The following is a 144,179-nucleotide window of genomic DNA, read 5'->3' as shown; positions in this document are numbered from 1 at the left end:
CTTTATTTATTCTGAGCATGCGTGGCACTTTGTCCGTCGGATTTGTGTACACACGATCAGAATTTCCGACAACGGATTTTGTTGTCGGAAAATTTTATCTCCTGCTCTCCAACTTTGTGTGTCGGAAAATCTGATGGAAAATGTCCGATGGAGCCCACACACGGTCGGAATTTCCGACAACACGCTCCGATCGGACATTTTCCATCGGAAAATCCGACTGTGTGTACGGGGCATTAGAGCGGAGACTGTGAGCTAGGCCTTCTCTCCAACATCAGTGCCTGATCTCACAAATGCTTTTCCCAAAGAATGGTTAAACATTCCCATAGACACACTCCTAAACCTTGTGGACAGCCTTCCCAGAAGAGTTGAAGCTGTTATAGCTGCAAAGGGTGGACCAACTCAATATTGTGGACTAAGACTGGGATGCCATTAAAGTTCATGTGTGTGTAAAGGCAGGCGTCCCAATCCTTTTGGCAATGTAGTGTATATCTAAATCTGCTAATACATTTAACACTACTTTTCCACCCAGACTGATAATGCTGCTGTCTGCTGTGCCTCCAGTTCTAGTTCCTCCAGAGTTGCGTCTCACTAATACAAGAGGTGTATTACTGACCAAATCACCAGGTAAAAACAGAGGGAAAAAGCCAAAGAAAAGAAAACTGAAGCACTTAAGTTATTTTCTCTGGAAATGACTGAAGTGAATATTCACACATTTGTGTGAAGATTCTTGACTAGTAAATAAGCAGTGATGTGTTACACATTTACTAAATGCATATTGGTATACTTCAGCATCAACAGCTTTGTCTGTATTATAGTCATGATAAGTAATTCATAGATTTACAAAGAGGATATTAAAAAGACCCACTTCCCAAACTGTATGCTTTTACTCATTGTACTAAAAAGTCAAATTCATTAATTTATGAAGTTATATAAAAACCCATTTAGTGCTGTCTATCACTTTATCCTTATAGTGACACAACAGAACAAAGGCTCAAGGCAGGAATTACACAATGCCCTAATGTATATCATTTTGTTCCACTACCAGTCATTGCAACCAGTTGTTTTTTGGGCACTCCATTTAGTTCAAGTCAAATGACTGAAACTGAATAAAGTTCTAGCCTTTTTCATAAGTCATAATGCTGATGTTTTTTTTTTCATTTTATCATCAATTTGGTGATCCAAGATACTACAAGGTACAAGCATCTAATAAATTATTTTTTAATTGATTGGCTTTGTATTTTTGTAGTGTTGTGTTAATTTTTTTAAGTGCAACACCCAAGAGAACTAATACAACCCCTTCTTGGGTTATGCTATCCCAATTTGGCACTAATTTTTGGTGTGTTTTGTAGAATGATAGTGACATCCAAACACAAGAGTAGATACTACAATAAGCAGTCCTATAAAATGGTTAAAGCTCTGTGTACTGTGTCAGTGCTATAATATAGGGATGGGCCGACCCACCAGAACTTTCAAACACCCGAATAACAAACCCCATTAAAGTCAATGGGACCCAAACATCAAACATCAAAAGGCTTATATGCGATGGTTATAAGGGTCTGGGTCCTGCCCTGGGGGACATGGATCAATAAAAAAAAAGTTTGTGAAAAACATAATTTTTAAATGAACAGTGATTTTTTTGATTTTTAAAGTGAAAGCCTATAAATGAAAAATTCCTTCCAATATAGTGCCTGGGGGGTCCCCTTAGTCTACCTGTAAAGTGGCAGATCTGTACCATGTCTAGAATCTGCTGCAGCAATAATTGCATTTATAAAGCTAACAAAAATGAAATTTTCCCTGCAAACTGCCTTTATTTTGCTCAGCAACAGCTGGGAAGCCAGTATGTATGATGAGGCCACAATGTAGTGCACTGGGAACAAGATTAGAGATTTTTTGGATACATTCTAGTGTCACTTTGACTTTGTATAGAAGTAACGGTGCGTAAAAATTGGTCTTTGGGTGTCGGTGGCACCTTCCCACCATAACCCTATAGAGGTACTCTTGATGAAAGCAAGAATTGCCCTTCCTGTAAAAAATTGCAATGATATGCACCTGTCAAACAGGTGCAGAAAAATTGCTCTTTGGGTGTCAGGAGCACCTTCCCACCATAACCCTATAGAGGGGCTCTTCATGAAGGCAAAAAAAATTGCAATGATATGCATATGGTTGGTGTTTTTGCCACGTTTGATGTGCCAGAGACACAGTTTGCAGATAGCAACAGTCCTATCTGCTGCAGATGTGCTGAAAAAGGCCCAGACAGCTGAGATTTGTGGAGTGGGCCGGGAGATAACAGCTGCAGAATGTGATGGAATAGGGTGGCTGCTCTCTACTCTTTCTTGATGTCTCCCCCCTTGGGGTTGTGCTGCCTCACCTTCAGTTCCCTCCTCTGCTCTATCTGGCACCCAAGTCGCATCAGTGACCTCATCATCATCATCATCATCATCTCCATCTCCATCTCCTCCATCTCCATCATTACCACTGGAGACAACTTGGCAATACGCTGCGGCTTGGGGAACATGAATGCCAATTTGCCTACCAGTGTTCTCCCTTCTCTCTAGGCTCATGTTCATGTCATCTTCAACCACAGAACCAACATCTAAATCCAGTAATGGCTGGGCATCATCAATGAGCAAGTGGCTGACACTGTGGTCAAATAACTCAGCTGACTCCTCAATGGCTGATGTTGGGGCTATGGCAGGAATAGATGTGGACAAGGAGGCAGGTTTATCCACTCTGGCAACTTCAGGGGACTGCACACTTGTCTCTGCTTGCATGACAGAGGATGAGGAGGATGAGGAAAGTTTAGTAAGCCAGTCCACCACCTCCTCTGCATGCTCTGGCTGGATAGCATGGGCAAACTCACTAAACAGAGGAAATTATGCCCTGCCTGAGGACTGACCACCACGTCCACCTTTGCCTGTGGACACATTTGTTGCTGGCCCCCCTACAGTGTCAAGGGAACATCTGCCTCTCTTTGTTGTCCTCCCAGACATTATTGGGAGGGAAGGAGCAGTGCTTATAAGCAAATGTAAAGAAGAAGTTGAAATCTGTACGTAGATGCACTTTGTAACGAGGTGTTTGGTGCACTTTAATTTGAGTACTCACACTACACAGACACACTCCATGGATACACTATAATATAGTGCAATATAATGCGCCAAACGTACAGTGATGCACATAGAACTATATGGCGTTAAACTGGCAGTAACGCACACAAAACAATATGGAGTTAAACTGGCAGTAACGCACACAGAAATATATGGCGTTAAACTGGCCGTAACGCATGCAAAACTATATGTCATTAAACTGGCAGTAACGCACACAGAATTAAATGGCGTTAAACTGTCAGTAACGCACACACAGAAGTAAATGGCGGTTAGTCGTTCAGACGTTCGACAAACAGCCGAACCATTCGCCCATCCCTACTATAATATTAAAGGAAATAGTAAATATAAATATATAAATTCTTATGTACAACCCATTTGTAATTAAGAGCAATTAAAGCAAATTATCAGGACCCTTAGCAATTTTTATTTTTTTTGTTTTGTGTCTTCCACCAATAAAGCATCTCAATCCTAGATTGAAGTCCAAAGTTAGTGATTGTGGCTTTGAGTTTCCAAGCAGATTAATCACCATGTAAATTCCATGTAGCCTAATTATATTATTGTTCTGTTCCGTTGGCCAGATTGAGTCCTTTTCTGTGTCAAAGGAGGCCTATAATAGATGCTTTTAGATTCATACCATGTTTACTGAAGACAAATGAAATAGGGACAGTTTCCTGCTGGTTAGGTTTACTGGAAGTTGACACTGTGGTTAGCGGCAGTCAAAATTAGTTAAAAGATATTGGGTCTTATTTTGTAACTTATAAAGAAACTTCAAATGCACTCAATATTTAGCAATGCATGCACTTAGGTCTATAAAGACTAAAGGAATTGTCTAGTATGGAAATGCCTCTTTAAAAATTCAAGTAGGCTTATCTTTCCTACTGGGAGACAGTACAGAACTTAGTCCAAACTTTCTGCTTTGATTCACGGCTAACATTACAACACTCTGCTACCGGGAGACATCACTTTTTTGAAAGATATTTGAGACACAGAAAAGTTTGCGTGATGAATGTTTAGTATAAGCTTATTTAACCCTTAAAATGGCTTTTTCATCTTGTCAGGCCATACAAAAAAAGACTAAGATAAGAGTTTAAAGTAAACTTTGAAAAGTTTTTGTTTTAAAGAAAGGTCTGTTGTGGAAGACTAAAGAAAAAAGACTGTGAGATTACATTTAAAAATGTTTTTTTTTTTTATCAGAATATAGTTAAAAGAGTGTTTATTTAATAATTTAAAAGACCTTTAGACAATACGGGCATGGGTTGTTTACTTTGAATACATTTTTTTTTCCTTTTTTTCACCTGTCTCTGTATCCATATCTATTTTAACTGTTGTTCAGCTGTGGTTGTTATACTGTGGGACCAATTTATATAGTAACTTAAAGTTGGTCATACTAGATTGAATAAGAGAAATCCATAGATAACCCTATTCACAATAAACAGCGTGAATGGATGAATCTTCCACAATTGACAATCGTATTCTGACAGCCAGCACCTGCGGCTGTCAAGAGTATGCAAACAGTAACTACAGCTGATTGGTTGATGTTACTATTTTGTATTAAAGGTTTGTCAAAACACCATTTTGTATCAAAGTTTGTCAAGTGGGGTGGCATCGGTAAGGCCATCCATGGCTTGAAATTTAGCAAATTCACTGGATTTGCCTGAAATTTAAGCTGTGCATGGCTAGTTTAATTGTAGCTATACCTCTGCTTAACAAGTGTGCAATCTATTTTTCTTGTTTACAGACTCTGAAAGAAGCAAAGACCATTCATTCTGATGGAATATGTGAAAAAAGAGGAAAGTAGGAAATTTGTCACATGACTTTGACAGATCTTGTGAAAAGGCTTTCCTCCTAACCCGGAGTGTTTTCTGTAGCATTATGCACAGAACACTTAGAAAGACACCATAGACCCCACACCATGTCCTGCATGAAAGTGTAAAGTAGTGTAATGACTGTGATGTCCTGTGGAGAGCGGTGCCTGTTCTCTGTTATGAATCAGCCCCTCTGCGTTTTAACAATTACTACCATGATTTTTTTTCCTGTTCCAAGTACTCATATTTCTTCAATTCATGCACACAAAATTGGTTAAAGAAAAACAGAAAGCTAAGTTTTTATATCTATATACACAGTGACTCTATTCTGTGCTCCTCTGAACTAGAGGCACATTAAAATAAACTGGTGCTGAAAAGAAATCCATAAGGACTGTAATATAGGAACAGCCATTGCTTTCTCATTTTTGAAGGTGTAGCCTCCATCTGTATTTCTTTCACTACCTGGAGAGTCTTTGATCTCAAATGATCATGTGCATATCAGGTGCCCAAATACTTGATATCTACATGCCTCAGCCAAAAAACATTGTTCACTAGGGATGAGCCAACTGGGTTTGGTTAGAGGTGGGTTGGGGAACAAGACTAAACAAATGGCCAGGATTCCCTTTATCTAGTCCTAACTCTTGTCCAAGATAAGGTTCTGATATAGATGTTAATGGGGGATCTCCAGACAAAGGCGCAGGCATTGGTTTTTTTTTGTTTTTTTTTTTCATTAAAGGCCTTGTCAAAAACTGTGTGTTTATTTACTTTCACGTTTTTGTGAATGAATAGGGGGCCCGCTTATTGTTAAATGAGAATTCCAGATTCAAAAAGCCTTTCACCTGCAGACCACCTTCACCATTGGTCAAGGGTTCTGGGAAAGAGGCCCTGGCCCTCATCAACATAGGAACAAGGTGCTTTTCCAGGGGTATCCCCCCTGACAAGGTACCCCCCTACTTGAGGGCATGTGGATTAGTATGGTTCAAGAAGGGGCTGCACACTCATCTTTCCTTTCCTGGCCTGCTAGGCTGAATGCCTCGCATTTCTTCCCTTTTTTCTGTGTGGAATTTGGAGGGGAAACCCAACACAATTTTTTTTTTTTTTTGCACAATCCCTATCCTTTTGTTTACCCTCTGCTGCCAGCCAGGAATCCCCAGCTTACTGCTTAATGAGACGGGACAGGAATCTTTCACATTTAGTAACACTCCGCTTTCCGTGAGGTTCGACTCAACTGAACACAAATTTAGTTTGCTGAACTTTAGATTAAGCAAAATTTGGTCTGATACTAGCTTTGGACAATCATGCCATCTCATTCCTATTCATCAAGCAGGGGGATATCTACTAATCAGGGTTATCTTTAGCAAATTTTTGATACAGCTCCTTTGTGACCTCCCTGCTGTCATTGAATTTAATATACTGTATGTCTATATCTGTGTGAGGTAGCAGGAGAGCATAATCAATACATTTATAAGGACCAGACCTGTTGACAGATAGATGGAGATTTACCTAATCTGGTGCACTCAGAATTTGGTGCAGTCGTGCATGGTAGCCAATCAGCTTAGAACTTCAGCTTGTTTAATTAAACTTTGGCAACAAAACCTGGAAGCTGATTGGTTTATGTGCAGAGTTGCACCAGAGTTTGCACTCTCCAGTTTTGGTAAATAACCCCCCTTAGTGTCGGGGTGCATCAGTTTATAGAATTATCTTTTACCTTCGTTTTCCTGCAAACTTCTCTGTCCTCAGTAGCTCAACAGTCATTTTCAGCAACTCAGATCTCAGGACCCTAATGTAAATTTTTGTGTGCATTCAGCTCTTCCACTGCCACAGCAAGCAAGTGCTGAAAAAAAACAAGTATAGTAACAATAATAATAACCCTCACAATATTTTAAATTATGATATAAATGTTAGTACTGTAAAGAATCAGAGTCTGTACACATCTGTGTGTTGAAAAATGCAATATGTGTTTTTTTTTAAATACATATTGCGCTTTCAGTGCAACTTTAATGCATGTGTTAAAATTAAAAGCAATGCATAAATTATTTTGTATGCATTTTGCTTGCGTTATGCATGTGTTTCCTCCCTGGGCACCTGGGAAAATGAACACGTGACTAAAAAGATGCAGTTAAAAAAAGTGTCTTGCGTTTTTGGTGCTTTACTATTAACTATAATAGAAGGTGCATCTTTGGTGTGTTTTTCACAAAATGCAATTGCCGTCCCTCCCTCTCTATCTCTCTTCTTTAGAGATGCACTGTATTCGTCTGTTTTCTCCCATTTCACTGAGGATTGCAGCAATTTATCGGCCTCCTGGGCCAGTATCGCGCTTTCTTGATGACTTTGTTGCCTGGCTACCCTACTTTCTCTCCTCTGAAATACCCACCATTATTCTTGGTGACTTCAACATTCCTGTCAATGTTAACAGCCCAACTACAGCTAAACTTCTTGACTTAACCTCATCTTTTGACCTAACCCAATGGACACATACTTCCACTCACTCCAATGGTAATACCCTTGACCTTGTATTCTCCCATCTCTGCAACCCTGGCAACCTCACCAACACCTCCTTTCCTCTTTCTGATCACAACCTCATTACTTTCACTGTATCCTTGCCTCCAACCACCCATCTCTCCAAGCAGCAAACAATTACTTGTAGAAACCTTCACCACCTTAACCCTTCTCTTCTCTATTCTGCTACTGACCACCTATATGACATAATCTCTCCTCTGTCCTGTCCTGACCTAGCCACCTCTGTCTACAACAGTTCACTCTCATCATCACTAGATGCACTTGCTCCTCTAACCACACGCAGAATCAGGCCCCGACCGTTACAACCCTGGCAAACTGACAACACTAGAAATCTCAAGAGACATTGCCGTGCTCTTGAACGACTGTGGCGTAAAACCAAATGCCTGCAAGACTTCACCCTATATAAATCTGCCCTTCTAAAATATAATTCATGCCTCCATGCTGCCAAACAAGCCTACTTTGTCTCTCTTTTTAATTCCTTCTCATCCAGTCCCCGTCGGCTCTTCTCAACCTTTAACTCTCTGCTTCGTCCCCCACCCCCTCTACCCACTAACTCACTCACTGCCCAAGAGATTGCCAATCACTTCAAAGACAAGATTGATGCAATTCGTGAGGATACCTCTACTGTGCGTACATCTTCCCCGCCCAACATACCTTGCCTAACAGCACATTCAACACTCTCCTCTTTTGAATTGGCTACTACTGAAGAGGTTACAAAACTTTTCTCAGATGCCCACTTAACCAATTGTCCCCTGGATTCTGTTCCCTCACAACTACTATGGTCACCCTCTTCTTCTATCCTATGCTCCCTCACTCACATCTTCAATCTCTCCCTCTCTAGTGGCACCTTCCCCTCACCTCTAAAACATGCACAGATCACTCCCACACTTAAAAAGCCCTCACTGGACCCCACCAACCTGAACAACTTAAGACCCATCTCATTGCTCCCATTCACCTCTAAACTTCTAGAACGCTTAGTCTACAACCGTCTTAGTTCCTACCTCAGTGAAAATAACCTCCTTGACCCTTTACTGTCTGGCTTTTGCTCACAGCACTCCACAGAAACTGCCTTACTAAAACTCACTAACGGTTTACTAACTGCTAAAACCAATAGCCAGAACTCCATACTCCTACTACTTGACCTCTCTGCGGCCTTTGATACTGTTGACCACCCGCTCCTTCTCAATAAACTACATTCCCTTGGCCTCCGAGATTCTGCTCTATCCTGGTTCTCTGCCTATTTATCACAGCGCTCCTTCAGTGTCACCTACAAGTCTGTCTCCTCCTCTCCATTGCCCCTTTCTGTGGGGGTCCCCCAAGGCTCTGTTCTTGTACCCCTTCTCTTCTCTATCTACACCTCCTCCCTTGGTCACTTGATAACCGTCCACAGGTTCCAGTACCACTTATATGCCAATGACACCCAAATCTATCTGTCTACTCCTCACCTCACTCCTTCAGTCTCCTCTCGCATTACTAACTTACTAACTGACACATCAGCATGGATGTCGCACCACTTCCTTATACTAAATCTCTCTAAAACTGAGCTATTAATATTCCCCCCCGCCCGTGCCCCCCTCCACGACTTTTCCATCAAAATCAACAATGCAACCATCAGTCCTTCCCCTCACGCCAGGGTACTCGGTGTAATCCTAGACTCTGACTTGTCATTTCAGCCTCAAATCCAATTGTTGTCAAAAGTTTGTAGAATTCACCTCCGTAACATCTCTAAAATTCGCTCCTTTTTAACAAATGAAACCACCAAGCTCCTCATTCACTGCCTTGTTATCTCTCGCCTTGACTATTTCAACTCCCTTCTCATTGGCCTGCCTCTCCACAGGCTATCCCCTCTCCAGTCTATCATGAATGCTGCTGCCAGACTTATCCACCTTACCAACTGCTCAGTGTCTGCCAACCCTCTCCTCCAATCCCTACACTGGCTCCCAATCATCCAGCGAATTAAATTCAAAATACTAACCACAACATACAAAGCCATTCACAACTCTGCTCCGAGCTACATCACCAATCTTGTCTCCAAATATCACCCAAATCGTCCTCTCTGCTCTTCTCAAGACCTCCTACTCTCAAGCCCTCTCATCTCCTCCTCTCATGCTCGTCTCCAGGATTTCTCCAGAGCCTCTCCCATCCTCTGGAACTCGCTACCTTCAACTGTCCGGCTATCCCCTACTCTTGCTACCTTCAGGTGATCCCTGAAAACTCATCTCTTCAGGAAAGCCTATAACGTCTCTAACTAATCTTTTAGCACTTCCATCAGTTCATTTCCCACAGTTACAACCTTTTATACCACCTGCCCCACCCTATTAGATTGTAAGCTCTTCTGAGCAGGGCCCTCTTAATCCTCTTGTATCTTATTGTATTATAACTGTATTATCCCCCTTTTATATTGTAAAGCGCTGTGTAAACTGTTGGCGCTATATAAATCCCGTATAATAATAATAATTGGTGTGTTTTTCACAAAAAACGCAATGCAGCAAGCAGGACTTTTCAAAATCACAGCACACTGCAGCACTCAAATGTGAACAGTTACATAGCATTCAAAAATAACTCTTTTAGATTCACTTTTGACACACTGGGAAGATACATTATAGAGCATCAAAAGTGCACAGATGTGAATATGCCCTTACAATTCTAATACAAGCGTCTTTAAGCTGTGGCTTTTTTTTGGGCAGAACTACAAACAGCTATCTTGTTTGTTTTTACCTGAAAGCTGAAAGGCAAGAGTTTTTACAACCTCAGGAAAACTGAGTTACGCATACAGGTTTAATTTCAGAGCTAACTGGGATGACCAGAAGCTCTAAGGGCAGAAATTCTACACAGAAAATTAATAATAAACTGTTCCACACAAAAAATAAATAAATAGATAGACACCAACAGAAATATTAAATTCCTATATTTGCAAACCGAAAAATGGATATAAAATACAACTACTGTTTCTTATTACATCCTCTAACATAATTAATTATTTGCTCCTATATTTTCAGACAACCCAAGTCTCCCGAGAGTCGCGGGACTCTCCCGCATTTGGCTGTTGGCTCCCGCACACCCGCGAGCGCTGGGCGATCTCCCGTCCCGGCTCTGTCCCGCCCCCTCCCCTGGCCACAGACAAAAGACAGAGCAGCCTGAGCAGGCTGAATGGAGTAGGGGAGGGGGCAGGACAGAGCCGGGAGCACTCCGCTGGTGGACACTGAGGCTGCTCTGGTGGACACTGATGAGCGGGCACTGAAGGACACTGATGGGCTGCACTGGTAGGAACTGATGAGGTGGCACTGATGGACACTGATGAGCTGCACTGATGGACATTAATGAGCTACACCGATGGGCTGCACTAGTGGGCACTGATAAGGTGGCACTGATGGACACTGATGGGCTGCACTGATGGACACTGATGAGGTGGCACTGATGGGCTGCACTGGTGAGCACTGATGAGGTGGCACTGATAGACTGCACTGGTGGGCACTGATGAGGTGGCACTGATGGACACTGATAGGCTACACTGGTGGGCACCAATGAGGTGGCACTGATGGGCTGCACTGGTGGGCACTGATGAGGTGGTACTGATGGGCACTGATAGGCTGTACTGATGGGCACTGATAAGGTGGCACTGAAGGACACTGATTGACACTGTTAGGCTGCACTGATGGACACTGATAGTTTGCACTGGTGGGCCCTGATGAGGTGGCACTGATGGGCTGCACTGGTGGGCAGTGATAGGCTGCACTGGTGGGCACTGTTGAGGTGGCATGGATGGGCACTGATAAGCTGCACTGATGGGCACTGATAAGGTGGCACTGAAGGACACTGATAGGATGACACTGATAGGCTGCACAGGTGGGAACTGATGAGGTGGCACTGATGGGCTGCACTGGTGGGCACTGATGAGGTGGCACTGAAGGACACTGCTTGACACTGATGGGCTGCACTGGTGGGCACTGATGAGGTGGCGCTGATGGGCTGCACTGGTGGGCACTGATGAGGTAGCATTGATGGACACTGATAGGCTACGCTGGTGGGCACTGCTTAGGTGGCACTGAAGGACATTGATTGACACCTATAGGCTGCACTGATGGGTACTGATAAGGTGGCACTGAAGGACACTGATTGACACCTATAGGCTGCACTGATGGACACTGATAGGCTGCACTGGTCGGCACCAATGAGGTGGCACTGATGGGCTGCACTGGTGGGCACTGATGAGCTGCACTGGTTGTCACTGATGAGGTGGCACTGATGGACACTGATGAGCTGCACTGAAGGACAGTGATGAGCTGCACCGATGGGCTGCACTGGTGGGCACTAATAAGAAGGCACTGATGGACACTGATGGGCTGCACTGATGGACACTGATGAGGTGGCACTGATGGGCTGCACTGGTAGGCACTGATGAGGTGGCACTGATAGACTGCACTGGTGGACACTGATGAGGTGGCACTGATGGACACTGATAGGCTACACTGGTGGGCACTGCTTAGGTGGCACGGAAGGACACTAATAGACTGCACTAATGGACACTGACAGGTTGCACTGGTGGGCACTGATAAGGTGGCACTGATGAACACTGATAGGCTGCACTGATGGGCACTGATAAGGTGGCACTGAAGGACACTGATTGACACTTATAGGCTGCACTGACGGACACTGATAGGCTGCACTTGTGGGCACCAATGAGGTGGCACTGATGGGCTGCACTGGTGGGCACTGATGAGGTGGTACTGATGGGCACTGATAGGCTGTACTGATGGGCACTGATAAGGTGGCACTGAAGGACACTGACTGACACTGTTAGGCTGCACTGATGCACACTGATAGTCTGCACTGGTGGGACTTGATGAGGTGGCACTGATGGGCTGCACTAGTGGGCAGTGATGGGCTGCACTGGTGGGCACTGTTGAGGTGGCATGGATGGGCACTGATAAGCTGCACTGATGGGCACTGATAAGGTGGTACTGAAGGACACTGATAGGATGACACTGATAGGCTGCACTGGTGGGAACTGATGAGGTGGCACTGATGGGCTGCACTGGTGGGCACTGATGAGGTGGCACTGAAGGACACTGATTGACACTGATGGGCTGCACTGGTGGGCACTGATGAGGTGGCGCTGATGGGCTGCACTGGTGGGCACTGATGAGGTAGCATTAATGGACACTGATAGGCTACGCTGGTGGGCACTGCTTAGGTGGCACTGAAGGACACTGATAGACTGCACTAATGGACACTGATAGGCTGCACTGGTGGGCACTGATGAGATGGCACTGATGAACACTGATAGGCTGCACTGATGGGTACTGATAAGGTGGCACTGAAGGACACTGATTGACACCTATAGGCTGCACTGATGGACACTGATAGGCTGCACTGGTGGGCACCAATGAGGTGGCACTGATGGGCTGCACTGGTGGGCACTGATGAGGGGGCACTGATGGGCACTGATAGGCTGTACTGATGGGCACTGATAAGGTGGCACTGAAGGACACTGATTGGCATTGATAGGCTGACCCTGATGGGCACTGATAAGGTGACACTGAAGGACACTGATGACACTGTTAGTCTGCACTGATGGACACTGATAGGCTGCACTGGTGGGCACTGATGAGGTGGCACTGATGGGCTGCACTGGTGGGCAGTGATGAGGTGGCACTGATGGGCTGCACTGGTGGGCACTGTTGAGGTGGCATGGATGGGCACTGATAAGCTGCACTGATGGGCACTGATAAGGTGGCACTGAAGAACACTGATAGGCTGACACTGATAGGCTGCACTGGTGGGAACTGATGAGGTGGCACAGAAGGTCACTGATTGACACTGATGGGCTGCACTGGTGGGCACTGATGAGGTGTCGCTGATGGGTTGCACTGGTGGGCACTGATGAGGTGGCACTGAAGGACACTGATTGACACTGATAGGCTGCACTGGTGGACACTGATGAGGTGGCATTGAAGGACACTGATGGGATGCACTGGTGGGCACTGATGAGGTGGCATGAATGGGCACTGATGGTCACTGATAGGCTGCACTGATGAACATTGATGGGCTGAGCTGGTAGGCACTGATTAAGTGGCACAAATGGACACTGACAGGCTGCATTTAATTGGCACTTGTAAGGTTGCATTTTACTGGGGGGGGTCGGGGTCGGCGCCGGCACAAAGCGTCGCCTCCCTGAAATTAGTTTTTGAAGGTTGGGATGTCTGTATTTTATGTGCAAATATCATATAATCAATGAAGTGCAATACGTGCAAATCAATAAACAATATATGTACAGAATAAAAAATATATATAAGACATTTTGAGTCTATTTGTTGTAAGATTGGGGTGATCAGACTCAAGCGGTAAGTGCGTTTTCAATGAGTGCGTCAGTCCAAAATTGTATTTTTAAGGGCCTGGTAGCCCACTTTTAACCACTTTCCATCCACGCTATAGCCGAAAGACGACTGCAGCGCGGACCTACTTTGCTCGAGCTGCCTGTGCGCCCCCTGTGCGCTCTGAGATCAGCGAGTCTATGAGACTCGGCTGATCACAGATTGGAGTAAGGGGTGGATCCCGACCCCTTACCACGTGATCAGCTGTCAGCCAATGACAGCTTATCATGTGATGTAAACAGAGCCGATAATCGGCTATTTTTTCTCAAAAAAGCTGATCACCGTCGGCTGTGAGAGGGACATCAGTCCCGATCGTGGAGAGCCTCTGCAGAGGCTTCTGTGCCCACCTGTGCCACCTACCAGTGCCCACCAGTGCCACCTAACAGTGCCCACCAGTGCCACCTACCAGTGCCCACCAGCGCCACTTACCAGTGCCCACAGTACCACTCATCAGTGCCCACAGTGTCACCTATCAGTGCCAACAGTGCCATCTATAAATGTCACCAATCAGTGCCTCATCACCAGTGCTGCCTACCAATACCACCTACCAGTGCCCATCAGTGCCACCTACCGGTGCCCATCAGTGCCACCTACCTCTGTCCATCAGTGCCACCTACCAGTGCCCATCAGTGCCACCTATCAGTGCCCATCAGTGACATCTATCAGTGCCCATCAGTGCCACTCATTAGTGCCACCCATCAGTGCCACCCATCAGGGCCCATCAGTGCTGTCTTATCAGTGCCCATCAGTGCCATCTTATCTGTGTCGCCTTATCTGTGCCTACCAGTGCAGCCCATCAGTGCAGCACATCAGTGCCCATCAGTGCAGCCTCATCAGTGAATATCAATGAAGGAGAAAAAACCCAAGTGGGGATTAAATACCACCAAAAGAAAGCTCAATTTGTGTGAAAAAAAAATGATAAAAAATTTCATTTGAGTACAGTGTAGCATGATCGCGCAATTGTCATTCAAACTGTGACAGCGCTGAAAGCTAAAAATTGGTCTGGGCAGGAGGGGGGTTTAAGTGCCCAGTAAGCAAGTGGTTAAAAGAATGCAAAAGTTCACAAAAGACATCAGTAGCCCACGCAGAGGGTTCCACCATTACTATATCTTGCACAATCAGAATATTTCAGCCTCCTGGATTACTCTCTTGCCACACGGCTGCTTCAGGCCTCCAGCTTAGGCCTTTGGTCTGTTCCTTAGACCAAAAGAGTTCCTTAGAGTCAAGCTCTCTTATAGCTTACTCACAATCAGCTCCTTGCTGCTCTGTCACAGACTACATCTGCCTCCTGCAGACATGCACACTCTGGCTGCCCCCATGCAGCCTCTGAATCCTGCAGAGAATGGGAGTCCACTTGACTCCCATGCACAGACCTCCTGTCTGTTGGGTGGGGCCCTGAGCCATAGTCAGGTCACAGCTAAATAGCCCAGCACACAGCTGTGCAATCAGCGTGACTGTCTCTCCAAAATCTGGCATAAACCAGCAATCTTCCATGTAGCAGAGGGTTCCACTGCCACAATGTCCATTCAATATACACATGTACTAGTTATATTCTATTTTCCTTTGGAAAACAGTCTTTTTCACCAGTGAGAATTTAATTTCTTATGTATTATGGAATTGTTTGTGCATGTAGTTCTTCAAACCCACCACCAATATCATACCGCTCTTCTAGGGCGGTCCTAATATACTGTATATGGGCGTCAATCACACTTTTTTCTTTTTTTGATATAGGGTTTCAATATTCCTCTGTATGTCTCCTTCATTAACAGTGTGGGTGTTAGAAAGTTAATCCATTGATATCCTGGCTCATCTTCATATATTCTTGCAAATTAACCCCAGAAAAGAATAATGCTAATAGTGCTCACTGCAAATAATGATATATTTTTGGTAAAATGTAAGAAATCCACTCACATAATGCATAAACAAAAATTGCTTGCATGTGCTCTTAAGGATACAGCCTTTGTGTACCTCCAACAAAATGGCATTCCGCTTAATCTTCCTCCTTTCCCTATGCATTACGTCATCGCATCATGTGACTTCGTCAGTTGCAAAAAATTCTACAGCTAAACAGATTCTCCTTACTGTTCAGCCTGCAAAGGAGAATTTGTGAATAGCAACAACAATTCTGAAGTCTTCTACTGTGCATCTGACAACAATTCTGGAGTCTCCTCCTGTACATCTGACACCAGCTGTTTTTGGTTGGAAATGTCCCACAAGGGTTTCAGAGTCAGTGTCAAGAGCAACTTAATCCTTAATGATACAGTACTGGATTCGTGTTATCTCTACATGCATACACATTTTCTTTACCTAATTTGCCTCAAGAAAACCCCTAATGGTGTCCCCTTTCACCCCCAGGCCCCATAGCAACTATATGGGCTACGATGGCTATTATTACACTATTATCACAAATTAACTGTGGTAAGAATTTTGCCCTAGAACCTGCTTAAAAGACCTGTTTTGAAAGATTCTCGTAACGGGTGACCCCGTCCCCCTCTGACACAAACAGTGAAAACCCATAGGGAAGTCCCCATGAAGTCCCCATGCGTCAGAAGGGTGGCCCCGCCCTCAGTTATATAAGATCTGTCAGAAGAACAAAAGCGTCACACAGCGGGGACCTCCCATAGATACGGATCGTCCGGAGAACAAAGCGGGGAAGAAGACACCAGAGGAAGATGCAGACGAGAAGACCGAAGGAAGAAGCAGACATTAATAAAGGTATGGTCAAAAACATCTCTTGTCTTTTTTAACATTTTTGACACTTTTTTTGTGAAATGGTAGGGGTACATTTGTACCCCATTACCATTTCACACAGGGGGGATCTGGGGGTCCCCTTGTTAAAGGGAGCTTCCAGATTCCAATAAGCCCCCTGCCCGCAGACCCTCACAACCACCGGGCAAGGGTTGTGGGGATGAGGCCCTTGCCCCATCAACATGGGGACATCCACCCCATGTTGAGGGCATGTGGCCTGGTACAGTTCAGGAGAGGGGGGCGCTTTCTTGTCCCCCCTCTTTTCCTGCGGCCTGCCAGATTGTGTGCTTGGATAAGGGTCTGGTATGGATTTTTAGGGGGACCCCCATGCCATTTTTTTTTAATTTTGGCACAGGGGTCCCCTTAAAATCCATACCAGACCTGAAGGGTCTGGTATGGATTTTGAGGGGGACCCCCACGCTATTTTTTTTAAAATGTTGGCGTGGGGTTCCCCTTAATATCCATACCAGACCTGAAGGGCCTGGTATGAATTTAGGGGGACCCCACACATTATTTTTTTTAATTCTGATTTGGGGTTCCCCTTAATATTCATACTAGACACAAAGGGCTTGGTAATGCACTGTGGGGGAATCCCAGGCCGTTTTTTCAATGGCTTTTATGAGTATTGCAGAGACCCCACAATTCTTCATAGCTGGCGGCGCTACCGCTAGTACTTTTAAATGACTTTCTTTTCCATTAGAAATGTCATTTTGCTCTTGGACTGTTGTAAACACGGGAAACATGTGCCACTTTACAGGCATACTATAGACACCCCCCAGGTATGAAATTTAAAAGAATATTTCACTTTTATTGTTTCACTTTAAGCATCATTAAAATCACTGCTCCGGAAAAAACGCCCATTTTTAAAACTTTATTTTGCATTGATACATGTCCCCTTGCGCAGGACCCAGGTCCCCAAACACTTTTTATGACAATAGCTTGCATATTAACCTTTAAAATTAGCACTTTTGATTTCTCCCATAGACTTTTAAAGGATGTTCCGCGGCTTTTGAATTTGCAGCAAACACTCTAAATTGTTCGCTATTCAATGAACGGGCGAACGGCCAATGTTAAGCATTTGAGCTGAGGGGTTAAATAGTCCTGCTGCTTCCCCTGGCCACCAGCTGAGCAAGTTTTTTTTAATAATTGCTGCAGACAGGGGGGAGGGGCTCTCTGGGGACCGTGATGTAAGGGGAAAGCTCTCTAGGGACCCTGATGTAAGGGGGAGGCTCTCTGGGCACCCTGATGTAAGGGGGAGCTCTCTGGGGACCCTCATATAAGGACCCTGATGTAAGGAAGGGGCTTTCTGGGAACCCTGATGTAAAGGGAGGCTCTCTGGAGACCCTGATGTAAGGAAGGGGCTCTCTGGGGACCCTGATATAAGAAGGGGACCCTCTAGGAACCCTGATGTAAGGAAAGGGCTCTTTGGGGACCCTGAAGTAAAAGGAGACTCTCTGGGGACCCTTTTGTAAGTAAGGGGCTCTCTGGGGACCCTGATGTAAGTAAGGGGGAAGCTCTCTGGGGACCCTGATATAAAGGGGATCCACATTCAGATATGTAATGATATGTTTAATATATATATATTTTTATATATATATATATATATATATATATATATATACACATACATACACACACATATGTATATTATATACATGCATATGACTTTCTTTACTTCGCTGCTATGGGCTCTAGCCCCAGATCTTTTGTAGACCTAGCAATGCCCTTGGCTGCCCTACTGACATCTGCAGTGGTTCACCAGCACGCCTGCTCTGCCTTACAGTCCTACTCGTGGTATATGCTACTTATCACTGAGCTGTCTGCATTTGTAGTAGATATGAACTGTTTCACTGTTACCTATACTCCTGTCCTGACATTATCACAGATCCAGACCATGGTGCTGCTGCTGAATCAGCCCTGTAAAACGTACAGCAAGGGGCCAATGCAGCGGAGATATACTGTTCAGAGATTTGCAGGTGGGCTGCAGAATTTGGGTGGAATGACACATCACAATGCCGAATTGGCCTATCCAAGGCAATTAAAGATTCTTTAGTCAACTATCCCTACCCAGCCTCACTGGACGAGGTCATGTGTTGGCCATCAGAACTGACCGCCACCAGTGGGAGAAGATCAAGGAATTTGGCACAGCTGAAGTGAAATCTATGCCTTACTTGACACCCAATTTCTCCCCCTCCAGTGCCATGTCTGAGGAGTAACCTATGCAGCTAGGTTCCATCCATGTATCTGCTCAGGAGCACACATGCTGTCATAACATGGGAGTTTGTTGATATTGTGGTCTCAAGGGTTATATGCTTCGCTCTTGCATCACACTTCCGGACCCAAGGTGACTGTAAAGAGGTCATCATAGGTCTGTTTTCAAATCTTCAAAAGGATACTTGCTTAATGATCTCTCCTGTTATGTATTATGAGACAGGGTCTCATGAGCTACTGGCTTGGCTTTCAAAACTCATGTTCTGTACTGCCCTGTCCACCTGATTTTTGTGGATAACCAGCCACTCTCACAATACCAAGTGTTACAGGCCACAAACCCTTTCCATCTACAAGTGGGGGATATGCACTGGGAAAAGATTCCTTGTCTTGTCAATGATCTCTCTTCCATACATTTGATTCTAGGCCTTCCCTGGCTTCAGGGACACAATCAGGTGATTGATTGAAGCACAGGAAATATTTTGGTTTGGTCCAATCAGTGTGTACAAACCTGAATTCTGCATTCTATCCAGATTACTTCTTGCCAAGTGGAAAAGATTTTGTCTTGTTTTAAGAACTCCCTGGATGTATTTTATAAAGGGTTGGTTTCCACTTTACTGCCTCGTCACAATGACGACTTTTCCAGTGATCTCCTACCTGGCACTACATCTCCTTGAGCAAGAGTGTTTCCACTGTCTGTGTCAAATGCCACTGATCCCATGCCTACAGCCCAGCCAGTTTCCAATGAGCCTGTGTCTACTGCCTCACTCCAGCCTTCCTCCATGCCTGCTGCCTCAAGCTAGGCCACCTCTGTGCCAACAGCTCCAGGTTCTATTTGACCTAGTATCAGTGGTTCCAGTGTAGCCTTGCCCAGTGCCATCTGTGGCAGTCATACCAGTTCCTGTGCCATTTACTCCAGTCCTGCCTGTCTCTGTACCTGCCGCCAGTTTGCTTCTGACTCAGCCCCAGCTTGTGATCTTCAACTCAAGAGGAAGTTCCATCATCATCATCCAAGTAAAGCCTGGGGTGCAGGAGCTACCCCTAAAAGGAGGGGAGGGGGTGATGTCAGTACCAGGACTTGGGCTCGTCCTTTAAGACTGAGCAAAACTCACCTGAGATAGCTCTTATCTGAAAATGATGATGATTGGCCAGCTCCTTGCTGTCCATGTTTAAAGCTCCTCTGGTACACACCACCTGCGTGGTAGCGGATGCCACCTTGTGTGCTCTTTCTTGACCCTCCTTATATCAGTGTATTACCATGTATGACCTGGGTTGCTCTTACTCTGCCCTAATTACATCTACATTGGTGTACCACAAGTACCAGCAAGCCTGCTCTACTTATAGTCCTGCTCGTAGCATATACATAGCGTAGAAGATACTGGAGAGTTTAATAAAAGACCACATAGACGAGTTCTTGCTGGAAAAAAATATTTTAAGCAGCAGACAGCATGGATTCATGAAAGACAGAAGTTGTCAAACAAACCTGATTTCTTTTTATGAGGAGGTAAGTAAAATCCTGGACAGAGGGGTGGCTGTGGATGTGGTGTACTTGGATTTTGCAAAGCGTTTGACACCGTTCCTCACACATAGCTCATGTGTAAGGTAAAGTCTACAAGCTTGGAAATATCCGTTTGTAAATGGATAGAAAACTGGCTAAAAGACAGAATTAAGAGAGTAGTGGTTAATGATTCTTACTCTGAATGGTCTAAGGTTATCAGTGGTGTACCCCAAGGTTGAGTGCTGGGACCCTTACTTTTTAATATCTTTAGAAATTATATTAGGTCTGGGGTTAAAAGTAACATTTCTGTCTTTGCAGATGACACTAAGCTTTGCAGTGGAATAACGTCCTTACAGGATGTCTCCAATTTACAAGCCGACCTCAATGCACTGTCAAATTGGGCAACTATGTGGCAGATGAGGTTTAATGTTGATAAATGTAAAGTTATGCACTTGGGGGCTAAGAATATGCATCATACATACTAGGGGGAATATAACTGGGGGGATCCGTAGTGGAGAAAGATCTGGGGGTTTTGGTAGATCATAAGATCAATAATAGCATGCAATGCCAAGCTGCGGTTTCCAAAGCAAGCAAAGCCCTTTCTTGTATTAAGAGAGGTATGGATGCCAGAGAGAGAGATATCATTTTGCCCATGTACAAATCATTAGTAAGACCTCATCTGGAATATGCAGTTCAGTTTTGGGCACCAGTTCTCAAAAAGGATATCGGGGAACTGGAGAAAGTGCAGAGAAGGGCAACCAAACTGATAAGAGGTATGGAGGAGCTCAGGTATGAGGAAAGTTTAGAGGAACTGAATTTATTCACTCTTGAGAAGAGGAAGTTAAAGGGGGATATGATCACCATGTATAAAGATATAAGGGGTCCATATAGTGAACTTGGTATTGAGTTACTAAGTTTACGGTCAACACTGAGGACAAGCGGGCACTCTTTACGTCTAGAGGAAAAGAGATTTTATCTCCAAATACGGAAAGGTTTCTTCTTAGTAAGAGCTGTGAAAATGTGGAGTAGAATCCCTCCAGAGGTGGTTCTGGCCAGCTCAGTAGATTGCTTTAAGAAAGGCCTGGATACTTTCCTAAATGTACACAATATAACTGGGTACTAACATTTATAGGTAAAGTTGATCCAGAGAAAATCCGATTGCTATTTACTGCTGAACTATCTGCATATGTAGCACATCTGAACTGTTTCATCTGTTACCTATACAGTGAGGGAAAAAGTATTTGATCCCCTGCTGATTTTGTACGTTTGCCCACTGACAAAGAAATGATCAGTCTATAATTTTAATGGTAGGGTTATTTTAACAGTGAGAGACAAAAGAACAACAAAAAAATCCAGAAAAATGCATTTCAAAAAGGTAAAAATTGATTTGCGTTTTAATGAGTGAAATAAGTATTTGATCCCCTATCAATCAGCAAGATTTCGGCTCCCAGGTGTCTTCTATACAGATAACAAGCTGAGATTAGGAGCACTCTCTTAAAAGGAGTGCTTCTAATCTCAGCTTGTTACCTGTAAAAAAGACGCGTGTTCACAGAAGCAATCAATCAGATTCCAATCTCTCCACCATGGCCAAGAACAAAGAGCTGTCCAAGGATGTCAGGGACAAGATTGTAGACCTACACAAGGCTGGAATGGGCAACAAGACCATTGCCAAGCAGCTTAGTGAGAGGGTGACAAGAGTTCGTACGATTATTCACAAATAGAAGAAACACAAAATAACTGTCAATCTCCCTTGGTCTGGGGCTCCATGCAAGATCCCACCTCGTGGAGTTTCAATGATCATGAGAACAGTAAGGAATCAGCCCAGAACTACACGGGAGAATCTTGTCAATGATCTCAAGGCAGCTGGGACCATAGTCACCAAGAAAACAATTGTTAACCCACTACGCTGTGAAGGACTGAAATCCTGCAGTGCCTGCAAGGTCCCCCTGCTCAAGAAAGTACATATACAGGCCCGTCTGAAGTTTGCTAATGAACATCTGAATAATTCATAGTAGAACTGGGTGAAAGTGTTGTGGTCAGATGAGACCAAAATCGAGCTCTTTGGCATCAACTCAACTCACCGTGTTTGAAGGAGGAATGCTACCTATGACCCGAAGAACACCATCCCCACCATCAAACATGGGGGTGGAAACTTTATGCTTTGGGGGTGTTTTTTTGCTAAAGTAACAGGAAAAATTCACAGCATCAAAGGGACGATGGACGGGGCCATGTACCGTCAAATCTTGGGTGAGAACCTCCTTCCCTCAGCCAGGGCATTGAAAATGAGTTGTGGATGGGTATTCCAGCATGACTATGACCCAAAACACATGGCCAAGGCAACAAAGGAGTGGCTCTAGAAGAAGCACATTAAGGTCCTGGAGTGGCCTAGCCAGTCTCCAAACCTTAATCTCATAGAAAATATGTGGAGGAAGCTGAAGATTCGAATTACCAAACATCAACCTCAAAAACCAAATGACTTGGATCTGCAATGAAGAGTGTGACAAAATCCCTCCTGAGATGTGTGCAAACCTAGTGGCCAACTACAAGAAACGTCTGACCTCTGTGATTGCCAACAAGGGTTTTGCCACCAAGTATTAAGATATGTTTTGCAAAGGGGTCAAATACTTTTTCACTCATTAAAATACAAATCAATTTATAACTTTCTTGAAATTACCTTTTCTGGATTTTTTTGTTGTTGTTCTGTCTCTCACTGTTAAAATAAACCTACCATTAAAATTATAGACTGATCATTTCTTTGTCAGTGGGCAAACGTAAAACATCAGCAGGGGATCAAATACTTTTTTCCCTCACTGTACTCATTTCCTGACAGCCAGCCAGCTAAATCAAAAAAGTTAACGTGTCCTTTAAATCAGCCAACTATATATATATATATACATATATGCTATTTTCCATCAGGTTCAATCAACTGCTGTCAAACCAGGTGGTGCTAAAAGGGCCAACCACAGCTAAAGTTTCATCCCGTTTAGCAGAGGCTTCTCTTCTGGGAGAGCATGTGACAGTGTGAATTACAGGCAGGAGATTGTGGGAGACATGGGCAAAGCATTGTCACCCCATGACACAAAGTGCCCAAACAATGACCTTTATATCAGTATTTGCTTATATGAAATTTTAATGGTTGGGCTTGCACCTATGTTAACAAACTACGCTTGAGTTTCTTGAATTGCAGTGCAGGGGTACATATGGCATTACACAGAGCAGCCCTGATCCTTTTCTTCTGGAGTCCCCCACAAGTGCTCTTGGCTCCTCCTCTTCTCCATGTACCACCATAGGAAGCCGCTTCCTATGGGGGCACACACGCAGGTTTACTCCCAAGCTGGGCCATGTGCATCCAGAGACATACACAGTGTGGCTCGGCCCTGCCCCCTGCGCTCTACTCACAGGATTTGACTGACATCAGCAGGAGCTAATGACTCCCGCTTCTGCCTCTCTGTCCTGTGCATGTAGGGAGAGAGGAGAGAGCTGCTACAGATGGCCATAGTGCTGGATCGAATGAGGCAAAATGCATTAAGGTAAAAAAAAAAAAAAAAATTAGCCTTTACAACCACTTTAAATTTTGTGGTAAAACCCATACCTGTGCTTTTTGTCTGAAGTAAGTTCGGGCCTCAAAATTGCTATGTAAATTTGTACTGTCCTGGCTATTGAACTTGCAGGCAATTCTAGTTTTTTTTAGATTATAACTTTTATCTTGGTGTAATTAGAGTGCATAGGCAGTTGTTACTGACAGTCTGTTTAAGAACTGCCTTTTTTCCCAGCACCTCACTGCATCCTCTTAAACAGAAAATGTAAGAATACTGTGGTTCAGTGGCTTACCTAGTATCTGGCACCGGAGACTGATTATTTTTCAACACCCCCACACATATACACATAAAGACAAACCTAACCCTTACTATGGACTCTCTCAGTACAAATCCCCCCCTACCAGCTTATCCTTTCAGTACAGACCCCCCAGCACAGACTCGCCCAATACAAGCCCAGCCCAGTCCAGATCCCTCCTTACCCTAACAACTCAGTATAGAACCCCCCCCCCACACACACACACACACAGCATAACCCCTCAATATAACCCCCCTTCATTACAGACCACCCTCATCCATTCTAATACCTTAATACAAGACCCTCCTCCTATCCTAAAACCTCAATACAGACCAGTACAGTCCCTCCTTCCAGCCAAATGCCACAGTGCAGATTCCCCAACCAGCCTAACCCCTCAGTATAGGCCCCTGTACAGACCCCTCCTTTCCAACCCAACCCCTCAGTAAAGACCTCCTCCCATCCTAACCCCTCATTACAGACCCTCCAGTACAGAATCCCCCACTATAAACCTCCCTCCCAGTATAGCCCCTCAATACAGACCCCCAGTACAGACACCTCCCTAGTACAGACCTCCCCAACACCCAGCATAGCCGCTCATTACAACCTTCCCAGTGTCGACGTCCCCAGTACAGATCCCCCTCCCAGCTTAACTTCTCAGTACAGACCATCCTCCGTACAGATCACCCCCTAGTACAGACACCCCTCTGTACAGACTATCTTAGGGCAGATCTCCCTACCCATTAGTGGCAGTTCAGAATGAAGGAAATCCTCCCCTCTGCTGTATCAAGTGGCCAGAGCTGAGGAGGAGCCTTCCCTTGCCACTGTTAGACAGGCAGAAGTGGTACTGCAATATAGCATCGCTTCTGCCAATTTGACAGAAATACAAAAAATAAATATGTCTGGTGGCCAGCCAGCACTCCCAAAGTTCTGGTCTGCGGACCGTACAACCCTAAATACGCTACTGCCTGGGACATATCAGTTTAGCAGCAGGAGCTGGGGATAGAGAGGGGACTAGTTACTAATTTTCAGGATCAGGCAGAGTAATCTTCCGTTCTGCAGCTCCTGAAAATTAAATTAAAATTCTGGGCTGCAACAGCAGATTGATATAGAAGAAGCCAGAACATAAAATAATTTTATTGCCTGGAGTCACAGCATGGAGGATTACTCTGCCTGCTCCTGAAAATGAGTAAATAGTTTTCTCTCTGTCCCTGGCCCCTGCTGCTTAACTGAAGGGGCTAGGGAACTTTTATTTAATCACTGGGAATGATGGCCCCTGGAATTACTGTGCATGCACCCAAAGATATTTTATGAGTCCCCTCTCTGCTCCCCGGGGTCCGTACAGGAGGGCTATCTCTACTCCCTATCTATGGCCCTGCCCAAAAGATAAACCAAAATACTAAATTAGAATTGTTATTTTTTGTACAGCTAAAATTATGTTAATTCCCCTTTACAAAACTGAAGTTACCACCTTCCAGACAGAAGAAAAATACTTAAGCACTAGACAGCAGGAATGTTTTATTAGCAAATCTCAAAAATCAACAACCTTTTCCCCGGATACTATGTATTCTTTCTTATCCGTGGCAATAATTTAAAGTTGATCTAAATTCAAACACTAACATTTAATTTCCGATTTAATATATTAATCTAATTTCAAAAGTTGTTTTCAATCTTTTAAATATCCAGCTTTCGTTAAAATAATCCCTGGTGGTCCTGCCATGAAGATCCTTGTTCTGCTTCTTCCTGTTATGGGACGACAACTGTCTTCCAATTCTGCTCCTGAATTGTCACCTTGTCATGTGTGCCCCTGATAAAGACTACAATAAACACAAATTGCACTCACTACATGTTTCACCTTTGTGAAGGCAACATTTGAGTGAATTAAAAACAAAATAAAGGTGTTGCGCTACAGTGATTGATCTTAAAAATACTGAACAAAAATTATAAATAAATAAACAGTCCAGAACAATCAGTTTTTCAAATGGACCATAATGATCAAATGGAAAACTTCATTATTCAACTGTGGATAAGGTTATCCAATCCCTTCACCAAGTGAACACATCACCACCACAATAGGTTGGACTCTTACCAGAGAGCCTGGACCCTTTATTGCGAAGGGTCAAACAGGCTTGATGAATATGTTCCGATAGGGGTCATCAGCGGGGGATGTACAAAGGAACCACGTCAGCAACAGCTCCAGAGCATCCAGGGGACTCCACCCAAATGACGATTGTGTAGTCAGATCCAAATAAAACGTAAAACACTGGATAGTGTAAAACCTATTAAGGGTTGCATTTAATATAAAGTATTGCACTTACACATACAGTATCTCACAAAACAGAGTACACCCCTCACATTTTTGGAAATATTTTATTATATTTTTTCATGTGGCCAAGACCATGCAGCAGTTTAACAGGACAGGTTCCACTCAGAACAGGCCTTGCCATGGTCAACCAAAGAAGTAAAGTACACATGCTCAGCATCATATCCAGAGGTTGTCTTTGGAAAATAGATGTTCGAGTGCTGCCAGCATCGCTGCAGAGGTTAAAGGGGTGGGGTTCAGCCTATTAGGGCTCAGACCATACGCCTCACACTATTCGTACTTTTGCTATAAGGGTCAATGAACATATTAAATCTATTAAAAAGGGACGTACAAATCATAGTGTTCCCAACCACTATTTAGTTTGTCACAATCGAGATCCTACTGGCACTAAGTTCCAAATAATAGACAAATTTACCCCCCACTGGAGAGGAGAGTCATGCATAAGAGGAGTATCAAGGCTTGAAACTTTTTGGATTTATCAATTAAGATGTTTCACGCCATATGGGTTGAATGTTGAGTGGGACATCAATTCATTCATCAATCAATCTTGATTCTTTCCTTTTATTCATTTACTCCTAGCTATACTGATAATATTATTGGTTGAAATCAACCCCATTTATGTTAGGACACTTTTGTGGGTTCATTTTCAATTAATATAAGGTGGCCCCTTACATATAGAGATTAGTTCTACCATTAACTTTATGCTCAAGAAAAATAAAATTTTTTTAATATATTTTTTATAATTTTAAATTATTAAGAGAAATACTGCTAATATGGATTTCTAGCATGGTTCCCTGTTCCTTCCAGGGACATTAATCACATATGTGCCATGACCTGATATAATTTGAGATGAGTATTAAAGTATATATATATGTATGCATATTCAATGCATATATGTATATATTTAAGAATAAGTATAATGCTGCCGTAATGCTTACTGACTTCCAGAATTGATAGTTTAGTTTAATTAACGGGGTATCCAATTACACTCCAAATCTGGGGTCATACTTCTACTATTGCGGCAGAGTATAATGATAGCCGTAATTTTATTTTATTTTAACTTGTACATTTATTACTTCCTTCCTCTATGACCCTTTTGGAACGCATTTGCGCTCCAACAGCCTCCGCGATGTGTGTTTTACTTCCGGTATAATACAATGATGTACACCTACCAGCACGTCAGACGTCACCACATGATGTTGGTCGTGTGTACGTCATACGGCGTTGGCTCCGATTGGGTGATTTACTGAGGAACGCACTCTCCTGTCCAATGAGTGCGCATAGCGTGACGTTATCCACATCGAGGCTTGGTGGGTAGAGGCGGACCCAATATTTCGTCTCCCCATTGGCTAATTTCGATAACACATGACTCAGGTTGGAACGCACGCCATTGTTTCAGGAAGTCAGCGTGCACGACGCTGTAACAGCTGTTTTTAATGGATTACTATTATGTATGTATAAAAGCGTGGAGGTGGCAGAACAGCATATACCCCAGCCGAAGTCTTTTTAGACGAAACCGGTCGGGTTTCTTTGCTGTACCCAGCCACCTTTACCACGCTTACTAACTTTTATCTACTTTGTATTACTCGAATCGATTCTGCTAATTTTAACTTTGTTGGACTGTTTGAGGATCTTGAGTGATCTAATAAATGCTATTGGAAAAATAGTTTTTTTGGATTTACACCATGTGGAGGCTCCTTGTTTTTTCCTCATATATGGTCCATGCATGCTGACAAAGACGGAGACTGCTGAGACCTTTTTGGGCGGATTCCTGGCCCCCCATCTGAGGGAGAACCCTTCCGGAGTACAAGCCATCCTGTCACTGTCATCCATCATAAGACAGTACAAGCCTAGTTGACTCACCGCCAACGGCCTGTGAGTCCATCAAAGTCGGTAAGAGTATTCCATCTTTTACTGAAAATTGGATAGTTCCTTGCGATGCCACCCGCCTGGGATTTAATTTGGGCCAACCACACCGTATAACATATGGACTAATATGTTTATATTGTTTATTTGGGAGTTTCATCCATTTACATTATGGACACTTCTGACACTATATATTTTCTTTATCACTGATAAGTTTGGATGTTGTAATCAATATTAACCTTTTTATATATTCAGCTTTTTTTGATGTTTTCTGCTCTTCCTAGCGAGATAGAGCATCTTTTTATTTACACGAGTGATGATATTGGACGTTATATCCATATTCACGGCACTATCTAGCACATATAGGTTTTGGATTAGATGAAGTTATTGGTTTCTTCAAATGTAAACAGGCTTCCTTCTGTCCTACACCCTACATCTGTTTCATCATCATAGCGCTACACTTTTTATTTAGTTAACTCACACAGCATCAAATTGGTCTGCATTGCTATCGTCCCAGAAGGAAGCCTCTTTTAAAGATGATGCACAAGAAAGCCCGCAAACAGTTAGCTGAAGACAAGCAGACTAAGGACATGGATTACTGGAACCATGTCCTGTGGTCTGATGAGACCAAGATAAACTTATTTGGTTCAGATGGTGTCAGGCGTGTGTGGTGGAAACCAGGTGAGGAGTATAAAAACAAGTGTGTCTTGCCTACCGTCAAGCATGGTGGTGGGAGTGTCATGGTATGGGGCTGCATGAGTGCTGCTGGCACTGGAGAGCTACAGTTCATTGAGGAACTATGAATGTTAACATGTAATGTGACATACTGAAGCAGAGAATGATCCCCTGTCTTTGGATACTGGACCACAGGGTAGTCTTTCAACATCATAACGACCCCAAATACACCTCCAAGATGACCACTGCCTTGCTAGATTGACTGAGGGTAAAGGTGATGGACTGGCCAAGCATGTCTTCAGACCTAAACCCTTTTGAACATCTGTGGGGTATCCTCAAACGGAAAGTGGAGGAGCGCAAGGTCTCTAACATTCACCAGCTCCATGATGTCATCATGGAGGAGTGGAAGAGGACTCAAGTGGCAACCTGTGAAGCTCTGATGAACTCCATGCCCAAAGGTGACACCTTGGGCACAATTTGGACATTTTCACTTAGTGGTGTATTCACTTTTGTTGCCAGTGGTTTAGACATTATTGGCTGTGATTTGAGTTATTTTGAGGAGACAGCAAATTTACAGTGTTATACAAGCTGTACACTCACTACTTTACATAGTAGCCAAGTGTCATTTCTTCAGTGTTGTCACATAAAAAGATATAATAAAATATTTACAAAAAATGTGAGGGGTGTACTCACTTTTGTGAGATACTGTATCCATAGTAAAAAACAGCATTGCATGGCAAAAAAAAAGCAAAAAAGGAAGGCGACCACCACAGAACATCCAAACATATAAAATGCGCAATAACAAGAACATACAGCTCAGCCCGACCGGTTTTGTCGACAAAAGGACTTCTTCTGGGGCATTAAAATTTGAGTGAATGCCTGTAGACAGAAAGCTGCCGAGAGAGGTTGGAAGAGATCTGCAGCATTGAGATAAAAGAAATTGCATTAAAAAAAATGAAAATTTCTTAAAAATACACAGTGCTTTCATTCATTCAGTTAAACTCTGTATCTATCAAAGAGAAGAAAAGGTGTAGCTCACCAACCCAGTGCATTAGTATATAGATGAATGTGGCCTCGGTCAGCGCCGCTCCAGCCACGCCCCCTGACATGTTTCGCTCCGCTCACCAGGGCTTGGTCACAGAGGCGGCAACCACCTCCTTGACCAAGCCCCGGAGAGTGGGGGGAAACATGTGAGGGGGCGTGGCTGGAGCAGCGCTGACTGAGGTCACATTCATCTACATACTAATGCACTGGGTGGATGAGCTGCATCTTCTCTTCTCTTTGATAATGCTCTTACAATTCTGAACAATGCACTGATAAGGTTTGGATCTATTTGAAAAGTCCACCTTTCAGAACATATTTCATGCTACAACCATATTTAGGGTGTAACATGAAATTTGTTCACAGTATGTAACACTCAAACCTTACCCCTACCCTCCTCAATAATTGGGTTATTCTTCCTGCCAGCTCCTGTCAAACTTTGACTTCAGCATGGCTGTGCGTGGCTTCACCAGCTTTGTCATTTCATTTACAGAGACCTGTGAACAAAAAAACTACAAGTCCCATCTACCATAATGGCAAAGGGACTGCGGTTCTCAATGGATCACAAGTGTGATGATGTCACTGCATACTTCCTCCAACCTCATCACTGAGAGCCGGTTCACACAGGTGCGACTTGTCAGGCGACCTAGCCGCCTGACAAGTCGCCTCCCGTTCTGTACAATGGAACCGTTCTAATAGGAGCGACGCAAGTCGCTCCGACTTAGAAAAAGGTTCCTGTACTACTTCGGGGGTGACTTGGGGCGACTTGCATAGACTTCTATACAGAAGTCGTTTTGCAAGTCGCCGCGGAAGTCGTTTGCAGGTCGCCTCGCTGAGGCGATCTGCAAGTCGTGCCGCCCCTGTGTGAACCGGGGCTGAAGGTCCATACTGCGGGTCCATAGTCTGCAGGAGCCAGAGCATTGCACTCACAATCCACAGATTGTGGTTGCAATCCTTGTAGGCTCCAATGCAAAAACATAAATGCATTTTTTTATTAATCAATATTGGTGCATTTATTGTTTTTCTGCAAAAGGTTGATTTAGCATTTAAATGTGGGAAAATAAGTGAAAAAAGGGACTGATTCCCAAAACAACAAATCAGTATATGTCATGTTTTCCAAATAACACTAGAAAATAATGTAATATCAAAATTGACTGATTACAATGAGAAACACCAGCTCTTTTTTGCTGCAGTTTTTATATATTAACCCCAGTAGCAAGCTGTATAGGTTTGCAATTAAAGATTTGCATTATTTAAAAGGAAAAAATTGGTGTTGTTTCAAAATGCTTTGTACCAGAGAGAATCCTTAGCTGGTGCTTCAGTAATTTATTCAAGACTTGGCCTGCATGATAATGTTAATTGACCGGCTATCGCCCATTTGGTCACTCTGTAAACAAGCCATGTGGTAGCAGAGCTGTATAAGAGCTTAATTCTATTGTCTATGGACAAATATATATATATATATATATATATATATATATATATATATATATATATATATATATACATTTAGGACAACAAAATATAAACACACACAAACACACACAAACCTGGTAGAAAACTTTAATTAAAAAGATGTGATTCTTTCTTGCTCCCTTGCTATAATTTAGACTTTAGATTTATGAAAGCACTGCGATTATAAAGACAATTCCCATGGATCTCTCAGTCTTTGAAGATTTTTTGTATGTGAATGCTATTTTTATTTGTAGTGTGCTATGCCAAAGAAAGGATATAAGGTTATGAAATTGTCTTCATTTTTTAAGAAACAGTTAAGATAGTATATATTGCTGAGCCAACAAATAATTGCCAATACTTCGGAAATGCTAAGCCTATTTTTGCTGATTTACTAAAGTGTGAGTGAGTGAAACCCCCCTCCCCCCTCATTGCTGGTCATTGCAGTGCACCCTTACATTGGTTGTGAGTACAGAAGCCCGTTTACATTGGTTGCCAGTGTAAACGAGATCCCTTACATTGGATGCAAGTGTAAAATTGCCCTCCTAAATTGGTGGCCATTGCAGAACGGAGATTAATCCACCAATACTCAAGGAACCCCGAGCAACCTCTGGAGGAACCTTAGGGTTCTACTGACCCCTGTTGATAAAGTCTGCTTCATACAATAAATTGATGCAGATGAAATATGTAAATAGGAATTTGCTTTTCAGATTATTGGATGTTTGAACTGAATATTTAAACAATGCACTGTGTGAAAAATCTCAACTCCTTTAGTAAATGTAATTACTTATCATTTAATATTTATTTCATATTTATAATTTCAACAATTTATGCAGTGCTTTACACATCTTGCACATTCATATCATTAAAAAAGTTCCTACCTTACATACAAATATACACATACTAGGGCCAATTGACCTACCAGTATTTCTTTGGAGTGTGGGAGGAAACAGGAGTACTGTACTCAGAGGAAAACCTGGCAAGCACAGGGAGAACATGCAAGCTCTATGCAGGTTGTAAATCAGCCTCACCATGTTAGCTCAGGTTGTCTAATAATCTATAAAAATATATATAGAACCTTGTTTTATAGCCTCATCCAAGTATATCAGTATATTCATAAATATATATAGTATAATATATACTGTATATCTGTCATTTTGCTTAAACCAAAAACCATCCAAAAAAAAATTGTAAAAGAGAAGAAGTATAATGGAGGATATTTCAAAAGGACATCCACATTTACATATGGTCACATTTATGAAAGGGCTCTTGGTGTGTGAACATTCTCAACTTCTTTAGTAAATTAATAATGAAGCAGATTTCAAAAGGACATTCACATATACAAATTATCAAATGTGTTGCTGTACAGAATTTACTTACTGCACAGCAGACAGCCTACAACCTGCAAGCCCACACTGGATCTGAATGGAAGCTCAATGTTATGTCAATATCTATGGGAATATCTATGGGCAGGCGGTTGTAAAAGGATGGGTGTCCGTTTACATCCGACTACCTCCAAGTCTGTCTAGGTCTGACAAAAAAATTAAAAAGTTCTACAACCTTTTCTATTTTTTCAAACCTAAACATGACAGATCTAAGGTAACAGGATGTAGACAGATGCATGTTAATTTACATCTGCCTGCCCACAGACCTAATGTAGGTCCATTCCAAGATGCAGGGGAAAAAATCAATAAATACAGATGTCACAAAGTGACATCCTTTTCATTCTGCTCCAGTTCAGCAGGGCATCACTGATGCCATGCTGATCGGAACAGACGCTGCCCGTGTGAAAGGGCTCTTATTGTATGAAGATTGCTAAAGCTTAAGAAAGGCCAAACCCAAAAGAAACAACCCAAAGAAAATTGCATGATTCCCCCTTCAACACAGTCAGTGTTTACGGGGGGAATCCCTTCCGTGGAACTATTATGTTCTCCCAGCGGGGAGGAAGGGGGGATGCGGGGAGCCATCCCTGCCTGGAGAACACAGTGATTATTGCTAGTGGCAATGTAAAAATCAGACATGCTGGTTGTACCCAAGTTGATTGATGGATAGATTTGGGTACAATCAGCCTGCCCATAGATGGTTTGAATGTTGACCAGTTTAGCAGGAACTGGCCAAGATTCAAACCATCAATGGCTGACTTAACTCCTGGGAATTCTGAAAATACTCCCTTGTAGTGGGGCTGCACCCACACTGCAAGAGTTAACTGCTCATTTATTCTAGGGGAGAGCAAAAGCACTTGTACTTCCCTGATCCTCCGTCACCCAGCAGACAGTACTCCCCTATGCTTCAACAGTACACTGTCCCCAGCATCATCACTTCCATTGCATGACTATGGAGCCTGAATCCGTCTTGATGACATCAGGACCTTAGACCACTGGAGCATGGGGGAGAAGATGCTGTGGGCACTGGCCTAGCAGTTTGAAGGAGCATAGGATCAGGTAAGTAAATTATTATTATTATTATTATTCAGGATTTATATAGCGCCAACAGTTTACGCAGCGCTTTACAATATAAAAGGGAGACAATACAGTTATAATATAATACAATACAATACAATAGGATTAAGAGGGCCCTGCTCAGAAGAGCTTACAATCTAATAGGGTGGGGCAGGTGGTACAAAAGGTTGTAACTGTGGGGAATGAGCTGGTGGAAGTGGTAGGAGATTAGTTGGAGACGTGATAGGCTTTCCTGAAGAGATGAGTTTTCAGGGATTGCCTGAAGGTAGCAAGAGTAGGGGCTAGCCGGATAGATGGAGGTAGCGAGTTCCAGAGGATGGGAGAGGCTCTGGAGAAATCCTGGAGACGAGCATGGGAGGAGGAGATGAGAGAGCTTGAAAGCAGGAGGTCTTGAGAAGAGCGGAGAGGACGATTTGGGTGATATTTGGAGACAAGATTAGTGATGTAGCTTGGGGCAGAGTTGTGAATGGCTTTGTATGTTGTGGTTAGAATTTTGAATTTAATTCGCTGGGTGATTGGGAGCCAGTGTAGGGATTGAAGTAGAGGGTTGGCAGACACTGAGCGGTTGGTAAGGTGGATAAGTCTGGCAGCAGCATTCATGATAGACTGAAGAGGGGATAGCCTATGGAGCGGTAGGCCAATGAGAAGGGAGTTGCAATAGTCAAGGCGAGAGATAACAAGGGAGTGAATGAGGAGCTTGGTGGTTTCATTTGTTAAAAAAGGGCGAATTTTAGAGATGTTACGGAGGTGAATTCTACAAACTTTTGACAATGATTGGATTTGAGGCTGAAATGACAAGTCGGAGTCTAGGATTACACCTAGTACCCTGGCGTGAGGGGAGGGACTGATGGTTGCATTGTTGATTTTGATGGAAAAGTCATGGAGGGGGGCACGGGCGGGGGGGAATATTAATAGCTCAGTTTTAGAGAGATTTAGTTTAAGGAAGTGGTGCGACATCCATGCTGATATGTCAGTTAGTAAGTTAGTAATGCGAGAGGAGACTGAAGGAGTGAGGTGAGGAGTAGACAGATAGATTTGGGTGTCATCAGCGTATAAGTGGTATTGGAAGCCGTGGGCAGTTATTAGGTGACCAAGGGAGGAGGTGTAGATAGAGAAGAGAAGGGGTCCAAGAACCGAGCCTTGGGGGACCCCCACAGAAAGGGCCAATGGAGAGGAGGAGACAGAGTTGTAGGTGACACTGAAGGAGCGCTGTGATAAATAGCCAGAGAACCAGGATAGAGCAGAATCTCGGAGGCCAAGGGAATGTAGTTTATTGAGAAGGAGCGGGTGGTCAACAGTATCAAAGGCCGCAGAGAGGTCAAGTAGTAGGAGTATGGAGTACTGGCTGTTGGTTTTAGCAGTTAGTAAATCGTTAGTGAGTTTTAGTAAGGTAGTTTCCGTGGAGTGCTGCGAGCGAAAGCCAGACTGTAAGGGGTCAAGAAGGTTATTTTCATTGAGGTAGGAGCTAAGACGGTTGTAGACTAAGCGTTCTAGAAGTTTAGAGGTGAATGGGAGTAATGAGATGGGTCTTAAGTTGTTCAGGTCGGTAGGGTCCAGTGAGGGCTTTTTAAGAATGGGAGTGATCTGTGCATGTTTTAGAGGGGAGGGGAAAATGCCACTAGAAAGGGAGAGATTGAAGATGTGGGTGAGGGAGCATAGGATAGAAGAAGAGGGTGACCGTAGTAGTTGTGAGGGAACAGGATCCAAGGGACAATTGGTTAGGTGGGCATTCGAGAAAATTTTTGTAACCTCTTCCGTAGTAGCCAATTCAAAAGAGGAGAGGGTTGAGTGTGCTGCTGGGCAAGGTATGATGGGTGGGGAAGATGTACGCACAGTGGAGATGTCCTCACGAATTGCATTGATCTTGTCTTTGAAGTGATTGGCAATCTCTTGGGCAGTGAGTGAGTTAGTGGGTAGAGGGGGTGGTGGACGAAGCAGAGAGTTAAAGGTTGAGAAGAGCCGACGGGGACTGGATGACAAGGAATTAATAAGAGAGACAAAGTAGGCTTGTTTGGCAGCATGGAGGCATGAATTGTATTTTAGAAGGGCAGATTTATATAGGGTGAAATCTTGCAGGCATTTGGTTTTACGCCACAGTCGTTCAAGAGCACGGCAATGTCTCTTGAGATTTCTAGTGTTGTCAGTTTGCCAGGGTTGTAACGGTCGGGGCCTAATTCTGCGTGTGGTTAGGGGAGCAAGTGCATCTAGTGATGATGAGAGTGAACTGTTGTAGACAGAAGTGGCCAGGTCAGGACAGGACAGGGGAGAGATTATGTCATATAGGTTGTCAGTAGCAGAATAGAGAAGAGAAGGGTTAAAGTGGCGAAGGTTTCTACAAGTAATTGTTTGCTGCTTGGAGGGATGGGTGGTTGGAGGCAAGGATACAGTGAAAGTAATGAGGTTGTGATCAGATAGAGGAAAGGGGGTGTTGGTGAGGTTGCCAGGGTTGCAGAGATGGGAGAATACAAGGTCAAGGGTATTACCATTGGAGTGAGTGGAAGTATGTGTCCATTGGGTTAGGTCAAAAGATGAGGTTAAGTTGAGAAGTTTAGCTGTAGTTGGGCTGTTGACATTGACAGGAATGTTAAAGTCACCAAGAATAATGGTGGGTATTTCAGAGGAGAGAAAGTAGGGTAGCCAGGCAGCAAAGTCATCAATGAAGCGCGATACCGGTCCTGGAGGCCTATAAATTGCTGCAATCCTCAGAGAAATGGGAGAAAACAGACGAATACAGTGCATCTCGAAAGAAGAGAGGGATAGAGAGGGAGGGACAGTAAGGACTTGGAAGGTGCTTTGTGGGGACAGAAGGAAGCCAACTCCACCTCCTTTCTGTCTGTTGGGTCTGGAGGAGTGAGTCCAATGGAGACCACCATGGGAGAGGGCAGCAGGAGAAGCTGAGTCAAAATTTTGCAGCCAGGTTTCTGTTATGGCCAGTATGTTCAAGCCATGAGAGATGAAGAGGTCATGTACAGATGTTAGCTTGTTACAGATGGAGCGGGCATTCCACAGGGCACATGAGATTGGTGGGGTGCTTTGAGGAAGTAGGGGGATAGAAATTAAACTGAGTGGATTGCGGTGGTTGCCAGAGGGGGAGGGGTATTGGATATGTGGCTTGCATTTGGAAAATGGCGGACCAGGATTAGGAGAAATATCACCTGAGACTAGGAGAAGGAGGAGGGTGAGGAAGGCAAGGTGGGAGTGGGATGTGCATGAGCGCACGTGTCTAGTGGCCCTGGAGAAGAAGTAAATCTTCTTTTCTATGCCCCCTGAGACCTAAACAAGCAGTTAAATTGGTTATAAGGCTGAAGGTTTTTTACCTTTATGCATTTTACTTCCCCTACAGCACCCCACTCACCTAAGCTCTCTCCTGATCCAGCAATGTGCACAAGAGCCTCAGCTGCCTGACTCCCTGTCCTCATTGGCTGAGAAAGCAGGGAGTGAGCATGCAGCAGTCCCCCTCATAGCAAGTGGCTTGCTACTGGGGGCACTGGTCAAGGGGGTGGAGCCAGGAGTGCCTGAGGGAGACCCGAGAAGAAAAGGATTGGGGCTGCTCTGAGCAAAACCACTGCACAGAGCAGGTAAGTATGACCTGTTTGTTATGTATTTTTATTTTTTTAAGCTGAACCTTTAATACCACTTTTAACTCTTGCAGTGCGGGTCCAGGGAAAATTTTTAAGTTTCCTAGAGTCGGGCTTTAACTCCTATAATACATCAGCCTCATTACGTTGAAGCAGATGGTCTAATAATAATCTAAAGATGATTTATTTAGCATCTTTTTTTTTTCTTTCTTAGAGTTATCCAAGCATGTTAGTATATTCATAAATATATAATATATATATATACTGTACCTGTTATAAAACAAAAAGCTAGCAGAAGAGGAGCAGAACCACAGTGACACAATGCTTAGCACTTCTGCATTGCAGCACTAACGTCATTGGTTTGAATCTCAAATGTGACATTACCTGCATGGAGTTTGCATGTTCTCCCAGTTATGGTGTGGGATTCCTCCTGGTACTCTGGTTTCTTCTTACACTCGAAAGATATGTTGAACAGGAAATTAGTCCTTAAATGTGAGGTAGGGACAGAGGCTTATCTGCTGCGAGGCAAACAAAGCGACTGCGCTATAGCTGAATGACGGCTACAGCGTGGTCTACCAGTTCTGGGAGGGCATCAATTGATGCCTATTAGTGCTGCCAATCAGTGCCCATCAGTGCTGCTGATCAGTGCTGTCAATCGGTGCCTCCTCATCCGTGGCCATCAGTGCAGCCTAGTGCCCTTCAGAGCCCATCAGTGCAGCTTTATCAGTGCCTCCTTATCAGTGCCCATCAGTGCCGCCACATCCTCTGCCCTACTGACCCCATCCTATGTCCCGCTGACCCCATCCTATGCTCCATTGACCAGATATATGGCATTTGGACACATCATGTCTCAGGGTCTGATGAGGAAGCCAAAGCTGTTCACTGTGTGCCCGATTTTAGTCTTGCCTATAGGGCAGCACAAAATCAAAATACACCACTGGGTAGGGACATTAGATTGTAAGCTTCTTGAGGGCAGGGGCTAATGTCAATGAACAATAAATGTAAAGCTTTATGTAAATTATTGATGTTATATAATTAACTATAATGTCACACTTCCTACTGTATAGACTTTACTGACTGCTAATCCATCCCACAAACTGTACAGCTGTAAAAAAGCAAGCAAGTCTGGAAAAGTTTGCTAACCAGAGCCCAGAGTAATCAGCAAGAATTAGGAACACAAATGGAATCACTTGTTCACAGTCGTGCATTACAGAGCATCCAGAGGTCCTGTTTTACAGATTGTATCTAATTAGGTTCTGAGCTGCTAGTATGTAATGGGCAGTGAGTGTGTGACACTCTCTGATTGACTAAACCCTTTTGGTTGTTTTCCGATGAGCTGAACACAACACAGAGGTGCTAATTCGTTTTTAATTAGTGCCAAGTAATCCCCTGCCATGTCTCTCCAAACGTGGATGGAGATGTGTGCAAGCCAAGGAGGGCTCCATCACACTACTGAGTGGAGGTGTTAGGAGAGCCCCAATCACATTCTTCAGCACCGAACGTGTTAAAAGGAAGGGAAGTCCCATTGACTGGCGATGGGACTGAATAGGCTTGTGCTGAGTGGTTTATGTAAATAGACGTTTGTAATTATATCATCATAGGATGAACCAGCCCCCCCTGCTTCTCCCATGATGTCCAATAAGAAGAGACCCAGCTTGACACCTGCCTATATACAGAGGAACAGAGCTAATATCCAGAACACTCATCTCTTCCCCTACTACAAACAAATATTAGTTCAGCTGAAAAGATCCAGAGAGGGAGAAGGCTATAGTCCATCCACATCCCAGCTATGACTTCCAGTAAAATAGAGATGCCTGGAGAAGTGAAGACAGACCCTGCTGCCCTGATGGCCTCTTTGCATCTGCTGCCCTCACCCACCCCAAACCTGGAGGTCAAGCATACCAAGGTAAGAGGAGTCACCAGCCTGGATGTGCTGCCTGCACACAGCACAGGGTAGATCAGTCCTAATGGAAGTTATCAGGCTGCGCTGGAAGTCTGTAATCTGATCCACATTCCCTATAGCCCAGCGCAGGAATTCACAGATTCCTCCAGCTCTGCTATCCTGCAATTGTCGGACTTTTGTGCCCATTCAGGGACCTTGGCAAGGACAGGGACTTGAAATCCTACACTAGAGGTAGAACAGATTCTAGGCAGCAAAATAACTTCGTTCAATGTTTTACTAAACACGTCTTATGTTTATCGGATGTTTATATATTTATGCTTTAACATTAGCTACTTTGTATTGTGCAGAATAACATTGTATTCTATTACGTATCACCTATTATCTCATAGACATAGAGGATACAATAGGGAACACTAAAAAGTCTCTCAATAGTATTAATTAATTCCGTTATAACCCAATAATAACTCATTACTATCCAATGAATGGTACAATAGGGGACGCTAAAAAGTCTCTCATTATTATAAATTAATTCACTAATAACTCAATAATAATTCATTACTATCCAATGAAGGATACAATAGGGGATACTAAAAAGGCTCTTATTATTATTAATTCACTCGATTACAACTCAATAATAATTCATTATCTCATAAAGGGTACAATATTATTATATTGTTAATTAACTCGATAATAAAAACTCAAGATAACCCATTATTATCTCAGGAAGGATAGGGGGGGGGGGGGGGGACTAAAACACGTTCACTATTATTAATTAACTCAATAATAACAAATAAAAAATAACTTATTATTAGGATAGGAGACACAAAAAAATTATAACTCGACAATAACTCAGTAATAACTTGATTCATGAAAGGTATAATAGGGGACACTAGAAACACGTGTATAGTCTAATATCTGAACGCATCAATAGATTATTTTCCTTTTCTAGTAAGGATCAATAGTTCTAGTAAGTTATTGTAAGTTTCTGTAACTATTGATCTGAGTTATATGTTAATATGTAACAGTCTGGCTTTACAAGGACCGATTTCGTTTTTCGACCAGACTAGTTATGTAACTATGCAACTTTTCACTAAGTGCATGAGGTGAAATTATGTTCACTGTTAACACACAATCATGTGCAAGAAAAAAAAAACATTTTTTTTCTTCTGTGCACATGATTGTTAAAAATACTTAAAATGCTTCTGTTGATATGCAACAGTATTCGTTTTAAGGGTTTATTTTTTAAAAGAATATAGACTTTTCACTGAGTACATAAGGTGAAGCTGCGTTCACTGTTAATACCCAATCATGTGCAAGAAATTCTTTTTTTTTTCTGTGCACATGAATGGACATTTTAAGTGAACAGACTCAAGGCTTCTAATAAACCTGCACAATATCAGAAGATAGACATAGTAGTAATGGGGGTGGTAGCCAATGATTAATGTAGAAAGTGTGGCTTAAGGTATACCCTTTATTGGCTAATGTATAAAGCCCGACAAAGAGATCTGAATTCTCCCGAAAGCTTGCATCTTTCATAACTCCACTCCAATAAAGAACATCACTAAACTCCAAACTTTCAGCAGATAGAAATGTATGCAAACTTGGGAGCTGAAGCTATTTAAGTGGTGACACTTAATATTTCCTCTACTGAGAATTAATCCAACCTCTGCCTTCTTTAAAACCCTATAATTTAAAAGTAATGTATAAAGGATAAAGGAAATAGATCTACTTACATCATTATATATATATAGGATATTTATATATATCCTATGTTTATTATATATAAATAAACCCAAGGGCTTGTACATGCAATAGTGCATATGTGCGATCTATAGCTAGTGAGCGATCCTACTATATCTTCTGCATGCAATCAACCTCCATCACGCCTTCAGACCTGTCAAAAATGTGTGTTTTTTTGGATGATTTTTTTTAGGCATGAGTAAATCACATATGTGTTAGACGCCAAGTTCTTTTTTTATAAATAAAATCACCATCACTTATATAAATGGTGTATGCAATCTTTGCTATGTACTAATACACCATTGCATTTTCCTCACTGCCCTTCATCCCCTCCTGTGTTTCCAACCACATATAAATAAATTAAGGAAGTTATAATGTCAGCATTCTGTGCTGTTTTGATACCATATTTGACCTGTGCATCAATAAAAAGGTGGTATCTATTAAAGCTAAGATTACACATCTAACCTGTTGCCAGATTTTTATTAGGCAGCCTAGAAGGTCCTGAGAAAGTGACCTGATTTAATCCATATCTGTATGTGGACAGCAGTGGATGTTTAAACAAAAATACCAGGTTTCAATGACCATGTAACTATAGCTCTGCCAAAGCAGGACATCATGGACTGTGAGTTCATTCATTTATTTAATAAAGCTATTGTGGAAAATAGCTTTTAAGATAATTATGCAGGCAAAGTAATACTTGATATGTCTCTGTTGCAAAAGATGTACAGTTTAAGGTTTGTATGGATTGTATTGCATGATAGGAGAATCTTCATATTATTTACTAAGAAGTGGTATGTAATTATTAATGAGTTGCATTGCACAATAATCATATAATAAATGCAATAACTAGCAGCAGCTAGATGACACACTTTCATCAGTTTAATTTATATTAATTAAAATAAATAGATTTGTTTCCGGGGGTTATTAAAAAGTTTCACACACTTGCTTTTAAAAATGTTTTCTAAATCCTCTTTGTTAATAAGTGATTCTGATGTAAAATTATCTTTCAGTCATATATTTTAGTATTAAAACCCATGTTAATTAGAAATATATTCCCCAAACCTCCAAAAGCATGCAGTTATATTGCAAATGACAGTAGGTAAACCTCTAAAGAGGAAAGAAAGGTATAGTATAATAAATACATGACAAACATTACATGTGGCAATTGTGGTCTTGCCATAAAGTGATAGCGCTAAATCTATTGCGTAGGGCCACTCTCTATGACAGATTTTGGAGGCATATCATTTAAAAAAAAAAACTAGCATAGTGTGGAGTTACTACAAAAATTATTTTTCTTACAGACCTACATTTTATTTGTTACTGTATTAGGGAGGCTATTTTTTAACTCTGTGTAAGTGATATATTACATTAATGATAAAAACCTAATATTATTATCAGTGTCTACTATTTATGAGTTTATTATACAGGCTTTATATATTGCCAACAGTTTCCAGAGCACTTTAGGGTCTACATATACTTTTACACTTTGTGCAGTAATTTACAAAGTAAAGGGAGACAGTACAGTTACAACACTATTCAATACAGCAAGACTCGAAGGGCCTTGTCCGTGAGAGCTTACAGTCTAAAATGTAAAACATTTATTCTCATTTAAATAGTGTGGCAGTTGATGAACTGAAACATAAAAAGGTAACTACAATAGTGTCACTGTCGATGATGGTGTACAAAGAATTACACTAAAATATATAACACGAAAATAATGCTATTACATTCTAATCACAAAAATTTGTACAAACCACTATGGGAATTGATCCCAAAGCTCAACATACAAAAATAGGGTAATACAAATATGACATACAATAACCACCAATCTGTTCCTTGGGTCATCCATATCTGCAGGTTGACTGTCAATATCAACAATTTAAATGCCTTTTCTTTATAGTGGGAAGTGTGTGATGTGTGGATGAGCAGATCACCTTTTGCTCAAGACCAGGTGGAAATTTTCAAATAGTTTTCTATTATCCTCTACTGTGTCTGTAAATATACATTGGTACTGTGACTTGTAACATATAGAAAATGTGTAGCACATTCATTGAACGGTGTATACACAGAGGCATGGTTAACATTGTGGCCACGGTCCACCCTCACCAAGACATAGTGTTGGTTTACTAAAAGAGTAGAATATAAAACAAAGCTTTGAACTATGAACTATGAATACCCAATCATATGGAAGATACTTAAAAAAAAATGATTGTACATGATTGAACAAGCTTGCATTGTGAACAAAGCTTACACTTTATTTCAGTAAGTTAAGATAATGTTCGCTTTGCAACTTCTCTGCTACTCTTCTAGCAAATCAACCACACTATCTGCATGGAGTCTGTAGGCTATCCATGTGTTTTTGATGTTTTCCTCATATTCTCCAGTTTTACAAGTTAATTGCCTTCCACCAAAAGCAAAATAATGTTTGAATGTGTGCAAGGACTCATATAAAAACTGCACTTTGATAAGGAAGGGGTACATTTGCTATTATACTGTACAAATGAGTATATGAGAAATGCTACTATCTGATAAAGGGAAAAAAAGTACATGGCCTGTGAAAACAAGAATAAATTGTGTTCCGCTTCTATGCTTCATACACAGATAAGCAGAGACCCGCATAGCTTTGGGTGCCATTTGAAAAGCACATTGTGAAGGTTAAACCCAATGATATGGGGGATAAAGAATAATAATATTATTCCCTGTTGTGTACAAGACTAAAGAGATGGCCCACAGCAAAATTCTGGTTATCCAATCTAAACAATAGGCCATCATAGAAGAAATGTTCACACACATGACTGTAGACTGGTACATGAAGAAGAAAATAAAATAGGAAAGATTTGTAGATTAGTACACTCCAGTTTACCAGTCTTTAGGGACTGTAAAGGCTGTGAACCTCGAATAGCAGTGTGTGACTTTAGCTGGCCCTCTTGAGAATTTACTACTTGATTAATGGATGGAATTGGCGACATATATAGTACAAGATAACTGCATTAAATTAACCTTCACAAATGGATATTTATTGGTGTACTTTTAAAGAATGTTATGTGGCTGCATGGGGTAGCGTAATTAATACAGCCATTCATGCCTTTACATGCTGATAGCCATTTCTACCATCTGGGTGATTAATGCTACAATGGTGGTTTTACCTCTTCAGTAATTATGTGTCATTGTGTTTGCAACACTGGACATAATTCTGTCACATAAACAGCAGGGAGGCCAGTGTGCATTTAACAAAAGGATTTTTTTTATCTCTTTTTATCTGCACGCTATCCTTGTGGAATGATATTGTATCTAAAGTGGCATACTTTATCTATTATGTTTAAATGTGTTACCCTCCTCTTTTTTTATTGTTTATTGGTTAAAACACACTGTGCAGTCCATGGGGTTCCACAGAAATTCTTTCAGATACAGTAATGGCTGAGTATGAGCTGAAATATTCATTAAGTTTAAATTGGAAAAAAACCCCTAACTATAACTATTCCTAAAAATGTTTTCTCTCTCCCTCCCCTCCTCCTACCTATCATGCCCAACCTGTATAGAAAAGATCTGAGTACTTACCTATATTCAATCCATTCTGATCCAGTCATGTGATCCTGCATTTGTGTAAGAGAGAACTTGGCAATGACGGTGAATTTTGGGAGTGTGACATCACCCATGGGGAAGATTTCCTAAAACTGGAGCACATGGGATCTGGTGCAACTATGCATAGTAACTAATCAGCTCTAATGCCGCGTACACACGTTCGGATTTTCTGATGGGAAATGTTGGATGTGAGCTTGTTGACGGAAAGCCCGACCGTGTGTATGCTCCATCGGACATTTGTTGATGGACTTTCCGCCAACAAATGTTGGCTAGCATGTTCTCAAATTTTCCGCCAACAAATGTGTGTTGTCGGACTTTCCAATCGTGTGTACACAAGTCCGTCAGACAAAAGTCCAAAGTACAAACACACATGCTCAGAATCAATGCTCACCAAACACAACATTAGCAGAAGGAGCCCAAAGGGTGGCGCATGACTTTTGAACTTCCTTTTTATCGGCTCGCCGCATGTCTTGTATGTCACTCCGTTCGTAATTGTTGGCCAACATTTGTGTGACCATGTGTATGCAAGACAAGTTGGACCCAACAACTTTCAAACAAAATTCCACGGTTTTGTTGTCCGATCGTGTGTACGGGGCATTAGACTTTATTGTCAAAGCTTAATTGTAGAAGCTGAAATTAGAAACTGATTGGTTACTCTGCACAGCTGCACCATTACCCAGCCATTGTTGGTGCTTCCTCCTCTCCCCTGCAAAGGCTGCTCACTGACACAGGGGAGCTGTAAACATTTTGAGGAATAGTTGTAGTCACGGCTGCTGTTAGAAATCTAGAGGCCTCGTCCTGCTTTTCTGATGGGGCCCCCAAGCCCAGATCCCACACCCTCCCCCCCAACATGCAGCAGAACAGCAGCACTGACTTTATCCAAACACCCCAAAAATGAAAAAAAGTCCCTTCTCTGCTCCCACCTCCTGGGCCCCTCTGTTGACATCATGGGACCCAGGAAAATGTAATTTAAGCCCTGGTAAGCATGTAGGAGCAGGGGTGTGATCTAGTAAAATCTATGTATTCATTTAGGCAGAAATGAACAATAAAGCTGCCCTGGACCCCTCTGTTTAGCTGATGAAGCCTGGGCCCATTACAACAGGACCAGTTGTACTGCCTTATCAGCAGCCCTGGTTGTAGTTAAGCTTTTTTCCACATTGAACTGTAAGGCAGACCTTTTGCGATTAAGGAAAGAAAATTGCTTGGTCCCCCCCCATCAACACTGACGGTGTTGATGGGAGAATTCCTGCTACTGCGCTATTGTATTCTGACAGCAGGAGGTTTCCCAGCCAGCAGTGATCGAACAAAAAAAAAACTGACAGGCTGGTTGTACTAAAGTCACTCGATAGATCAACTTCAGTACAACCACCCTGCCCATAGATTAATTGAAATTCATCCAGTTCCTGCTCAACTGCCCAAATTTCGAACCATCTATGGCCAGCTCAAGTAACCTCAAAATCTACTTTTCAGTATGTTTAGTATCATGCCTAACTGTACACTGTTTTCTTTAGCAAATTATTTTTTGTGAATCTGTTGCAAATTTTCACACCTGAAGATTCTGCCAGTACCAGCACTTCTGTTGCATGCTGACAATGCTAACCCCATTGCTTCACAATTGGCAGAAGCATTGTCAAATGGCTGTAAGAGCTCCATCAGTTGACCTGTTAGGCTGCCCACCAGTTCTATCAGATAAGCAGCCCGACAGGCTAACAGACGGAGCTCCCATTGCAGGGTGACAACGCTGCTGCCAGTTGCAAGGCAGTGGCTTAGCATTGTCAGCCTGCAACAAGAAGTACTGTTACTGTCAGAATCTTCAGATAAGAAACTTTGCAGGAAATTCCTAAAAATGATTTCCGTAAGAAAGCTGTATATGGTGAGGCATGGTGCCATAGATACTGCAAAATAGATTTGGGGTTTATTGCATAATTTGTAATTAGGTTTGTCTGTACACAATTTTGCTAATGCATAGCCAAATAACATACATGTCTTAAAGTGTTACTAAACCCACAACAGTAAAATCAGTCTGTATATGCAGTAAAGCATACTTGTTATACACAACGCGGAGGGGTTAATCCTCCGCATTGTGTAAAAAGGCTGTTTGATTCTGTTTTCTCTGATCCTCCCCTTCTTCCACTGACTCCTAATAATTTCTTAATAACACAGAGTCTATGGAGTCAGGCTGCGCATACTTAGTTTGGTGTGTATTGTTGGAGAGGTTTTTTTTTTCCTGGGAGGGTGCATGTGATCAGCACAGGGCCAATCAGCACTGTCCAGGCAGAGAGAGTCAGGGGTCTTCCAGTCTCATAGGTCAGTCAGAAAACTCGACCTACAAGCTTTAACCAGTGCTTGGCTGGACACAAAACTGCTCTAACTGCTGATGAGAAACGATATTTAGCAGTTTATATTTTAAAAAAAAAATTGCATTTCCATGTTCTGTGTACTGTGGGAGACCAGATCGTGAATGCAGGGATCCTGGGTTTAGTAACACTGTAAGGGTAATGATAGGAAAACCTGCCTTATGCAGAGCTGCCAGCACTCGATAAGCATTACCAAAACTTTTTCTACAGCCCTTTACAGGGAAAATGAATCCCTGACCAGGGCTTGCCCCCAAAGAAGCTTACTAGCTAGTGTCCCTATGTAATATTACACCATGCTACAGTGATATGCATACAACAATGACATTTTTTCATGGAAGCCAGCTAGCTGGTACATTTTGCCAAGCAACCATGGAGAGGATGTAAAAACCACATGCAGATGGTGTCCTTAATGACAAACCTAGGAGGCAAGTGTAGCAAGGCAAGTGCTAGCCAATTAGCTACCTATTTTAGAAAGTTGTTAATGAAAATGATTAACAAATCCAAGACACCAAAGAATATGATAGTGCTGTATATTAGCATGGTTCTGTGATAGTAAACATGACATTTAAATTGATTCATTTATCTGATGAGAACTGTGATAAAGATCATGTTGTGTGAGTTGTAAAAACTCTCAATGAAAGTATGTCCACACTAACAAATAAGCAAAGGCTGTTCTTTTTTGCTCAAATAATCCTGGTAGCAAGCCAGAATTTAGGAATGTTTTCAATTAAATTGCTTGTTTGTGCAGCTTAGCCTAATGTAAATTAATCTGTCCTTAATTTAGATACTTTCACCAGAAACAACAAACTTAAAAAACTGTATAGCAAATAAAAAATGTGCTGATGGTATATTGTACCCTTTGGTCTTTTTGCTATGTGATCTAATGACCTTTAGCAGTGACATCCTGCATGATGTGTATGTTGCAGAAAGACTTCTAATGATGAGGCTTTCTGCATATATGTTACATTATATAGCAATGTAGTGCATACAGATAAAAATATAAACACTGAAATACTCTTAAATCAGATATAAACCCAATCATAAACTTCTCATATAATCTCGTTGCATGTTTACAGAGTTCATTAAAATATTTGGTATTAATGCTTTCTAAAGCCTTTATTACACTCTGTCTATTACAGGGTGATAACCTTCTTTCACTTTCTCCCATTTATGTTCCTGTGTTGTCATCCTGTCACACTATAGGGAAAATACCACTGAAAACTATGGGCTTGATGTAAACAAATAGGCTGTTCAGTTTGCAAGGGAATTTTCACTTTGCTATTTTTTTTTTTCTTTTTCCTTGTGAAAGAGGTGAAGCTCTGCTGATTTCCATCTTCCAATTATGTGCAAGCAAAAATACCTTTTTTTTTTTTTTTTACATTTTTCTTGCTTGTGATTGAGTATTTTTTGCAAAGTGAATTTCTGCCATAATTAATAAGCAATGTGAAAATTCCCTTATAAAGTGAACAGCCTATTTGCTTTTAGTAAACCAACCCCTATAAATGGCTATGCCAATGCTTCTTTTTCTCCCTAACTTGATGCATGTTTATCAAAAAATGAATAAAGCCACCCATAGATATGAGATGACAGTTATCTGATACACTGTGAGGGTTCTAGGAAGATCCACTGGACAAGTTAGAAACTCTGCTCAATGTAATATTGTTCCCACTTTGGCATTAGAAGTGTGTGCAGTGTGTGGCCTCACTCCTCCAGCCCCTCTTCTTAAGATCATTGTGTATGCTTGGCTAAATATTTAGGGCTGCGTAGCACTCTGCAATGTGTTTGTCTTTTGGAAAGTTGGATTATTACATTTTCTGGTCTTATTTATTGTTATTGGTATTGGTGTCGCTATTTATTGTTATCGGTAACAAAAACTGGTTTGTTTCAGTCTAAGAAACTGTGATGGTCATTCAATCCCTCCTGCTGCATTTTTCACAACAGAAAATAAATCCAAAGGGGATGGGAGTTATCCCTCAGCCATGGCAGGTCTACATACCTTGGAACTCAATAGCAGAGGTCTTACAAAATGAGTCACTATAAGATATAAAAAATGCCAGGTACTTACACTCTCCATTATCTACCAAAGCTATCAGTATCAGTTTTGGGTGGATCGACCCTGTAAACCCCCTACTGTTTGTAGGGTCAAAAAAATGCATCACTCCAACCTACCAAGCACTCGCCCTCGTATGCTGGAATCAGGTGATGGCTTGGAGTCCATCACTCCTCCACACATAGCTCAGTACAATCTAACGGTAAAGCAACACACTGAAGATGTCTTCACAGGCAAAATTTGTCAAAATCAGCAAAAAAGTTTCAGCACATGGTCCCACCTCCATGACCACACCTCTGATATTTTCACTCAATGGACTCCATCATAGAGGATTAAGCTCATTGAGTAAAACTGTTAAATAAGTTTTGGTTGTGAAGATATCATCAGTGTGCCTCTCGTCCTTTGGATTATACTGACTTCTAAACCACCTAGCATTTTTATTACAAATGAGAAACGTTGGTATCATAATCTGAGACTCCACTGAGTTATTGGCCTTTAAAACAAGTAAGGAATATGGTCAGCATAGATGATGTCTCTTCCGGGTTGTAGCAGCCAGCCCCTGTGTGCATGCACAGTGTGACAAAAATGGCCCCAAAGCTCCTTGGGATGCATGATCTGTATACCCCAAGGCAAAAATTATAGAAGCCCTAGCCAGCAATACAAAAAAATTGTTAAAAAAATAAATAAACCTGTGATTGTGTGAAAGAGGTTCTTTAGGCTAAAAAAAAAAAAAAAAAAAAATGTCCATCAAGTTCAGCCTCTCCTATGCTCTAGAAGTTTTGGTCCAGAGCAACTCCTGAGCAGTTTGATTAAACAATCCATCTGATTTTAACTTATACTAAAACATTTGTGTACTATGCTGTTTTTCAACGGTTGCCCCCTGCGGCTTGGAAAACAAACAGTACTGACCTCCTGTCTTGTGTAAGGCATGTACAAACTGCACCAAATGTCTTCCCAACTTCACTTGGGCAACCAAGTTTGTCCTTTGTTACAATGTTACAATAAGCAGCATCGTATTTTGGTTTGAGGAGGTTTATTTTTTGGAGAAAGTCATCAAAATGTCTGTGTACATTGATCCTTTGTAAAACTTAAAGATAAAGGCAGCCCCTTTTTTATCTGTAAAACATCTATAAGGGAACATTTCCTGTTCAGATTTATACACAGGTGCCCATTATCTTAGCTATGGACATACTTTTATATGCCCAATAAAGCTGTTTATAAAAATACAAAAATTTGCTTAGGGGGGAACAGATGTGATTCTGTATTTGCATAGAACAATGTATGGTTCTACTTGTTTATTTCAAACCTATTAAAAAATATGAAAAAATAATCATCTTGATAGTTATAGGTCCCTGGTGCCGTTCCTGGTTTGAAATCTTCCCTACTTTAACCATTAGAATGAAACCAGATTTTCTGTAATAGAAAATAAATGGAGATTCCATTGAGAAGAGTTTGATATCATTCTAATAGCATTAGTGGTAGGGTCTTTGGATGGGAGATATTCTAGCTATATAAAACATGTAGGCGATTTAAAGAGTATCTAAAGCCTAAATTTTTTTTTTAGTTCTTTATTTTGAGTGGGGGATGATTTTTATTGCTGTTTATGTCCTTGCTAGGAAATTCTCCTTTTTTTTTCTTGGTGACGATTGTCACTGGGCAGAAAATAAGGGAAAATACATAATTTTGTGTTGTCAACAGAACTGGATCCAGAACAGGAAAGAAAGAGAAATCTCCAAAATTAAATACAGTTTGCAAATATATTTGGCAGGGGTATTAACGCATCCAAGCTCTTTTTATATGTAAATTAAAATGCTGCTTTTAGACATATTTAAAGCATAGGTCAGGGTAAAGTTAGAAAAAAAAGCTCTTTGTTAGGGTCTACATATACTTTTAGGCTTTATGCAGCACTCTACAGAGTAAAGGTAGACAATACAGTTACAGTAAAATCGCATACAAGAGAATTACATTAACGATAGGTTAAGCTTCCAGGTGTATGTGTTTTATGTTGAATCTGTTTTTATTAAGTTTCAAGTATTTTAAACCACATTGAATAACCATAGGAAAGATATAACATATTTCCATTAAACGAACAAGTATACATTAGGATCGTAAGGACATTAAAAGAACATATATCACTTAAGCATAGTCAAGTTGATATAATCAAAGAGTGTAGAAATAAACCAAGTAAAGGTAGATCAAGTAAGGTGTATGTGTTTTAAATGAGTGATTGATTCACCACCAGTGAATGTTTAATAAATGTTTTCTTCCAATATAGTGGAAGAAAAGCCTAATGCCCCATACACACAAGCAGAAATTCCACCAGCAAAAGTCCTATGTGAGCTTTTGGTCGGAAATTCCGACCGTGTGTATGCTCCATCGGACTTTTGCTGGCGGAATTTCCGCCAGCAAAAGATTGAGAGCAGGATCTCTATTTTTCCGTCAGAAACATTTCGACGCATGCTCGGAAGCATTGAACTTAATTTTCTCGGCTCGTTGTAATGTTGTACGTCACCGCCTTCTTGACGGTCGAAAGTTCAGAGAACTTTTGTGTGACCGTGTGTATGCAAGCCAAGCTTGAGTGGAATTCCATCGGAAAAACCAACCAAGATTTTTCTGACGGAAATTCCACTTGTGTGTACGGTGCATAACATTAACTATTCTTAAAAAAATCTCTACCCCCCCTTCCTACCTATCCTGCATACCCTGCATAAAAAAAGATCTGTGTACTTAGCTTTTTTTAGTCCAACCCAGTCATGTGAATCAGCAGCCCCGGCTCCCCAGTGTATTTACAACTGTGAATTCCAGGGACCACGACGTCACCCATAGGCACCCATGGCCCAGCCTTTGTCAACTCTCCCTTCTCTTCCCCACAGCAGCAACTTTGCGAAACAGGGGAGCTAGAGCTGGAGCTGGAGGATTACATGACCAGACCAGAGCAGATTAAAAAAACAAAAGCATTTAGATCTTTTTTACACATGGTATGCAGGATAGGTAGGAGGAGGCAGGAAATTTTTAAGAAAAGTTTTTTTGTCTACTTTAAGTCTCACTGTTGTTACACTTGCAGTTGACTTCATTGCAATGTATCTTATATTGCAGTGCTTCTAAATACTCAGTGGTAGTTCTGTTTAGGGCAACATGCATTCAAGGACAAATGTCCAAAATGCAGACTGCTTGTGTTTCAAGCATTCTGCCCTAAACTTACATACTACTAGGTGCATCGCCCAGCCCCGTCCGGTATCAGCAGCTGTCAGACTCTCATAGAATTTCACAGGCTGCCAGCAGCGGGGCTTGATGGCGTGTCTGTGACCTCTAGCCGCAGCTAAACGCCGGAGCCTCGTGCACTGGGGCTAACTGTCCAATGTGCATGAGGTCTAAAGGAACTTTAAGAAAATGCTTTGAAAATGCATTACAGAGCATGTGAATGTGTTTGTGAAGAATGTGACAATATCAGTGTGGGTAATCAAAACACATGGTGGTCTTCTTATTTCAAGACATAACAAAGCTCTAGAAAACAAAACAAGAGCACACCCTTTGAATGCGTAAGTACTTACATACTGTACTCTCTAAAAATACACAAAAAAGTGTACATACCTGACATGGACATTTATAGATAGGCAACTCCTATCCTCATATTGATTAGTGGTTCCAAATTAATAATAACTACTGCAGTAGGGAACAGACACAAAAGATACACTCTGGATCTTTCCATAAGAAGTTGCCCCCTGTGGACCACTTGTTCTTCTCGTTCTGGGGTCCTTATAGTAGAATTATTAATCCCAGCTATATTGGACCAGAACTAGGGTGGAATCTGTGAGTTGCACAGACCCAGCAAGTGTCCGGGGCTGTAATGCAGCATCCTAAGTCGCCTGGTCTGCTTCCATGTGTGAGTTTTAATGTTAGTATGGCTACCTCAGCAAGAACCTGGAAGGCTGAAAACAGACAATCAAATTAACTTAGCATGCTTGATTGTTTACCTGCTGAAGTAAAAACAAACTTCTGGCCCTTCAAATGGAACCAAAAGCTCTCTATATCTTGACTATCTATATAAATATATACTCTTTTTATAGCTCTCAGGCTTTGCTAAAACATGGCGTTCTGCTTCTTGAGCTGGGGATATAGAGAGCTTTTTGTTCCATTTGAAGGGCCAGAAGTTTGTTTTTACTTCAGCAGGTAAACCAATCAATCTTGCTAAGTTAATGCTAACAGTTATTTGGAAAGATGCGGAGTGTATCTTTTCTGTCTGTTCCCTACTGTTTGGAACCACTAATCAATATGAGGATAGGAGTTGCCTATCTATAAATTTCCATGTCAAAACCCTTATGCCCCGTAGACACGGTTGGATTTTTCGATGGAAAATGTTCGATGGGAGCTTTTTGTCAGAAATTCCGACCGTGTGTAGGCTCCATCGGACATTTCCCATTGGAATTTCCATCACACAAAATTTGAGAGCTGGTTCTCAAAAAAAATCGTAAATTCTGATCGTGTGTACACAATTCCGATGCACAAAGTTCCACGCATGCCCCCAATCAAGCAGAAGAGCCGCACTGGCTATTGAACTTCATTTTTCTCGGCTCGTCGTACGTGTTGTACGTCACCCGTTCTTGACGTTCGCAATTTTCGACCAACTTTGTGTGACCGTGTGTATGCAAGACAAGTTTGAGCCAACATCCATCGGAAAAAAACATGGACTTTGTTGTCGGAATGTGTGATCGTGTGTATGGGGACTTAGAAGAAACCAGTCTTGTTAGTAACATGGAAACCACCATCATTGACTGTTCCTCCTACTTGCCTGGTTTTCTTGCTAAACTTCTTGATTTAGTACTTTGAGACAAAGGCACACGAATATTCAGAAAAGTGCTTCTGGCTTTTCCTGATTGTAATGAATTGAGTAGGAATAGGAAATATCAGAATATATATGTTTAATGTCAGCTTTTAAACCAATTTTCAGTATTATAAGGTGTATCCAAATATGTACATGGCTCTCAAATTGTTTACGGACATTTTAGGCATTAAATTAGATGAAATTAACATTTTAATTGACAGTACTATGAGTCCATGGGGTCTAAATTTAGAAAAATTAAGACTACAGTATCTTGCTCTCCTTTCATAGGTCACTTCATCTCTTTCTACCATGGTATCCCTCTACATACGCATTCTATATATTGATAATTCTTTTATTCATTCTTAATGGCCCAGGCAACAAAAACGCTATAATTACATCACATAGCAGCATTCTAATTCTTCAAGTGACAAGGGCCAATTTACACTACTGCTTTTTAATGCACTTGTTGCAGTGTGCTAAAATGTATATGCCATGGTTCCACATAGTAAGTCTGAGATGTCTGTTCTCATCTTAGTGCTGCAGTACAGTGCTTTTTGAAAGTATAACATGTCTGTTTTATTTTCTGCTTTCGATGCGTTGGAAAGCCCATAGAAGTTGATGGCAATGCATCAAAATGCATATACTGTAATATGCCCTTTTATGTAGTGTAAACAGGTATTAGCAAGCCTTGGTCAATGGCAGTTAACCCTATCCATTCCAAATTCTTACTTTGAAAAATCACATCAAAGCATGTCAAAGTGATTGTCAATGCACAAAACAAACACACATTGATGCATGGCAATACCCACACATCTGTACACAAACACATAGATCTAAATCAGGGGTCTCAAACTGGCGGCCCTCTAGCTGTTGCAAAACTACCAGTCCCACCATGCCTCTGCCTGTGGGAGTCATGCTTGTAACTGTCAGCTTTGCAATGCCTCATAGGACTTGTAGTTTCGCAACAGCTGGAGGTCTGCCAGTTTGAGACCCCTGAAAATGGACAATAATCATTAAGCTGCTTTTTTTTTTGTAAGTGGATCTTGCTTTTTCACCACCTGGTGTATAATTCTTCTATGCAATATTTGCTTAAATATTTATGTGACGTTAACACTGAACAAATTAATATTGCAGTCTTAGAGGGCACAGCATGCAAATCTAAGCAAATTGTAGATAGGAAACATTTTTTGTAAGTTTTGGAAGACATGATTCTCTTAGGACCTAGTGTGCAAACATTGTAATTGATCTTGATTAGGCAAGAGTTAAATATTTCATAGGTATATAATATTTTTTGTTTATTCAACATTAACACTCAGGATTGCTTTGCTCCTATAATGGAAATATGATACTCCCTTCTTTAAATCAATGGGTCCCAGAATGGGGGAAATGAGGATAATATAAAATCTCATTTAGTGACACTATAATTGCAAGTCTCTTGACTGACCAGAACAAATGCCCTTTTTGCCTCTTTATTAAACTGGCCTTGGGACAAGGACTTGGTTTTAAGAATGTAAGAATGTTATTTTGTCTGTATTCTCATTTTCTGTTATGATTCCTTACAGTTGGATAGTCTTTACCTGCAAGATGATTATCCAGAGATATGATACTAGCAAAAATAACCCCTACACACGCTGTTGTTAATCAATTACTTTTATTTTTCTTTAAATATGTGTACTTAATGCCAAATTAAGCTGTAAAAACCCCAGGGCTGATTTATGGTAAAAAGTCAGGCTTAATTAACGCTGAATCCAGGAGAATGACTCTAGTGGATGGCTTTTGCTATTGAGTTTGAACAATGGGCTCTAAGGCTTCTGCGGGGTGATTTACATGGAAACAAGCCCCGCTTCACTGAGGGTTCCCATTTCTTTGTCAAGCAGCCTTCAGCATTGGCTATATATATTCAGTGGATAGGATGATTTCATGTCATAGTTTATCTGATTTACAGACTACCCTTAGCCTGCACTCTATAAATTAGAACGTGTGCTGGCGGGGAAACTAATTTAAACTTTGCAGGGATTCCTTGTGTTTTCTTGCCATGTGTCATCACTTGTCCACTACATGGCATTTTTATGAAGTGACCATAATGAAAGTCAGATTAAATGTACTGGCTACATATACATTCAATTGACAACCATCAGAATCTGTATAGCTGGCCTGGACGAGCTCTGTATATGAATTCTAAAGGCCCCGAGTGAATTTACTTTTATTACAAAAGAATGTGGGCTTGGTGGTATGGATGTCTGCAGGCTGGTACTACCTGACACAGAACACTGAAGACTTTCAAAAGAAAGTTATTTAAGTGTAAGGTGCTTGTAAATCCGACAGCTGTTGCTTTTCAAAACTTGAAACTGTTCCAGGATGCTAGATGAGGTACTTTACACACACTGGAGTAAATGTAGGACTTTTACAGCCAATTTAAATGTGATCAACTTCTGTTAATAAGAAAGTAATGGCAATAATGTGTTTTACTTTGAGTCAAAAGGAAAGCTGAACAGCAGCATCTCCTCTTAAAAGATGGTTTTACCTTTGTACAGTAGATCTTAATGGAGATTAGTTCATGTAGAGTGTGTATTATTTATACATAGTGACAACATTTTATACAACAGAAAATCACAGAGTAGAAGCTGACCATTAACATGTGTACCTGGATGGACCAATGGATTTTACAATCTCCTTTCCATAGTATGGACACACAAGCAACTGCACACATTTTAATTATAATTTATTATTAAAGTGACACTAAACTGGTTTAAAAAAAAATCTATTCAATTGTCTATTCTTTACTCAATAAAGTCCATTCCATTGCTCTCTGCTTCCTCCAAATTTCCAATATCCTTTTTTTGTGCTGCTGTGATCCAACTTCCTATCAGAGAATGGCTACATTCATTCTCCACATTCTCACTGTATGCAGGAATGTAGCCATCCTCTCTTGGTCACTCAGTAAGCAATTTCATGAAAAAAATATTACAGGGCCATTAAGTAGTGGATGTGTAAGGAATATTTTTGGAGAATAAGGATATCGTTTAGTATCGCTTTAAGGCGGAACATAAGAACAAACATAATGTACAAAATGCAGAAACCTACAGCAACCAATCAAGTTTTTTTTTTAAATCAGAAAAGGTTTTATTTAACATTCACATATTTTCCAACAATAAACAATGCTCAGGTTACAATTACAGGTATATTGTTTTGTTCCCCCATTTGGTTCATGAACATGTATACAGTTTTTGTTTCAGATGATCTATCAACCTATTGCATTTCTCTAGACATCTATATTTCACCTCTCCCTGGTTCCACCACCACAACTTGCATTATTTGTAATATACAATCTGTCTTGCATCCCCTCATCCTATTTATAGAGAATGCAGGAGTCTGGACATTACAAGCTCTCTCGGGCTTAAGCCTGGTGTGTCTAGCCATTTTGACCAAAATACGTTCAAACCTACCCGGGCATCCCCTGTGTTGGTATATGTATTTTTCCTTTATGAGGGTTTGTCCCATGTGTTCTACCCAGGAGCTGCTAGTGGGTGGCAAAGTAGATTTCCAAACCATAGTGACACTACTGAACTGTAGCACATGGAACACAGGAGTGGGCGACAATGTCCACTCACCAGCATCCCCCTGCGCACCGACGGCGTGCCTTAACTGAAGGTATGAGTAAAACATGTAATCCGGCAAGTTAAATTTGGCCTTTAGTTCTATAAAGAGAATAGGGTGGTGACACGAACTTTATGGACGAAGACAACCAGCCCACATCCCTATTTGCATATACACTAAAAGATTTTTTCCTCTTAAGTGGGATTTTCAAGGGCGGAGGTCTTCAAAAAAGTATAGCAAGAAGTATAAGAAAATATCAAAATTTTATTATATCAAAGATTTAAAAGTATAACATATACTGAATAAAGAACAAATACGTAAAAGCAAAAATGGATGCCAAAATTTACAAATAATAATAATACAACCAGGATATACACGACAAGTCGACAGAGCTACACATAACCCCACAGAGGCTGTATCAGCAAGGAGCTAATTGACAGTGCAGGCCCAACGCGTTTCGAGGTTGCCACCTCTTCTTCAGGGACTGGAGGTGAGGTGTATATCTGTCTAAGGAGCAATATTGTAGAAAAGAGACAGAGAAAACACACAATAGAAAATGTTATATATCAAAAAATAATACATATATACAACTATTTACATGATAGAGATGTGGTATGGTAACAAAGAAATGTTCTAACCATGCTATTGCGGGATCGGCGTCGTATGGCATCCAGTTTAGGCGAGGGGGAGGGGGGGAGGGAGAGTGATTAGCCACCGGGGTCCAGACCTGAGTAACAGCGCCGCTGCCGCGAAACCAAGACCGCCAGCAGATCAAGACCGGACACAAAGGGCGTCACGTCCGTCAACTAAGTTGTAAATTATCTAGTCAGCTAAAGAACAAAAGAGGGGGTATGTATAAGGGAAACAATAGTCCCAGAGAGATACTCTAGTAGTTTATTAAATGAGGTTCCCCCTAATGAATTTGAGAAAAGGGGTTCTAATGAGTATTTAATTGTACATACCTATTGTCATGTGAGGACTAGGGTTGTCTATAAGCTGACTCCTAGAGCGGGTATCCAGCCACTGACAACACCCCAGGTGTAAGGACTATGGGGGGTACTATGGATTGACAACAAGAGAAAAAAAAAAAAAGGTAATGTAGTAATTAAGTGTTACTCAAATAGGTATTTTTCTCTTATAAGCAGACATTTGTGGAAGTCCTCTAAACGTACCTCTTGGTGCGTAGTGAAGGGTTAGTCCCTGTGCTGACTCGCATAAAAGTGTTGTCTATAGTGGCTGATTGATCTTAAATACCACACTTCAGGAGAAATTAGCAGAGGAGCGCCTATGTTGAGCAGCTACAATGACACAAAAAGGAATATATGTCCCAATAATAAGTAAGGGGTCTTAGATCTATCAAGGAGCATAAAGTATAGTGGTATCTTTCAACTCCGTAGGTGGTACTGGTGCTCAGTATGTATATACATACCGCAGCTCCATGGACCATTCAAAGTAGAGCTTAATTCTAAATATGGAGAGAAAGGCTAAATTAATTACCTTAACAGGTCATGGCAGCTGCACCTTAGGTTCTGTGTCCTCCCAGTGTGTGAGCTGACAGTCTGGTGTGCAGTTTAAATAGTGCTACTCATTGAGAGCACATGTGAAACAGCTGACTCCACTGGGAGCAGCGTCATCACTGACAGGAGGAGCCGCCCTCCGAGTCCCCGGCGCGCAGACCCGTCCCCCCGCCCCACACACGGGTCCAATCCAGGAGCGGAATACATCACATCCTGGAAGGGAAACAGGACCCGTGCTGGGAGGGGACTGGCGTCCGCGTCAGGCACCCGCGGCGCGCAGATCGCCATGACAACGGGATAAACACATCCCGGTCATAGGCGATCATATACAGGGAGGCCGAGCATTTCCAGACTGAGAGTGGCAGCTTCGGCCCCCGTGCGCCGAGTGTCAAGTCTGAACGCTGACAGAGGAGGTCCCCCACGCCGCAGCGCTCACAGATCCGCATCCCCGATGGCATACACACCCCCAGCCCTCAAGATAAAACACAATACCGCAGTATTAACCCATGGATGGCCATATGAAGAGGATAATGGAGGGGGGGAGGATAACTGCAAGCATAACATATAGTTGGAAACATACATTGCAGAGGAAAGAGAGGGGAGAGAAATTTTTTAAAATAAATATAGCTACCAGCTTAATAATAATCTATATAGGAAAATATATATCTATATAGGAAAATATATATAGGAAAATACAGTAGCAGTGACATAAAAAAGGATTGTTACTCATTTCTATCACCATCCCCAACCAACTACAGATAATTGTTAGCTCGCCAAATCCATCCAAATGCTGATGATTCTACAAGAAAAGAGGGGTATTCACGTTGGGGGGTTCCCATTTGGACCCCCCCGAGGTGAAGCCCTCTAGAAAGGGTCTAAAAGACGTGGTCTCGTTAAGGCCTGGTGCCTTAGTGGCCTGGAGACGGAAAATCCACTTTTGTTCTTTTTGCAACAGGATTTTGCTCCAGTCCCCCCCACGTAGCCCTGGATGGACGCGGTCCAAAATTAAGAAGGACAACTTGGGAAATACACCAGAGTGAAAATTAGAGACGTGTCTGCCCAGTGGTAAACTGGGATTACACGTTTTCATAGAAATTATATGGCGGTAGGCTCTCCGCCAGAATTCCTGGTTCGTTTTACCGACATAATAGCTTGCGCAGTCGCACATGAGTAAATATATCACACCAATTGTTTTGCAGTTAGCAAAGTGTTTTGGTGTGTATTTGCTGCCATCAGGTAATTTAATATTGGGTTTGGTGGCAATACGGGCATCCGCCGCAGCGGAAGGTTCCTATGCGTTTGCATGGATCTCGTTTTCCTGCCCCACCCCCAACATATTCGCTGGATACCAAGTTGTCCTTGATGGACCTGGCCCGTTTAAACGTAAAAGACGGTTTGTTTTGTATAAATGGACCGATGGTAGGGTCTAATTTTAAAACGTGCCAATAACGTTCAATGATGTTTTTAACAGTTTTGTGTTGGTTTGAGAACTTGGTAATTATTCGAATAGGGTTCGGTTTTTCTTATTTGAAACCGTACTAAGATAAGGTTTCCCTTATACATACCCCCTCTTTTGTTCTTTAGCTGACTAGATAATTTACAACTTAGCTGACGGACGTGACGCCCTTTGTGTCGGGTCTTGATCTGCTGGCGGTCTTGGTTTTGCGGCAGCGCCGCTGTTACTCGGGTCTGGACCCCGGTGGCTAACCACTCTCCCTCCCCCCCTCCCCTCGCCTAAACTGGATGCCATATGATGCTGATCCCGCAATAGCATGGTTAGAACATTTCTTTGTTACCATACCACATCTCTATCATGTAAATAGTTGTATATATGTATTATTTTTTGATAAATAACATTTTCTATTGTGTGTTTTCTCTGTCTCTTTTCTACAATATTGCTGCTTAGACAGATATACACCTCACCTCCAGCCCCTGAAGAAGAGGTGGCAACCTCGAAACGCGTTGGGCCTGCACTGTCAATTAGCTCCTTGCTGATACAGCCTCTGTGGGGTTATATGTCGACTTGTCGTGTATATCCTGGTTGTATTATCATTATTTGTAAATTTTGGCATCCATTTTTGTTTTTATGTATTTGTTCTTTATTCAGTATATGTTATACTTTTAAATCTTTGATATAAGAAAATTTTGATATTTTCTTATACTTCTTGCTATACTTTTTTGAAGACCTCTGCCCTTGAAAATCCCACTTAAGAGGAAAAAATCTTTTAGTTTAGTTCTATAAAGGAAAGCAATTTACCGTCCTTAAATATGTGGGAAAGCATCTTCACCCCATGATTACACCATCTAGGCCCTTGTAATTTTCCCAGCTCAGTATATGATCGGTTGCCCCATATTGGATTGAAATCTGTAAAACCTTGCACCCCCTGGAGTTGTCTGACCTTATTCCATATTTTCTGTACTAGTGGCAGCGTTGGGGTCTGCTTATTGGATTTCGCAAACAGTTGTGCCTCAAGGCCCATGGGAATGGTCTCCGCTCCAGAGGCAATCAGCATCATCTGCGCCGCTGAGCCCTTCGGTTCTGGAGTCATGGAGCCAACCAGCTGTTGCAATTGGGACGCTATATAGTACAACCAGGGGTTGGGGATCACCAGCCCCCCGTTGTCCTTAGACTGCTGTAACTGTTCCAGCCTAATTCTAGGAGGTTTGGTATTCCACAGTAATCGACGCAAAAGGGTGTTTACTATTCTGAAACTTTTTAGAGGATATACTACCGGTGTATTGTGCAGGAAGTATAGTAACTGGGGCATTAAGATCATTTTGATTAGGTTAGCCTTGCCTGCCAACGACATCTTCAAGTTATTCCATGTATTTATTTTGTCTCGAAAATGAGACAGCAAGGGATATATGTTTAGGGAACAGTAGTCTCCAATCCTGGGTGCTATTTGTATGCCCAGATATTTGAAACTAGTGACCAGAGGTATGGGGCAATGGTCGGGAAGTACAATCCCATGGTCCAGCATCATCAGAGCTGATTTGGACCAGTTTATGGTTAACCCAGAGTGGTGGCCAAACAGTTTTATTATGGACATCACCTCTGTTAATGAATGACTCGGGTCCCCCAGAAAGAGTAGCATGTCGTCCGCGTACAGCATTATTTTTTCGTGCAGAGTTCCATATTGGAACCCCTGAATCTGCGCACTGTCTCTTATCAGGGCTGCCAGTGGCTCTATTGCAATCGCAAAGAGCAGCGGGGACAGTGGGCAACCTAGCCTTGTCCCCCTGCCCAAGACAAATGCTTGTGAAACTCTATCCGCCATTCTAATGTTAGCCTGAGAGGATGCATACAGTAACTTAACCCATGCTATAAATCCGTCCCCGAAACCAAATTTTTCTAATACTGCCCATAAATATCTCCAGCTAACGCTGTCAAAAGCTTTGTTGGCATCTAGAGACAACAGTGCCCTCTGACCCCCATAATCTGCTTGCATTTGTATGTTTAGGAACAACCTCCTCAGATTAGTGGCCGTGGACTTTTGTGTGTCATGAAGCCAGCCTGATCCTGGTGTATAATGGAGGAGATAATCCCGTTGACCCGAAGCGCCAAGACCTTGGCAGGGATCTTTACGTCACTCTGGAGTAACGAAATAGGTCTGTAGGAGCCAGGGTCAACCGGATCCTTCCCCTGTTTAAGAAGTAGAATTACGTTTGCTCTTGCCATAGATTCAGGGAGTCTTCCTGCTTCCAGGCAAGCATTAAAAACCTTTAACAATTCAGGAAGTATCTGTTCTTCATATTGACTAAATACCTCCATAGGGAGGCCATCCTCTCCCGGTGCCTTACATGTGGGAAAAGAGCAGGCCGCCATCTGAAGCTCCTCTAGAGTTATTGGAGCATCCAGTTGTTTTTGAGCTGCTGCAGACAATGAAGGTAAATCAATTTTTGACATATATGCGGTTAGATCTGCATCCGAGTAAGCATCCCTTGGCTTATAAAGGTCACCATAAAAGGATGCCAGCTTGGATATAACGACCTCCGGAGAATGAGCTACTTTCCCATTGGCAACACAAATAGCTCCAATGGCCGGTGATTGTTGTTGAGATCGTGCAATTTTTGCAAGTAGACGGCCCGTCGTTTCCCCCTCCTCATAAAACACCAGCTTTGTAAAGAACCTTTTTCGTTCCACAGTGGAGGATCTCAGACGGTCCAAGGAATCCTGGGCTGACATCCATGCCTCCCTAGCAGAGTCAGTAGGATCAGTTATATAGGTTAATTCTAATTGTTTCACCAAGTACCCCGCCTGTTCTATCAGGACCGAGGAGTTGTGTTTGACTTGTTGTATTTCTTGAATAAAAATTCCTCTTAAATATGCTTTAAAGGTTTCCCGTTTCAAGTGAACACCAGTTAAATGCCGGTGTGTTCTAAAAAACCCTGATCTGAGAGGCTATTCTTTCCTGTGAAGCAAAGAGCTTTAACCAGAAAGCATTTAACTTCCACGGGGCCCTGGGTAAGTTATTGGGGGTTGGGTAGTTAACCATAAAGCTAGTGGAGAGTGATCTGACACTCCCCGTGGGAGGTATTCGACTTTAGAGATGTTACCAACCAGATTTGGGGTGCCTACGCACATATCAATACGCGATAATGACCCATGGGTCTTAGAGAAACAAGAAAATTGCTTGCTATCTGGATTACGGCTACACCATACATCAATCCATCCTACCTCTGCAAGTAGGCGGCTAAGAGCGGTGCCCCGTCCACCCCCAGGGGGCTGCACAGGAGGGTGTCTGTCTAGTTTAGGGTCCAAGTAGCAATTAAAGTCACCCATTATTAGTACCGGGATATCCGGTTTATTAGCTAAGTAAGAAATTAACAGCTGTAATACCTCTCTGGAGAATGGAGGGGGCACATATACAAAGGCTAATATCAATGTGATTGTATATAATTTACAGTGCAGAAACACAAATCTACCAGATATGTCTAACAGGGAGTCCAATTCCTGGTATACTAGGGCTTTATGGATCAATACACTTACTCCACGAGAAAATGCAGAGTAAGTGGAGTGATAGGCCTTACCGACCCAAGCGTATTGTAGGAAACTGACCATATCAGCCCGCAGGCGGGTCTCCTGCAGGCCAATTATGGCCGGGTGGAACTTCCGCAGTCCAGCTGAGATCATAGATCTTTTAAGTCGATCATTCACTCCCCGGATGTTCCAGGACACTATGGGTGTATCAGACATTGCAAATATCTATACCATTTCTTATAAGTGTAACAAGGTCCTGTAGTACTGGGTGATGTACCCGAGGACTTCCAACATGCAGTTCGTGCATAAACTGGGATGGACAACCAGCAGTGTGGAACACGAGGTGAGTTGATGAGGCAGTTCATGTAGTGGAGAAGCATCAAAGTTCTGTGAGAGAGTTGTGAACTCAAATGCAGGGTAAAGCGAACCAAGTAATATGTCCAGGGGTAAAATAGATCCTGTAAACCAATCCCTGCTGACAATGCCAAGCGAGGGGTTTCCAAATAATGTGGGGCTCCGTAGGCCCTGACCGTGCCAACAGAGCACAAAAACTCAAGCCATAACAACAGTGGCAACATGCAGAGTTCAGGTGTGGAGCGCAATTGCAATCCACCTGAATGGTTAAACAAAAATTGTAGAGAGCTCATAGAATATTAAGATTCACTCGCTGATATTGGGTGTTAAGTAAAGGTCCTCTTTAGAAGTAGCGTTAGCGACAGTGGAATGTGGGCGCCCTTTATGCCTGCAACAAATGGGTTAAGTGAAGTCATCCTTCCTCATTTTCGCGCCTGCTGCAGCGTAAGTCTTGTTCGTTCTGGTCCAACCATCCTGCAGCATCTTGCGCGTTTTCAAAAAAGTGGTTCTGGACTGGTCTCCGGCTGTGATTCGCAGCTTGGCAGGGAATAGCATTGCATACTTGAGCTGTAATCGTTGCAGCCATTTTTTAACATCTGCAAACTTGGATCCTCTGCGCTGCACTTCAGCGGAGAAGTCAGGATAAAAGGAAATTTTGGTGCCATTAAACTGCACAGCTCCCTTCTCTCTAGCAAGTCGCAGCACAACTTCACGATCCCGGTAGTTAAGGAGCCTGGCCAGCATCATTCTGGGGGGTTTCCAGGTGGGAGAGGTCTTGGCGGAACCCGATGCGCCTGTTCCACTGCATACAGGGGAGAGAAGGCCTCTTTACCGAATATTTCCTGCAACCATCCCTCAACGAACATCGTGGGGTCCTTGCTCTTCACCTTCTCTGGGAGCCCCACTGTACGGACGTTGTTGCATCTCAGGCGGTTCTCGATGTCGTCAGTCTTTTCAAAGGCCTGGCGCGCATGTTGTGTGGCCCCTCTTACATCTCTGTTCAAATGGGGCATCTGGTCTTCTATGTCACTTACTCTTCCCTCTATGCCGTGGTTCTCTCCCTAATTTTTTCAATATCCTGGCGGAGGAGAGACGCAGTCTCCTTCAGCCCCTCAAATTTTTCTTTGAGGTCATCCACCGAGGCAGTACATCTGTGGACCGCGTGCAGTATTTCACCGAGCGTAGGTTGGGGGCTATCCTCCACCTGCAGATCAAACAGACCTGGCATGGGATCAGGGACAGAGTCCATAATGTCAGTGTCTTCCAGCCTGTCTGTGTCCCCCCTGCCTGCCTGCTCTATGGACACTGCAGGGAGCTGTGTACTGTTCTGTGTGGAATCAGCAGAGCCTGCCAGCTTCTGTGCGTAATATAGCATATTCCTGGGTTGGTCTTTAGTCTTAGGGGGTTTCTGTGACTTACCCCCCTGTTTTGTCTTCTTATCCTGGCCTCGTGGCATTCTCTGAGGCTGTGTTGTCCAGGCGCCATCTTGGAAGTCTGGAGCGGCTGAGGCCGCGGATTCTCCACGAATACCTCGGGTCATCATTGCCCGAATTTGTGGTTGTTTCTGGATCCTGGGGTGACAGGGAGGCTGCAGGCACCAGACACTGCGGTTTTGGGTGCCGGGAAAAGCGAGGTAAGGATCAATCTGAGGATCAGCAGCGGGAGCTCCGGTGAACAGGTCTGTTCACATGCCCCGCTAGGCCACGCCCCCAACCAATCAAGTTTAATGTAGTCAGATCAATTAAGAAGTTATTTTTGATGGAAATTTACACTTTATGACTTTTTGCACATCGTGTTGCTCAGGTGTGTCCACATTATTATGTTTTTATTAATAAAACAGAAGCTTCTACAAGTATAATCAGGCTGCCGAATGCTGATTTTTGATTTGTTATGTGTACCTTATTAAAGTGAAACTCCAGTTTTTCCACACTTATTTGTAAGCCCATATCTGCTTTTAACCTGTATACATTGTTGTGCTAGTCATGCCAGTGCGTTTCTTTAAATGAGTATTTAGTGGAAGTGTGTGCTTGATTCTGATGCACCCCAGCATTCATATAGAAGGGCAGAAGTCTTTGCCGGAATTTCAGTAAACCAAAAGGACATTGCCTATGCTTGGCCTTTGGGCTCCATGCAGACATACAGTATCTCACAAAAGTGAGTACACCTCTCACATTTTTGTAAATATTTTATTATATCTTTTCATGTGACAACACTGAAGAAACTACAACTCAACACACAGCCATTAATTTCTAAACCGCTGGCAACAAAAGTGAATACACTCCTAAGTGAAAATGTCCAAATTGGGCCCAAAGTGTCATTATTTTGTGTGGCCACCATTATTTTCCAGCACTGCCTTAACCCTCTTGGGCATGGAGTTCACCAGAGCTTCACAGGTTGTCACTGGAGTCCTCTTCCACATCTCCATGACGACATCACAGAGCTGGTGGATATTAGAGACCTTGCGCTTTTCCATTCACCATTTGAGGATGCCCCACAGATGCTCAATAGGGTTTAGGTCTGGAGACATGCCTGGCCAGTCCATCACCTTTGTCCTCAGCTTCTTTAGCAAGGCAGTGGTCGTCTTGGAGGTGTGTTTGGGGTCGTTATCATGTTGGAATACTGCCCTGTGGCCCAGTCTCCAAATTGAGGGGATCATGCTCTGCTTCAGTATGTCACAGTACATGTTGGCATTCATGGTTCCCTCAATGAACTGTAGTTCCCCAGTGCTGGCAGAACTCATGCAGCCCCAGACCATGAAACTCCCACCACCATGCTTGATTGTAGGCAAGACACACTTGTCTTTGTACTCCACACCTGGTTGCTGCCTCACACGCTTGAAACCATCTGAACCAAAATAAGTTTATCTTGGTCTCATCAGACCACAGGACATGGTTCCAGTAATCCATGCCCTTAGTTTGCTTATCTTCAGCAAACAGTTTGCAGGCTTTCTTGTGCATCATCTTTAGAAGAGGCTTCCTTCTGGGATGACAGCCATGCAGACCATTTTGATGCAGTGTGAGGCGTATGGTCTGAGCACTGGCAGGCTGACCCCCCCACCCCTTCAACCTCTGCAGCAATGCTGGCAGCACCCATACGTCTATTTCCCAAAGACGACCTCTAGATATGACACTGAGCACGTACACTCATCTTCTGTGGTTAACCATGGCGAGGCCTGTTCTGAGTGAAACCTGTCCTTTTAAACAATTGTATAGTCTTGGCCACCATTCTGCAGCACAGTTTGGGGATCTTGGCAATCTTCTTATAGCCTAGGCCATCTTTATGTAGAGCAACAATTCTTCTTTTCAGATCCTCAGAGAGTTCTTTGCCATGAGGTGCCATGTTGAGCTTCCAGTGACCAGTATGAGAGAGTGAGAGTGATAACACCAAATTTAACACACCTGCTCCCCATTCACACCTGAGACCTTGTAACACTAACGAGTCACATGACACCAGGGAGGGAAAATGGCTAATTGCGCCTAATTTGGACATTTTCACTTAGGGGTGTACTCATGTTTGTTGCCAGCGGTTTAGACATTAATGGCTGTGTGTTGAGTTATTTTGAGGGGACAGCAAATTTACACTGTTATACAAGCTGTACACTCACTACTTTACATTGTAGTAATGTGTAATTTCTTCAGTATTGTCACATGAAAAGATATAATAAAATATTTACAAAAATGTGAGGGGTGTACTCACTTTTGTGAGATACTGTATGTCAAAACGGTATACTAATTACAACAGAGTGAGCATTCTGGCCAATCTGACTACAATCTATCCATACCTCCCAATTTTCTTAGATGGGAACTAGAGACACCTATTAGCAAAAGTATGTAGGCATAGGACACACCCCTTGCCACGCCTCCATTGAAGAATAATTATACAAAAATAAATAATTGGTTAAACCCACAAGTGCTTTTTTTTACTGCTACTGTTCCTTTATATTGCAATTTAGAAATAGCACTGTAAAGCACTTTTGGATAGATAAATCCTTTTATATACAGCTATATAGATCATTCCAAAATGAGGGACAAATGAGGAAGAAGGAGGGACAGGGGGACTTTGTTCCAAATAAGGGACAGTCCCTCAAAATCAGGGACAGTTGAGAGCTTTGTTGTCGTGGTTGCAAGTAAGAGAAACTACAGTTTTGTTTAGTTTTAAAATCATGGTTGTTTGCAAACTTCAATAGCATTAAATTACAAAATTGGCTAGCTATCTATTTATTGTACCTCTTTCAAAAAATCTATGATTCTTTATTTAAATTTATCTGGCAGTAGATTTATAAACTTTCTGCTAAGCTGAAATAAATCTGCCATGTATGTATGGTCAATGGAAACGTGAAGCAAGCCCATACATTTTAGATGTGGTTAAACATGTATGCCTTGACATATGAATGTTGTATTAACATTTTTATATACAGGGCAAAGCAACAGGTTCCCTTACTCCCCCCAGCCCCCAGCTTTGCATATTTTCCTTTTCTTTCATTTCTACACTGCTCCATTTGGCTGGGAGAGAAAAGAAATGCCTGGTGCTGCCAGGTTTAGGGATGCGTGGGATGGGGGAAAAATCCCGGGAGCTAAATGTCTAAACTCCAGACATCTGAATGGAGTGTTAAGCATTACGAAATTACTCAAATCCCCCATCCCTGCTAAACAGTATGGATGGAAAATTCTTTAGTGCCGGCTACAGTATACTGTATACAGTACACACCAAAATACCAAACAATACCTGCATCTAATTGGATACCAACACTGTTCCACTAACTATTTTCTGGTTGATTTCCTTGACAAGGTCAATTAAAAATATTTTTTTTTGAGCCGGGTGGTACCAAAAGGCCCACCTATGGAATGAATTCCAAGTGATTTAATGATAATCTGTCAAATTTGATTTGTCTAGGGCAGGGATTACTATTTGGTCGAACCACAGATTGGCCGTGGATCGAGTGGCAGTCCTGTCCAGACCGCGGCTGCCACTTATCAGCTGTGTGAGCTCTCCCGAGTCTCCCACCCAACCACGGCTGTCGTCCTCACAGCAGGCGAAGGCGGGAGGTGCTGCAGATCGGGATGAAAAGGGGGAGTCTTTTCAAATTAAAAGTGGCTAAAACACGCTTGCTAACATAGTAAGTTGGGCAGCTCCCACCCTCCAGCCTGATCTGAAGTTCCTCCCGCCCCCGTCTGTCGTGGGGATGACAGCAGCGGCTAGGTGGGAGACTCGGGAGAGCTCACACAGCTAAGTTCCTTTACCTTGCCAAAGGTAGGACAGTTACATTAAAAGGGTCATTAAAAGGGTCATTCTGATGTGGAGGGGCAGTGTGACGAAAAGAGGCATTGTGACATAAAGGGGCACTGTAATACAAGGGGCACTGTGGGGTAAAGGGCACTGTGATTAAAGGGGCACTGTGACATAAAGGGGCACTGTGACATAAAGGGGAAATTTTTGTTATAAAGGGACACTACGATGTAAAGGGCACTGCAACTTAAAGGGGCATGTGATGTGAAGGGGAACTGAGGACACTGTGGGACTGCTTTAAAGGGGGGGGCTGTGATGTAAAGGGTGTTATAGACACTGATAAACTATGATGTTAAGGAGGGTTCTGATATGAAGGGGGGTGAGGATACTGATTTAAAGAGGGGGCTGTGAGGTAAAGGGGGACTGTGCTGTGTTTTAGTGCAAATATGAGATTCTGACCTTTGCCAAACAATTTACTCACTGGACCTTTGTAAATTTTAATTTAAGACCCCTGGTCTAGGGCCAGCTTAAGAAGCGTAAAGGGTAGGTATGTGTTGCTGGGGGTAGCCCTGCATGGACAGAGAACATTTTCCTTTTAAACACCTACTCCAAGATTTCTGTTATCATAAGGGCACAAAATGAAACTGAAAAGTACTACCAGTATAAAGCTATCCTGTTAGTTTAATGTCCAGTTGACAGGAATGTTTAATATAGGTCATAACAATGTTATTGTTAATAATAGAAACTTGAGAAATACATGCATTTTATTCTTTCTAAAATTAGGTCAATCTACCCAACAGATCATCTGTATTTTTCTTGCTATAAACATAAATATAGAAAATGGAAAAATGGAAAATATTGAAGGAACATTTGTGACATGGATATATTATGTGACAGATGTGAATGTATGAACTGATTATTTTTTTCTCCCACTCTCTCAGATTTTTATAAATAATGAGTGGCAGAGCTCTGAGAGCGGCAAAGCCTTCCCGGTTTATAATCCGTCCACGGGAGACCAGATCTGTGAGGTCCAAGAAGCTGAGAAGGTAACTGCATCAAACCATACATTCTGTTTGCTCAGTCAGTTAAAAAAACACCCCTGTATTTCAGATCATAATGCACTGTATTGGGGTATGCATGCATTTTAGGATGCTAGAATAGTCATAAAGGGTTCCAAACTCTTTAAGGGGAACCTGTCATGATGAGAATATAGAAGCTCCAGTCACTGGCTTGTTTAATCCGGTGTGGACCAAAGACCGTCATCCTTTGTCCTTATCCTTGCTTCACTGACCTGGAACAAGCATGTAATATGAAAAGTATGAGGAAACCTGACCATCATGCTTGTTCCAGGTCAGTCACTCTCTAAGTAGTAAAACAAGATTCCTAATGTCAGCACTGGAGCATGCAAAAAAAAATACAGGAATACAGGAATGGCAGCTGCCATATTCTTTTCTGACTTTCTTTAAGGACTAAATTGCAGGAAGAGTTTTGTTTTTAGGTCACTGGATAATTTTATTTTATTGGCAATCATCTCATCTGTAACGTGCCAAAATAAACATGCTGTACATAAGGCGGTAGCAATAAGTTGCTAAATCAGTAAAAAGCATAGGATTAACTCTATCTCTGAAGATTATTAGATTTGTATTTATAAATTTTACTTTCATAATGTGATCCATCTTTATAAGACAACTATAATTATTTTTCTCATCTTTTAAAAGGCCGATGTGGACAAAGCAGTAAGGGCCGCACGTTTAGCGTTTTCTCTGGGTTCAGTGTGGCGAAGAATGGATGCATCTGAGAGGGGGCGACTTTTGGATAAACTAGCTGATCTGGTAGAAAGAGAGAGAGCAATCCTTGCTGTAAGTAAATAATCAATTCATATAATCCTTTAAAAGGGATGATAATACTATTTTGAGACAATCTTTGTGTTTGGAGTTGTTGAATGCAGTCATTTGTAGTTCACATGACATTCAGGAGAAGGAGAAATATGACAAAGATTAACCCTTTCATGACTAAGCCTATTTTTGAAATTTGGTGTTTACAAGTTAAAAATCCGTATTTTTTGCTAGATTTTTTGCTTATTTTTTTAGCAGAGAATCTAGAGCATAAAATGGCGATTGTTGCAATATTTTATATCACACGGTATTTGTGCAGTGGTGTTTTAAACTCAACTTTTTGGGAAAAGGGACATTTTTATGAATTAAAAAAAAACAAACAGTAAAGTTACCCCAATTTTTTTGTATAATGTGAAAGATGATGTTACGCCGAGTAAATAGATACCAAACATGTCACGCTTTATAATTGCAAACACTCGTGGAACGGCGACACACTACGGTACCTAAAAATCTCCATAGGAGACGCTTTCAATTTTTTTTACGGTTACCAGGTTAGAGTTACAGAGGAGGTCTAGGGCTAGAATTATTGCTCTCACTCTGACGATTGCGGCGATACCTCTCATGTGTGATTTGAACACAGTTTACATATGCGGGCACGACTTCCGTATGCGTTTTCTTTGCTGCACGAGTTCGCGGGAGGGCCTTTAAAACTTTTTTTTTCGTATTTATTTTATTTATTTTTATATTAATAAATTGTGTTTAAAAAAATGTTTTTTTGATGACTTTTTGTAAACATCCCTGTGACAGTAATAGGTGGTGACAGGTACTCTTTATGGAGGGATCAGGGGTCTAAAAGACCCTCGATCCCTCCTTTGCACTTCAAAGTATTCAGATCGCCATTTTCGGTGATTCTGAATACTGTGTATTTGTTTAGAACCGGCGCCATTGGCAGCCGAGTAAACAGGAAGTGACATCATGACGTCGCTTCCGTGTTTACAATTAGGAGACTGGAATGAAGCAGCTCACAGCTTCGTTCCAGTCAGTTTCTAGCTGCTGAAGGTGGCAGATTGGTCATCGGGCCGCCGGATGGAAAGTCCCCTCCCGCTCCTCCGGTATAACAGCCGAGCGGCTTTTAGCCACATTGGTTGTTATACCAGGAAAGCCAATCGCCGGCTCTAAAAAACAGTACCAGGATGATGCCTTCAGCTGCGGGCATCATCACGGTATAACCCCTGAAAGCCAAGTATGCACATCTGCCTATGTTCGTCGGGAAGGGGTTAAAAATAATTGGACGAGGTCTGTTTCATGTTACAGTGGCAAGTAGGATTGTAGTAAATCAGTGCAGGCACTAAGGTGTCCATTTATGAAACAGTGAAAAATATTCACTGCTCCATTCTCCGGCATTCACAGAGGAGATTGTTCTCCTCTGAGTGCCAATTTATGAAGCTGTGTAGATCGCTTCTCCTTTGGAGGAATGAAGCTATCTACAAATGCTTCAAACAGGGGAGAACGCCCCTGATACAGGAATCTCGTGAGACATAACGAGATCACAGTGCCAGAAATTCACTGAAACAAATCAAAGTGTCCGTTTATTAAGCAGTGATAAATTATCACTGCTTAACACATGGACATTCTGTCCCCCTACACTATATACACACATACACACAAACACATTATATATTTATATACACACACACACATATATATATATATATATATATATATATATATATATATATATATATATATATATTTATGGTCGTGGCCCTAAGACCGAGACAAATGTGCATCACATAAACACGCGACAAGACTCACAACATAAATAGACCTGAGGTGTGGCTTTTGGTGGTCTGGTAGGTATGGCAAGAAAAGGGGCCATACCCAAGATAAGTAATGGATGATTGTGGAAGAGAATTTGCTGAGAAGTGCTGTAAAAAGGGGAATGGGAGGGAGGGTATCGTGCACTGAAACTGACAAAGAGGAAGGGGAAGTGGTCAGCTTAAATACCCTCCGGGCTCCTCCCATAAATTCAGGCCAGCACACTGGCCTTCTATCTAATGGTCGTGGCCCTAAGACCAGACAAATGTGCATCACATAAACACGCGACAAGACTCACAACATAAATAGACCTGAGGTGTGGCTTTTGGTCGTCTGGTAGGTATGGCAAGAAAAGGGGCCAAAAATAACCAGGTAGGGAAGTATCTTTATTGCCTCTAACCTCATTGAGTGAGCTTGGAAAAAGGGCCATCTTGAGGGAATATATATACATATCTGGTAAAGCAGGCAGACTTTCACCTGCCTAGCTTCTTGGTCACATGGTCTGGTACTCCGTGCTGAGATGTGGCTGAGGCTGCGCCGATCCAAAGGAATATCCAGAATACCGCCTGGGGTCTAGGCCTAAGTTGACCAGTAGGACCCAAACATGTTTAATAAACTGATTTCCACTCAGGTGGTTGACCTGAAAAGGCAGTAATGGGCTGGAGACTGGCTGGCTGGGTAGGTGAAAGAGCAGATGGTCAAAAGATTGTTGCTGGGCACCAGGCGTTGCTGGTTCAAAAGAAGTTTATATCCACTCCGGGTCCGGTTTGTTGCGTTTTCCGTAAGATAAAGGACATAGTGGCTTGGATACCGGCCAGGTACAGCCTGATAGGGGTATGAGGGAGAGCCAGCTGTGTGTGGCAATAAGATATAAAGGCTAGGACATGAGTGACGTCATCTGCTGTGGTTCCGGGACAAGTGGCAAGGAACCTACGGTAGGTGTTCCAGGCCGTGGGATAAACCTTTAGTGTGTTGCTAAATAGTGAGTGGTTGATGAGCCGGGTTGCATTGGCAAGGTGTGGCTTCAATCCATTGTTAGTTGAGACCAAGGTGGAATAGGAGTGGATGACGGGTCGGCTCCGGGTTCCTGCTGGAAGAATGAGACAAAATTGGAGCAGGACAGTGCATCGGCTGCGGTATTGCACTTGCCAGGGATATGCTTACAGTAACTGTTAAATTTGGTGATGTAGTGACAATTGCAGCAGACTGCGCAGGAAGGACATGACGGGGAGCAACTTGGATCTACCCTCATTAATGATGTCAGCTGTAACCTGGTTGTCTGTGGTGAAGAGCTCTGTCTGATCTGTCCACGTGTGGCCCCAGACTTGGGCTGCTACCACGATGGGGTACAGCTCGAACAATGACGAAGATCGAGGGAAACCAGGAATCAGGCAGATTTCCGGGGGCCAAGGTCTGGCAAACCAGTGATGGCCAAAAATTGCAGCAAAGCCAGTGGAGGCTGCAGCATCTGTGACTACCTGGGGCGACTGAGCTGATACTGGAGGGAAAAACATTGATATGTCGTTCCAGTTGAAGAGGAACTCGTCCCACATAGCCAAGTCTGCTATTGCTGCTGGGTCTAGTCTGAGGACTTGGTCGGGTCCTGCACTCGGGCAAGAAAGACTAAGAGCCTTGAGATGAACGACCGCCCCTGAGGAATTGTTCTCATAGCGAAATTGAGCATCCCTATCAAGGACTGCAGCTGTCTTTTAGTACATTCCTGTGACCGGGTAAACTCCTGAATGACCAACCCAACACAAGCTAATTTGTCAGAAGGCAGGCTAGGCTGCATGGCGTGCGTATCCAGGACGATGCCTGAGAAACTTATGAAATGTGTTGGACCTTCCACTATGTGTTCATTGAGATTGTTGAAGACCTCTCTTAGCTTGTCTAGATCTACCGGGGGGGGTATGTCTAGGTGTTCGATAAGCAGAAAATCGTCTGGATAATGGATAACCCTGTGACACTGGGCCTGGTGTAACAGGTTCAAGTGAGGGATTGGGCGAAACCGTCAGCTTTGTGGGCGAAGTGGCAACAAAAGAGTTCCGTGTCTGTGAGGCTCCAGTCAGAGCTTATCTGGAACTGGGCAAGTCTCGCTGCTGCTTTGGCTGAAAATGATCGATGGTCGTAGACAGCAAAACCTCCATATTTGTAAGCAAGATCTGTCACTGCATGAAGATATAAGTCTCGCTCCTCCCTCCTGCTGAGGGTGGCTGAACAAAGTACATCTCTGAACATCCCGAAGGCCAGGGCGAACTCAGTGGCTGACAGCTTACGACTGAGGCTGGGGTCTCTCGACTTGACAACCACTGAGACATCCCCCCAGGCGTATGATTTGTTGTCAGCTAAGTCATGGACTGAGATGAGCAGGGATGCCAATTGACGTCTTTGCCCTCCAATGTATCCTCCCTGATGCTGGTCGGGACAAGATGAACAGGGAGGAGGATAGGTGCAGAGTACCTGCAGAAGGAGAAGCTGTCATCGGGACCATGACCAGGTCCGGGAGGGCCATAGATGGGCGAACTTTCAAAGGTGTGACTCTGGTCTGGACGTCTGAACTGTTGCGGCTAAGGGGGAGACCAAAGAGTGCAGCTGGGCCCCATGGATGGATTGTAGGGATGCCTGTTGGGCCCAGCTGCAGCTGGAGGCGGGAAGAGGAGCCTGAAAAGCTTTGCCTTCCTGGCTGTTAGCAGGAAAGGGAACATCCCTGCGACTCAGCTATGAGTTTGGGGGATGTTCTGTCCCCTGAGGGACTGCAGGCAGCCGCGCTCTGAGCCGCTTGGGGGGGGTAACAGAGGGGCGGGTGTGAAGTCCTCGCTGCCAGAAGACAAAAAGGGGGCTGGGTGCTCATATTTAAGAGAAGTCATAGCCATAGGATAGAGAGCGGAGTGGTAAAGAGAAAACTCAGAGAGGAGGAAAAAAGGGAGAAGTACAGAAAAAGGAATGATAGGCATAGACAGGAGCTGACAGAGTTCTGTTGTGCAGAACTTATGTTGAGTGGAAATTTAGAAAACTCACAAGAGTGCGTGGCGACCGAGGTGGGCCAGGAGGTGACTGGCCAGATAACCGATAGCTCGGGTGCCTGTCTGTGGCAAGCACAAACCTGAAGACCAGAACCCCAGGGCGTACTGGGGTGAGAAGTAGAAGTCTGGTAAGGCCTACGTAGGAATGTTGCGGTCTGTAGGGGGTGACGTGTGCTCGGCCTGCTAACACTTGCACTGCCAGCAAGTCTACTGTTAAGCGACCTTGTCTGCGAGGTGAAAGGTCGCCCTTCGAAAACAGAGTGTCATGTATAGACATATGTGACAGAACTAACGCCTGGAGATCACGTCCAATGATGTATGTGAAGTAACGGTATAGTGAAAGGGTGCTGCAGAATGATGTGATAGAAAAGCCCATGAACTAGGCCCTGACTGACGTTCTAGTAGCGAGGTCCTGGTTATGATCGAAACTCGGTCGACCGGGAACACCTGCAGTAGGGGTGACATGAGTGCAACAAGATTTCTTTACTTTTTTTTTTTTCTTTATGTGTCCCCCTTGTATGCGACTGGCCCTGGTGGAGATGCAAACATAGCGTTTTTTTTTTTTGTTTTTTTTTACCTGGGAAATAACGTCCAACCTGGTACAGGATGGAACCTGAACTCGACTGACCTGAGGGAGAAAAGACAGACGAAAACGATGAGTGGCTCGTATGAATGCCACTGGAGACGAGTGACCGATTAAGTGCCACTAAAAAATGAAGTGGGCTGTATGAGCACCACTGAGTGTGCTTGCAGGGATTGCAAGGAGTATATGTTGAGATGCATGTTTGCAGCGATTGCAAATGGGTATATGCTGAGATGCGTGTTTTTGCAGCGATTGCAAGGAGTATATACTGAGATGCGTGTTTTGCAGTGATTGCAAAAATGGGTAAATGCTGAGATGCGTGTTTTGTAGCGATTGCAAGGAGTTTATACTTAGATGCATGTTTTGCAGTGATTGCAAAAAAGGGTAAATGCTGAGATGCATGTTTTGCAGCGATTGCAAAAAAGGGTAAATGCTGAGATGCATGTTTTGCAGCGATTGCAAGTGGGTAAACACTAAGATGCGTGTATTTGCAGCAATTGCAAGGAGTTTATACTGAGATGCATGTTTTGCAGTGATTGTATACGGGTAAATGGTAAGATGCATGTATTTGTAGCAATTGCAAGGAGTTTGTACTGAGATGCAAAATGGGTATATGCCGAGATGCGTGTTTTTTGCAGCAAATGCAAGGAGTTATGATGAGATGCGTGTCTTGCAGCGATTGCAAGGAGTTATGATGAGATGCGTGTCTTGCAAGGAGTTATGATGAGATGCGTGTCTTGCAAGGAGTTATGATGAGATGCGTGTCTTGCAGCGATTGCAAGGAGTTATGATGAGATGCGTGTCTTGCAGCGATTGCAAGGAGTTATGATGAGATGCGTGTCTTGCAGCGATTGCAAGGAGTTATTATGAGATGCGTGTCTTGCAGCGATTGCAAGGAGTTATGATGAGATGCGTGTTCTTGCAGTGATTGCAAAATGGGTATATGCTTAGATGCGTATCTTGCAGCAATTGCAAGGAGTTTGTACTGAGATGCATGTTTTGCAGAGATTGCAAAATGGGTATATGCTGAGATGCGTGTTTTTTGCAGCGATTGCAAGGAGTTATCATGAGATGCGTATCTTGCAGCGATTGCAAAGAGTTTATACTGAGATGCATGTTGCAGCAATTGCAAAAATGGGTAAATGTTGAGATGCGTGATCTTGCAATGATTGCAAGGAGATTATACTGAGATGCATGTTTTTGCAGCGATTGCAAATGGGTAAATGTTGAGATGCGTGTTCTTGCAGCGATTGCAAGGAGTTTATACTGAGATGCATGTTGCAGCGATTGCAAATGGGTATATGCTGAGATGCGTGTTTTGCAGCGATTGCAAGGAGTTATGATGAGATGCATAGCTTGCAGCGATTGCAAGAAAGGTCACCTACTGATAGGCGAAAAAGAAAAGGATAGCAGAAACTGTATATGTAGGAAGGAACTGCGAAGTGGCATACGTAACGAATCGTAGATTTGTTATAGGGACTGCTACGTATTGGTGTGTGGGATACTCGTGACACGAACAGTTGTGCCGCTTGTGTGACTAGGTTCGGAGTGGACTGTGTTGCATGTAGCTGCTGAGGTGATGTGAATCGGACAAAAAATAAATAAAATAAATAATGAATCGTAGGGTATGGTACGAACCACTACAAATTGGTGTGCAGGATAAGACCGATGCAAACCGTTGTGCCGCCGAGGCGACTAGGCTTGAATCCGACTGTGATTTGTATGACATGAAAGCAATACGAAACAGTCAGTAGAAAATTACATAAACAACGAACCATTTGTGGAGTACAACAGGGACTAATAAGAATCAGTGAGCGGGATGCATCCGATGCGAACCGTTGTGCTGCCGATGCGACTAGGTTCAAATCGGATTGTAGCAGGTATGCAATATGAATTGGTTGTAAAGAGATGGCACTGATACAAATCGGTTGTAAGATGTATGAAGTGAATCCAATACAAATCGGTTGCAGCGTGTATACCACACCTTACTTCTAAAACCGAACACATACCAACCACCCAGCCCCCCAGGCTAATCAAAGTGCAGACAAGGCCCCATGTGGGTCTAATTACCACCTCAATCAGACACAGAACCCATGCAAATAATACATGCTGATCTCCAAATGGATGAGACGGCAACCCCATAGACAGTGAATCCTATGAGAAAATGAAGCCTGTATCGAGTGATATCAGAGAACAACCGACAATTGCTCAGAGGCTTGGATCTATGAACGAATCGTATGTTTGTGGATAGGATGACAAGCAAGGCAGAGCGAGCCTGCAAATCTAAGTTTGCAGCTATAGGAAACATATCCAATGGTAACATTGCATATGAACAAAAAGGTTTGAACCCTACCTGCAACAGCAAGCGAGAACCGCCGACGAAGATGCCGCAAACCCACTTATAATCGAACGCACAGACTTATGAACACAAGGTAAGCTGGGAAGAGTCAGCACAGTGACATGTAGTATCGTGCACTGAAACTGACAAAGAGGAAGGGGAAGTGGTCAGCTTAAATACCCTCCGGGCTCCTCCCATAAATTCAGGCCAGCACACTGGCCTTCTAACATATACACACAATAGACATGGCAGGGGGACATGGTTACTTCTTGGGTCTTGGGGGGTCTGATCGAGGAAGGAGGAAGTCAATAATCTTCCTCCTTCCTCCTCAGTTCCCCTGGAATTCTCTCTTCACTCCTCGATTCTCCACCTCTGAGCTGATGAATCGGGGAGTGTGAATTCTGACACAGATCGCCAGTGAAGTGCTGAGATCGCAGCTTCATAAACTGGCCGTTTCTGTGTCAAACAATGACAGCTTCTCTGTGTGCTGAGATCATCGGCGGAGAACATGTTCTCCCCTGATCATCTCTGTTTCATAAACCATTAATGGACTGAGATCAGCGGCAATTCTAGGGGTCACCACTGTTCACAGTTTCATAAATGGACACCTAAGTCAAGTACTAAACTAATTACTCAATTGACACTTTAGTTTGGAGCTTAACTAAGTTTTGGATTGCTTCCCACTTTTGCTTTGCTGTGGTCTGTTGCGATACCATCTGAATGAAAACGCCAAAACACATTGCTTGTGTGGTTGCAGCAAACCACAAGGCACAGATGGAAGCTGCTTTTTATCCAGAGACTTCCCCAAATCTGGCTGACTCCAAACCCAGGAATGGTTGGTTTACAAGTGGACCTGATTTACTCAGAAGACTGGCAAATCTGTCTGAAGGCCCAAAGAGAGCACAAAGAGCCCCCCTATTCCCCTGCTCTATAGAACTTTAGAACACCCCCCCCCCCCTTCTCACTAATATTCAAAGATGGAACAGATTTTTGATTATGCTGGACAACTCTACTTGAAGGCAACACAGATGCATAGACAAACATCAAAATATAGAGGTACTAATTTATGAAAAGCAAAATTTGCTGAGCTACATAAAAGAAAATCCTGCCTGCCTTACACAAACCAGTTGTGTTTCTCATTTTGTTTTCCCTGAAAAAGAAAGATTTAACCTAACTGGCTAAAAGGGACAACACCTCCACTAGTGTTACAGATCTTACTCATGTTTCATAAATCAGCCTCACTGAGTAGTGTTGACATACACCATTCTTTTGTATTCATGTTTTATTATATGTGTACTATATCACTTAACATATAAGACACTGCTTCAAGGTTTTTAAAATGCCTAATGCCGGTTACGCTGTAGGCAACATAAGCTATAGCATACAAGTAACAGTTACTGCTTGCCATTGCCGGATCTTCCTTCACTTTTTAAATCTTTCATGTTCTACAAAAGTACTTGGTGCCCATAATAACTAGCAGATGTTGCTCTCTGCTGTAAATGTTCACTAAAGCATGTCAAGCATGACTGGCAAAAATACCATGTCTGGATAACTTTTGCTGCACAGAACTTGGTGAGATTATTAAACAATAATCTAATAATAATGCAATATCACTTTTACAAACTGAACACACATAGTTCATAGACCTCCAGGAGGAATACACCTTCCATATTTCAGCTTGTACTCTTGCAGCAATGTGTACATTTAATACACAGTAACTGTCAAGTGTAATGCTTCTCATCCCAAAGGCAGCCTTACTATCTAACACAGTAGAAAGAAATGCCAAATGCAGTAACCAAAGGAAACCAAGTTTGATTTGTGTAATGTCATTCCAGTGAGATTATTTCTAGTAACTATGTGTTATAGCACTTTGCACATTATCATTGCTTTTTGGATTGGCTTTGGATTAGTAAGCTTGATGGAGTGGGTTTGATTTAGTAAAGGTAAATGGTCTTTTCACTCTGAACAGAAAGTGGTACTTTTTAAGGGCATTTTTCCCAAGCTTAATGAATGAGGTGAAGCTCTGTGTTAACTTTCATCATCCAATCATGTGCACACAAAAAAAGGCAGTTTTTTTTCTGTTTTCCTTGAACATGATTGGGTATTCTTTGCAAAGTGAAATTTCCCCACATTCACCAAGCTCTGGTGCAAATTCCCTTGCGAAGTGCAACTTGGTTTGCAAATTGAACAGCCTATTTGCTTTTATTAATTCAACATCATATCGGTCCACTGTTAAGAAGCAAGTTAACTTCCTTTTATGGCAACCAATATTCAATCACCAGACTGCTTGCTACTGTAACTTTTTACGGACCAGTTAAATTTAAAGCGGAAAATATAACTGCAGGAATAAAGTCTCTTGAAACAAGGTGTAAGTTTTTACACTTTGATTTAAGTCTTTAGTGTAATAATGTAAAGATTTTATGGAGTATTCTGCACACATTTCCGGTAAGTAGGCTGATTTGTTTTTAATTTGATTTTATCAGTTTAAGAAATCCAGACTCCTAAATTTGGGTTTATTTTGCATTGATCCAAAGTTTATTATAAACTGGAGGCCCTGACATCTTAATTTACCTTTCAGACACTCGAATCCCTGAATAGTGGCAAGCCTTTTCTGCAGTCATTTTATGTAGATCTACAAGGTGTGATTAAAACTCTCCGCTATTATGCTGGCTGGGCTGACAAGATACATGGCATGACTATCCCAGCAGGTAGGTAACACCATACTGCACCTCTCTACACAAAACTATGTCTACATTGCTTTATGGAATGCTTGACTTATGTGAGTGACACACATTTGTCTGCCACTTAGCAGTCATAGCAAGGTACAGTTATGCCGCGTATACACGATCGGAATTTCCGACAACAAATGTTCGATGTGAGCTTGTTGTCGGAAATTCTGATCGTGTGTATGCTCCATCAGACATTTGCTGTCGGAATTTCTGACAACAAATGTTTGAGAGCTGGTTCTCAAATTTTCCGACAACAAAACTTGTTGGAAATTCCGAGCGTGTGTACACAAATCCGACGCACAAAATTCCATGCATGCTCGGAATCAAGCAGAAGAGCCGCACTGGCTTTGAACTTCATTTTTCTCGGCTCATTGTACGTGTTGTACGTCACCACGTTCTTGACGTTCGGAATTTCCGACAACGTTTGTGCGATCGTGTGTATGCAAGACAAATTTGAGCCAACATCCGTCGGAAAAAAAATCCACGGTTTTGTTGTCGGAATGTCCAATCGTCTGTACGCAGCATTAGAATGACTAAAGACACACAGTCAGGTCCATAAATATTGGGACATTGACACAATTCTAATCTTTTTGTCTCTATACACCACCACAATAGATTTTAAATGAAACGAACAAGATGTGCTTTAACTGCAGACTTTCAGCTTTAATTTGAGGGTATTTACATCCAAATGAGGTGAACGGTGTAGGAATTACAACAGTTTGTATATGTGCCTCCCACTTTTTAAGGGACCAAAAGTAATGGGACAATTGGCTGCTCAGCTGTTCCATGGCCAGGTGTGTGCTATTCCCTCATTACCCCATTTACAAGGAGCAGATAAAAGGTCCAGAGTTCATTTCAAGTGTGCTATTTGCATTTGGAATCTGTTGCTGTCAACTCTCAATATGAGATCCAAAGAGCTGTCACTATCAGTGAAGCAAGCCATCATTAGGCTGAAAAAACAAAACAAACCCATCAGAGAGATAGCAAAAACATTAGGTGTGGCCAAATCAACTGTTTGGAACATCCTTAAAAAGAAAGAAGGCACCGGTGAGCTCAGCAACACCAAAAGACCCGGAAGACCACGGAAAACAACTGTGGTGGATGACCTAAGAATTCATTCCCTGGTGAAGAAAACACACTTCACAACAGTTGGCCAGATCAAGAACACTCTCCAGGAGGTAGGTGTATGCGTGTCAAAGTCAACACTCAAGTGAAGACTTCACCAGAGTGAATACAGAGGGTTCACCACAAGATGTAAACCATTGGTGAGCCTCAAAAACAGGAAGGCCAGATTAGAGTTTGCCAAACAACATCTAAAAAAGCTTTCACAATTCTGGAACAATATCTTATGGAGAGATGAGACCAAGATCAACTTGTACCAGAGTGATGGGAAGAGAAGAGTATGGAGAAGGAAAGGAACTGCTCATGATCCAAAGCATACAACCTCATCAGTGAAGCATGGTGGTGGTAGTGTCATGGCGTGGGCATGCATGGCTGCCAATGGAATTGGTTTTCTTGTATTTATTGATGATGTGACTGCTGACAAAAGCAGCAGGATCAATTCTGAAGTGTTTCAGGGAATATTATCTGCTCATATTCAGCAAAATGCTCATTGGACGGTGCTTCACAGTGCAGATGGACAATGACCCAAAGCATACTGCGAAAGCAACCAAAGAGTTTTTTAAGGGAAAGAAGTGGAATGTTAAGGAATGGCCAAGTCAATCACCTGACCTGAATCCGATTGAGCATGCATTTCACTTGCTGAAGACAAACCTCAAGGGAAAATTCCCCAAACTGTTGTAATTCCTACACCATTCACCTTATTTGGATGTAAATACCCTCAAATTAAAGCTGAAAGTCTGCAGTTAAAGCACATCTTGTTTGTTTCATTTCAAATCCATTGTGGTGGTGTATAGAGCCTAAAAGGTTAGAATTGTGTCGATGTCCCAATATTTATGGACCTGACTGTATATCCATTAAGTTCAGCCAATAGCAAGATACACTTGTTTTTGCCCAGAGAAAGACAAAACAAAATCTCCTGGACATGTGAAGCCAATTTGACCTTTCTAATCAGGCAAACTGTCAAGTTCAAATGTTACCATACTGTCCTTTTTATAACAGTGTAAAGGCTAGCAGGGCAAACACCAAGTTGAAACAAATTATTTTGTTTAACTAAACAGGAGTTTCATGTAAAATTATTTAACCTCCCTGGCGGTATGATTATTTCAGATTTTAGGTGCTGAAAGCGGTACAATTATTTTGCACAGAAATTTGGCATTTTATATTGTAGGCCTGTAATTCTTAGGAATAATTCACTTAAATCTGTCCAAACCAGAGTCTAGTAGACATCCCGCGTATGATAAAGTTTGAAAAAACGAAATAAAAAATTATAATATAATAAATATCTATAAATAATTATAACTAATAATAATATAATAATAATAAAAATTATTCAATAATGCAATCAAATCAAAAACACTGAAATTTGCTCAGTTGCAGAATTGTCGCTTTCGTTACTTTCAGTGTTTGATGACGGATCTCCCCACAAATCATTATCGCTCAATTCTGCGAGTGATTCTAATTTACTATCGCTGTTTTCTAGCTGTTCTAAAGCCACTTTTGATGTAAAGGGACAATTTTGGTTGCTATGGACAATCTCCAGTATCCAGGCAGAAAGAACAGTATTTATAATATAAAACTGCATACAGGACACTGGGAAGACCACTAGGGACAAAGGCGATGTGTAATTATTTGATACAGTAATGTAATCTGTAAGATTACAGTATACTGTATCTGTACTGTGTGTTTTACTTTTTGAATTTGCCGCCGAACTCCGTCCCCGTGTGTCGTAACGCTCGCAGGGAACGGAGCTCGGCACTGTGAATCAAGCGAGACACGGCGGCTCGCAGATCACAGCGGGGAGACATCGCAGGATCCAGGGGACAAGGTAAGTAAACTCTTCCTGGATCCTGTGATGCGATCCCGAGGCTGGTTTGGGGATACTGCTTTTGGTATTGAAAATCCACCCCGAGCCAGACTCGGGAATACCGCTAGGGGGGTTAAACAATAAAACCATCAGTTTGAACTGCAAAAAGGCCAACTAAGCCTCCAGTAACACATTTAGGGGTTGATTTACTAAAACTGGAGGGTGCAAAAGCTGGCGCAGCTTTGCATGGTAGCCAATTAGCTTCTAACTTCAGCTTGTTCAATTAAACGTTGACAAAAACCCTGGAAGCTGCTTGGTTTCTATGGGGAGCTTGTCCAGATTTTTCACTCACCAGTTTTAGTAAATTAACCCCTTAGTGTGAGTATAGCCAAATGATTTAGAGGTATTTTCTTTGCACATGTTTTTATGCATTTTGATGGGCAACATGTAGTACAGGAACTGAATCATGTGTTTTTGGCCTCATAGACTTTTAAATGGGAGTGCTTGAAAAATGCATTTTTCAAGTATTTTTAAAGCACTCCCATTAAAGTCAATGGGGCCAAAAATGTGCAAATGTGCCCCAAAGGAGCTCATATACTTTTTCGAGCTTCATGCATCAATTAACAAGTGACACGATGTTCAGGTGTGAACGGGCGCATTGAGAATAATGGAATTCTTCATGTTGAGAATTTTCACGCTCCAGGAATTGTGCATCAGAAATACTCAGGTGTGAATGGGGACAAACTCTTATGCCCCGTACACACGGTCGGATTTTCCGACGGAAAATGTGTGATAGGACCTTGTTGTCGGAAAATCCGACCGTGTGTGGGCTCCATCACACATTTTCCATCGGATTTTCCGACACACAAAGTTTGAGAGCAGGATATAAAATTTTCCGACAACAAAATCCATTGTCGGAAATTCCGATCGTGTGTACACAAATCCGACGGACAAAGTGCCACGCATGCTCAGAATAAATAAAGAGATGAAAGCTATTGGCCACTGCCCCGTTTATAGTCCCGACGTACGTGTTTTACGTCACCGCGTTTAGAACAATCGGATTTTCCGACAACTTTGTGTGACCGTGTGTATGCAAGACAAGTTTGAGCCAACATCCGTCGGAAAAAATCCTAGGATTTTGTTGTCGGAATGTCCGAACAAAGTCCGACCGTGTGTACAGGGCATTAGGCCTTTGATGGACTGGTGCCACCAGCAACAAAATCACTATAACTCCACTTACCTTCTCCTGTGTCTTTACCTACTTACTGTCCAACCCAGCCCAACCCACATTTTCTTTAACTTGCAGTCTGGTGATTTTGTTTTTGGCAAGGTGTCACTAGCAGCAATATCACTAGTGCAACACAACCCTTATGAAAGGGATTTCTCCTGAAACAAGCTCTGTCTTTCTCTGTATTACCTGTAAAGCTGATACGTTTCTAAAACACAAAAAATGTTGTCTCTCAAACTGAATTTATTTAATATTTAATGTTAAAGAATAAAACAACTCTGGTTCCAATTTCAATGCACAGAGGAAACATTTTAATTTGCTGTAGCCACTGGCGCCACGAAATTAAGATTTGCTGCTAGGACACTTCACTTATTTAACCACTGTTCTCCATTCTCTTTTGTGCATGACGAAAATAATGTGCTTCAAAGAGTAAAGTGAAACATTCCCTCAAAAGTCACTGAGACAAATAAAGTGATTTAGACAGTTGTTTTGGTGATAAAATCACAATGCATACATACTTAATTTTCAGTTATGGTAAAAACAGGAAAGGAAGATATAAAAACAAGAAAAAATGAATCTTGAACATGTGAAGTAAGATCCTTTTGTAGATAAGACAAAAAAAATGTACAAATCACATTTAGTTCTTAAGTTTCTGCTGCCAATGAGCACTGGAAAAGTTTTTGCACATTTTATATAAATGCCTTCTATATAGAAAAATGTTTCATGGAGGTGGGAGTTCTGGACAGTACTAAAAAATGCCCACATGCTGAACACTAAAACAATTACAGTGCACAAAAAACTTGGGACTTTTTAGAATAACACTAAGGGACATAAAAAACATCAATATAATCACATCAAACAATAGTGTAGCCTCCCTGATGGTATTCCCGAGTGTGGCTCGGGGTTAAATTGCAGCACCATTAGCGGCAACCCCGAGCCACACTCGGGATTACATCTCAGGATCCTGGTACAGGTTACTTACCTTGTCCTGTGATGTCCCCCCGCAGTGTCTGCGGGCTGTGTCCTCCGCTCGAAGCCTCTCTGTGCCAGGCTCCGTTCCCTGCGAGCGTCGCGACGCACGGGGGCGGAGCCTGGCGGCAAATTAAAGGAAATGTAAAAATCATAACACATACAGTACTGTAATCTTACAGATCACAGTACTGTATGAAATCATTTCACTTCCCGTTTGTCCCCAATGCTTTGGCCCATGCCCTGCATGCAGTTTTATATGATATATACTGTTCTTTCTGCCTGGAAACTGGAGATTGTCCAAAGCAACCAAAAAGTGTCACTTTACGTCAAAAGTGGCTTTAGACCAGCTAGAAAACAGTGATAGTAAATTAGAACACTTGCAGAATTGAGCGATAGTGAATCATGGGGAAATGTATTTTATTATTATTATATTATTATTTATATTTATTTATTATATTATACTTTATGATTTTGTGTTTCAAACTTCATCATTCCCAGGATATCTACTAGACTCTTGGTGGACAGATTTAAGTGTGTTATTGCTAAGAATTACAGACCTACAATATAAAACGCCAAATTTCTATGCAAAATAATTGTACCGCTTTGAAACGCAAAAATCTGAAATAATCATACCGCCATATGATGCACAACACAATATATTTTGCATTAAACTGAATGTTGCATTTTACAGGTAACAGGTTGCAGTCAATGTATTTTGTAGATAGTTTCACTTTATCTATTTAAATTCTGTGGATTGGGTAGGGAGGAGGTCTCTTCCAACACAACAATTTTGTGACAGGACAACATTATGCCCTGGACCTCTCTATCCTTTAGTCCAGTGGTCTCCAAACTGTGCCCCCTGTGCCAGATATGGCCCTTTGCTTACCTTTATCTTTGGGGCACTGTTCCTACCACTGATATAAGGCACTATTACTCCCATTGATACTGGCATCCAACAGTGAGGAGCTATTTCTCCCACTGACACCAACAATGGGACATTTTTCCTACCATTGACAACAAAGATAGGGCACCATTCCTCTAACTAATACCAATGATGGGGCATTATACCTCCTACTGACCACAGGTGCTATTTAAATTTTAAAATATCGCTGACCACCAAGCCTGAGAAATGTACAACTTCCGCTGATGCTCTGGCATTTTCTATTCTTACTGGCTACTAAAGTCTGAAGGACAGTAAACTGGGCATTTGTTTAGAAAGTTTGGAGAAATCTGCTTAAGGCCCATATAGAAGTAACCCATTATCCTTTTTTTCTGTGGAAATAAGTTTAGCCTTAGATTGCCATGACCATATGATGCCATAAAAGAATTGTGACCACTATACTGAGATCAATGGAATTGCATGGATGTCTTATAGCCCTCTCACCGATTGTCCTGATGAAGTACAGTAATCTGCAAAATGGTTGACTACAATCTGTTGCCTGTGAAATGGGACACTCAGTATAATGCAAATATATAAGTAATCTTTGTAGTGTGTCAAAAATAATATTGTATTGTGCATCATATTTCATTCTCCACTTCAGCCCCGGAAGATTTTACCCCCTTACTGACCAGAGCACTTTTTGTGATTTGGCACTGCGTCATTTTAACTGACAATTGCGTGATCGTGCGACGTTGTACCCAAACAAAATTCATGTCTTTTTTCCCTATAAATAGAGCTTTCTTTTGGTGGTATTTGATCGCCTCTGCGGTTTTTATTTTTTGCGCTAGAAACAAAAAAAGAACGACAATTTTGAAAAAAAACGCAGTATTTTTTACTTTTTGCTATAATAAATATCCCCCAAAATATATAAAAAAACATTTTTTTCCCCAATTTAGGCCGATATGTATTCTTCTACATATTTTTGGTAAAAAAAATCACAATAAGCGTATATTGGTTGGTTTGCGCAAAATTTATAGCGTCTACAAAATAGGGGATAGTTTTATGGCATTTTTATTTTTATTTTATTTTTTTTTAGTAATGGCAGCGATCTGTGATAATGGCGGGATTGCGACATTATGGTAGACACATCGGACATTTTTGACACATTTTTGGGACCATTGTCATTTATACAGTGATCAGTGCGATTGAAAATGCATTGATTACTGTGTAAATGGTACTGGCTGTGAAGGGGTTAATCACTAGGAGGCAGTGAAGGGGTTAAGTGTGTCCTAGGGAGTGATTCTAACTGTGAGGGGGCTGGGCTTGAACACACGGGACAGTGATCACTGCTCTCGATCACAGAGAGCAGTAGATTACTGTCCTGTCACTAGGCAGAATAGGGAATGCTTTGTTTACGGAAGCATCTCCCCGTTCTTCCTCTCCCTGACATGATCCCAGGCACCCAGCGGACATCGAGTCCGTGGGACCTGCGGTCATGAAGACCGTGGCCGGCGCGCACGCACTTGCAACACCGCCTCTTAAAGGGGATGTACCTGTACGCCCTTTTGCCTGCCAGTGCCATTCTGCCGACGTACATCGGCGTGCGCTGGTCGGCAAGCGCTTAAAACATTTATATGTTGTAAATGAATTAATCTGGAAATATTTTTTAGATTCCTGTGTTGAATTTATGTCCTTGGGTTCAGTCCTAGAAAGACCCTATTTCTTTGTCAGCTGTACCAGGAGTGAATTTAGTGTCACATAATGGCATTTATCCAGGCTATAACAGCCTCAATAAAAACAACAATTGGTGCTACATATTCAAGTGTTCTGCCCTTGGAAACATATTGTCCTTTAAAATTAACATGCCACAAACCTGGGCTGTTGATAGTTAGCATATGAAGAAACAATGCATAATCAGAGGATCCTGTCAGTTGAAATTGATCAGTAGATTCATAAATATAGACAGCAACGTTTTTATTTAAATCTTAAACTTTTCTGTAAAACAAAAAAAACTCCCTCCTCCCATGTCTTCTTATTGGTCTGTGAAGCCTCTCAATACAACGAAGGAAGGTTATGGAGGTAGAGGAGAAGAGCAAGTTTAATTTTTGCTTGGAAAATTTTAGATTTGCTTGTACATATGCAACCTGTATCTCTGGATCCACCAATCATTGTTTAAAAGATTTTTACTGCTCTTTATCATATGCTGTCTGAATTGTCCAAGTTTGTTGCAGGGTAATTTTAAAGTTCTTTAATACAACATACATATAGTTTTTTATTCTTGGATATGAAATGTATATATTGATTATATATGAAGAGAAACAGATGCAGAGTTCTGAAACTGTATTCCCAAACGGGAAGTGCTCCAGTGGCATCATCATTTATGATGACCATGATCTGTAAAATGTGGTGCCAAATAATGTCACTATTGAAGAAGAATAGCAATCATTGCACAGGATAAATATTTTCTCCTCCACCCACCACCTGCTGTTAGTGTTATATAAAATATGTCAAGAACTCGGAGGAAAAATGATATGGGAGGGTGGAGGCACTACTGGCAACAAATATATACGTTTATAAGTGTGCTCATACAAGAAGAATTTTTTTCAGATATATTTGTTTATTGTCACTAAAATTAAATTTGAGAATGCTGATTTGCCAGCAGCTTAGGTTGGCAACCTTATTAGGCTTATCCAAAAAGAACTTATTGGCTTATGCAATAAGACTGTATAAGGAACCCTGACAATAAACAATTTATCGTAATGCATAGCAGCCAATCAACATGCATCTTTCATTTGCATGATTTCAGTAATGTGAAATTTGGTTGATATGGACTACTAGAGTTTACAGTTTGTCAATGATCTTTCTGCACTCCTAATAAATAGGCTTGCATGTCTTGGAGGTGCAGACTATTCTGAGTGATCCATTAACATATACTTCAGTTCCAATATATATATGATTTGATAACATTAAGAAATAAGGGGAACTTACCAGTAGCATCAATGAATGACAGAATCCACTTGCAGCCCCCCATTAACTATTATAGATTATTTTCGGGAAAACCATCGAATGGGCTTATAAGAACAATAGGCTTGTATTGGACACAGAAGCTCTGGCATTGAACTATTGCCAATGGCTGTCCTTGTCATTATTAGAGTGAGGGGCTTAAGTTGGTTATACACTAGTAGATGTGTACAAATTTCTATGAAAATTTTCAGTACATTTGTTAACTTGGTAAATAACCTTTGAAAGTACTTTGAAATTTCATTTGCTTTTAACATTCATTTGTGAAGCGAATAGACTTTCCCAAACAAAAACTATATACACTGTTAGAAATGTGTTAATTCGAGAAAGATTTTCCATCTGGCTTCTCTAACCTTGCTTGTCAGTGCAGTTGAAAACTAATGTTGATCTGACCTCACTAAAGATTAGAAAATAGAGTGTTCTTAAAACTAAAAATTCCTATTGGATTTTTGCATATCTTTGGTTATCTTTAATCTTAACATGAAAAGATGAAGGCCCTGTGTACAGCCTTGAGCTTGGATCCAGTGGCCTCCATAAGCTCAGAAGTCTGATCTTAAGACAAGCACAGGTGCTAATAGGTTTATGCATTTTATTAGGAGTGTGAATGATACACTTTGATGGTTGAGAAATGATTACTAGAACCACGATGGCTCTCTGCCTTTTAGATGATACTATGTACCTGTCTGCCTGAATATCTGCTCTAATATAAACCTCTTATGAACAAAAAGGAAGCAGATATTTCTTTACAAACTCTGTAGTTTGACAAGCAGAGTGGCTCAATACCACATAGAACACTGGAATTTAAATTTTTATACAATATTATATATTGTAACTATTGATCGTTCTATAAATCAACTTGTGTTTAGGTTTTTGTGGCCTTTTATCTATCTTCTTAATGATAACCCTAATTTGACAGCCCTTGTGCCCATTCCTACAATATTGCCTCTCAATTTCCAATTTAAATTAGCACTGCCCAATCTCATTTTTCTCAACTCTCTGTATAAAACATAGGCTTTATTTGTTTTTTTCCTATTTATTATGTTTGATGTACATTAAATTGCTTACTCATTGTTTTCTGATATACATTTCACTAACTGTAACAACATGTTTTTAGATGGCGATTATTTTACATTTACAAGACATGAACCTATCGGAGTATGTGGACAGATCATCCCAGTGAGTATCACAGTGTTATATTTTCATTGAGTGACTTTCCTTGCAGTTGCACACAACATGGGGCTTTGCAGCTGTGCATTTCTGTTAAGCAAGAGGAGAGAAAAAAAAATCCTCAGCTTCTATTGGCATATTTTTATCAGCCTCCCTACAGCTGCTTATTTAAACAGGTTAATGGGGATTTAAATCTGCAACTTGGAGAGCTGTTCCCAAGCACTGGGATTCTTATGGCTCAAGGAATAAAATCAAAATAAATACATAATATATTTACTATATTTGGTGATATAAACAGATCTTGGAACTGTGTGTGCACTTGTGCATGTGTGTGTATGTGAAACTCTGCACCCCTGTATGCAACTTTTTTCATAGACTTAAGTTTTTTGATTACATTTTTATCAAATGCAAGGATGAAACTAGAAATACATGGCTCTAAAGCATCATAGCATATTGCAACATATCCCATAGCTGTACACAACAATACCATATTATACTTACTGAATGTACACATGCTGCTCCATTGTTGCTTATTTTATAGAGCCTGTGTAATTTTCTGCTATGTACAGAGCAATGTTGGGTAGTGCTCTTAGTGTATTTGTCCCCAGTGTCCCCAGTTTGTATCCTGCTTAGGGCACTGTCTGCATGGAGTTTTCATGTTCTCCCTGTGCTGGTGGGTTGCCACCCGTACTCCAAAGACATGCTGGTAGGTTATGTGGCTCCTGTTTAAAATTGGCCCTAGGATATGTATGCATATGAGCTGAGGACCTTAGATTGTAAACTACCTGAAAGCAGGGACTGGTGTGAATCTACAATATGTAAAGCACTACATAAATTATAGATGTGGTATAAAATACCTGTAATAATTAAATACACTTCGCCATAGTAGCTGTTGAGTAGTGCTACAGCTTGTGACCATGTTTTAAGAACATAAGTATATATGGCAAAGAAGCAGAGATGTTCCTTTTGTAAAAAGACTTTTCGTTTTGATGGCCTAAATATATGTATGATAATTTCCTCCTCTCCCTCTTTATTATAGACATTAGCCTGAGAGATTAGACTGTCCAATTAACTTAAGGGCCATAATCAAAAACAGTCTACATTCTAGTGTATATGAATTACTGTGCCATTGTGACAGTGGAACATTTAAGATCCAATACAATTTCCCCTTTAACACACCCATGGAAAATTCTTGTGGCAAGCATGCTGTATTGCAATATTAAAGCAAGTCTGAACACTGGCTTTTATGGTAAACATTTTCCTTATCCCGTAGTTTCCTGGGCATATTATCTTTCCTTCATGACATTTGTTATGATACCACAGTAGGTTTTCTAAAGCCCTTACTCATTTACAAAGGTGGACAGAAATAACATTACCAACCTGCACTCATCAGTAAAGACTCCAAGCCTATAATTTTACTCTTCAGATTTCATCCAGCTACGACTAATAAAACAATGATGAAGGTCAGCAGTCAAACAAGAGGATGCACTTATCCTCTTTCATGCTGTTTTGTCTCACCTATTTGAGCATTTGAGAGACATGACTGATTTTGTTAGGAACAATTTCATACGTCTATACAAAAATTTAAATCTAAATATATATACTGAATATATATATATAGATAGATATATATCTATCTATATATATAGATAGATATATATCCATATATATATATATATATATATATATATATATATTGGTATTTGCTTTCATCTCTCTCTGCATTCAGGACCTTATATATCAGCATGTTCTAACTAAAATAAGAGTTATTTTAGTGACCCCTATATAGATTTTCAAAGTAGGTCTGATGTTGATTAGAGATGTTAATCTAGTTCAGAACATGTTGATACATAGGACCTTCAGTGTTTTTACCACAAAAATAGGTGCCATTAATTAATAATATTGTTGGGTTATCAGTTTCCTGTGTAAACCTACACAATTTCTTCTCTGTTCTCTTCTGCTTAATATACCATTGAAAGCTTTTTTTTTATATATCAGTTTAATACTTGTAAAAAATACCTGTTCGTCCTGCCAGAAATCTAGGCCACATCTCTGTGAACCCCCTCCCTGTTACAGCAAAAAGTAATGAAGCCACCACACTTAAGGAATGGTGAGCTGCAATATATATTTTTGTTCTTGGGTTTAGACACACAAACATATTACTGCTATGTGGATTCAAAGGCCATAAGTGGCATAACTCGAAGATGTCCACATAGAGGAGTCATTTTCAAAGTTTTGAACACTAATGTCCACTAATCTGTTACCACTTCTACGTTTGGCCTAGTATGAGCCCATTGACATACAGTAATGAACTTGATCTTGTATTGCTATTTGTATCCCTATTGCAGATTTTCCCTCACTGAGGTTTTGTTTCTTAACCTAAGCATTGTTATTTAAAGATGTGAAGGGAACCTATACCTGCAAAGAATCTATAATTATTGGCAGGGTTTGAGTGTTTCTGTACCTGAACTGGTGTTTACAAAGCTTCCATTGTAAGTACAATACTGTAAATTAAAAGCTTCATTTAAATCGATAAATACAATACAAGTAGTTTAAAATGTTGATGAACATGTCTTTGAAACAAGGGTGGTATCTCCATCTTTTTTCCATCAATGTTAAAATCAGTTATATCAACAACACATTTTCCACATTCTTTAATATAGTCACACATTTTCCTTAAAGTCAGCAGTAGTGTTTGGCAAAGAACTTGGCCTTTGCCTAATGCTTACTTGGAGATCTGGCATCTAAAGTCTTTTAAATGGAAGCTGCCCGCATCATGACTTTTAGGCCATTTTTTTCTTTTTTTAATGGATTTTTTTCATACAGAAATTGTTTAATATCTGATTTATAAACATTTGTGTTACAAGTAAATTAGGTGTTTGGTGAAATGAAGCCATTAGTTTGTTTTCTAGTAATTCTTTGAAGAAGCAAACGTTTGCAAAAATCTAGGGGCAGTTAATACCAGTCAGGCAGCGAAGCCTTGCGTTAAGCTGAGCTTATTTTTCGTATTTATGCCACTTTCAATGCTGTAGTCTACTTTGAAGTATTCTGCAGGCCCAGTTCATTTAAAATGTGTTGTAGTTTTTGACATAGTAGGGGAGGTTTAGAACTTCTGTCACAATTGTATTGTCTGTGTCCCCTGGTAGAGAAATTCAACCTCCCTATTAGTCCTTAGTGACTATTGGGAAAAACAAAATTGTATTGTTGGCACCCAAACAAGTATAGAGCGGAGATCTTGTAATGCCAGTGATAATTGTCTAAGGGAAGTTTCCCTTAACTTTGTATTGAATTCATCTATGTAAAGTTAATTGGGTAAAGTTGATCCAGGGAATATCCGATTGCCTCTTGGGGAATCAGGAAGGATTTTTTCCCCTGCTGGAGCCAATTGGATCATGCTTTGCTGGGGTTATTTTGCCTTCCTCTGGATCAACTGTGGGTATGGCATTGTGTATATGGGATTGTATGATTTTGGTTTTCCCTTTTATTGGTTGAACTAGATCAGTGTTTCTCAACTCCTGTCCTCAGGACCCACTAACATTCCAGATTTTAGGTAATACCTTTGGGGAGATGCAGACTAGACTACTGCAATCACTGAGCAGCAAATGATATCACCTGTAATGTATTTCAGTTTTCTTGAAAACCTGGCCTGTTAGTGAGTCCTGAGGACAGGAGTTGATAACCACTGAACTAGATGGACTTGTGTCTTTTTTCAACCCGACTAACTATGTAACTACGTAACTATCGAATGTCCCACTGTGTCCTGTTGTGTGTGTGACAATAAGTGAAGGGAAATCCCCCCCGCCCCAGAGAGCAACAAAAAACCTGCCAAATGTTTTAATTATGCCCTATCCAATACAAAAAAAATTGAATATCGAGACATAAGTTAGAAAAAATGTTTTTCCAATTGCAAACGATTGGGTATTCATAGTCAACATGATTTCACCTTATTCACTATTCATTTTTTATAGTGAACATTTACTCTGACAGGTTGACAGCCTCTATTCATTTAGCAAATAAGCACATTGTTTTTAATGTTGTTTTTCAGTGGAACTTTCCCCTACTGATGTTTGCATGGAAGGTGGCACCAGCTCTCTGCTGTGGGAATACTGTTGTGATTAAACCGGCTGAACAAACACCGCTCACTGCACTTTACATGGGAGCTCTCATCAAAGAGGTAAAGAAAGAAAAAGCAGCAGTAACAATATTATACTTTCGTAAGTGCTAAAACTAAGAGATTTAAATTAAATGTATGAAGATAGTTTTGACACACCATTTTCCCCTTCAATTTTATTTTACTAGGCTGGGTTTCCACCAGGAGTTGTGAATATTTTGCCAGGATATGGGCCAACTGCAGGCGCAGCAATAACTTTTCACCCTGGCATAGATAAAATTGCGTTCACTGGCTCTACAGAGGTATGTACATTTTCTGTACGTGAAGGGCAATGTTTCTTCATGTCTCAACTATTTTCTAAATAGATGGTCTTCCATCCTACACTGAAGTGTGAACTTAATTTATTTTTTTAGAAACTAGAGTAAATGATCACATATGAGAACTCTTATGGTTTTACGAGCTTAGACTAAAGCATTGTAGATTTTGGCTGCATTAGAATTATATATTTATACTGGTTCATTTTCAGTGCCAATCTTAGACCCCTACTTTCAATCATTGATCCAATAATTTTCCATTTATTCATAGTTATCTGAAAACATCATGGCATTCTACAGTAATCTTATGGCTCACTTATAAAGTCAAATGCAGTATGCTTTCAGGAGCCTCTGAACTAATTTCACTTGGATTGGAGTTGCTTTGATTTGCCTTTTGGTTGGTGAAGGATTTACCTGAAGCTACTTATAAGTTTTACTGTGCTTCATAGAGCTGCTTCAAGTTACTTTGTTATTGACATTTACTTTTATATGGGAGAAAAGCACTTTAAATGCAGACAAAGGCCTATGCACAGGACCCCTTACCCAGTTCAGCCCAGGAAGATTTGGCTGCTGAATGACCGGGCCATTTTTTGCGATTCGGCACTGTGTCGCTTTAACTGACAATTGCGCGGTCATGCAACACTAAACCCAAACAAAATTGACGTCCTTTTTTTTCCCACAAATAGAGCTTTCTTTTGGTGGTATTTGATCGCATAGAGCTTTCTTTTGGTGGTATTTGATCGCCTCTGCGGTTTTTATTTTTTGCGCTGTAAACAAAAAAAGAGCGACAATTTTGAAAAAAACACAATATTTTGTACTTTTTGCTATAATAAATATTCCCATTTTTTTTTTTTTAAAAAGCAAATTTTTTCTCAGTTTAGGCCGATATGTATTTTTCTACATATTTTTGGATAAAAAAAATCGCAATAAGCGTATATTGATTGGTTTGCGCAAAAGTTATAACGTCTTCAAAATAGGGGATATATTTATAGCATTTTATTATTATTTTTTTTTAATAGTAATGGCGGCGATCTGCAATTTTTATTGGGACTGTGACATTATGGCAGACACATCGAACACTTTCGACACATTTTTGGGACCATTGGCATTTATACAGCGATCAGTGCTATACAAATGGACTGATTACTGTAAAAATGTCACTGGCAGGGAAGGGGTTAACACTAAGGGGCGATCAAGGCGTTAACTGTGTCCCCTCAGTGTGTTTCTAACTGTAGGGGGAGGGGACTGACCTAGAGGAAGTAACAGATCGTGGTTCCTAGCTATTAGGAACACACGATCTGTCATTCCTCACAGAACAGAATAGGGATTTGTGTGTTTACACACACACGTCCCTGTTCTGCCTCTAGTGCCCGCGATCGCTCATGGCCGGCGGTCATCACGACCATTGGCCACGAGCATCGGCACTCCTGCACTGCAGCCTGCTATCCTGATCCTGCGAGCCGATGTAAAGCTACGATGGTTCGCGGGATCGTGCCGACCTGCCACAGTAAAATGATGGCGGCTGGTCAGCAAGCGGTTAAAGTGCAATTGCTATGCAGTGAAAGATTGCTATGTTGTAGGGAACATCAAGAAATACATTAAAATTATATAACTTTAGTCTGGAATTCCTTCTTAAAAAAGAGATGTGCACTTCCTGGCATTTGAAGGGGGAATAGGCACTCCTGTGCCTACAGCCGCATAGTTTTTTCTGAAGTGCGAGGTCTAAGACATTGTGCTTAGTCTGATTCATAGTCTCACAAGATTTGGAGGGATTTGATTATGTCATTTGGATGGATTTGATGATGTCATTACTGTGCTGTTCACTCTTTCTTTTGCTGGGAGCTTTCAAATGAGAAGGCAAAGCCTTTCCTCTACCAAGATGGCCTCCTCCACACAGAGACATGGGGGATGAATTACTAATGGCAAATAGGCAAAAAGGGAAGTTGCAGTTTTCAAGGAAATTTTGTCCAGAGCTTTGTGAATGTGGTGAAATGTCACTTTGCAAAGAATACCCAATTATATGCAAGGAAAAAAAACAACATTTTTTGTTTGAAAATGATTAGATGATGGAAGTCAGCAGAGATGATGGCAGATATATTAAATTTGTTTGCATAATGACCACATCAGCAAAAAACCCTATTTATATGTGGCTAAATAATACTCAGTTCTGCTAATGACAGTTGGGGAAAAGGCCATTATCATCATTTACTATTGGGTGAAAAATTGTGTATGTAAACATAGCAATTAAACATTTCATGTCTCTATGCCAAGCCAAAATACTTTGTGTTTTTTGAAGTCACAAAGTACAATGTTTTCAACATTTCATGATTCTTTCTGACCAATGTCCAAAAAAGTATTTCGTTTTGGTAAAGTGTTTAATTGTAAGGCAATTATTGGTGTCAAGACTACAGACCACAGTTCTTCCATAACAGAATATTTGGTTTCAGCTGAAACTAGTTAACAGGGTTTAAAGATCAAAAGCTGTCATAGTTTTTTAAAGGGAAGCTTCTTAGCTAGTAATACAGCAGGCTTTGTAATAGGAAGTGGCAAGCAACACTAATATGAGAGAAGGGGTCTCTTAAGATGCTAAGCAAGAACAGATGAAAGTTTTAAATGCAAGGCTAACATAAACTGTTCCATATTTTAGATTTCCTGTGACAGCGGTCAACATTATCACATCTTAAATACACTCACTGTAATAACAATTTGTAAACGCAGGACTTTACTTTCAATTGATGAAAAAAAAATGACTTGAGGAAAAGAAAGCTGTCCCCCTTCTTTCTTATAACAGTTTTATTTTCTGCCCGAGTAACTGTCACATTAAAGCAACAACTTGTAAATTCCATAGCTGGCAAGATCTTCGTGTTCCCCGGTCTTTAGAGCTGCAATTGCTATAGCTTGACAAACCAACAAAAAAATGTATTGACCAAAAGGCACTTGAATTTAGCTTTAGCTACCTGAAGCTTGATGTACACCTGTGCCCAGACTATGGACATTAATCTACATAATATTAACAAGCAGTAAAAAAAAAAAAAAAAAAAAAAAAAGCTTTACGAGTCACAAATTACTTCTCTAGCTACTTTTAATGTAAAGTTATTTTTACTCAAAGAACACAACAGAGGTTTTAGAATCAGATTTCAGTCAGTTTCTAAGGGACCCTTCTAGGGATTGGCGAACGGTTTGGCCCGAGCATTATTTCGGGGTGAACTTTGGTTGTTCGGATGTTCTGCAAACACCGAACAATATGCGATGTTCGGGGCAAATTTGAAAGCCGCCGGAACATCGTTAAAGTCTATGGGACACTAACATGAAAAATCAAAAGTGCTTATTCTAAAGGCTTATATGCCCCTGCCCCAGGGGACATGTATCAATGCAAACAATTTTTATTTAAAACTTATTTTGGGAGCAGTGATTTTTTTAATGCTTAAAGTGAAACAATAAAAATGAAATATTCCTTTAAATATCGTGCCTGGGGGGTGTCTATAGTATGCCTGAAAATTGGCGCATTTTTCCCATGTTTGGAACAGTACCACAGCAAAATGACATTTCTAAAGGAAAAATTTTCATTCAAAACTGATCGCGGCTGTAATGAATTGTCGGGTCTTGGCAATATTGATAAAACTCATTGAAAAAAAGAGCATGGGTTCCCCCCTAGTCCATTACCAGGCCCTTTGGGTCTGGTTTTAATATCAAGGGGAACCCCAAACCAAAATTAAAAAAAAATTGCGATGGGGTCCCCCTAAAATCTATACCAGGCCCATCAGGCCCCCCAAAGCACCTTGTCCCTATGTTGATGGGAACACGGGCCTCATCCCCACAACCCTTGCCCAGTGGTTGTGGGGGTATGCGGGCAGGGGGCTTATCGGAATCTGGAATCCCCTTTAACAAGGAGACCCCCAGATCCCGGCCCCCCATGTGAATTGGTAATGGGGTAAAAGCCGCAACCGTTCCGCCTCCATGAGAGCCTCCCGCTGACTGACACTTCTTCTGGGTAACAGTTCTTATATAGCTGAGGGCAGGGCCACCTGGTGATGTAAACGGATGACCCCGCCCCCTCTGACGCCACGGGGAGCCACGGGGAACTGTCACCCAGAAGAAGCGTCAGTCGGCAGGAGCCTCCCATGGAGGTGGAACGGTTGCGGCTTTTTTTAAAATTCTTTTTTGGTCCGTCGGGCAGCGTGGATTTACATCGCGGGACATTTTTATTTTATTTTTTTTTAATGGAGGAGTTGTCCCAAGCTGTCTCTTGTCTTTTTTATCATTCTTGACACTTTTTTTGTGAAATGGTAGGGGTACAATTTACCCGTTACCAATTCACATAGGGGGTGGGATCTGAGGGTCCCCTCGTTAAAGGGGGCTTCCAGATTCCAATAAGCCCCCCGTCTGCATACCCCCACAACTACTGGGCAAGTGTTGTGGGGATGAGGCCCTTGTCCTCATCAACATAGGGACAAGGTGCTTTGGGGGGCTACCCCAAAGCACCCTCCCCATGTTGAGAGCATGTGGCCTGGTACGGTTCAGGAGGGGGGGCATTCTCTCTTCCCCCTTCTTTTCCTGCGGCCTGCCAGGTTGCGTTTTTTTTACATTTTGGTTTAGGGTTCCTTTAATATTCATACCAGACCCAAAGGGCCTGGTAATGGACTGGAGGGAACCCATGCCCTTTTTTTCAGTGAGTTTTATCTATATTGCCGAGACCCAACAATTCATTACAGCCGCAATCAATTTTAAATGACAATTTTTCCTTTAGAAATGTCATTTTGCTGTGGTACTGTTCTAAACATGGGAAAAATGCACCACTTTACAGGCATACTATAGACACACCCCCAGGCACGATATTTAAAGGAATATTTCATCTTTATTATTTCACTTTACGCATTAAAAAAATTACTGCTCCCGAAAAAATGAACGTTTTAAAAAAAAATGTTTGCATTGATACATGTCCCCTGGGGCAGGACCCAGGTCCCCAAACACTTTTTATGACAATAACTTGCATATAAGCCTTTAAAATGGTAGGGCGTTACCAATTCACATAGGGGGCGGGATCTGAGGGTCCCCTCATTAAAGGGGGCTTCCAGATTCCAATAAGCCCCCTGCCTGCATACTCCCACAACCACCGGGCAAGGGTTGTGGGGATGAGGCCTTTGTCCCCATCAACATAGGGACAAGGTGCTTTGGGGGCTACCCCAAAGCACCCTCCCCATGTTGAGGGCATGTGGCCTGGTACGGTTCAGGGGGGGGCTGTTCTCTCTTCCCCCTTCTTTTTCTGCGGCCTGCCAGGTTGCGTGCTCGGATAAGGGTCTGGTATGGATTTTGGGGGGACCCCATGCCATTTTTTTTAAATTTGGCACAGGGTATCCCTTAATTTCCATATTGGACCTGAAGGGCCTGGTACGGAATTTAGGGGGACCCCCCATGCAATTTTTTTTTTACATTTTGGTTCGGGGTTCCCCTTAATATTCATACCAGACCCAAAGGGCCTGGTAATGGACTGGAAGGAACCAATACCCTTTTTTTTCAGTGAGTTTTATCTATATTGCCGAGACCCGACAATTCATTACAGCCGCGATCAGTTTTGAATGACAATTTTTCCTTTAAAAATGTCATTTTGCTGTGGTACTGTTCTAAACAAAAAAATGCGCCACTTTACAGGCATACTATAGACACCCCCCAGGCATGATATTTAAAGGAATATTTCATATTTATTGTTTCACTTTACGCATTAAAAAAATCACTGCCCCCAAAAAAACAAACTTTAAAAAAAAAAAATTTTGCATTGATACAGCCCCCTGGGGCAAGACCCAGGTCCCCAAACACTTTTTATGACAATAACTTGCATATAAGCCTTTAAAATGAGCATGTCCCATAGACTTCGTGTGTTCGTGTGTTCTTTTGAATTGTTTGCCTGTGTGGTATGTTCTGGTGCAAACCGAACCGGGGGGGTGTTTAGCTCATCCCTAGTCCCTTCACACCAGCCGTGCCCATTCTGATCAGCAGGGAGCTGAATGGTATAGATGTCACATTCATTCTTGCCTTCCAAGAGTTGATTAAACCCATATAAGGTCTATGGGCAGGTGTATGTAAATGGACTTGAGTCCAGTTACATCAAACTACCTCAGATCCCTCTGATGGTGGTGGTGGGGGGATGTATTGCGTTAAACCTGTAGGTAACTAAGAGAACCATAATCTTCTCTAAATTGAGGAGTGGGTTTGATAATAAAGTTGATCTAATCAAAGTAATTAGAAGAAGAGGAACTACTACAACCCGTATATAACACTATTCATAAGCATATAGATGCACGCCAGTATGGAATACTAGCTTTATATAAGAAAAGATTAAAAATAGTACATACAAATAAAGTATGTATGTATTATGTATAATAGTACATACAAAGCAAACAGGTATTATCAGCAAAGGCCCAACTAGAGTTCTGATGGAATTGTGCACATATACCCAGGTATATATAGCTATTAAAATGATACCCCCTAATGAATGTTGCAGCAAAGTTCAGTTGCAGGAACCCCTGAGGACGATCACAATGTGGTGTCTGTCTTGGTGTTAGAGACCCGAAGACAAGATCAGCAGTGATGGGGAGATCCTCCAACTACTGTCCAACCAGCCTGGAATGCAGATTCCTACCAATAGAATCTGTGGTGTGGCACTGGAACTAAAAGTCAGCCTATCTACTCTGTTTCTTAGTCCCTAGCAGCTTCTAATCTGCCATGCAAGCTGACCTCTAACTACCAAGTGGCCATCGCATGCCTAATCTGGCTCTAGCACATGCTAGCACAAACTAGCTAAAGAATCTCAAAACAGAAAGAACAGGTTTAAACTAACAGGAGCTGCATATAAACTTTATTGCAACAAACAGGTTCACCTACTAATATACTGCACACATACAGTAGCACCGACCTAGCTGTCTTGCAATGTGCATGTGAGATAATAACAATAGGGCAGATATACACCTCTCACAAGAATTATGATACACGCTCAAGAAGTAGTGGGCAGCTGCAGTTAAACTATTTGAATATAGGAATACTTGCTTAATAGTCTGTTTCTGGTCTCAGTAAAATATAGCAGCAGCTCCTGTGTGCAAAAAGTCATATGGCTAAGGTGAGGTGAGGTCTCTACTTCCTAGAAAATTCCATTTAGCACTAACTCTCGGTGGAGCTGCTGGTTTAAGCGGGCTTGTTACCTTCACTCTCCTTCCCTCTGTTTTACCGGCACCGGGTCTAGGGGTTCCGTTGAGTTTACCTCTGGACGATACACGCACCAAGACTTGAGTACGCTTTCAATGCTTTATTGAACAATTTACTAAGGAAATAGCAGGAAAGAGGCAGAAGGGAAACTGCAGAAGAAACTCAAATATCTTCTTGTAAGGTTCTTGACAAATGTCCTGGTAGAATTTGGATATTATAATAGAATGTGCTCCCCTCGTGGGACACACTCTTTGCTCGCCTGGATAGGCCTCTCTCACTTGCCTAGCAGCCAGTACGTAGCACGAACAAAAGTCTCTGCCACAGACTTGTTTGGGATAAACCGGTACGATCCTCTGCCACAGGATGTATTGGTTTTTCTGGAATGAACGTCAGTCACAGTGCTTGAAGTTTTAAGCCAACCCGGCAACACTATGCTGTATAGTTACTTTTAGGATACGTCCTCCAACCGAGTCACCAGGTCCCTCTCCAGACCAGCACGCTGCGTGATCCTTCCATGATGGGTCCTCCCCTGGGATCTCCTCGGTTGTCCAGCTTCCTCCCTTTGGATAGACAGCTCAGGACCATTCCTCGGCTGCTGTGGTAGGCCCCAGACAAGCTTCTGGGCCCACCCCTGCACCGCAGCGACGTGGGCCTCCGGAACGGAGGACCATGAGATTGCTTCTCTAATGCATACCTGTCGGCCAGGACCACGCAGATTTCTTTACACTGACACTAACTAGCTAACTACTTGCAAAGTTCTTTTGTCCAGAATCACCAATAAAACCGGTGATCTGGCAATGTCAGTGATTTTCCCGTTTTATCCACGGTGGTAATGAAATAGACAACGTCATCCTTTCCGGGCCTGCAGATGACCACTTTGTCAGCATAGATGTGCCGACCGAAATTCCAGTGCATGAAACATCTACTAAAACATTCATCCATCTTAACAGAACATCCAGTGTTTCGGAAAGGCTTAGGCACAGACAAATAGTCCCAAACAGCTTCACTGTACCAAAGTTCCCGATTAGTCTCAATCATCTGCATTATGTCCTGGGGCACATAAGGGAACTCCAAATCATACTCGGCAGCTACACACTTGTTTAACATCCTCTGCAAACGTGCAAGTTTGGGCAAAGATCTGTCTCTCCCCATACCAGGCGGTACACAGGAATCCAATGATTTGCCCACCATAGACCCAGCCGGTGTCTGTAGTGAACTAGAAACTTTTGGCAAAGTCCCAGTAACAGTACTGTGTGGCTCCACACAGGGTGAGGTCTTCCCAGAACTTAGGGCTGTCCATTCAGGGAGAGTCATAGCAGAGGCAACATCTTCACTTTGTGAACCATAACAGCTCTTGTGACATAGTCTCAAATAGGTCATCATCCCCGGAAAGATCCGACATGGATTCCAATTCCGAGTCTCCCAACTCTTCCGCTGGTAGATATTTACTCACAGTCCCAGATACATTTCCCATCAGTGGCTTACCTGTTCCTGGCGTGGACTCTGGTAGCTCCGGTTCAGGTAACCTCTGGGGTAGGCCTCGACCACGGCCGCGGGAAGCCTTCACATATCCCACCTTCCTTTGAGTCGGTAAAACAGGAGTAGGTGTAGTGGATGCAGAAATCAAAGTAATGTCCCCTGATGAGACGACAGCAGCAGTGTCTCTCTCCGAAACATTATCAGCAACAACAGGCAAAGTGGTAGCCTGTTGTTCTCTCTCCGTAGCGGTAGCAGCTTCTACTGTGGCGATACCTGTTGCCCAATCCATTCGATAAGCACGGAGCAACGTGGTAGGTTGCTCCACCACAAACAAGTACTCTCCACATTGCAGGCATCGGCCAAACGGACGGAGATGCATGGCCAATCCTTCACATCGGCGGCAGATCATGCCCAGTCCCTCAATATCTCCTGAGGTATACAGGACAAACCTCCCCTGCGGCTTCAAACGAACTCCAGTATCCGTAAGCAGAGTTCCAGATAGCACAGTATTCATCATGGTGCTGGTAGGGAACATTCTCTGTCCCATGATTGGCTGCATCACCGAAAAAGACATGGCCACACTCTGATCTTCTCAGCACGATCACGAGGCCTTTCCTCTCCTCTGGCACCAAACACATACACGCGTCCCTAAGTAGGGTAGGCTCCTCCCACTTGTTCTTCTGATCACGTAGCTCCCAGGCCTTCACTGGCGCCCACCGTGTACGCATTCAGAAATAAAGTCCTGCAGTTTAAACTTTTCTCTTCCTAAAGAATTTTTCAAAGTCCATAAACTCCCGGTAAAACACTTCTCTGGGTTGCGAGAATTCACGGTCAACAAATCCCGGACGACGCCCCCACATGTAGCACTAACTCTCGGTGGAGCTGCTGGTTTAATCGGGCTTGTTACCTTCACTCTCCTTCCCTCTGTTTTACCGGCACCGGGTCTAGGGGTTCCATTGAGTTTACCTCTGGACGATACACGCACCAACACTTGAGTACGTTTTCAATGCTTTATTGAACAATTTACTAAGGAAATAGCAGGAAAGAGGCAGAAGGGAAACTGCAGAAGAAACTCAAATATCTTCTTGTAAGGTTCTTGACAAATGTCCTGGTAGAATTTGGATATTATAATAGAATGCGTTCCCCTCGTGGGACACACTCTTTGCTCGCCTGGATAGGCCTCTCTCACTTGCCTAGCAGCCAGTACGTAGCACGAACAAAAGTCTCTGCCACAGACTTGTTTGGGATAAACCGGTACGATCCTCTGCCACAGGATGTATTGGTTTTTCTGGAATGAACGTCAGTCACAGTGCTTGAACCTTTAAGCCAACCCGGAAACACTATGCTGTATAGTTACTTTTAGGATACGTCCTCCAACCGAGTCACCAGGCCCCTCTCCAGACCAGCATGCTGCGTGATCCTTCCATGACAGGTCCTCCCCTGGGATCTCCTCGGTTGTCCAGCTTCCTCCCTTTGGATAGACAGCTCAGGACCATTCCTCGGCTGCTGTGGTAGGCCCCAGACAAGCTTCTGGGCCCACCCCTGTGCCGCAGTGACGTGGGCCTCCGGAACGGAGGTCCACGAGATTGCTTCTCTAACGCATACCTGTCAGCCAGGAGGGCCAGCAGGTGGCTGTGAAACGAACCCCACAACATGGCATCTGTCCCATAAATACCCTCGCCCAGAATGCATCTTGGAGGACCACCTCCACCGAGTTGTCTCCGGGACAGAAGAGCATCCATACGCTTCGACACATTGCATTTCCAACACTGACCAGTGACAACAGCGACACCCACCGGTCAGCACGGAAACACACACAACATCAGCCAACCTGGAACAGAGGAAAACCTAATCTATTTAACGAACAAGTTACTAAATTTACCTAACATATGGTAGATTGCAAATCTACCAGCGCTACATATAAAACATTACAGTCCTCCAATTGAGGTTTCTGACAACTAGCAGGAACAGGAAGTGTCTGTCTATAACCAGCTAACTCTGTGGTAATTAACAAGCACTGCCACCTACAAATACAGACAGTTGAAGACAGCAAATCCTGACAATGGAAAGCGATGCAGACCTTTCTGTGTTTCTTTCAGACCTGAACAGACTTGGAGGCATCAGATATAAATGGATGCATGTCCTTTTACATTTGTCTGCCCATAGATTAACATGCAGCTTCCATTCAGATCTGCCTGAAAAACTGACAGGCAGTTCTAATCGAGCCACCATGTGAAAGGGGCTTATTGGCTGTGGTGCTTGTAGGCTGCCAAGTTCTTATACAGAAATATACTGCCTCTGTCATGAATTTCGAAAATGAATTCTTTCACAATGCTTACAGATACAGAGATGAATGAGAGCTTGTTTTTTGGGGCTTTTACTGTGGGGCTGTTCAGAATTAGGGATGAGCCGAACACCCCCCGGTTCGGTTCGCACCAGAACCTGCGAACGGACCGAAAGTTCGCACGAACGTTAGAACCCCATTGACGTCTATGGGACTCGAACGTTCGAAATCAAAAGTGCTCATTTTAAAGGCTAATTTGCATGGTATTGTCCTAAAAAGGGTTTGGGGACCCGGGTCCTACCCCAGGGGACATGTATCAATGCAAAAAAAACTTTTAAAAACGGCCGTTTTTTCGGGAGCAGTGATTTTAATGATGCTTAAAGTAAAAAAAAAAAAGTGAAATATTCCTTTAAATATCGTACCTGAGGGGTGTCTATAGTATGCCTGTAAAGTGACGCGTGTTTCCCGTGTTTAGAACAGTCCCTGCACCAAATGTCATTTTTAAAGGAAAAAATCTCATTTAAAACTGCTTGCGGGTTTAATGTAATGTCGGGTCCTGGCAATATGGATGAAAATCAGTGAGACAAACGGCATGGGTACCCCCCAGTCCATTACCAGGCCCTTTGGGTCTTGTATGGATATTAAGGGGAACCCCGCACCCAAATTAAAATAAGGAAAGGTGTGGGGCCACCAGGCCCTATATACTCTGAACAGCAGTATACAGGCTGTAGGTTTGTTGTTAAGTAGAATCTCTTTGTAATTTTGAACGGGTACATTTTTAACGTGTTTAGCTCCAGCCAAAAAATCTTTTTTAAGCTTTTTGGAAAACATAGGGAAGGGTTATCACCCCTGTGACATTTGTTTTGCTGTCTTTCCTCCTCTTCAGAAGATTTCACCTCACTTTTTGTCCCAATGGATTGGAAAGCATCAGTGGAAAGGAGAAATGTTTTTCCCATATTAACTCTTACAGGAGAGAATTTCCCTTCCTAGGGGTAGATTTATTCTCACTTCCTGTTGTCTCCTTCCATTTGCAAGTAGGAGTCGTTTGTAAGTTAGTTGTTTGAAAGTAGGGTCCTGCCCTATATACTCAGCAGAAATTTGGGCCTTAGGTGTTGCTGTGGCCACAACACTGTAAGCCCTCACAGGGCTCTGCTGTGAAATATTAGATCAAGAATTGTAATTACATGCCCCTGCTGAACAGGAGCTGAAAAATTAGGCCTTAGGCACTGGTGCTGGTGCCACAACACTGCAACCCCTCACAGACACTCTAGTTGGAATGCAGGAACGAGCCCTGCTGCAAAGTATTGCATCAAAAATTGTAATTACACGCCCCTGTTAAACAAGGGCTGAAAAATTGGGCCTTAGGCACTGGTGCTGGTGCCACAACACTGCAACCCCTCACAGACACTCTAGTTGGAATGCAGGAACGAGCCCTGCTGCAAAGTATTACATCAAAAATCGTAATTACACGCCCCTGTTAAACAGGGGCTGAAAAATTGTGCCTTAGGCACTGGTGGTGGCGCCCAGAACCAAAAATGCTCTTACAAGCTATCAGCGTGATGATTGAGGAGGAAGAGGATAATTACTCAGGAATAGTCACTCAGCATCAGCATAGGCAGTCTTTGAAGGGATCTGAGATTTCAAAAAAAATTATTCAGTTACATCAGCATCAGGTGCTTGGTAGCTGGTGGTGATCCAAGACTCATTCATTTTTATGAAGGTCAGTCGATCGACCGAGTCAGTGGACAGACGCACCCTGTGATCGGTTACCACGCCTCCAGCAGCACTGAATGTGCGTTCCGAAAGAACGCTGGATGCAGGACAGGCCAGTAGCTCAATTGCATACTGTGCAAGCTCTGGCCAGTGATCCATCCTCAAGACCCAGTAACCCAGAGGATTTTCGGTGGGAAAGGTGTCCAAGTCTAATCTTGCCCCTAGGTATTCCTGCACCATGTAAAACAGACGCTGGCGATGGTTGCTGGAACCGATCATACCTTGGGGCTGCGGACCAAAAAATTGTCTGAACGCATCGGTCAGACGGCCACCTTCTCCACCGCTCCTTCTTTGACTGACCGAAGCCTCAGCAACACGTTGTCCAGAAACAGGAGTTTGTAACCTCCCAGTCTCTGGGAACGCGACCTTTCTGCAAGGCCTCCCGAAGATGTTTCATCCTCTGCTCCCTCTGCGATGGCAAGATAAGGTCCGCAACCTTACCCTTGTAATGTGGATCAAGGAGGGTTGCCAGCCAGTATTGGTCCTTCTCCTTGATACCACGAATACGAGGATCCTTACGCAGGCTTTGCAGGATCAGGGAGGCCATGCAGCGTAGGTTTGCTGAGGCATTCGGTCCGGAGTCCTCTGGGTCACTAAGGACGACATGGTCCGCAGCCACCTCCTCCCAGCCACGTACAAGTCCATGTGTTTCTTGGGACTGATCCCTTAAAGACTGCTGCTGATGCTGAGTGCCAGGCTCCACCTCCATACTGACACAATCTTCCTCCTCCTCCTCCTCCTCTTCCTCCTCGTCCTCTTCCTGTGTGATCGGCGGGCACGCAGGAACACTGTCTGGATAAAGGGGGCCTTGAGAGCTAAGGAAGTCCTCCTCTTCCTGCCTCTGTTCTGCCTCAAGTGCCCTGTCCATTATTCCACGCAGCGTGTGCTCCAACAGGTGGACAAGGGGGACAGTGTCACTGATGCATGCACTGTCACTGCTCACCATCCTCGTGGCCTCCTCAAATGGTGACAGGACAGTGCATGCATCCCTGATCATGGCCCACTGGCGTGGGGAAAAAAAACCAAGCTCCCCTGACCCTGTCCTGGTGCCATAGTCGCACAGGTACTCATTGATGGCCCTCTGCTGCGTGTGCAGCCGCTGCAGCATGGCCAACGTTGAGTTCCACCTGGTGGGAATGTCACAGATTAGGCGGTTCTTGGGCAGGTTAAACTCCTTTTGGGGGTCCGTCAGCCGAGCACTGGCATTATATGACCGGCGGAAATGCACACAGACTTTCCTGGCCTGCCTCAGGACATCCTGTAAGCCCGGGTACCTGCCCAAGAACCGCTGCACCACCAAGTTAAGGACGTGAGCCAAACAGGGCACATGGGTCATTTGTCCCTGTCGGAGGGCAGAGAGGAGGTTGGTGCCATTGTCGCAAACCACCATTCCTGCCTTAAGTTGGCGTGGCGTCAACCACCTCTGAACCTGCCCCTGCAGAGCTGACAGAACCTCTGCCCCAGTGTGGCTCCTGTCCCCCAAGCACACCAGCTCAAGCACCGCATGGCATCTTTTGGCCTGCGTACTTGCGTAGCCCCTTGAACGACTACGGAGCACCGCTGGTTCCGAGGAAGAGGCCATGGAGGAAGAAGAAGAGGAGGGGGTGGAGGAGAGAGGTGTGTCACAATCATTAGCATTTTGGAGGCGTGTGGCGGAACAACCTCCAACACTACTGCACCTTGTCCTGCATCCTTCCCAGCTGCCAGCAGAGTCACCCAATGCGCCGTGAAACTTAGGTAACGTCCCTGTCCATGCCTGCTGGACCATGAGTCAGCGGTAATATGCACCTTACCGCTGACCGCCCTGTCCAGCGAGGCATGGACATTGCCTTCCACATGCTGGTAGAGAGCCGGAATCGCCTTCCGTGAGAAAAAGTGGCGTTTGGGTACCTGCCACTGAGGAACTGCACATTCCACAAACTCACGGAAGGGGGCAGAGTCTACCAACTGAAAAGGCAGCAGTTGAAGTGCTAGCAATTTTGCCAAGCTAGCATTCAACCGCTGGGCATGTAGATGGCTGGGAGAAAACTTCTTTCGGCGGTGCAGCAGCTGGGGCAGGGAAATTTGCCTGGTACAATCTGACGTCGGTGTACCAAAATCAGATTGCCCACAAGTACGTGGCTGTGACACACCTAATTCTACACCTTCATTCCTCTCAGTGCAGGTCTCAGAGAGGACTGAAGGTCTAGTGGGGTTGGAAATCTCAGCTGATGAGGAGCAAGCAGAGGTCCTCTTTGTTCTTTGGTGTGGGTCTTTTAGATACGCTTGCCAACGAACTGCATGGCAGGTCAACATATGTCTGGTCAAGCATGTGGTACCCAAGCGGGAGATGTTTTGGCCACGCGAGATACGCTTGAGACATATGTTGCAAATAGCAGCGGTGCGATCTGATGCACTCGTCTCAAAAAAGGCCCACACCAAAGAACTTTTTGAATAACGCGCAGAGACTGCAGCGCCCTGCACATGTGGAGCTTTGGGGTGTGATGCAGTCAATGTGCTGCCCTTAGGCTGGCCCCTGGAGGGCATCCTGCCTCGTTGGTGATGTGCCGCCTCCTCCTCCTCCTCCTCCTCCTCTCTCCTATCTGGCACCCACGTTGAGTCAGTGACCTCATCATCCCCTCCCTCCTCATCACTGGAGCAAACCTGGCAGTATGCTGCAGCAGGGGGAGCATGACTGCCAGATTGCTGTCCTTCTTGGGCACCCCCTCTGTCCGTGCTCGTGTTACTGCCTTCATCGAGCTCAGTATCATCATCAGAGCCTTCCAAACGCTGGGCATCCTCCTGGAGCATGTACCCAACACTGTGGTCAAACAGTTCGAGGGACTCCTCAGGAGGACATGGTGGGGCTAGGGAAGGAGTCACTGATGACATTGAGCCGAGGGAAGAGACCGCTGCTTTGCCAGACAAAGTACCCTGGTCATGGGTGAGAGAGGATGAGGAGGATGAGGACGGCTTGGTCATCCACTCGACCAAGTCTTCCGCATGTTGCGGCTCAACATGGCCAGCTGCCGAAAAAAAGGCCAAGCGTGTCCCATGGCCACGTGCTGATGAGGATGCACCGTCTCCACGACCAGCACTAGACACAGAGCCTGCTTGCCCTCTCTTATTGGCTTGTGACTGTCTGCCTCTCCTTCTTGGCCTTCCAGACATACTAATGGCCTGTAGCTGCACTAAGCTGGGATATATATATATATATATATATATGTACTGATACTGCAGCTAGCAAAATCAACTGCCTGCCTGTAGTATGAGAACACCACCAACCTTCTACAGGTAGCTTTAGCTGAACACTGTGAGCAAGACGCACCCCACTAACTTGTAGGTTTAGCAGAACACTGTGAGCAAGACGCACTGCACTAACTGTAAATAGTCTAGCTGCCTGACTGTGGTACTAATAGGATCAAAAGAACACCAGCAATTTTCTTTAAAATACTGTAACAAGACAAGCCTGCCTGTCAGTAAGAAGATAACAGGAACGGATCTAGCTGAACACTGTGAGCAGGACGCACCCCACTAGCTTGTAGGTTTAGCTGAACACTGTGAGGTGGACGCACCCCACTAACTTGTAGGTTTAGCTGAACACTGTGAGCAGGACGCACCCCACTAACTTGTAGGTTTAGCAGAACACTGTGAGCAGGACGCACTGCACTAACTGTAAATAGTCTAGCTGCCTGACTGTGGTACTAATAGGATCAAAAGAACACCAGCAATTTTCTTCAGGTAGCTGTATTTACTGTAACAAGACAAGCCTGCCTGTCAGTAAGAAGATAACAGAAACGGATCTAGCTGAACACTGTGAGCAGGACGCACCCCACTAGCTTGTAGGTTTAGCTGAACACTGTGAGGTGGACGCACCCCACTAACTTGTAGGTTTAGCTGAACACTGTGAGCAGGACGCACCCCACTAACTTGTAGGTTTAGCAGAACACTGTGAGCAGGACGCACTGCACTAACTGTAAATAGTCTAGCTGCCTGACTGTGGTAATAATAGGATCAAAAGAACATCAGTAATTTTCTTTAAAATACTGTAACAAGACAAGCCTGCCTGTCAGTAAGAAGATAACAGGAACGGATCTAGCTGAACACTGTGAGCAGGACGCACCCCACTAGCTTGTAGGTTTAGCTGAACACTGTGAGGTGGACGCACCCCACTAACTTGTAGGTTTAGCTGAACACTGTGAGCAGGACGCACCCCACTAACTTGTAGTTTTAGCAGAACACTGTGAGCAGGACGCACTGCACTAACTGTAAATAGTCTAGCTGCCTGACTGTGGTACTAATAGGATCAAAAGAACACCAGCAATTTTCTTTAAAATACTGTAACAAGACAAGCCTGCCTGTCAGTAAGAAGATAACAGGAACGGATCTAGCTGAACACTGTGAGCAGGACGCACCCCACTAGCTTGTAGGTTTAGCTGAACACTGTGAGGTGGACGCACCCCACTAACTTGTAGGTTTTGCTGAACACTGTGAGCAGCACGCACCCCACTAACTTGTAGGTTTAGCAGAACACTGTGAGCAGGACGCACTGCACTAACTGTAAATAGTCTAGCTGCCTGACTGTGGTACTAATAGGATCAAAAGAACACCAGCAATTTTCTTCAGGTAGCTGTATTTACTGTAACAAGACAAGCCTGCCTGTCAGTAAGAAGATAACAGAAATGGATCTAGCTGAACACTGTGAGCAGGACGCACCCCACTAGCTTGTAGGTTTAGCTGAACACTGTGAGGTAGACGCACCCCACTAACTTGTAGGTTTAGCTGAACACTGTGAGCAGGACGCACCCCACTTACTTGTAAGTTTAGCAGAACACTGTGGGCAGGACGCACTGCACTAACTGTAAATAGTCTAGCTGCCTGACTGTGGTACTAATAGGATCAAAAGAACACCAGTAATTTTCTTTAAAATACTGTAACAAGACAAGCCTGCCTGTCAGTAAGAAGATAACAGGAACGGATCTAGCTGAACACTGTGAGCAGGAAGCACTGCACTAAATGTAAATAGTCTAGCTGCCTGACTGTGGCACTAATAGGATCAAAAGAACACCAGTAATTTTCTTCAAAATACTGTAACAAGACAAGCCTGCCTGTCAGTAGGAATATAACAGGAACGGATCTAGCTGAACACTGTGAGCAGGACGCACTGCACTAAATGTAAATAGTCTAGAAGATAACAGGAACGGATCTAGCTAAACTGAATACAGTGTATATATATATATATATATATGCAACACCTGGGATGCATATATATACACAATACATTTTAAGTGCAGCTAACTGACTGACTGTCCTGCCTAATCTAGCTAACTCAAATGAAATGACACTGTCTCTCTCTCTCTCTAAGCACACCGGAACACACTGCACAGGGCCGCCGTGCAGGCGGCCTTATATAGTGTGGGGCGTGTACTAAATCCCCTGAGCCATAATTGGCCAAAGCCTCCTTGGCTTTGGCCAATCATGGCTCTCTGTTAAGGCGGCGCTGTGATTGGCCAAGCATGCGGGTCATAGTGCATGCTTGGCCAATCATCAGCAAGCAATGCACTGCGATTCGACGAACGATCGAACAGCCGATGTTCGAGTCGAACATGGGTTCGACTCGAACACGAAGCTCATCCCTATTCAGAATATGTAAAATACATTGATGTGTATGTTCTTTGCACAGGTATACTTTAAGCTAATTTGAAGTCTCCATGCTTTGTTTTCAAAGGATTGTAATCGATTAATAACTTATGATCTACGGTTTTAATATAGCTACAACAGGATAAAAGGAGTGGATACTGAAATGCATAGAAATGTTTTAGTTCAATGTAAGCATTTCATGCCTTATACTTTTGTGTAGTTTACTTTTTAAACTGTTTTATTGGGTACCTGTATGTATCTATGCTTACTGACAGTGGGGTTGATTTACTAAAACTGGAGAGTGAAATCTGGTGCAGCTCTGGATAGAAATCTCAGTTTTTTTTTGTCAAAGCTTAAACAAGCTGAAGTCAGAAGATCCTTTTTCTAGTAGAAGGCTGCATTTTATTCTTATTGTGCAATGTGAGGAGGCTGCTCTTTGTATTTTGGCAAACATCACAGCTGATGGGTACAAATTCAACTTTTCTCCTAAAATGGCGCCATTTTCAATATATAATATTATAATTTGCTTTCACAGCACAAAACAAAGGAAGTAATTGCTGATTTAGATACAAAAGTTTATGCGGACACTGTTAAACCTATTTTTACGTTCTGTTATGATTGGCCATGTGTTTTCTTTATACAAACTATGATCTCATCATTACTCAACTAGATACAAGTGAAGCCATCAAAGTGCACTACAGGAGAATTGCAATAGTTTAATGCCAAACAAATGTTTGTAGCAAACAGCTGTATTACCACTGATTCTAATTTACTCAGCAGGATTTCCCTTTCATTTCTTAAGTGAGATTAATGTCATGTATAGTATATACAGAGCTTCTGACCTCTGGCTAAATAATGAGTTCTTAACTCTGTTGTGCAATGTTTTGGGTAACTAATGAGCCAGAAGCAGGATACATTAAAAAATAGGCTTAACCTCCACTAGAAGCATGCAGTGTACTTACTGGACCTGAAGTTGTAGTATTAAAGTAAGGGTGTTGTTATACCATCTGTTACTAAGTATAGCTCTTGCAAAAATAAAAAATAAATAAAATAAAATTCCCATAGTTGATCAGCGCACATGTGTGCCATTGTGGTAAATGCAGTGCTGCCATTACTACCCTGCTATCTGATGATTAGTACCTATAAGGCTAACCAAAACATAGGGAATAATTTTAAATCAGATTTTGTTATACTTTGTCTACAGTTTATGAAATTCAGAAATATTATGGCTAAATGTGCCTCTCTAGCATCTTGCTGTATACAAGGTAATTAGCATCCTACATGCTTGAAACTAATTTACAGTTCTAATTTTATAATTGCCATAAACCCACAGACTTAACCAACAATCAGGTAGCCAACCCCATCCAATCTGGCCAAACAGGGTATCTGTTGGTCATCTAGATTATGAGGGAATTATAGGCATGCTCAGGACCACCAGAGCCGACAATGTATGTTGAAAGTATCTTAAGATAGCATTTACCAATCCCAATATCCATTCCATTTGGTATCCATTCCACAATGGGGTTGATTTACTAAAGGCAAATAGAATGTGCACTTTGCAAGTGCAGTTGCCCTCATTTTACCAAGAGCTTAGTGAATGTGGTGAAGTTCTGCTGATTTCCATCATCCAATCACGTGAGCGCCATAATGCTGTTATTTTTTTTTCTTGCACCTGTTTGGGTATTTGCTACGAAGTGAAGCTTCACCACATTCACTAAGCTCTGGGAAAATGAGTGAAACTGCATTAGCAAAGTGCACAGTATATTTGTCTATAGTAAATCAACCCCATTACGATGTTCATATTAATATTGCATTAAAAAAAAAAGCTGTTCATAAGTGGGGATATTGGCCTACTATGTTCACTTCTCAGTAATAAACACTTTACTGTCTATTGTGTGGGTGATTTTGCACTGAGCTCTGTTTTCTCTAAATGTAATACACTTCCATTAGTTGATTTCATGGTCCTAGAAATGACTTCTGTTATTAAAGTTCATATATTTCTACAAGCAGGGAGTATATGAAATAGATTTATGAGAAAGGAAGAAAATAAAATACAGGATAATATAACCCTTTACTAAGCAATTTCATATTACGGTCCTAAAGATAAACCATGGTAAAAGAATCCAATTTCAGGTCAGAAATGGAACCATACCTGGTACAATTATTTACTAATCCTCATAGCTAGGACTGGAAATAAGGCTTTCACATGTCCTGTTTGATTTCTTTCTTTATTGTACGTTTACTTTTAAAAAATATAGTAAAATGGAAGACATGAACCAGTAACTTGTAAAATCGACCCTACCACCATATACTGCAGACTGAAAACAGAACAGTACCATATTTATGGTTAAATGGATAGAGGCTTTCAGGATATATAAAATTAAAGTAGAAAATGAAAATGATGTTTATAGTGTTATAAAGAAAATAATCACTGAAATAATGTGCATATACTTTGAAAATCGTTCAGCAAACTTTTGTGCCTTTAAGCCCAGGTTCACACTGAGCTGTGGGAATGAACCGCGCAAGTTCAGCTGAACTCGCACAATTTCCCGCATGTAAGTCTCGATTTCGGCTGCAATTTCAGAGACATCTGCACAGATGTCAATGTAAATCGCAGCCCAAAATCAAAAAAACTAGTACAGAAACTACTTTTTGAAATCAGTGCAGCGCCGCAGATGCGGCGTCGCACCGATTAGAACGGTGCCATTGACGGCAATTGCCACCGATTTAACATGCGTTTTGAAATGTCAAATCACATGTCAAAATTCTCCAATGTGAACCAGGGCTTATTGTTGTTTTAGATCAGCTTTTCTCAACCTTTTACTAATCAGGGCACTCTCAAGGCACCTCAGCCTAATTCATATTGGTACCCCCACGCATTCCCAAAAGTGGTTCGTATTTGGTGTGATGTGATTGTAAAAAAAGTACTAGAGCCTTCTTTCCCTGCATTTTTATGGGTACGACCGCCCATTGAAAGTAATGGTTTGGCTAACACATAGCATGCAGCTGCACAGATGTGTACCAAAAGCTTGTTCACATGTGAGGTTTGGGGGGGGGGGGTAAAACCACATGGTGAGCACTGCACTGTAGGGGGAGGTGGAGAGCACAGTACAAACTCTGGAAGACACCTCCCCCTTTGATTGTTTTCACTTTCCTGAATGAAGATGTTCCTGCCGTGCCATTGTACAGTTTGGCAGATGAGTGGGAGCTCTGTGTGATTCACATTCCTTTCTCTACCAGGATTCCGCAGCAGTGCACCCTAGTAAAACCTTATAACCTCAGGCAGCACCCCAGGGTGCTGCGGCACTCCAGTTGAGAAAGGTAGTTTTAGATGACAGTTATAGGGCCCTTAACACAAGAAAGGTCTACAAGCAACGTCTAGTAGAAGTAGGCCAAAGGGCAAAGACTACAATTATGTCCCCTATTCCACAGTATTAAAGTGGGTTATTATGCGAAAAACCTGTGTTACTTCCCCACCCCCCTTTCTCGTACACCAGTTTATATATAGTGCTGGTGTAATGACTACGGTTATGTCCATAAGTCTGTAACTTATCTGAATGTCCTAGCTTCAAAGTGATTTAAGTCTTTTATTTATTTACTTGAACGATAATAATAATTATTATACAGGATTTATATAGAGCTAACAGTTTGCGTAGTGCTTAACAAAATGAAGGCAGACATTACAGTTACATTACAATTTGGTACAAGAGGAATCAGAGGGCCCTGCTCGCTAGAGCTTACAATCTAGGAGGGAGGGTAAATTGATACAAAAGGTGTGGGGGATGAGCTGTTGGAGAAAGTAAAACAGTGTATTTGTTAGAAGCAGGTTAAGCTTCTTTAAAGAGAAGGGTTTTCAGAGATCATCTAAAAAAGGATAGATTAGGGGACAGTTCGACAGATTGGGGTAGGGAATTCCAAAGAATGGGAGAAGCTCTAGAGAAATCCTGTAGGCGAGCATGGGAGGAGGTGACAAGTGAGCTAGAGAGCAGGAGGTCTTGGGAGGACCGAAGAGAGCGGCTTGGTTGGTATTTTGGGACTAGGTTAGTGATGTATCTGGGGGCGTTGTTGTGGACTGCTTTGTAAATTATTGTTAATACTTTGAATTTTATTCATTGGCCTGTGCAGGGATTGGCAGAGAGGGGTGGAGGACACTGAACGGTTGGTAAGGTGGATGAGTCTTGCAGCAGCATTCGTTATGGACTGAAGGGGGGATAGTGTATGTACAGGTAGTCCAATGAGGAGTGAGTTGCAGTGGTCGAGGCGAGAGATGACCAGGGAGTGAATTGGAAGCTTGGTGTTGTCATTGGTTAAAAAGGGGCGTATTCTAGAGATGTTGCAGAGGCTAAGGCGGCATGATTTTGGCAGGGATTGGATGTGGGCCTAAAAGGACAGTTCAGAGTCTAGGGTTACCCCTAGCACCCTTGCATGTGGGGATGAACTGATAGTTGTGCTATTGATCTTGACAGAGAAGTCAGGGGAAGGGGCATGTGGGGGAGGAAATATTATGAGCTCAGTTTTAGAGGTTTGAGGAAGTGGTGTGACATTCAGGCTGATATGTCTGTTAGTAAAACAGTGATGTGTGAGGCGACTGATGGGGTGAGCTGAGGGGTAGAGAGATAGATTTGGGTGTCATTGGCATATAAATGTTAGTGGAAGCCATGGGAGGCTATCAGCTGACCCAGGGAGGATGTGTAGATCGAGTATAGTAGAGGTCCAAGGACAGAACCTTGGGGGACCCCAACGGTAAGGGGGTTAGAGAGGAGGAAGTAGAGTTTTAAGTGACATTGAAGGTGCAGTGAGATAGGTAAGATTTGAACCAAAGGAGAGCACAGCCATGGATACCAAGCAAATTGAGTTTTTTGAGGAGGAGGGGGTGATCAACTGTATCAAAGGCAGCGGAGAGGTCCAAGAGTAAGAGTATGGAATAATGACCATTGGTTTTAGCTGTTAGCAAGTCGTTTGTGAGTTTTAGGAGAGCAGTTTCTGCACATTCTGTTACATTCTGCACATTTTACTAGTACTGCTCTGTCAGTATTAACCCACTCTTTTAATACTAGGTTGGCAAACAGATTCAAGAGGCAGCAGGAAGAAGCAATCTGAAAAGAGTGACTCTTGAACTAGGAGGAAAAAGTCCTAACATTATTTTTGCAGATGCAGATCGTAAGTATATATTGAAGTCTTTTTGGTTTGGTAGATACTAGACCAATTTTTGGTGGGTTTAAACATCTGGGATAGAAAACATTTAGTAATATAATTGTATTCCTTTTCTGGAACTGACACAAGGAATACTGTAAGGTGTATAACCTTTGTTCCTTCTGCATGCTGATCATTCCTTAAACATGTTTCTAAAGTTATATTGCCTATTTTTTACTTTATTAATGCATGGGAATCATTCTTTAAACATATTTAAAGCACGTTTTTTACACTTAGATAAGACTAATGTAATATCCAGTCATGTCTGGTACTTACGATCAATGGTCAGAGATGCTAAGGTCACACATTTTCTCTATTCTTATGTTGATAGAATATCAACTTAACCTCTTAAAGCTGAAAGCAATGCTTATAGAAAAATAATCAGTGAATATGGTTCCAGGTTTTTTTTCAAAATGTTAAATGTATTTTATAACTAGTGTACGGACATGAATTTGTCTTAATATCAGTCACCAGTAATCCTGTTGCCTGAGACAGGGAGGGCATGCAAAAGAAGCCTAGTAGGCTTGGCTGCATGCACTTGTGCTGACCAGAGGGATGATTTCATCACTTGCTTCTGCTCCTTCATGTTCTGCTTGTGGGCTGGTGGGTCTCTTTTTGTTTCACAATGCTTGTTGTAATACATATTTATGATCCCGCTGGTATTTATATATCTCCTGCAGTGGACTATGCTGTGGAACAAGCACACCAAGGTGTCTTCTTCAACCAAGGACAGTGTTGTACTGCAGGCTCCAGAACATTTGTTGAGGACTCAATCTATGATGAATTTGTTCGGAAAAGTGTTGAACGTGCAAAACGGAGAGTAGTTGGGAGTCCTTTTGATCCAACTACAGAACAAGGCCCACAGGTATTAGGAAAGGAACAGCACAGCAGTTTACCACATCTGTTAATATAGGACTGATTGTTTCTTCAAAGGGCATGCATTGATAATGGACTGACAGCTAAATTAACTTAGTGAATCAAAGTATATAATCATGGGGGTTTATCAAGAAGTGTTCATTGAATATTTACAGTAGAGTGCTGTATACTTTGATATCAGTCATTAATAAAGATATGGATTTATCAACTATCTGTGCCATTTAAGATCCAATATAAATTGAGCTGATTCACACAAAGTGGATACTGGTAAATACAACCAGATCCACAATGCATGCATGCCCACTCCCTAAAGACACCAACCTAGTAAACTAATTTTTCATTACTTCTTTAGCTTTTTTAATTGTTACAATATTTACCAGTTGGTTTGGATAACAGCCTAGTGTGCACAAGCAGGTCTTCTGCTAAGGTGATACCAGCCTATATGCCCTTCAGCACTGAGTGAGCAAATATGCCTTCTTCCCCCAAAACAGTAGTTTTCAGTCCCCTTTGTTAAGGGTCTAGAAAAGATATAAGAATTTGGGCTTGTTTATGTGCTACTTTTTCGTTGGTTTGCATGAATTCCAATACCACATCATCAGAACAGGGAATAGAATTTACTTACCCCAGCAGGGTTAGAAAAGTTACTAGAAAAACACTACCCTTACATTCACACACAATCTTTTGAGGTGCAGAGGAGACCTCTTCATCTTTAGACTGGCATTTTTAGGGAGTTTGACCCTCTTGAAACATCAGTGCAACGCTGAAGAGCTATTATTATTATAGCAGACTGTAGACTAATGGCCCTCTTGTAATGGCAAGTCAGGTATACCTGTCTTCTATCTATCAAGTAAACTTTTTAAAGTGCATTAGTAAAACCGTATACAACATTTGTAATTTTTTAATCTTTCCGGCCTTATACTTATGAATGATTGCTTTCTTTCTTTCTGAAGACTGATAAGAAGCAGTACAATAAAATTTTGGAACTGATTCAGAGTGGCATTGCCGAAGGTGCCAAACTGGAATGTGGTGGCAAACCATTGGGAAGGAAAGGACTCTTCATAGAGCCAACTGTCTTTTCCAACGTGACAGACGACATGAGAGTTGCTAAAGAGGAGGTAAAGTGTGCCACAAGGACAAGTCACAAGAATAAAAATACAAGAATCACTTGGTTTCCACAAAATCTAGTACATGTTTCCATATGTTTCACAATCCAAAATTTTGCTAGTTCACCTTTATAATCCTAGTCTGTCCCTCCGTACTTTCTGTAGTAGGAACATTACCATCCAATGAACCCTACCATCCCACACAAAACACAAAATCCCAGAAAAATGAAAGATTAAAAAACACCACTTACCCTACCACCAAAGAGTGCCTCCCTGGCATAGAAATATTGCATTTTCTGGTGTTTAAGAGGACTTTTTATACTTAAAAACATCCCCCAAAAATCGGGGGTCATCTTATAAGCCGGTATAAAATGTGCACCTTTAGTTCGTTTGGGTCAAGCTGGCCCTCAACGAACGTCCCACATCCAGCAGGCTGACAGATTAGTGGAATTAGTGGGTGTAAAAATGACTGTTAGACAAGACCCCATCATGGCTCCAGCTCCAGCAAGAAGAAGGAAATATGAAGCCTCGGAAGTGGGGTAGTCATATACGGCGAGTATATTCCAAAACGTATGTTTTCACTGGAAAATTAGTCGTCTTATACGCCCAGTCGCCTTATACACCAGCAAATATGGTAACAAAAAGGGGCAATTATTCTTTGCCCCTTAGTTTTTTTTTGTATTATGTCTATGCCAGGGAGGCACTGTTTGGTGCGGGGGTTCATGTATTTTTTTTTTTTTTTCATTTTCATTTTTCTGGGGTTTTGTGTTTTGTATTTTTAATTTGTATTCTGGATATTATGCATTTCTTTGGGCTCTCTTTAACCATATGTTTCCAAAAATGCTAGTTGAGTAAGTAGTTTTGTTCATGTGAAATATACATTGTAAAAGAAAAGACACAGATTTTAAACAAAAACATATTCCTTTTAGATATTTGGGCCTGTCCAACAAATTCTGAGGTTTAAAACAATGGAGGAAGCTATTGAAAGAGCCAACAACTCTGACTTTGGGCTAGTTGCAGCTGTATTTACCAATGATATCAACAAGGCCCTTACAGTCTCCTCTGCAATGCAGGCTGGAACAGTGTGGTAAGAAAACCTTTAGATTTTATTTTCCAAAGTTTATAATTTTTTTGTACTTATACTGTTTTGATTTTTTTGTGCATTATCATACCAATTCATTTAGTCAATTGTTCAAACAAATATACAGTATATCTACATAGGTATAATCTACATAGTTTTAAATTAATGCAAACTACTAAATATGCAAAACAAGACCTTTCATTTTATGATCTTAACTTTAAGATCCTGCAATATTGCTCTTTTTCAAAATGCAATAAAGGCTGTTTTGGAAATTTATGCCTTTGTATTTTTTATACAGATCAAAATGGCCTTTTCTGAGTCCATGAAAACACTTTATTAGCAATGAAGCCTAATTAAATCACATATGACGTCAGGTTTAGGTATTTGCTACAGTGCTATTTATACTGCGTATTGCCCAAGGAACTATTTAAACAACAACTATAATCTGAATTTTATAGTAAAAGTACAAATGAAACTGTTGCAAAGATATTTCAGCAGAACCTCAAACTGAAAATTGGAGCTCCCAGTGTCTTAAAACTGTAAGGATTTTTTCCCCCATCACTAATAAGGAAAGAGCAGAATTAATCCATTAAGGGTAATTAAATTCTAACAATGAATTTCTGTTATTTAGTCTATTTTGGACTGTCAAATATACCATTGAAATCTCTTTGTTACATCTGGTAAAGAAGTACCTGTTAATCTTGCTAGAAATGTTGTAAGATATAACTTCCTGAGCTCTGTCTGTACTGCTTTCCTGTTACATTGTTCATTACAGTTACATTGTTCCCAGCTATCACTGAGGAATACAACTTCCCTACCATTTATGTTATGCAGAAAAGGAAAATGGGGTGGCTTTTGAGTCCTGCCTTAAGGTGGCAAGAATGCTTCTCCATAGATACAGTTCAGTGGATGAATGTTGTCACCCTAGAACAGAATATGTGTTACTGGCAGGATCACCAGGTTTAAAAAAAAGAAAAAAGAAAACCAATGCAGCCTCCAATTCTAAAGACTGGTTAGCTGTGATATATTAAATCATTGCCCTTGGGGTAGCTATGCTTTAAATATGCTTCTGTTATGCATATATTTTTAATCTGTCATCAATTCTTGTATAAGATGTAGGTGCTTGCTTAAATATTTTATTAATATATACAAAGTATTTTTTAGATTGTAAGCTCCAACGAGCACGGCCCTCTGATTCCTCTTGTACCAAATTGTAATGTAACTGTAATGTCTGCCCTCATGTTGTAAAGTGCTGCACAAACTGTTGGCGCTAAATAAAACATGTATAATAATAATAATAATAATAATAATAATAATAATAATAATATATATGTTATACAATAATATAGTGGTGTATTATTTGTGCATGGGGGTGTACAGAAAACAGTCATTTAGTAGCATTCCCACCCTTAATAATTTATGGAGACAAACAGCACAAATAAAAAGGTTGATTCACTAAAGGAAAACAGAATATTGATTCTGAATAATCGATAATGGACTGGAAAATAAAAAAAAGGATTTTGCCTTGCTCATGTTTGGATTAAAACACATTCAATTTATTCACTAAGCTAACTAAACAAGTCTTTTAATCTTGAGAAATAAATTGAAGCTAAAGATACAGTGAGTTGTGATAAGTAGAAATAATTTGAAAAAGAAAATCACAAAATTAATTTGAAGTTTGATTTAATTAACTAATAGTCATGACCATGTCTTTTGATATTTATTATAGTTATTTGTCCATTGCTATTTACAGTAAGCTCCAACACAGAGGCTCTAATAGACTAGAGCTGGAACTGCACTTTACAGAGGGGCCCTTGTGAGGCAGTGTGTGGCTTCCACATATATTTTCAAATGTGCACCTAAAAACTGTTTTTAACACAAATTGTTAGTGTATTTTTTATTTTTTTTGCTGGCTACAGTAAGTGTACTGAAAAAAAAATAGTTTACTCCTATTTGAGTTATCCTCCAGGCATGGCAAGCATGCACACTCTGTATCTGTAAAATGTAATACTTTACAAAATGTTTATGAATTCTCTCAAACATGCTGGCTAAATGTCACCTTAAATTTGGTTGCAATACACAAAGCTTCTCTGATGTTTATAAAAGAATCTCCATGTGTATTATACCACTGGTCAACTGATGTTTATTGTAGTAACTAAATTTCCTGTCCTACTAATGTGTATTGAGTTGACTAGACATTGTAGCTGTACCAAGATGAATGTTTAGGGGGCAGTGCGAAACAACATATCTAGAGTATTTGGAACTATTGGACTCTGACAATGTGAACATGTTATAATTTTCATGTGAATTTAATGTGTATATTTTCCTAATACAGGATAAATTGTTACAATGCTCTAAATGCTCAAAGCCCATTTGGAGGATACAAAATGTCTGGAAATGGAAGAGAAATGTAAGTGCACCTTAAAAAGTCATCACGTTCAATATATGAATGACGGTACTTTGCCATTTTACGCAAGGAATTGTATTCGCATGTATTATGGTGCTAATGTCAACCTTTATATGTCAAGCTTGACATTACCACTGTAACATATGTAAGTTTATTAGAAAAATAAATGTAAAGAGCATCTCTTGCAAAGGCTGCAGTGAAAGAATCCATTCCCTAAATCATTTGCCACATTTACTCTGGGACAACCAAGCTAGATTTATTCACTGAGTCACTACCCAAGAACTGCATGTGGTAAATGTGTCTGGGAATGGAACCTTCCATCTCAACTTGATCACACAATTTAGTCCAGCCTAAACACAGTCACCTCAAGGGATCTACTATTAACTTTACTAGCGAGAAAACCCACTTTTTTGTATGTTATGATTTTTTTTTTGTATTTATTTATTTTATTAGAGGCATGTCTTCCTTGACTTCAGGGCTACTCCTCTTCGACTTGTCAGCATCCTGTCTGATAAAAATAGTCATGAAGGCCACTTAATTGTTCTCACTAGACAGGGGGATGGCAGTTGGGCAGGTTGCAGCCTAGGAGTTTGGGAAGATATGTTTATACCGTCTACACCCAAATTTGCAATATAAGGTCTCAATATCACACATTGAGGTTGATTTACTAAAACCGGAGAGTGCAAAATCTGGTGCAGCTGTGCATGGTAGCCAATCAGCTTCTAACTTCAGCTTGTTCGGTTAAACTTTGACAAAAAAAAAGCTGGAGGCTGATTGTTTTCTATGCACAGCTGTACCAGAATTTGCACTCTCTAGTCTTAGTAAATCAACCTCATTATATGCCAATTATCCCCTGGTAGTCAATTATTAAAAGACTATATTTCTAATATCAACCAAAATTATAAATCAGGTATTCTCTAGTAATTTAAGTAATTTTAGAGCAATATTAACAGAAGGGAACCTACTGTCAAAAATTGGGCACAGTAGACCCACAGTCAGTTTTTGTCTTTATATTTACATTAAGACTCGATACCTATCTTGATAGTAACACAAGCATGTTTTTTCATAATTTGTTTACCATGGTTGTTTGGGCAGCCATGGTGGGGTTGATTTACTAAAGGAGTAGAACATGTTCATGTTCAAAGTAAATGTTCACTTTCTTTCACCTTTCTTTCACTTATTATTAGCTTAAGGCTACCAGATTTTGAAAATAATATCTGGGGACACCCTACTGACCATACCCACTTTTAACCACACCCACAAATATCACCCAATTTGTAGCCATACTCACAAAATCACTCCCCCATTTTTAACATACCCTGAAACAATTGGCCACATATGCTTGGTACATGAGGAAGATATTTAAAATAAAAAGGAGAGAAATCGAAAAGAGAATTGATGCGGCAATGTGCACCAGAGTAAATAGTGGGTGTGGTCAAATTTTGGTAATAGGAGGGCTTGACAGTGTATGGTTAACAGTGTATGGCTAAAATAAAAACTGAATATACTCTGCTCTGGATCACAAATGCATAAAACACAAAGTGCAGGGGTCATGAGTCAGAAACACAGAATTAGGAGTCAGAATTATGTAACGCACAGTGCAGAGGTCAAGAGTAAAGCTGGCCATACATGGATAGAATTTCTTAGGAAAAGTCTTAGGAAAATGCATACGAAAATTCTCAGAACATTCTAAGAACATTCTAAGAACATTTGAATGTTGAAAAATTTTGTTTGTCTTTAACATTTGATTTGGGAATTAAGGGACTTAATACCGAAAAACAACAGCATACCACACACTGTTAGAAATTTGTTAGTTCGAGAAAAATTTTCCAATCTGCTTCCTCCAAATCTTCTTATCACTGCAGTTGAAAAATGAATGGCAATTTGACCCACTAATGATTAGAAAAACAAATTAACTGGAACATTCTTTTTTCTAAGAATTTTCATTTGACATTCTACTTTAGTACAACAGAGGGTGCAGGAGTCAGTAGTAAGTAAGACACAGATTGCAGAGGTTAGGAGTACGTAATACAGAGAGTTCAGGTATCAGGAGTACGGCTAGGTTCACACTTAAGTGGCTCTGCGATCCCTGTTTGCACAGACATGGCAGCCAATTCATTTGAAAGCAGCTGCTGTGCCTGCATTTCAAGCAGAAAAAAGGTTCTTGCACCTTTTTGAAATGACAGCTGGAGGGAAATCAGATTGGTGCTTTTGCACCATGGGATTTCCCTCACCTGGAAATGTTCTGCTCTTTCAGATGTGTGGAGTGCTTTTGCACCACACAATTTTCCGCACCCGTACATGCTTTGCACTTGCAGTGGGGGTGCCAGTAAGAATGAATGGCAGTCCAGCGCGGTTTGGCTGCAGTTGGTTGCGGGTGTGGGATCTTAGATACACTGTAAATAAGATCAATTGAAAATAAACTTTCTAGTCACCAGGAAATCATTTCTGTGGTTTGCAGACACTACATATTTTAGATTGCTGCAAACACATATTTAAAAAAACCTGACTTTTCATTATTAATTCAAGTCAAAATTCTAGGTGGATCTGTAATCTTAAGTACCCGATTTATCGGTGTATAACATGCGCAGGCATATAACACACACCCCAATTTAAGAGGGCAGTTTCAGGGAAAAAAAACTTTCCCTAAACCACTTTGAAGCAAAATAATGGTCAGTGAGCATCAATGCAGCCTGATTAGTGCCCATCTGCAGCCTCAATGCAGCCTAATCTGTGCCCATCTGCAGCCTGTTCTGTGCCCATCTGCAGCTTGATCTGTGCCCATCTGCAGCTTCAGTGCAGCCTGATTTGTGCCCATCTGCAGCCTGTTCTGTGCCCATCTGCAGCCTGATCTGTGTCCATCTGCAGCCTGTTCTGTGCCCATCTGCAGCCTGATCTGCGCCCATCTACCCCATCAATGTAGCTCACCAACTCTCATAGGAAATCACCGAGCCGTCATATGTTTTCTCAGCTCTCAGTCGGCAGTCACATACACAGTCCCGCCTCTGCCATTGACATTGGACCAGCTTCTGTGATAGACAGAACACTGGTCCAATGCCGGTGGCGGAGGCGGGACTGTGTGTGTGACATGCGAGCCGAGTTAGAGCCAAGTGAGAGCTGAGCGGAGTGGAGGGGAGATGACGGTTCAGTGAATTCCAGTGGCACTCGCCCCCCTCCTTCCCCTCCGAGGTACGCTGTCGGCATATAACACGCACCCACGATTTTCCCCCTATTTTCAGGGGAATTTATATGCACCCGCAAGCACCCGCACAAGTGTGAATCTAGCCTTAGTGATGCAGAGACTTTTGGGTCAGGAGTAAGTAATGATAGAAAATAGTGCATTACATCTTTACACATTATTAACAATAAATGTCCACATCATAGTAAAAAAGTGAAGTCCGCATACAGTTACTCAGTAACCATATGCTGGTCTTTACTTTTCTAAAGTAAGAAAACAGTAAATCTGTAAATTGACTGGTTGCTACTGACAAATCCAGGTTTTTGTCTATGCAGCAAAAATGTTTCCTCTATTTTTGTGAGCTGGATAAATAACCAGATCTGTGCTGTAATAATAATATAATCATTTACCGATCAATCAGGATGTGTAGTCTGACCCACAATGAGCAGACCCCATGACCACTTCAATATAGTACTACTGAACTCTGTAGCCAGTTGAGCAAGCAAGACAATACTCAGGAGGCAGGCTGATCTACCAAACTACAATTACTGTACATGTGCAATTAGGCCTGCAGGTATATATTGGGGTAGTCGTGGCATCTGTACAGTACAGGTCAGACTGTTGGAATATACTGCTGGGCATTTTGCGAGGGATTTCTATTTGCTGGGGACAGACCCCTCAATACAGGGACTGTCCCTGGCAAACAAGGGCAGATGGTAACCATAGGATAGATACAAATTCACTTTGAAAGTTAACATGCTCTACTCCTTTAAAAAATCAGGGTCAGTGTGGCCAAATCCTAAATGTATTATTCAGTCTGGTTTAGTATCTCATAACTGCTCAATTAGGGATGAGCCGAACACCCCCCGGTTCGGTTCGCACCAGAACCCGCGAACGGACCGAAAGTTCGCACGAACGTTAGAACCCCATTGACGTCTATGGGACTCGAACGTTCGAAATCAAAAGTGCTCATTTTAAAGGCTAATTTGCATGGTATTGTCCTAAAAAGGGTTTGGGGACCCGGGTCCTACCCCAGGGGACATGTATCAATGCAAAAAAAACTTTTAAAAACGGCCGTTTTTTCGGGAGCAGTGATTTTAATGATGCTTAAAGTAAAAAAAAAAAAGTGAAATATTCCTTTAAATATCGTACCTGGGGGGTGTCTATAGTATGCCTGTAAAGTGACGCGTGTTTCCCATGTTTAGAACAGTCCCTGCACCAAATGTCATTTTTAAAGGAAAAAATCTCATTTAAAACTGCTTGCGGGTTTAATGTCATGTCGGGTCATGGCAATATGGATGAAAATCAGTGAGACAAACGGCATGGGTACCCCCCAGTCCATTACCAGTCCCTTTGGGTCTTGTATGGATATTAAGGGGAACCCCGCACCCAAATTAAAATAAGGAAAGGTGTGGGGCCACCAGGCCCTATATACTCTGAACAGCAGTATACAGGCGGTGCAAACAAGACAGGGACTGTAGGTTTGTTGTTAAGTAGAATCTGTTTGTAATTTTGAACATTTTTAACGTGTTTAGCTCCAGCCAAAAAATCTTTTCTAAGCTTTTTGGAAAACATAGGGAAGGGTTATCACCCCTGTGACATTTGTTTTGCTGTCTTTCCTCCTCTTCAGAAGATTTCACCTCACTTTTTTGTCCCAATGAAAAATGTTTTTTGAAAATTTGGGTTTTTTTGTGGAACAAGGATTGGAAAGCATCAGTGGAAAGGAGAACTTGTTTTCCCATATTAACTCTTACAGGAGAGAATTTCCCTTCCTAGGGGTAGATTTCATCTCACTTCCTGTTGTCTCCTTCCGTTTGCAAGTAGGAGTCGTTTGTAAGTTAGATGTTTGAAAGTAGGGTCCTGCCCTATATACTCAGCAGAAATTTGGGCCTTAGGTGTTGCTGTGGCCACAACACTGTAAGCCCTCACAGGGCCCTGCTGTGAAATATTAGATCAAGAATTGTAATTACATGCCCCTGTTGAACAGGAGCTGAAAAATTAGGCCTTAGGCACTGGTGCTGGTGCCACAACACTGCAACCCCTCACAGACACTCTAGTTGGAACGCAGGAACGAGCCCTGCTGCAAATTATTGCTTCAAAAATTGTAATTACACGCCCCTGTTAGACAGGGGCAGAAAAATTGGGCCTTAGGCACTGGTGCTGGTGCCACAACACTGCAACCCCTCACAGACACTCTAGTTGGAACGCAGGAACGAGCCCTGCTGCAAATTATTGCTTCAAAAATTGTAATTACACGCCCCTGTTAGACAGGGGCAGAAAAATTGGGCCTTAGGCACTGGTGCTGGTGCCACAACACTGCAACCCCTCACAGACACTCTAGTTGGAACGCAGGAACGAGCCCTGCTGCAAAGTATTGCATCAAAAATTGTAATTACACGCCCCTGTTAGACAGGGGCAGAAAAATTGGGCCTTAGGCACTGGTGCTGGTGCCACAACACTGCAACAAGCTATCAGCGTGATGATTGAGGAGGAAGAGGATAATTACTCAGGGATAGTCACTCAGCATCAGCATAGGCAGTCTTTGAAGGGATCTGAGATTTCAAAAAAAATTATTCGGTTACATCAGCATCAGGTGCTTGGTAGCTGGTGGTGATCCAAGACTCATTCATTTTTATGAAGGTCAGCCGATCGACCGAGTCGGTGGACAGACGCACCCTGTGATCGGTTACCACGCCTCCAGCAGCACTGAATGTGCGTTCCGAAAGAACGCTGGATGCAGGACAGGCCAGTAGCTCAATTGCATACTGTGCAAGCTCTGGCCAGTGATCCATCCTCAAGACCCAGTAACCCAGAGGATTTTCGGTGGGAAAGGTGTCCAAGTCTGATCTTGCCCCTAGGTATTCCTGCACCATGTAAAACAGACGCTGGCGATGGTTGCTGGAACCGATCATACCTTGGGGCTGCGGACCAAAAAATTGTCTGAACGCATCGGTCAGACGGCCACCTTCTCCACCGCTCCTTCTTTGACTGACCGAAGCCTCAGCAACACGTTGTCCAGAAACAGGAGTTTGTAACCTCCCAGTCTCTGGGAACGCGTTGCACAGACCTTTCTGCAAGGCCTCCCGAAGATGTTTCATCCTCTGCTCCCTCTGCGATGGCAAGATAAGGTCCGCAACCTTACCCTTGTAACGTGGATCAAGGAGGGTTGCCAGCCAGTATTGGTCCTTCTCCTTGATACCACGAATACGAGGATCCTTACGCAGGCTTTGCAGGATCAGGGAGGCCATGCAGCGTAGGTTTGCTGAGGCATTCGGTCCGGAGTCCTCTGGGTCACTAAGAACGACATGGTCCGCAGCCACCTCCTCCCAGCCACGTACAAGTCCATGTGTTTCTTGGGACTGATCCCTTAAAGACTGCTGCTGATGCTGAGTGCCAGGCTCCACCTCCATACTGACACAATCTTCCTCCTCCTCCTCTTCCTCCTCGTCCTCTTCCTGTGTGATCGGCGGGCACGCAGGAACACTGTCTGGATAAAGGGGGCCTTGAGAGCTAAGGAAGTCCTCCTCTTCCTGCCTCTGTTCTGCCTCAAGTGCCCTGTCCATTATTCCACGCAGCGTGTGCTCCAACAGGTGGACAAGGGGGACAGTGTCACTGATGCATGCACTGTCACTGCTCACCATCCTCGTGGCCTCCTCGAATGGTGACAGGACAGTGCATGCATCCCTGATCATGGCCCACTGGCGTGGGGAAAAAAAACCAAGCTCCCCTGACCCTGTCCTGGTGCCATAGTCGCACAGGTACTCATTTATGGCCCTCTGCTGCGTGTGCAGCCGCTGCAGCATGGCCAACGTTGAGTTCCACCTGGTGGGCATGTCACAGATTAGGCGGTTCTTGGGCAGGTTAAACTCCTTTTGGAGGTCCGTCAGCCGAGCACTGGCATTATATGACCGGCGGAAATGCACACAGACTTTCCTGGCCTGCCTCAGGACATCCTGTAAGCCCGGGTACCTGCCCAAGAACCGCTGCACCACCAAGTTAAGGACGTGAGCCAAACAGGGCACATGGGTCATTTGTCCCTGTCGGAGGGCAGAGAGGAGGTTGGTGCCATTGTCGCAAACCACCATTCCTGCCTTAAGTTGGCGTGGCGTCAACCACCTCTGAACCTGCCCCTGCAGAGCTGACAGAACCTCTGCCCCAGTGTGGCTCCTGTCCCCCAAGCACACCAGCTCAAGCACCGCATGGCATCTTTTGGCCTGCGTACTTGCGTAGCCCCTTGAACGCCTACGGAGCACCGCTGGTTCCGAGGAAGAGGCCATGGAGGAAGAAGAAGAGGAGGGGGTGGAGGAGAGAGGTGTGTCACAATCAGCATTTTGGAGGCGTGGTGGCGGAACAACCTCCAACACTACTGCACCTTGTCCTGCATCCTTCCCAGCTGCCAGCAGAGTCACCCAATGCGCCGTGAAACTTAGGTAACGTCCCTGTCCATGCCTGCTGGACCATGAGTCAGCGGTAATATGCACCTTACCGCTGACCGCCCTGTCCAGCGAGGCATGGACATTGCCTTCCACATGCCGGTAGAGAGCCGGAATCGCCTTCCGTGAGAAAAAGTGGCGTTTGGGTACCTGCCACTGAGGAACCGCACATTCCACAAACTCACGGAAGGGGGCAGAGTCTACCAACTGAAAAGGCAGCAGTTGAAGTGCTAGCAATTTTGCCAAGCTAGCATTCAACCGCTGGGCATGTGGATGGCTGGGAGCAAACTTCTTTCGGCGGTGCAGCAGCTGGGGCAGGGAAATTTGCCTGGTACAATCTGACGTCGGTGTACCAAAAGCAGATTGCCCACAAGTACTTGGCTGTGACACACCTAATTCTACACCTTCATTCCTCTCACTGCAGGTCTCAGAGAGGACTGAAGGTCTAGTGGGGTTGGAAATCTCAGCTGATGAGGAGCAAGGAGAGATCCTCTTTGTTCTTTGGTGTGGGTCTTTTAGATACGCTTGCCAACGAACTGCATGGCAGGTCAACATATGTCTGGTCAAGCATGTGGTACCCAAGCGGGAGATATTTTGGCCACGCGAGATACGCTTGAGACATATGTTGCAAATAGCAGCGGTGCGATCTGATGCACTCGTCTCAAAAAAGGCCCACACCAAAGAACTTTTTGAATAACGCGCAGAGACTGCAGCGCCCTGCACATGTGGAGCTTTGGGGTGTGATGCAGTCAATGTGCTGCCCTTAGGCTGGCCCCTGGAGGGCATCCTGCCTCGTTGGTGATGTGCTGCCGCCTCCTCCTCCTCCTCCTCCTCCTCCTCCTCCTCCTCCTCCTCCTCCTCCTCTCTCCTATCAGGCACCCACGTTGAGTCAGTGACCTCATCATCCCCTCCCTCCTCATCACTGGAGCAAACCTGGCAGTATGCTGCAGCAGGGGGAGCATGACTGCCAGATTGCTGTCCTTCTTGGGCACCCCCTCTGTCCGCGCTCATGTTACTGCCTTCATCGAGCTCAGTATCGTCATCAGAGCCTTCCAAACGCTGGGCATCCTCCTGGAGCATGTACCCAACACTGTGGTCAAACAGTTCGAGGGAATCCTCATGAGGACATGGTGGAGCTAGGGAAGGAGTCACTGATGACATTGAGCTGAGGGAAGAGGCCGCTGCTTTGCCAGACAAAGCACCCTGGGCATGGGTGAGAGAGGATGAGGAGGATGAGGACGGCTTGGTCATCCACTCGACCAAGTCTTCCGCATGTTGCGGCTCAACATGGCCAGCTGCCGAAAAAAAGGCCAAGCGTGTCCCATGGCCACGTGCTGATGAGGATGCACCGTCTCCACGACCAGCACTAGACACAGAGCCTGCTTGCCCTCTCTTATTGGCTTGTGACTGTCTGCCTCTCCTTCTTGGCCTTCCAGACATACTAATGGCCTGTAGCTGCACTAAGCTGGGATAGAACACCTGTAATTTTCTTCAAGTAGCTTTATATACTGTAACCAGACAAGCCTGCCTGTCAGTAGGAAGATAAGAGGAACGGATCTAGCTGAACACTGTGAGCAGGACGCACTGTACTAAATGTAAATAGTCTAGCTGCCTGACCGTGGTACTAATAGGATCAAATAGAACACCTGTAATTTTCTTCAGGTAGCTTTATATACTGTAACCAGACAAGCCTGCCTGTCATTAGGAAGATAACAGGAACGGATCTAGCTGTACACTGTGAGCAGGACGCACTGTACTAAATGTAAATAGTCTAGCTGCCTGACCGTGGTACTAATAGGATCAAATAGAACACCTGTAATTTTCTTCAGGTAGCTTTATATACTGTAACCAGACAAGCCTGCCTGTCAGTAGGAAGATAACAGGAACGGATCTAGCTGTACACTGTGAGCAGGACGCACTGTACTAAATGTAAATAGTCTAGCTGCCTGACCGTGGTACTAATAGGATCAAATAGAACACCTGTAATTTTCTTCAGGTAGCTTTATATACTGTAACCAGACAAGCCTGCCTGTCAGTAGGAAGATAACAGGAACGGATCTAGCTGTACACTGTGAGCAGGACGCACTGTACTAAATGTAAATAGTCTAGCTGCCTGACCGTGGTACTAATAGGATCAAATAGAACACCTGTAATTTTCTTCAGGTAGCTTTATATACTGTAACCAGACAAGCCTGCCTGTCAGTAGGAAGATAACAGGAACGGATCTAGCTGAACACTGTGAGCAGGACGCACTGTACTAAATGTAAATAGTCTAGCTGCCTGACCGTGGTACTAATAGGATCAAATAGAACACCTGTAATTTTCTTCAGGTAGCTTTATATACTGTAACCAGACAAGCCTGCCGGTCAGTAGGAATTTAACAGGAACGGATCTAGCTGAACACTGTGAGCAGGACGCACTGCATTAAATGTAAATAGTCTAGATAGAAGATAACAGGAACAGATCTAGCTAAACTGAATACAGTGTATATATATATATGCAACACCTGGGATGCATATATATACACAATACACTGTAAGTGCAGCTAACTGACTGACTGTTCTGCCTAATCTATCTAACTCAAATCAAATGACACTGTCTCTCTCTCTCTCTATCTCTCAGCACACCGGAACACACACTACACAGGGCCGCCGTGCAGGCGGCCTTATATAGTGTGGGGTGTGTACTAAATCCCCTGAGCCATAATTGGCCAAAGCCACCCTGGCTTTGGCCAATTACAGCTCTCTCTACTGACAGCGCTGTGATTGGCCAAGCATGCGGGTCATAGTGCATGCTTGGCCAATCATCAGCCAGCAATGCACTGCGATGCCGCAGTGAATTATGGGCCGTGACGCGCCACACGAATTTAGCGCGAACGGCCCATAACGTTCGCAATTCGGCGAACGATCGAACAGCCGATGTTCGAGTCGAACATGGGTTCGACTCGAACACGAAGCTCATCCCTATGCTCAATAAGTGATGTCATTTTCAGAGCTACTTTGTTTTAGGGTCCATGGGAACCACTTACTTAAGAGTCATATTATTTGGCAGGTGTGTTCTTGTTTGGATTAACATATTTTGTTATAACTGCACCATCATAGTGGAAACATTCTGGCATGTACTGATTTTAAACCATTGTACAGCAATTCAAATGTCTCTGTCTTTAATGTCTTTGTCTGTCTAATGTCTGTCTTTTTGTTATTTTTTACTTAACTTTACTTTACTTTAACTGAATCTTAAGTCCATAATTTCTTATTTTGTTTTTCTCTATTTCAGGGGTGAATATGGATTGCGGGAATACACAGAATCAAAGACAGTGACCATAAAGATCCCACAGAAGAATTCCTAATAAGTTTATGAAAGCCAGCATACTATGATAAAGATGACCATTGCTCGCTAAAATGAACTAAAATGTTAGTATTCTATAACACTACACTGATGCTAACTGGACTGAAGGTTAAGATGTAGGGACAAGCTCTTTTTATAGAATGTCTGACAGCTTCTATTAAGTTTATTCAGACCACTTCTCAGAAACAGAATGTAATATACAATGACCTCTTTATGCTGTTTCTGTATCTACCAGTTAAAATCTGGACAATATGTATTAGCCAGCCTTAGGTCTTCGATATACTTATTCTAATATATAAGGGAGCCAAATTACTGCCATCTACAATAGATGAACTTTGAACTGAGGTTGTTAGATTGGTAATGCAAAGAAAAAAAACTTTTTTTTTTTTTTGCGTGACTGCTTGTAGATAGGTCTTCTGTTTTTTTTGACGTGTCTAATATATTTGATATTTTCACTGCTAGCATGTTGGTCATTGGTCATTTTGCAGTCTTCCAGATTTTGCCACTTTTGGCCAAGTTTACTCTTATGTGTATACAAATATAATAATCTCGAGATTCAAAGCCAGATAACTTACCCTATTTATAAAAACCCTGAACTTTCCTGTGATCTAGCCAATGTTTTTTAAACTGGATTTTAATTGTAAGATTCTTATTACAAATTATGGTCTTAAAATGAAAGAGGAGGTGGGAGGGCAGGGGTTTTCTCTAGTAGTTCCTGTTCTTGATTACTCTGAAGGCTCTATGTTCAGCCTTAGCATTCTAAATGATATATTAAAGCTTCCATTACTGGCTTTATTGCTCAATAAAATGGACACTAGATAAATCAAGCAGATGTTTCATTTTTTGGACATTTTAAATGTTTACTTGAAAAATGGCTAATAAAATCTGGAAGAGTTCTGCTTTTAAGAGGATCCATTATAAAGCACTGTAGGAGACCTTAAAACAAAAAAAAATCATTCAGATTTAAAGTTACTGTACGCCTACACATGGCTTTTTCTTTTGACTTTGTTTTATAAGTTTTAGGTTGGGTTTTTAGCTTTGTATATATTTTCCTTTAAATTGTAATGAGGGCAGGGTTAAGTATATTCCTGTTCCTAATCTCTCTGCTACAACTTTCAATATGTACTGCATGTGTGTGTATATAAATATATATGTATTTTATTCTATGTCTTTGCTTTACACGACTATATAATCAGCCTTTCTCTAGACTTAGATGCATGCAATGTAGGTGCCATGCAACAAAAATGTTATTCTCTCTCTTAAAACAAAATCCAGATAAGAGGATTGGTAAAATACAGCTCCACCTCAGCCAGTAATGCTCATGGTATATTGGATGTGAGTAAGAGGTGTTTATGGTGGTCCACAGTTTTTAAATGTACCTGATGTCTACTGAGGTGTGATAGCCATAAAATATAAGTCAATTGCTTGTTTCAAAATCTAAAATGCTCTTGGGAATATTGGTCACTTATAATGACATACTCAAAGAATGTCAGCTTAAGCCCTATCAACAAGAAAATATGAATGCACCATGATAGGTTATTTTAGCTGTATGATGGTGATAGTATGATCTAGTCAGGTAGTCTTATGGTACACAAATAATTAGTAGTTAGGAATCATAAAAACAATCATATATGGGCTTTACAGGTGACAGACAATGTGTTTTCTTTGTTTTTAACCAAACCTCTTGTTAACTGGAAACTTGTAACTGTTTTATAAATTCACTTACCTACAATGCCAGAGATATTCATATTTATAAAGGGTAGTTTTGCAGATGTTTTAATGTATATGGCTGGGGAAAAACTAACTTATATGCAAGCCACAATGAGACTTTGACCGTTTTATAATAAATAATGAATGCCACAAAATATTGCAAAATCAACCTGCATGTTTTTGATTGATCATAATTCATGTATGTACAGTTGTTAAAATGTAAAGGATATTAATATTTTCTATTTTTTTTTTCATTAAAAGTTCAGTTAACTGATTGGTCTCTGTGTGTGGTTTCTTACAATGCTCACTTATTTACCGAACGTGCATGAAAGTCCGAAGTTAATGTTACTTGAGAAGGTGCTCCCCCCAGCTTTCCAATGCTCACCATGTGGTGAGATGGCTGCAGGGAGAAGCAATTGAAAGTCAATAGGCTGGCGTAGTCTGTCAAAGCCTAAATATTGCATACATTTTTGTCACCATGAAGCAAAGGCAAACACATACATGTATACTGTACCATTTAGGTCAGTACCCCTCAGATCAAGCAGCGAGGAAATCCCAATAGGAGATGATAATGTGTGAGGAACTCCTTTTAAGGAGTAAAAGAGAAAGCCCTAAAGCAGTGTTCTCAATTTCAGTAGGCCACCATATGTGAATGTCTTCCAGATGGTAGCTTTTTTATCAGCAAGAGTCTAAAAGTATACAGAATTATTATTTCATGTTATAGCATAGATTATTTCAACTGCAAATCTATTATGAATCCTGGAAAACATATATTTGACTCCCAACAACTGGGACTGAGAACGACTCTTCTGAACCATTCCTGAGCCTGGTTGCTTAGTAAGAGCCAAGGGTCGTACCGACCTGATACTAACTCTGATAGAATGCCTAAAGCCATTGGCATTTAAGAAAAAGGCTGGTACATTCTGAGAAATTTCCTTGTGGTTTTTGGGTGTGGTAGAAACAGTCTAGTGACATGAAATGTTCCATTTGTTAGACTTTCAGATTCTTTGGTAAAAAGTTGAGGAAAATCTCAGTGACCGTATTGCAGGAGAACTTAGATACACTGTAAATAAGATCAATTGAAAATAAACTTTCTAGTCACCAGGAAATCGTTTCTGTGGTTTGCAGACACTACATATTTTAGATTGCTGCAAACACATATTTAAAAAAACCTGACTTTTCATTATTAATTCAAGTCAAAATTCTAGGTGGATCTGTAATCTTAAGTACCCGATTTATCGGTGTATAACATGCGCAGGCATATAACACACACCCCAATTTAAGAGGGAAGTTTCAGGAAAAAAAACTTTTTTTTTTATATAAACCACTTTGAAGCAAAATAATGGTCAGTGAGCATCAATGCAGCCTGATTAGTGCCCATCTGCAGCCTCAATGCAGCCTAATCTGTGCCCATCTGCAGCCTGTTCTGTGCCCATCTGCAGCTTGATCTGTGCCCATCTGCAGCTTCAGTGCAGCCTGATTTGTGCCCATCTGCAGCCTGTTCTGTGCCCATCTGCAGCCTGATCTGTGTCCATCTGCAGCCTGTTCTGTGCCCATCTGCAGCCTGATCTGCGCCCATCTACCCCATCAATGTAGCTCACCAACTCTCATAGGAAATCACCGAGCCGTCATCTGTTTACTCAGCTCTCAGTCGGCAGTCACATACACAGTCCCGCCTCTGCCATTGACATTGGACCAGCTCCTGTGATAGACAGAACACTGGTCCAATGCCGGTGGCGGAGGCGGGACTGTGTGTGTGACATGCGAGCCGAGTTAGAGCCAAGTGAGAGCTGAGCAGAGTGGAGGGGAGATGATGGTTCAGTGAATTCCAGTGGCACTCGCCCCCCTCCTTCCCCTCCGAGGTACGCTGTCGGCATATAACACGCACCAACGATTTTCCCCCTATTTTCAGGGGAAAGAAGTGCGCGTTATACACTGATAAATATGGTATGTTTCTTTTATCAAGAATTATGGTGGTTTTAAAACCGGGTGGTGGCTTTCACATCCTGACTGACGTCATATGATGTCCAGTCAGGATGAACCGATCAGGCTGCAGCGGCGCGATCTGTTACTGTCCACGGGACACAGCCGATGACCGTTCCAAGTTCCGGAATCACAGCAGGTCACATGACAGTTGTACATAATGGATGGCTTCCTTTCAAGCCATCCAATGTGTACAAATGTGTTGCTAGCTGTGATTGGTCAATTCGATCACATGGTACAGACAGGGCCAATCACAGCCCATATGTACCATGTACCAATCACAACTATTCACATCAAAACACACTGAATGAATCAGTAAAATGCTTGCTTATAGCAATGTAATACATTGCTATGAGCAAACATAATGTGTAACAAAAGGGAAATAAAATCACTTCCCCAGAGCAGTACAATGTTACTATGGTAACATTATAATGTGCTAGTCAGTGTTTTAAAAAAAAAATGTGAAAAAAAAAGAAAAAAAATGTAATAAAAAATGTATGTACGTCCAAACTTTGCCGGCGGATATCGTTGTTATGGCAGCAGCTAGCTGCCATAACCCTGGTATCCCTGTTTTTTCGTGCGGTGGTCACCTTTCAGATAAAAGTGGTCCCTGCGATGGATTGACCGTGAGATCACTTTTATCGGTGGCGGGAGAGGGACCCCCCTCCCGCCGCGATCTGGTGCCCTCCGCCGCTTACCGGAGCCATTGGTAGCGACGGAGGTGATCGTGTCCATCTCCCTTCTGTGCCTGCAGACTAGTGAGGCTAAGATGGCGTCAACTCGTCTCCATGACACTGCTGGGCGGAAGCAACGTCAAAACATCACTTCCGCCCACGCCTCTTATAGGCTCATTTTTTTCGATGTCATTTTTTTAAATGACTTTTTTTTAAATTGCATTTTAGTGTAAATATGAGATCTGAGGTCTTTTTGACCCCAGATCTCATATTTAAGAGGTCCTGTCATGCTTTTTTCTATTACAAGGGATGTTTACATTCATTGTAATAGGAATAAAAGTGACACAATTTTTTTTTTTAAACAGTGTAAAAATAAATAAAATAATGTAAAATAAATAATAAAAACAAAAAATTTTTTCAAAAACCCCCCGTCCCGACGAGCTCGCACACAGAAGCAAATGCATACATGAGTAGCTCCCGCATATGAAAACGGTGGTCAAACCACACATGTGAGGTATCGCCGCGACTGGTAGAGCGAGAGCAATAATTCTAGACCTCCTCTGTAATGCAAAACATGCAACCTGTAGAATTTTTTAAATGTCGCCTATGGAGATTTTTGAGGGTAAAAGTTTGACGCCATTCCACGAGCAGGCACAATTTTGAAGCGTGACCTGTTGGGTATCAATTTACTTGGCATAACATTATATTTCACAATATAAAAAAAAATTGGGCTAACTTTACTGTTGTCTTATTTTTTTATTCAAAAAATGAATTTTTTCCAAACAAAGTGCGCTTATAAGACCGCTGCGCAAATACGGTGCAAAAAAAAGTATTGCATTGACTGCCATTTTATTCTCTAGGGTGTTATAAAAAAAAAACAATATATAATGTTTGGGGGTTCTAAGTAATTTTCTAGCAAAAAAACTGTTTTAAACATGTAATCACCTAAAATCCAAAACGAGGCTGGTCCTTAAGTGGTTAATTTCTTCACTTCTTCACTGGTGGTATGGTTATGTCAGATTTTTGATGCTCAAAGCAGTACAATGTTTTGCATGGAAATTTGGCATTTTATATTGTAGGCCTGTAATTCTTAGTAATAACTCACTTAAATCTGTCCAAACAAGAGTCTAGTAGGCATCCCGGGTATGATAAAGTTTGAAACACAAAATCATAAATTATAATATAATAAATACCTATAAATAATTATAACGAATAATAATATAATAGTGATAAAATGTATTTAATAATTTTATTTAAATCAAAAACACTGAAATTTGCTCATCTCCCATTTCCTCTCCGCCTGCTTCGTTAACAAAATATTAAAAATTAAAGCAAATGTACCGTTACATATGTTAACAAACATAATCATATCTGTTGTCTGACCAGGTTGAACTAGAGTCACATAAGCCAGGTGGACCCTCTGTTTTTGTAACAACTGAATTGTTTCCTTACAGTTTTTGTATTGAAAAACTCAATAAAAATCTATTGAACTAAATACCACCAAAAGAAAGCTCTATTTATGTAAACAAAATGATAAAAATTTAGTTTGTGTACAGTGTTGCATGACTGCGCAATTGTCATTCAAAGTGCGACAGTGCTGAAAGCTGACAATTGGCCTGGGCGAGGGGGAGGGTTAAAGAACCCGGTATTGAAGTGGTTAAAGGGTCAGTTTAGGTTTAGATAAAAAATTCCTCAGCCCCACTTTTTAACCTACTGTAAGCCAAATCCCTCCACTCAGATGCCTAGTTACCTGACTCCTCCAGCTAAATCTTTCCATGGTGTTTACGCCCATATTAAGAAATCTTCTTGGTGGCACTTTTTATCACAATAACCTCCCGTAGACATGAATAGGGGCTTACACCAAGAGTGCAGGTACAGCCCATGGTCTATGGGAAGTTTCTGGCAAACAGAGCTGAGAAAAATTCCAAATGGAGGTTGGGAGGCCACTTCAATTAGAGAAAGGCAAATAGGCACCAGAGTGGGGGGAAGATTTAGTTTAGGGTAGGTTGGGGGTAGGGAATAGGGTTTGGGGGCTTTTTAACCAAATCTAAATTTGCTCTTTAAGGTGTCCTTAATATACAGTGCTATATGCCCACCAGTCTCTGCAGAGAGCCTCACAAATAAAACAGTGCAATTGTAGCATAACTCTAGCCTTTTTAATATGAGGTCAGCGTTAAAAATAAGTTGTCAATGTTTTCTTTTGAAAATGCTTATATACCAACACAGCAGATTGTTAGGTACAACACTTCCTGTATTCACTACATCAAAAGTAGACTGGTTTGCATTATGTATGTCACTGTTATCCTAATATAAGTGTTTTCTTAAAAATGTAAAAGCTTATACTGAATAGAGTTTTTTTCAGCTTAGTGTAGACAACATTGTGATTATCAGAACATCTGATTTGCAGTGTTGCAGTTCAGGTTTAAGTTCACTAGGGCTCTAGGTAAATAGAGTCTGTTCTTCCTGCATTTGCATAGAATTCCAATTCCATAATTGGGTGTGTGTCTCATCCTCCCTTAATTATGCAGAATAGACTCTTTATTTTTGGAAATATTGATGGAATGTAAATACCTTCTGTTCTAAAAAGGCACTCAGAGGAGAGCTTTTAGTTCCTTTTAGCCCACCCCACTATAACCTGATGGGCTATACTTTCTTTGAGGACTCTAAGCCCAATTCCATAGAAAGTATCTGTTTCAGCTGTGTGCAATATGGAATAAATTACTCTATAATATTAGGCTGTATCTGTGCTATATACCAATGATTCCCAATGTACAGTCTGACCAAGGACAAAAAGGGATTGTTTGTATTGCTCTGCTCACAAGTAGAATTCTCCTTATTTTTGGAGTTATAGTGATGGCATGAGACATGTAGATATCTTCTGTTCCAAGAAGGCTTTACTATACTATGCATTGGTTTGGTGGAGGATTTTGGTTCCTTTTCACCTAACTGACCATAACTTGTAAGGTTATACTGTCTCCCTGGAATTGACTCAGGAGTTTCTATTTTTTCCCATAGCTGGGAACAACACAAGTAGGAATGTGGCTGCTGACCAAACTGGCCCTAGTCAAAATGTTTTGGTGTATGTATGTGGGTTTCTGAAAGATTCTGGTCGGTGCTTAAAGGTTCAAGCACTGTGACTGACTTTCACTATAGAAAACCCTATACATTCTGTGGCAGAGGATTGTATGGATTTTGTTCCCAAACAAGTCTGTGGCAGAGACTTTGATTCGTGCTGCGTGCTGGCTGCTAGACCGGTGAGAGAGGCCTATCCAGACGAGCAAGAAG

The 144,179-nt window shown here is 42.1% G+C and overlaps 1 protein-coding gene across 1 annotated transcript; it reads left to right on the top strand.

Annotated features, from left to right (window-relative positions):
• Positions 1-39,079: 39,079 nt before the first annotated feature.
• Positions 39,080-138,511, top strand: ALDH1A2 (aldehyde dehydrogenase 1 family member A2). The gene is made up of 13 exons (XM_073618808.1): positions 39,080-39,388; positions 70,553-70,657; positions 71,330-71,470; positions 81,787-81,916; positions 92,079-92,140; positions 96,177-96,305; positions 96,431-96,544; positions 119,966-120,068; positions 120,782-120,966; positions 121,928-122,092; positions 123,010-123,167; positions 125,497-125,571; positions 136,456-138,511. Exons 1-13 carry the CDS (start codon positions 39,272-39,274, stop codon positions 136,526-136,528), a joined length of 1,557 nt encoding a protein of 518 aa, XP_073474909.1. The 5' UTR covers positions 39,080-39,271; the 3' UTR covers positions 136,529-138,511.
• The last annotated feature ends 5,668 nt before the right edge of the window (positions 138,512-144,179 follow it).

The sequence above is a fragment of the Aquarana catesbeiana genome, linkage group LG03, assembly GCF_042186555.1.
Source record: "Aquarana catesbeiana isolate 2022-GZ linkage group LG03, ASM4218655v1, whole genome shotgun sequence".
Lineage (NCBI taxonomy): Eukaryota > Metazoa > Chordata > Amphibia > Anura > Ranidae > Aquarana > Aquarana catesbeiana.
This window is presented reverse-complemented; position numbering and strand designations above follow the sequence as displayed.

Excerpts from the sequence above, each read along its gene's own strand:
- ALDH1A2 (XM_073618808.1), top strand. The coding sequence starts at position 39,272 with ATGACTTCCAGTAAAATAGAGATGCCTGGAGAAGTGAAGACAGACCCT. Across the intron at positions 39,389-70,552 it reads TGGAGGTCAAGCATACCAAG|ATTTTTATAAATAATGAGTG; the intron begins GTAAGAGGAGTC and ends CCACTCTCTCAG. Across the intron at positions 71,471-81,786 it reads GAGAGAGAGCAATCCTTGCT|ACACTCGAATCCCTGAATAG; the intron begins GTAAGTAAATAA and ends TTTACCTTTCAG.